This window comes from Peromyscus californicus, unplaced genomic scaffold (genome assembly GCF_007827085.1).
Source record: "Peromyscus californicus insignis strain IS unplaced genomic scaffold, ASM782708v3 Scaffold_9__1_contigs__length_137607984, whole genome shotgun sequence".
In the NCBI taxonomy this organism is placed as follows: domain Eukaryota; kingdom Metazoa; phylum Chordata; class Mammalia; order Rodentia; family Cricetidae; genus Peromyscus; species Peromyscus californicus.
This window is the reverse complement of record NW_026294617.1, coordinates 47,231,043-47,375,221: the sequence shown is the minus strand read 5'-3', so window position 1 is coordinate 47,375,221 and position 144,179 is coordinate 47,231,043. Positions and strand designations below refer to the sequence as shown.

The following is a 144,179-nucleotide window of genomic DNA, read 5'->3' as shown; positions in this document are numbered from 1 at the left end:
ATTGATGAGTTAAATTCAGTCCTAATAAGAAAACCGCCAGGTGGTGGCGCACACCTTTGATCCCAGCATTCGGGAGGCAGAGCCAGGCAGATCTCTGTGAGTTCGAGGCCAGCCTGGGCTACAGAGTAAGTTCCAGGAAAGGCGCAAAGCTACACAGAGAAACCCTGTCTCGAAAAAAAACAAAACAAAACAAAAAAAGAAAATCATTGGTTGCAAATATTTATAGAGAGTTTAATCATACAAGTTCCTAAGCTGTGGAGATGTGGGGAGCACTGCCTCTCAAGGGTGAGCAGGAAGCAGGAGAGGAAATACACAACCATATCATATCTGATAATCAAAAGAGCTATGGGGGAAAGACGGTTGACTAAAAAAAGCAGGCCTGAGTCGGGACTCTGGTGACTAGCTGATCAGTCAGCCTCACAGAGGATGTGGCAGGTTACGTCAGATATGGACTATGGCAAGCAACAGAAGTGAGAGCAAAGGCCATAATGCTACAGTGATCAAAGCCAGCTAAGGGACAGAGGAGTGGGGATCATGGCCAGCTAAGGGACAGAAGAGTGGGGATCATGGCCAGCTAAGGGACAGAGGAGCAGGGATCACAGTGAGCTAAGGGACAGAGGAGCAGGGATCACAGCTAGCTAAGGGACAGAGGAGCAGGGATCACAGTGAGCTAAGGGACAGAGGAGCAGGGATCACAGCTAGCTAAGGGACAGAGGAGCAGGGATCACAGCTAGCTAAGGGACAGAGGAGCAGGGATCACAGCTAGCTAAGGGACAGAAGAGCAGGGATCATGGCCAGCTAAGGGACAGAGGAGCGGGGATCATGGCCAGCTAAGGGGCAGAGGAGCGGGGATCACAGCTAGCTAAGGGACAGAGGAGCAGGGATCATGGCCAGCTAAGGGACAGAGGAGCGGGGCTGCAGTGGGAACCTTGTCAAACAAGGGAATTCTGGGGGTGATGAGACAGCTGTATTAGAAAGGTCATTGTACAGGAACTGTAGGCCACCAGGAGGAGTTGGGGTTTATTCTAGATTCTTCTGGGAAGCCACTGGACAGTGTGAGCAGGGAAACATCTACTGAGGACTATCCTGACTGCTGTGTGGCAAGCAGGTAGTGAGGGTAGGTAAGCAACATGGAGGCAGGGAGTCCAGGGAGGTGACTCTCAATGTTGTCCTAGTTGGAGATGATGGCATGGGGGACTAGGGGAGCAGGGGAGGAGGAAGTGAAATGTGATCAGATTCTAGATGTAAATGGGGAGGATCCTGGGGGACTTGCTGGATAGGGTAGAAACAGAGAGCGGGGAGAGGGAGAGGGAGAGGGAGAGATGAGAGAGTTCTTGAGGTTTTTTTTTTTTAATCTAAACAAAGGGGATAATGTTGCCCCTTACTGAGAGGATGGAGGACGAGGCTTTACAGGGCAAGACCAGAGTTACAATGCTAGGTCTTTAAGAAAACTTGGCAAGTGGAGAGAAGAGAAAGAGAAAGAGAAAAAAGCAAAAACAAACAAAACAAACACAACCATGAAAAATAAGAAGTATTTTTTTTCTAAATCAAGCCAGGTAGGAAATATACCTGCCTTTTATTAAACATTTGACAAGTAAAGCACACATACACATAACTCTTCATGAAAATGTTTACAGAAAGCTCAGAGAGGCTGTTGTACAGACAGAGATTCCGACGCACACTCTTTCTCCATGCCATTACAGCGCTGTGTTCTTCAAAAGAATTTCTTTATCTTCAGCTTTCCTCAGCAGGCAGAGGCGGTTACATGTTAAGGAATGATTGAACGACAGGCAAGGGAGACTGGGAGTGTGATGACGTCATACGTGCCGTCCCTAGACTGCTCCCTTTAGTGTCTTCATGTGAAAAGAAGTAAAACCTCCCATTTATGTGGCTCCCTTTCACGTTTTTGGGTTTTGGGTCTGTGTTGCTGGAAACCAAATAGAATTCTTTTTCTTTAAAAAGATGATTTTTAATTGGGGTGTGTGTGTGTGTGTGTGTGTGTGTGTGTGTGTGTGTGTGTGTGTGTTCCTTGAGTGTGGTGGTGCCCTTAGAGGCCAGAAGAGGGTGTTAGATTCTCAGGAGCTGAACTCACAGGTGGCTGTGAGCTGCCCAGTGTGGGTGCCAGGAACCCAGTTCAGGTCCTCTGGGAGAGGAGCATGCACTCTGAAGCACGGAGTCATCTCTTTAGCCTTGTTGTTTTGGGGACAGGATGTCATGTACCCCCAGGCGGGGCTGGAACTTCCTATGCTGCTGAAAATGACCGCAAACATTTGATTGTCTGCCTCCATCTACTTGGTGCTAGGACTGAAGGCACGCACCACTACACCAAATTTATACTGTTGGCTTGAGATCAAACGCAGGACTCGGTGCGTGTGGTAGACACTCTGCCAGCTGAGCGACCTCCCTAGCCCACCACATAGAATTCTTAACAAAATGGGAGACTTTCCAGTCATTAGTGTTGACAAACTTCTACCAGGCATCTGTGTACCAGGCACAGCATGGTGTGGGGTGGGGAAAAACAACAACAGAGACCTTAGAAGTCTAAACCTGCCGGGCGGTGGTGGCGCATGCCTTTAATCCCAGCACTCGGGAGGCAGAGGCAGGCGGATCTCTGTGAGTTCGAGGCCAGCCTGGGCTACCAAGTGAGTTCCAGGAAAGGTGCAAAGCTACACAGAGAAACCCTGTCTTGAAAAACAAAAAAAAAAAAAAAAACAAAAAAACAAAAAAAAAAAAAAGAAAGAAAGAAAGAAATCTAAACCTAAGGAAGCATGACAATAAAAGCAGACCAGGCTTGGAGACAGCTTGGGGGTTTAAGAGCATTGGTTCCTCTTCCAGAGGACCCAAGTCCAGTTCCCACACTCACATCAGGCAGTGCACAGGAGTTCGGGCTCTTTCTTCTGGTCTCCACAGAGACCTGCACTGGCATGTACATACCCATACCCATATGTGTGTGCTTAAAATTAAGATCTTTTCTTTTTCTAAAGAAAGGAAAAAAGGCATCAGACTATCAACGTGGTAAGGAAGTCATCAGCGCTATTGCCAAATAGGCCTGGCTTGCTCCCTCTGGGTGCCTGCTGCAGGAATCTGCTTCCCACCTCCTAGTGCTTAAATTAGGGCAGCAGAGCTGGCCCTGGCCAGTGAGCTGTGAATGGAAGGGGCGGGGGGGGGGACTTCTGATGCAGAACCCTTCATTGCCTGCTTAAGACTCCAGCACTTTCGGTTAAGTCACACTGACTAGTACTGTTTGTTGTAGTGGCCGCCACAGCTGAATGCCGGAGGCTAGAAACAAAATTCAGACAATCAGCTCACAAGGGACAGGCTGCAGGACCGTGAAAATAAAATTTCTGTGACAAGCGACCAAGAATCTAAATTTGTTCCTATTACATGACCTCACTTCTTCTGCCTCATGTGAAGAGTCAAGTAAAATAATGTTCCCAGTCACATCATGCTGTGAAATGACTTTAAAACAAAAACAAAAACAAACTGGGTCAATGCCCATGCGCTTATGTGGAGACCTTGCTCGAAGGTACTAGGAAGGGGGAAAAGAAACTGCAAAATGCAGACAGTAATGTTATGTGTGCTAACTTACACCTCCCATAAAAATAAACTATATATCTCTATAAATCTATGGACACTAAAGTCTAGTGTACATTTAAAAACATATACATGAAATTCATAAGGATATTTACCCTTGGGAGAGGTTTCTTTACAAGACTGTTTTTTTCCTTTGCTTTGTCTGTGTTTTGGGATTTTGTAACAACAACAACAAAAAAAGTTGGCGGAGGCAGAGATGGGCAGATCTCTGTGGGTTCGAAGTTAATGTGATCTGCATAGTGAGTTCTAGGATAGCCAGGGCTATTTAGAGAATCCTGTCTCAACATGATTCTATCTATTCTATCTATTCATGTCTCTACATGAGCCTCTGGGGGGCATTTCTTATCTAAACTACAAAGTGTGTGTACATATGTATTGCATGTCAGTCAGAAAAAGAGTTAGACCATTAACACCACCACCAACCTCTCTATGGCCCTTCATGCCAGCATCTCTCTGTTCTCTCAGTTGCCTCACAACTAACCTGAAGCCAGGGTTGATCATTCCCTCCTTGGGGTTGTAGCCTGCCCCCAACCTTGTTTTGTTTTGTCTTGTTTTTGAGACAGAATCTATTGCCTAGCTATGGCTGTCAAGAAATATACTATGTAACTCTAGCTGACTTCGAACTCACAGAGGTCCACCTGCCATTGCCTCCCAAATGCTGGAACTGAACATGCCCAGCTAGTTTTTCTACAGAAAACAAGTCCTTAAATAATATATTACTTCTCTTTATTGTTTTTTAATTTACATGAATATTATGCTAGTTAGTTTTCTCAGCTTCACACAAATTGGAGTCACCTGGGAAGAGGGAATTTCAGCTGAGGAATTACCTCTTTCATTGGCCTATGGGCATGTCTGTGGACTATTTTCGTAATGGCTAATTGATGTAAGAGGGCCCGGCACACTGTAGGTAGTTGGGCAGGTATTCCAAGGCTGTGTAAGAAAGGTAGGGGAGCAAGCAAGCCAGTAAGCAGTATCCCTCCATGGTCTCTGCTTCAGTTCCTGCCTCCGGGATCCTGCCTCGAACTCCTTCCCTGAATTCTCTTAATGATGGACTATGTAGTATAAGATGAAATAAACCCTTTCCTCCCCAACTTGCTTTTGGTCAATGTTTTACCACAGCAGCAGAAAAGCTAAGTAGGACAAATAAACACACCTGCAATCCCTCTTTTGAATCAAAGTTGCAACCCAGGTGTACCTGCAATCTGAGCCCTTGGGAGGCTGAGGTAAGAGTCCTGGAGACTTTAAGGCCAGCCTGGCTCCATAGCAACACCTTGTCTCAAAACAAAACGGGATTGTCCTTCTAGTAATCCCTAATACTGCACACGGACTTTGTTTCTTTACATTAGACTGTTACTTCAGTAAGTACTCATCATGTGAATGAATATTCAAGAACCTTTTCAGATTTTTTTCTATTATGAATAATGATGTTGTTAATACTCTTGTTTATATACCTTACTAAATTCTGTCAAGCTTCTCTGCTGTGTAAGCATACCCAAGAGTGTGTGCTGGGAGACAGGTTTAAGGTATTCAATTTTCTTTCTTTAAAGTTTGTTTATTATGTACAGTGTTCTCTCTGCATGTATGCCTGTATGACAGAAGAGGGCACCAGATCTCATTACAGATGGTTGTGAGCCACCATGTGGGTGCTGGGAATTGAACTCGGGACCTCTGGAAGAGCAAGCAGTGCTCTTAACCTCTGAGCCATCTTTCCTCCAGCCCTGTATTCAGTTTTCTTAGCTATGTGGTTATTGTTTGCTTGCTTGGTTTACTTTCTTTTCTTTTTTTTAAACATGAATCTTTATTGGCCACAGCTACTTGAGGGGGATGAAGCCGGAGGAGTGGGTGGTACCAATGCCAGGCTGACCGCGCTTCACCAGTTTGCAGGTGATGGAGAACTTGCCCAGGTAGTGGCCAATCATCTCTGGTTTGATCTCCACCTAGTTGAAGGTCTTGTCGTTGTTCATGCCCTCCATGCTGCCTACCATCTCCCCGTGCAGGATGATCATGTCCCTTAGGTGGGTCTTCACCACCTCGGGCTCCTCCATGGGTGGCGCCTCCTTCTTGGCCTTTTTCAGACACTTGAGTAGTGAGTGCTGCTTCCGCCGCAGTCCACGGTTCAGGCTTCGCCTCTGCTGTACATCAGCGGCTCCTAGGACATGTCCAGCAGTTGGTCCAGGTCCACCGCGGGGTAGGTGAACTTGCGGAAGGTCCACTTCTTCTTCTGCTCCACTTCAACCATCTTGGCGGTGGCTCGGAAAAGGATGCGCTTGATTTACTTTCAACTTGCAAAGTCCTTTTCTTTAGGTGTGTCTTGAGGTAACAGTGTAGAATCGGACCATTTCTTAAATGTACTTGGATAGTCTTTGGGTACATCTGGAGAAAATTTTGTTTTAACGTCAACTGTGATTTATGACATGTCTATCATTTTATATTTTTTGTTTGACTTCCTTACCTACTTACATTTTTTTCCCTAAGTATTACAGTTTTCTTCTTTTTCTTATTCCTTTTTAAAAAACTTCAGCTGGTTTGGAAATCGAATAATCTAATTCTAGTTTTTAAATATTTACTGTAGCTATTGGATGATGGTGGTGCACACCTTTAGTCTCAGAACTCTAGAGGCAGAGGTAGGTGGATCTTTGAGTTCGAGGCCAGCCTGGTCGACAGAGCAAGTCCCAGGACAGTCAGGGCTACACAGAGAAACCCTGTCTCAAAAAACTGGTTTGTTTCGTTTTATTTTGTTTTAACTGTAGTAGACAGAACTCCAAGTAGCCCTGAAATTATCTTCTGGGACGACAAGAAAGCTCAGTGGGTAAAGGTTCTTGCTGCCTTTAGCATGACCCCTGGGGATCTACACAGTTGAGGGAGAGAACGTACGTATTCCAGTACATTATCTCTGACCTCTCACATGCACGTCATGACCTCTCTGATATGCACACACACAATTTTTAATGTAATTATTTCCCCCTTTATTATAATTTTCTTCCTACCCCTCATGGGTGTGGATAGATAGGACAGTGAATGTGATAGATGCCATATTTGAGATTAAATTCTAAGAGAAGGGCGGGGTGGTTTTGAGCTAATCAAAAAGGAAATTCTCTGGATGGACCTGTTTTAATCAGGTGACTTCCACGAAGGACGAGGGCACCCTAGAGGATGGATTTTCCTGCTGGCCTGAGAAAAGGTAAGTTGTCTATGAAGAGGGGCAGCCTCGCCAGCCCCTTCAGCATGGGCTGAAGCCTCCTGCTTGGGACCACAAGAAACAATTCTGCCAATAACACAAATCAGAGAGAATCACACCAAAACACCAACTGCTGTCCTGAAGACTCTGGGCAGAGGATTCAGTTGAGCTCCTTGTGGACTTCCGGCCAATTCAGGGAAACTGAGGCACACAATGTTCTGCTATATTTGTTGCACCTTGCTTTGCAGCTGTAGTAGCCAGCAATCACCTTAGAAATTTCAGCATTTAATGTAGCACGAATCTCTAAAACGTCTTATTAATGAAAATAAACCTGGTGCCAGATATTGGGGTGAATGCTGGAAGATCAGAGAAGCAGAACAAGCCACAGCCACCTCACCTTGCCAATTCCTCAGCTGATCCTGTTTCCTCAGACTGGAAGCCTCTGAGTCCTCATCCAGAATCAATCTCAGCTGAACTGCTGCTCAAAAGCCTGAAAGCTTAACCAGCCAAATGCTTCTAGTTTCTGGTCTTCACGCCTTATATACCTTTCTGCTTTCTGCCATCACTCCCTGGGATTAAAGGCTCACTTTCTGGGATTAAAGGCATGAGTCACCATGCTTGGCTGTATCCTTGAACACACAGAGATCCAGAGGGATTTCTGCCTCTGGGATGCTAGGATTAAAGGTGTGTGCTACCACTGCCTATCCTCTATGTTTAATATTGTGGCTGTTCTGTTCTGTGACCCCAGATAAGTTTATTAGCGTGCACAATATTTCGGGGAACACAATACCACCACAATTTAATATCTTTAATGTTTGAAAATCATGATCTTCCCTTGTAGAAAATTTCAAAGATGCTAGGACAGGTTAGCATTTTACCAATGCCTTACTATCTAGTCATAGCTCGTTTGGTGTTTTAACCCATAAAACAAACATTACAGCCATGATTTTACTTAGTAAATTCACTAAGATTTAGCCACATTTACCATATTGCTTATCCCTCCTTTCTCTCTCTCTCTCTGTGTGTGTGTGGGTGTGTGTGTGTGTGTGTGTATGTGTGTGTGTCTGAGTTTTGGATATTTATCATTCTGGTTCCCACCATTTTGATTCTATTTATTTTTAATTTTATTCAATTTTTTTTAATTATTTTATGTGTATAGATGTCTTGCCTATAGGTATGCTGTGTACCACTTACATACCTGGTATCCAGAGAAGCCAGAGAGGGTGTCAGATCCCCTGGGACTGTAGTTGCAAAGAGTTGTGAGCCACCAGGTGAGTGCTAGGAATTGAACCCAGGTCCTCTGGAAGAGCAACAAGCTCTCTTCACTACTGAGCCGTCTCTCCACTCTATCTAAATATTTATTACCAGCATCACGTTCGTGTAAGATGGGTGTGGGTGCCTGTGCCACAGGGCACTGTGGGCTCACAGGATGACTTGTGGAGTTGGTTCCCTCCTGCTTCCTTCATGCGGGTCTGGGGATCAAATTCAGGTCATCCGGCTTGGGTGGCAAGCACTTTGCCTGCCGAGTCCTCCCGCTCACTCGGCTATCGTCTCATTTTTAATAATGGCATTAAGTGACTTGAACTAAGTTTCCTGAAAGTTGACTAATCGGCTCTCTGAACAGAAGCAAGCTGGCTCCCCAACACCGTTGCCCTGAGCCCCTAGGGGGCAGGACCACGGTGTCCATCTTCAGGCCCTGGCCAGGCGGAGACAGATGGCACTGGAGGGACCCCTAGACTCTCTGTTCCTGAACTCTTCTGGAATAGTTGCAGCAAAAACAGGGAACGGAACCCTAAGGCTGTCCCTCTTTGCTTTAGCTGTCAGCTTGGAAGAGAGAAAGGGAGGAGCCGAGGAGGGCGATGCTGTCGGACTCAGCCTATCTTCTCAGCTGAGGAAAGCGGCATGTTTTCCCTCTTCCGCGTGGTTCTTTCTCTTGTGCGGTGACCCCCTCGATTCCAGGCCTCGCAGGGCGGCTGTCTCCGCAGCTTGGCAGAACAAGCAACCAAGTCAACTCTTGCAAGTCTCAAAGTAGCTTTGTATAATTCCTGCAAAAATAATAGACCCGGAGATTAGGTTACTGAGGACCAAGAGCTAAAACTAGGGGCCAGCAAGATGGCTCAGGGGACAGAAGCACAGCCAAGCCTGACTGGGCTTTCTGAGTCTGGTCCCCAGAACCCATAAAGAGCTAGAAAGAGAAAACTGATGCTTATAAGTTTTCCTCTGATTTTCACACATGCTGTAGCACACGTACGCCAAACACACACACACACACACACACACACACACACACACACACACACACACACTGAATTTAATAAGATACATTTTAAACAGCAAAAATTAATGCCATAAACATCTTATTTCTGGAGAATATATGGATTTCCCTTCTGGTAACTGTCTACTGGGTTTGCCACAACAGAACACCACAGATTGGGTGGCATAAATGAGTTTTCTCATGCTCTGAAGACTGAGAGTCGAAGATCAAGGCATCTGCAGAGATGGTTTCTGGCGAGGTTTTGCTCCCTGGTGCGTCAAGGAGGGGCTGTGAACTGTGTGGGGCTGTGAACAACTGTGAGGGGCTGTGAACTGTGTGTGTGGGGCTGTGAACAACTGTGTGGGGCTGTGAACAACTGTGAGGGGCTGTGAACAACTGTGAGGGGCTGTGAACTGTGTGTGGGGGGCTGTGAACAACTGTGTGGGGCTGTGAACAACTGTGAGGGGCTGTGAACTGTGAGGGGCTGTGAACAACTGTGAGGGGCTGTGAACTGTGTGGGGCTGTGAACAACTGTGTGGGGCTGTGAACAACTGTGTGGGGCTGTGAACAACTGTGAGGGGCTGTGAACAACTGTGAGGGGCTGTGAACAACTGTGAGGGGCTGTGAACAACTGTGAGGGGCTGTGAACAACTGTGTGGGGCTGTGAACAACTGTGAGGGGCTGTGAACAACTGTGAGGGGCTGTGAACAACTGTGTGGGGCTGTGAACAACTGTGTGGGGCTGTGAACAACTGTGTGGGGCTGTGAACAACTGTGTGGGGCTGTGAACAACTGTGTGGGGCTGTGAACAACTGTGTGGGGCTGTGAACAACTGTGAGGGGCTGTGAACAACTGTGTGGGGCTGTGAACAACTGTGTGGGGCTGTGAACAACTGTGTGATGATTAATCTTGCTTGTCAGCCTGATGTGCTTTAGAATCACCATGGAAACGTACACCTCTGGGTGTTTCTATGGTGGATGTTTCCAGCCATGTTTAACTGAGGAGAGGGGGTCCACCATGAATCGGAGCAGCTCTATACTGGCCACAGTCTGAGTAAGAAGGAAAAGGGAGCGAGGCACTCAGATCTATGTACCTCTCTAAGCGCCTTGTTTCTCCTCTGCTGTTTCCGTCTTGACACACTAGACCTGTTCCTCTTTGAGCACTCTGCGAATGAGAAATGGTAGGGAGCCCATCCCATGCTGGGATTGAGTGTCCTAAAGTTAGAAACAGTCCACACAACAAAGACCAACTTCTGAGCTGCTTCGTGTGATGTGGTTCGTTCCTGCTCAAACACTCTTCCAAAACTCCTGGTTTTGTGGCTGGTTGCCTGCTTTCTGGCACAGACCTTGCTGTGACTTTTTTCTAAGCTGGCACTCCTGGGAAACAAAATTTAAACAGCCCCCCCCCCGTGTGTGTGTGTGTGTGTGTGTGTGTGTGTGTGTGTGTGTGTGTGTGTGTGTAAGCCTCTTTAAAGTGTGGGGCCAGGGACCTTGGTGTGCTCACTCTAGCCTAGGCATGGAGGCTTTCTGTCACCTGGACGTAAAGTTTCTCCCACTCAGGGACCCTCCTCTGGCCTGCCACTGAAGTAGCCTTGTTGTCCCTCACAGTATAACAGTGTCTTCAGTGTAACATGCTCACAGAGTATTGCAGACATCACCAGGGAACTTAACAACCCTAGTTACCATCACCACACCCACAGGCAAGGAGTCAGGGAAACTTCCAGGAAGGGTGTTTTGTTGTTGTTGTTGTTGTTGTTGTTGTTGTTTTTGTTGTTGTTGTTGTTGTTGTTCTTCTTCTTCTTCTTCTTCTTCTTCTTCTTCTTCTTCTTCTTCTTCTTCTTCTTCTTCTTCTTCTTCTTCTTCTTCTTCTTCTTCTTCTTCTTGTTTTTGGTGGTGTTGTTGAACCATGTGGCATTTTGGATTATTTTAGTTTCACTCTGTTGTTGTGACACAAACAGTCTGACCGAAGCAATACAGGGAAGAAAAGGATTTATTTGGCTTACACATCCATGTCATAGTCGATCACTGCGGTAAGCCAGGGTGGGAACCATGAAGGACCGCTGCTTCCTGGCTCCCTCTGGGGCTTGTTCTCTGGCTTATGCTTAGCTGGCTTTCTTATACATCCCAGAAGCCCCTGCCTAGGAACTAGTGCCTCCCACAGTGGACTGTGCCCTCCCACATCAATCATCAATCAAGACATTCTTCCACAATCATGGTCACACTTGTGAGCCTTGTACCTGAGGAGGACAGAAGAGGGTGTTGAAGCCTCTCAAACTAGAGTTACATATGGCTATGAGCTGCCATATGGCTTCTGGGAATTTAACCTGGGTCCTCTGGAAGAGCAGCCAGTACTCTAACCACTGAGTTATCTCCCCAGCCCCAGTGATTATATAATTTTATGTGCTGTTAATTTTCAACATTTTGAGGCTTTGATTTACTCTTTACTGTGTTTGTCTTACTTTGGAGATTCTCAGGACATTAATGATGACATCTCCGTAATGATAGCTTAGAAAAGAAAAGCTATTCCCAGGACAGTCACATGTTTGGGGAAAACAGTAGTCATATCAGCTAAAAACCTGGAGCTGAGTGTAATGGAATCCTGTGTGTTTCTGCCTGCTCTTAAGGACTTGATGGGATCCAAAGCAATGTTAAGATAAACAACATGAAATTATGAAATCTGCAGAAGTAGCCAAGTGAATAAAATTGTAAAATGTCCAACGGGTTGAAATAAGTAGTCACATAGACTAGGTAAGGCTGTATGCAAGGGAAACAGAGCTTAGCATGCTATTTCACTCTAGAGTACAGCAATAGATTTTCTCCTGAGTGCCAGCACATGGGCTCTGTGTATAGAAAACGCTCTGTCCTAAGAAATCCATTCAAAGATATTAATGGGAGGCAGCTTTTTATCACTCCATCTGCCTCAGATGTTGAACCTCATAACATTCTGGGACTTAGAACACATTCTATGAACTCTTGAGAAAATGCCCTTCCCAGACCTCTAAACTTAAAAATACCACAGTAACATTTTATGGGTGTGGACCTGATACACAGACATCAGGTGACTCATCATCACAAGAGTCAGAGTTTGGACTCAGCCCATTCTGGGTTCTCCAGTCCAGTGACTCCTTCCTGTGGACAGCCTCTGCCAAGAAATGAGTTCATCAGCAGTCCGAGGGCAGGAACATCGTTTTACTAATTTGCTTTTCTTTTCCCTTGCTTTTCTCTACAGAGACCGAGGTAGACCACACTCAGCCTATCAAACAGAAATGGTGTTTACATTTGTACAGGTTATACATGTGTATGCACACACATGTTCAATTTCTAAGCTGCTTAAATTTACTCCCACTTAATCTCCATTTCTCAAGAAGTTTCGCCTTCTTTTTAAAACAGTAATTTAGGGACCAGTGAGATGGTTGAGAGGCTCGGAACACATGATGCTAATAAGCCCAAGAAGTAGAGTTGGAACCCAAGGACCCATGTGGTTAAAGGAGAGAAGGGACTTCTGCAGGTTGTCCTCTGACCTCCACACACATGCACACATACTTGTGTGCACCCAAATGAATAAATAAATAAAAAGGCAATAAAAATGTTTAATTCATTTTTCATTGGTTTTCCAGCCCAGGCTGGCCTGGGACTTGCTGTAGAGCCTGGTCTGGCCTTGAGCTCACTCGGTCCTCTTGTTTCAGTTTCTCGTGGGCAGATTGTCAGATGTGAGTCACCACGCTTGCCTACCTGTGTGAGCATGAACACACAAGTGCAGGGTGCCAGCTCTCCCTGGAGCTAGAGTTACAGGTGACTGTGAACCACTTGACATGGGTGCTGAGAATCCAACTTGGGTTCTTGTAGTTGGTTGTATCTTTTTTACTCTTTGCTCTTTTAGGGGGCCTACCACCCAGCTCCCAAATAATCACACAGAGACTTATTCTTTCTTATGAATGCCTGGCCTTAGCCTGGCTTATTTCTAGCCAGCTTTTCTTATATTATCCCATCTACCTTTTATCTCTGGGTTTTTACTTTTCTCTATTTCTGTATATCTTCCCTTTCCTTCTTATTTCATGTCCGGCTGTGTGGCTGGGTAGCTGGCCACCAGCATTCTCCTCTCCATCTCCTTTTCTCGATCCCTAATCTTTCTTCCCAGATTTCTCCTTCTATTTATTCTCTCTGCCTGCCAGCCCCGCCTATCCTTTCTCCTGCCTCGCTATTGACGGTTAAGCTCTTTATTAGACCAATCAGGTGTTTTAGACAGGCAAAGTAGCACAGCTTCACAGAGTTAAATAAATGCAACATAAAAGAATGTAACACATCTTTGCATCATTAAACAACTATTCCACAGCGTAAATGAATGTAACACATCTTCAACTAATATTCCACAACAGGTTCTCTGCAAGAGCAGCACATACTCTTAATCCCTCCAGCCATAATAAAATACATTTTTAAAACTCCATCAGTTGTATTGACTCTCAACAGCAATCGCAGTAAACAAGAGGCTGATACAGGGGGACTGCTCTGAGTTCTAAGCCAGCCAGAGCTACATAGCAATGAATGAATAAACAAACAAACTTAAAAGACAGTTCAGAACACACCTGCCTCCGGGGAGGCTGCCATTCTTTGATGTACAAGATAAGTACCTGCCTCCTGAAGTTTCTAAATTACATGTCAGAGAAATTAATAAATGTCCCATCTGTGAAATTACCATAATCAAGATGTTTATTCAAATTTTACCTAATAAAACACGTTCATGCTTCTATGACTGGAGTTTGGCTTTTCTGATTATAAATGATTGTGGGGAACGGCATGGCACAGCTTCTTGAAGAGATCCTGCTAGTGTTTTGTTTCCTTCGCACCTATTCAAAATGCTTGTCAAATTACCATGTGACCTGGCAGAAAAATTCTAAATAAAGTTGGCATTTCATTTATATGATGCTGGAGAGTCTGTTTTTCAACACCAGATTCAGAGCATTAAGAAATCAAATGCGGAACTGTAAAGTCTTGTTTATTAGCCACATAGCAAAGATTTACTGCCTCCTCTTAGCTGCACAGTTATTCATCCAAACCAAAGGCAAATTTGGCTTAGTCGTCTGAAAGGTTAAAGGACAGAAGTTGCTTTTGCCAGGAGTGAACAGTAAAATAAATCAGAAAAATGCCGACCTGGCACCAGGAACCTGTGTTCAGGAGGGTCTGCCTTGGAGCCAGGCACAGAGCATCAGTTTATGGGGAGAGAAGCAACCGCTCTCCCATGATTCCTGCCTGGAGTCAAGTTCATTAAAAAGGTCAAGTGGAAGTGGGAGCCGGGCAGCCTGTTGAACGTGCAGTAACACTGTGTGTCTCATTTTAAAACCGTTCGATTTACTGTTAGTGCGATGTGATGTGTGTCTGTAAGTGTAGGTGTGCATAAGCCACGGTGCATGTGTGCAGGCTAGAGGACAACTTTCAGGAGTGGGTTCCAGCACTGGGGCCCAGGGACTCCAGTTCAGGCCGTCTATTCGGCTTGGTGGAAGTGCCTTTACTCTCTGGGCCACCTTACCCATGGCGCATCTCTTCCTTTACTTCTTAAAAGTATTTTATTTATTTTTATTTTATGTGTAGGGGCATTTTGCCCTCATGTATGTAGGCACACTGCATATACAATTGGTGCCCATGGAGACCAGAAGAAGAAGCCAGATCCCCTGGAACTGCAGTTACAGATGGTTGTCAGCCTCCATGTGAGTGCTGGGAACTGAACCTAGGTCCTCTGCAAGAGCAACAAGAGCTCCTAACTGCTGTATCGTCTCTCTAGCCCCAGCCCTACATATCTCATGGTTAAAGAAGTCGAGGGATGGGGGATAGTACAGAAGAGTTAAGGCAGCCTTCTGCCAATTAACTTAAGGGGAGATCCTTGAAAGGCAACTAGAAAATCAGATGAATCTATTCTGGGTAGCAAATTGGCAATCTAGATTATTCTTTAGGTATCCCGCCATTAGTTCACTTATAAAAAATATGGAATCAGTGCACTTGTTAAACATTATATCAACCATAGAGCAGAGTTTCCAGTCTAATAGCCCAAGATTGTTTCAAGTCTCCCTCAACTGTGTCTGCACAAAGTCACAGCAGCCCACTAAACTAACACATCTCCACCTCGTTCAGCTCCTCCGTAAATGCTGATCTCCCCATCTGCTAGCCATTAGAAGAAGTTGCTGGATAATAATGATGAAAGGCTTGTATAATCAGAAGCCTTAATGTACTTATTAGTTGTGGGATATTATTCAAAGAAAGAGAAACTATTTTGGGATCTGTTTTAGTTAGGGTTTCTATTGCTGTGAAGAGACGCCATGACCACAGCAACTCTTATAAGGAAAAGCATGTAACGGGGGGGGGGGGGGGGGGGGGGCTCATTTACAGTTCAGAGGTTCAGTCCATTAGCACCATAGTAGGGGCATGGCAGCATAAAGGCAAACATGGTGTTGAAGAAACAGGCAACAGGAAGTGGTCTGAGACACTGGGTGTGGCTTGAGCATATATGAGACTCAAAGCCCACCTCCACAGTAACACACTTCCTCCAACAAGGCCACAACTGCTCCACCAAAGCCATACCTCCCAATAGTGCCATTCCCTTTTGGGGGCCATATTCTTTCAAAGCACCACAGGGTTCATCTGAAGATGAGACTCAGAAGAAAGTTTCCATTCAATGGAACAGTGAAGCATTCAGAGAGGAAAGCCCTCTGCATGTCAGTCTAGACCAGTGTCTCAACCTTCCTGATGCTGCCACCCTTCAATACAGTTCCTGACGTTGTGGTAAGCACCGACCATAAAGTTATTTTTGTTGCTACTTTGTAACTGTGATTTTGCTACTGTTATGAATCATAATGTATATATCTAATACAGGACGAAAGGGGTCACAACCCACAGGTTGAAAACCACTGATCTACAAAGAACATGAGAAAGAGCAAAATAAATGGAAAGTAGTTATGCCCTAAATAATGATAATCTCTCCTTGTGCCGGTCACACTCATATATATTTTATTTGTTTTTTGTTTTTTTTCAAGACAGGGTTTCTCTGTGTAGCTTTGCGCCTTTCCTGGAACTCACTTTGTAGACCAGGCTGGCCTCGAACTCACAGAGATCCGCCTGGCTCTGCCTCCCGAGTGCTGGGACTAAAGGCGTGCGCCACCACCGCCTGGCCCCAGACATTTCTAATGAATGAATTTTTCTCAATATTTTTCTCCTTTTTCTTTCTTTTTTGGTATTATTTGACAAAATTAGATATTACTTTCTGTTTCATATCACGGTTTGAAATCACATTTAAATTTATGAGTGGAATCTAATGATTATGCTTTTGTACATACAAAGTGATTGCCTGAGATGCTCATGTTCCTGGAACACAACTGTGACCACTCACCTGTTGACTACATCAGCCTTTGTCCAAGGCAAAGCTTCACTGTTGCAATAGTGACCGTGTGGACTGTAAAACCTAGAATGCTGTTCATCGGGTTGCTCAGAGGAAAAGTTTGCCAACCCCTGACACAGCTTCTCCTGCCTGAAAGCAAGGCCACCTCAGCGAGGCGGTGGTGGTGCACACCTTTAGTCCCAGCCCTCAGGAGGGAGAGGCAGATAGATCTCTGTGAGTTCGAGGCCATCCTGGTCTACAGAGAGTTTCAGAACAGCCAGGGGTACACAGAGAAATGCTATCTTAAAAAACTAAAAAAAAAAAAAAAAGCAAGACCACCCCAACCCAAAGAATCTATCGTAGCTGCTGCTCTGTTCTGACTTCTCACAAACAGGAGACTTGGGCTCGAGATAAATTCATCTTTTCATTTCCCTTTCCTGAACCCTTTATTGAGGATGGAGCTGTCATATTGAAGATGGCAGTATCTATAAAAATTAGCCCTTTTGTAGAACTGATCTTTGCTTTATATGGGCAAGTTCATACACTTGAAACCTTGGTGCCTCTCGACCCTCTATCCACACCCTCGTACGCATATCCATCTGGTCACTGACTCCAATAATCTTCCTCCTGATGGCCAACGTTAATCCCCCTTCACTATCCACAGCATTCTACTTACATCCATTCTCTTCTCAGTGGACCTGGCCTGGCCTTCCTACCCCCTCTAAACCATTCACCATAGGCATGGCCTCCTCCAAGGAAACGTCATTCTTAACTAGGGTACATCTCTGCCCTCAGAACCAGCGCTTCTGGATCACTGAATAACAGCAGCACCATTTTCCTGCTCACTCAAACTAAAGCCATGGAATCCCCTTTTACCTTGCCATTTTTTTTTCTTCATATCACACACTCTATTGAATCAGCAAGCCCTGTCAGCTCCACTTACAGCAACTAAAAGAGGAGCCTGGTCCAGTGGTACATGCCTGTGATCTCAGCACTTACTCCTAAGTGCATGCGGGAGGGTCAAGTCTTCAAGGCTAGCCCTGTCTAAATAGGCAGTTCCAGGCGAGCCTGACCTACAGGAGATCCTGTCTGATGATGATGATGATGATGATGATGATGATGATGATGATGATGATAAGAGTAGAGTTAGAAAGTCCAGTCGTGGATGCTTACGTCCCCACTTCAAGTTAGGAAGCAATCGAAAACAACCCAAAAGATAAATGGAAATAAAACACTACCTTTACCAAATATTCCCTGAAAAATGGAGCTGGCATCCATACCTCATTCTTCTACCTGCGGGTAAGAAGGCAGCATATTAGTGAAGCCACAGCTGTTTCAGGCTTCCATTCAGACCCAGGCCACATGGGCCATGGTGGGGTGAGCATCCCTGTATAGGCAGATAGACAGAGAGCTGCTCCTTTGAGACTTCACAACACAGGAATAGGGCCAAACATGCATTCTCAGCATGCAGTGAGTGGGGTGGGTAGATGCGGATCGGGGAGCAGGAACAGCATGATGGCATTCCCCGGTACTGCCTGCTCTGTGTCAGACTGCCGCATGCTGAGAAAGGGAAAAGATGAGCAAAAAGGCCACCAGGTTCCCAGCAAGTCACAGGGAAGATCTGTCCTTCTGCCCCCTTTGAGGGACATGATTGAAAATCTCCTCAGACAATCCTAGTCCCGCCTTCAAACAGCTACACCCCCAAAGCCAGGCCTGGCTCTTCTGGGATCCTGCTGGCTGACATTTATTAGAGAGAAGACACTAAAATGGGTCAGAATAATACATAAATTCTTTGAAAACCTGTATGCCAAGCTGGAAATCCCCTCGCTGTTCTGTTTCCCTGCCCCACTGCGCACTCACATTGTCCAGTGTGGCTCATCAAACACTGGCACCGAGATGAAAATAACAACATAAAAATAGGCTAATCTTAAAAACGCCAGCAACATACAAAGTCCCAGATTTGAATATTAACTGCCTTCTTAAGTGGATTTTCCTGAGAGGAAATTAAAGTTAAAAATTAAATCTGCATGCAAATTAATCCAAACATTCTAGAGGTCAACAGAATCAAAGTCCAAAAATCTCACTCTCCTGTGCCTGGGACTTGAAAATTTAAAGAAACTGAAGTTGATCCAAACTTTAGCCTCAGGTCCTTGCCCTGCCTAGTCTCGGCTTCGAGGGTTGGGCTGTAGGTAGAGCTGGGCAGTACACAGCCTTTCTCATCCTCAGTGGCAGGACGGAAGTCTTGAAGGATTTTAGGGGATGAATGCTTCTTCACTCTTTCTTCTGTTTGTACTGTTCAGCACACTAAAGATTATCACAGCCTTGAGCCAAACCTACCACATCTAGAAAACAAACTAATATTATCTAAAGCAGAATGTTTTCAGCGCCCAGGATTTGTGTTGCCCAAGTCACTGGCAATAATTAAATGGGACTAGATGGGAGGAGGTCAGAGTCAGAGAAGAACTTGGAGTTAACCTCTCCGGGACGCCAGCCAGTCTGGGATAGTCTCCACAGTCCAGTCTCTGCTTTTACGATCTGAATCCCACGTCCTGACACGGTCTACGTCTGTTGGTGGGGATGGGGCTGAGATCTGTAAGTAGCCCTCTTTCTACGGTAATAGAATTGAAGTCAATGCCATCTCCTTGCAGAGTCAGAAGCTTGAACTGTCGGCAGCATAAACCACAAGGCTTTTGTTTGATTTCCCCTTGCTTTCTCTGTTTATCTCTAACTCTGATTCCCTTTATCCTTCCAGCACCCTGACGCAGAACTGGATTCAAGCCTCATCAATAACCCATGAGCAAACCTTTTCAGGAGCCTGAGCCAGAAAGGGTGCTTCTGTCAGCAGCCTTGGGGCAGGAGCCAGCCACCTGCAGCAGCCTGAACACTTCTGTTTAGAGAACTCTACTCAGGTGAAACCGTCATTCTTACGGCATTGGCAGTAACCCGTAATTCTTGGCATGGTGTCTATTCAAGCTTTTGACCAATGACTCAGCAAGATGTAACCCATTCCTGGACTGGAGGTTCCACTTGATGACACAAGATGTTTACTTGGGCATCGTGTTCCTTATTGTATGGTGACTTCTCTTAGATTGCTTTCATACCCATATGTATTTTAGGACACTTTTACAGCAGTAGGTTTCTACACAGCTTTTTAAAAGCCCTGCAGTATCAATTACCCCTCCCCACATCCCTCTTTACCCCACCTTCTCCCTCCCCATTTAACCCTCCTGGTCTAGTTCCCCTCCCCTCTCTAAAACACTGTATTTCCCCTCCCTTGGAAGAGCCCCCCCCCCCCCCCCCCCCCCCCCCCCCCCCCCCGCTGGCCTCTTAGCTAATATAACCTCTGTTGTTATTTGGATTGAAGTACACATAATCGAGGCTTAAAAACTAACACCCACGTATCAAAACAGAACACGCCATGTTTGTCTTTCTGGGTTTGGGTTGTTTCACTCCGGCTGATTGTTTCTAACGTCATCCATTTACCTGCAAATTTTGTAATTTCATTTTTCTTAACAGCCGAATAATATTCCATTGTGTAACTGTATGGAATTTTCATTATCCATTCATCAGGCGATAGACATTAAGGCTGGTACGTGCCTGGTTCTCAGGGAGGCTAGAAGAGAGCACGAGATCTCCTGGGACTGGAGTTACAGATGGTTGTGAGCTGCCCAGTGAGTGCTGGGAATTAAACCCAGGTCCTCTGCAAGAGCAGCCAGTGCTCTTGACTACTGAGACAGCTATCCAGCCCCTACTGTTGCCTTTTTTTGACAAATGAGATTGTACAGTGGTTCCAAAGGTTTCTTGGACGGGATTTCAATCTGATAAGGCAGAACCATGGCTCACAGGAGTTTCACAAGGGCTGAGACCTGTGACCTGTCCTTTACAGGAAATGGAGCTATTTGTGAAATTCCTTGAAAATGGCAAGTTTGCAGTTCAGGAAGGATAAAGGCATATAGCCCAGACCTTAAGCATAGTTCATTGATATTTTTACGTTCTTTAACAAAATTTTAGTACGTTTGTGTGTGTGTGTGTGTGTGTATACTAGTGCCGTGGAGGAAAGAGGAGACAGCTTGAAGCAGTTATTCCCTCTTCCACCCTGAGAGTCTCAGGGATCAAACCTTGGTTCAGAGAGCAGAGCCAGCAACTAGTTGACTGGAATTATCAGAGAGTCTGGAGGAGCCAGGAACATGGATAGAGAGAGCCGCACAGGAAGGAATAGGGAGGCTCTGGGAGTTTCACACTTTTTTGGTTTGGGACAAGTGGAGAGATACGTCTCTTGCTGGGTGTCCTCCGAAAAGGAAGGTCAGCTGGTTGCTTCTTGGCCTCTCTGATCTAGCAGGTTTTCACCCCACATCTGACTCCCAAGTCTTTGTTGGTAAACAGGATGATAGAGACTTAGTTTAAACTACAGATCACAGCCGTGGTCACAGAAAGTCAAGGCTCGAGTGGCCGGCAGGGCGCCAACTGCGGGATTGGGGGGAGGGGACAGGGGGGTGCTTATGGGCCCACAGACAGTAATTAAAGTATCAGCAGAGTCATGCGCAGCCACTAAACCGACAGAAACACATGCAAATACTCAGGTTGCTGCCCAGGCTTGGCAGCATGCAGCTTTACCTACTCAATCACTTTGTCAGTTTGTATTTTAACACCCCTCTGCTGGAACTCTGCTCCTTCCAGGGTTGAGGTTCCAGAATTTACCCCACTGTTGAGTGGTTCCGTTCCTTTTCTAACACATGCTGGGCTGGAGCTAAAGTCTCCCTTCCTTGATTTTCTCTATGCCTTCTGGTCCAGAGAATGTTTTTTACTACGGTATCTCTGTAGCTTTGATACAGTGGACCACCTTAAAGAGAAATATAAAATCAACAAAGTTTAGGGCTATTTGGTTTAAATAAACCTTTGGGTCTGGTACCCATGCTGGATAGACTCGCAGGAGAGATGTCGCATCAAACCAGTAGATGTGGCTGATTATTGTTCTGTCTCTTCTCCATTTAACTTGTCCTCTCTGCCATGCCTTAGTATATCAACTTAGTATATCAACTCCATAAATATCTGACATATTGGTTGAAGGCACAGGCAAAACTACATTGCTGGCTGCATCACCAGGTTCTGAATCTAACCCACTCAGTAGCTGTTGGAATGTTTTCCCTGTGTCTACCGGCTCTTTCCATCTTGAGTCTGTCCAGATTCTTTGTAAACACGTGGTAGAACTCTACCCATCATCAGAAGGTTGTTCAAGCCCTGGAACTGTGGCTTCTTCACCTGGGTCATTCACAGGAGCCTGTCATTTCCTGAATCAGGCGTCCTGCGGCCATGGACAGGTATTCCTGTCAGAGATCATAGCTGCTTTCTTTTGTTTTTTTTTTTTCTTAGTCTGGTTGATGCTTCTGAACCAATGATAGCTAAAACATCTTCAGCTTATCTAATCCTCCCTTTCCGAGCAAGCAGACCTGGATCCAGCTCCTCCTTCTGCATTTCTCTGTCCTCGCCTCTGAGAGCTCAGCTGACCTTCCTAGAGATCTGATCTCTCCACAGAGCACTCACGCCGCTTCCCTCCGGCTAACCGCCTTATCTTTTTGTATTTTGTTTTTCTTCTTATACTTCCTCTGTTCCTCTAGACAAACTGAAATACAACTTTCAAGTCAGCCCAGTTGATCTTGATTTCCTAAGAAAACCTCCTTGTTAGCCTCCTGGACGGGTCCCGAGCTGTTTGAGATGGCATGATAGGGCTGGTGGTGGGTCTACAGGCTGGACAGAGCTGCCTGGACAGAGCGAGGTCAGAATTTCCTTCTTAGGATCAAAATACTCTAAAGCACAGCAACAGCGTTCCGGAGCGGGCGTGACTCTGCTCACCTACAGTTGCCAAGGATAATCTAAACTCAACCTTTTCCTCCACAAGTCTCTGCTAGCTGTTGCTTGGATCACGGCAGTAGTTTCTAACTCGTCTCTTTGCCACCATACCTCACCCAACAGTGAATCTTCCACATATCTGCGAGTGATTTTTTTAAACAAATTTACATCATTTAGGTATGTTGCTTCACATCTGCCATCCCAGCACTCAGGGGGCCACTGCAGGAGGATGACAGTGGGGTGGCAGCATTTCCTGTCAGAAGTCAACCTGTTTTCCTTTGTTTGACAAGCCTGGGGAAGCCCAAACTACATCCTCTGTTTCAAAAAGGAAAACGTAACTTACAGAAGCTCAAAGGATACTATGAAGAAATTTAAAAAACAGCTCATACTACAAGAATTATTATTATTTTTTTAAGATAGGCATACTGGCACACGCCTTTAATCCCAGCACACTGGAAGCAGAGGCAAGAGGATTTTGAGGCCAGCCTGATCTACATAATGAGTTTAAGGATAACCAGAGCTACATAGCTAGACCCTGTTTTGAAAAAAAAAAAAGATTTTTTAAATGATACATCTGATAAGGATCAAGAACCTTAAATATATAAAGAACTTTTGTAACTCAACAGTAAAAGACAAAATTATTTTTTTCAAATTTTAAGTCAGGCAAGTGACTGCGGAAACTCTCTTCAGAAAAGATGTACAAATGGCCCGTGAGCATAGGAAATGATAGCATTGTTAGTCACCGGAGAAATGTGCGTGTTCTGTATGTGGCTGTGATAATCACCACGACCAAAAGCAACTTGGAGAATGGAAGAGTTTACTCAGCTTGCTGGTCACGGTCAATCATTGAGGGAAATCAAGGCAAGAACTAAAGATGGAACCTTAAGCAGAGACCATGGGGGACATTAATTATTGGTTTGTCTCCATCAGCTTGCTCAGCTACCTTTCTTACACATCCCAGGTCCAGCTGCCTAAGGATGACACTGCCCACAGTGGGCTGGACCCTCCCACATCAATCATTAATAAAGAAAATACCCCCACACATGCTCACAGGCCACTCTAATGGAAGCAATTCCTCAACTGAGATTTCTTCTTCCTAGGTGACTCCAGATTGAGTCAACTTGATACAAACTAACTTTGACAGTAAGCTAAAATGACAATGACATGCTTTTTCATAGCCATTGGAATGGCTACCAATCACAAAACCAGAAAATAATATGCCAGGGTGTTGGAATCTTCTTCCATTGTATCTGGGAATATAAAATGAAGCAGCCATTTTGGAAAAGAGACTGACAGTTGTTCAAAAAGTTAAACATAAAGATACCATATAACCTATTAATTACCCCTAGTTACATAGAGAAACAAAGATCCTATCAGAATGTTCATGCTTATATTCCCAATAGCCAAGGGGTGAAACAGTCAAAATGCTCGTAAGCTGATCAACGGAGAAATAAAATATAATACACACATACAATGGAATATTACCCTGCCCTAAAAAAGAACAAAGTACTACTACATGCTATGACACCGATGAGTCTTAAAAACACTATGCTCAGGGATATAGAGATGGCTCAGTGGTTAAGATCACTGGCTGCTCTTCCAAAGAAATCACATTTGATTCCAAGCAATAACATGGCCACTTACAACTGTCTGAAACTCCAGTTCTTGGGATCCAACACCCTGGGCATGCAAGTGGTGCACAGACATACATGCAGGAAACACTCATAAAAGAAAGCATTCTGCTTGGTGAAAGAGACTAGACTCAATAGGCTGTGCTGGTCAGCTTTGGTCAACTTGATATAAACCTATACACACCTGGGGAGAGGGAAACTCAGGTGAGGAGTTGCCTCCATCATATTGGACTGAGGGAATGTCTGTGGGGGTATTTTCCTGATTAATAACTGATGTGGGAGGGCACAGACCACTGGGCATGCCACTCCTGAGCAGGTGGTCCTGGGTTGTGTAAGAAAGCAGGCTGAAGAAGCCATGGAGGAGAAAACGGAAGCAGCATCCTCCACGGTCTCTACATCAGCTCCTGCCTCCGCTTCCCTTGATGATGGACTGTAGCCTGTACGCCAAGCAAACCTTTTCCTCCCCCAGGTTGGTTTTGCTCAGTGTTGATCACAATAACAGAGAAGCAAACTGGAACCGGTTCCGTGATTTCGTTTACCTGAACCACTCAGGACGCGCACATCCACACAGAGAGGCAGCAAACCAGTGGCTGCCGGAGCTGAAAGGCAGGAGGGTGGGGAGTAGGTGCAAACAGGGACGGGATTTCTCAGGGAAATGTCCTGGAATTTGTGGTTGTGACTGTACCCACGGTAAAATGCTAGAACAAGCCGGGCGGTGGTGGCGCACGCCTTTAATCCCAGCACTTGGGAGGCAGAGGCAGGCGGATCTCTGTGAGTTCGAGGCCAGCCTGGTCTACAGCGCGAGATCCAGGAAAGGCGCAAAGCTACACAGAGAAACCCTGTCTCGAAAAACAAAACAAAAACAAAAACAAAAAAATGCTAGAACAAAAATCCAACAAAAGAAAATCAAAAAAAAAAAACCTAACGAAGATGGTAGATTATGTTATGGGAATTGTATCTCCAATTTTAAAAAAAGCAGTAAGAGGGGGCTGGAAAGATGGCTGAGTGGTTAAGAGCACTACTGCTCTTAGAGAGGACTGAGGTTTGGTTTCCAGCCTCCGTGAGGCTGCTCACAGCTGTCTGTAAGTCCAGGTTCAGTGGCTCCTAGTCACTTCCCTCTTCTGACCTCTGTGGGCACGGCATCATGGGCTTTCACTTCCAACTCATGTCCACACTTCCTACTCCTCCTCCTGCCTGGAGCATGAGCTACTCTGGCTCCCTAGGGCTCCCTTCTTTCATATCATGGAGACCTCAGAGCACTGTCAACTTCTTTTGAAAGGTCCCACTAACTACTCCCACCACGGTCTCTCACAACACTCCGTGGTTCTTTCTGTGTAGTTATTATGGTTGATCTTGGTTGTCAGTTTGGTTGGATTGAAAGATGCCAGGGAGTTTAGTAAAGGGCACCCTGGGTGTGTGATAGACTGGGTGTCCAGAGGCAGTTGTCATGGGTACAGTAGCTGAGGGGAGGGAAGACTCAGCATCAGTGTGGGTGGCACCGTCCAGTAGGCTGAAGGCTGATGGACTGGAGGACGGCAGAAGCTAGATAGCATTTGCAAGCTGCGTTCTTCCTGGGGCATGGGTCTGCTGGTGCTCCTGTCACCCGTGGACAGACAAACGCTCTTCAGCCTTAACTCAGAACTGTGTCCTTGCTTTTTTCTGAAGCCTCCACCTTGTTGAGCTGAACAGCTTTGCAGCATGCAGACGGCCGCTGAGGGATCGTTTACCCTCTAATCACATAAGCCAATACAATAAACCTTGTGTAATTATAAGCATATTCTTTCTATTCATTCTGTTCCCCCAGGGAGCCCTAATTAATACAATAGCACTTATCAGTCTCTGAAATTGTATGTTTGCTTATTTGCTTTCTCATCTGGGAGCACATACAGAGGGCTGGGCCTCAGTCCGCCTTGCTCACTGCTATCATCCAAGCGCTTACATCATTGTTTGGCACTGAGCAGGTGATCAGAAGTGTTTTCAGTGAATGGAGAGGACGTGACTGGTGGATTTTGAGTGCTTTGGTATTGTGGTGGTATCTAAGACAAAATGGACGTGTTGGAGTCAAGACCCCCGGAAACCGCAGTCCCGGTCACGTTAGGCCACAGTGGGAGAGCGTGAGAAACACGAGGAAAGTTTCCTGCTGTCGTTTCCAAATTTCCCCCAAACTTGTAGAAACTGTTAAATCTGCCCAAAGTTTACAAAACCAGCTAGAGAAGGAGAGTGGGAAACATTTCATCTGGAAAGTTACCTAGATTTTTGGTAAATAACCCCTCACCCATGCTCATGTAAGCAATCCTAATTAACTCATTAGGAAACACATACTTGGAGCAAGCTTTTCTGTCATCCACCAGCTCACAGATAACAACACAGAAACTCATTATTAATTATGAGAGCTTGGCCTTAGCTTGTGCTTGTCTCAACGAGCTCTTATAACTTAAAATAATCCATTTATACTAATCTACAGTCTGCCATGTGGCTTTACCTCTCTTCCATCTTGTACCTCCTGTTCCCTCTCCCTATCTGGTTGGCAACTCTGCCTTTCTTCTTCCCAGAGTTCTCTCTCTGCCAGGAGGTCCCGCCTATACCTCCTGCCTAGCTATTGGCCGTTCAGCTTTTTATTACGCCACTCAGAGCAATGCACCTTCACACAGTGCACAAATATCCCACAACACACACACAGGCACACATACACAAGGTGGGGATAGAGAAAGAAAATCAGTGGCAGTGTAGGAGGACAAAAGAAGACAAATACAAAAATGTATTATACACGTGTCTGAAAAGATCAAAAATATTAAAAATAAATTAATCATCTAGATAAACAATGCAGTGTAATGCAAGAGTCTCTTTGTTCCCATGGGGAGAGTCAGGGTGTAGTTGCTTGATTCGTGGCACCAGGAAGAGATCAAAGAGAGGAGCCACGGCAGCACAATGGGTGTCCCTGTGACTGCTGCTCAGATCAGCCTCCGGGCTCAAGCTTTGCTCCTGGAGATGAGCAGTAATAAAGATCAGAGCACCCATAAACCACAGAGCACGAGCACATCTGCTTTGTGGCCAAGGAAGAGGGCAAGCAGAGAGACAAGGTAGGGTGAGCTAGCCTTTGAGAACTGAGTTAAGAAGCAACCATAAACACACCAGTGTGGGGAGAGGAGAGCATGTCAGGCTAGTGGGGACCACATGGTGACATGCCGGGGATCAGGAAAACATGCTCTGCAGCAGACTCCGATAGAAGGGTCTAACCTGGCCTCTGTATTTCTCCGGAGAAGACCGAGACACATGCTGAGAAACATGGGTTACATACAGTGAATGCAGAGGATAGTGTTACTATCTCCTTCTCCAGATGAGGAATGCATCCCGCTTGTAACTCTGAGACGATCTATGTATGAGTCACCTGTAGGATAAATTGAGTGGAAGCATCATTGAGAGAAAAGCCATCTGTCACTGTATGTTCTAGTGAGTTTGATCGGCAGGCAAAAGAGAAGGCCTGTGAACTAAGATGGGGGAACAAAACATAAAGCTAGTTTAGGTTTAGATGGTCCAGGAAGGAGAAGGTATTAAGGAAGGAGTGAAAAGGCATGGAGGGACGAGATTACGAGGTGGTACAAGGAAATTCACGGCGAGCTGGCGGCCAGTGAGTCAGCTCCATGAGTAAAGTCTGGTGACCCAAGTTCAAGCCCAGAGACCCGAATGGTGGAAGGGGGAACAGACTGCAGGTTGCTCGCTGACCTCCACATGGGCACCACAGGCCCCCAGCATCCCAAATAAAGTGTCAACACTCTAAAGACTAGTTGGGAAACTAATACTAGAGTTATTACTTCTTGCTTGTGGAGACAATGAAATGACTTTTGAAAGTTTAAGAAACACTGGAAACCATGTGGAAGTCCATGATCTGGGCTACCTCTGGCTGCTATGGGCAGGGAAGCTTTTTTTTTTTTTTTGCAGTGGTATCGATGATTACAGACTCCTAGTTGAGAATGGGAGACACTGAAGGCCTCTCTAACGATCACTCCCACACACACACTCCCAAAAAGGAAAGGAACAGTCCAGACACGAAGCCACTGAATAGAGTACTTAAAAATTGTGATAAAGGCCTCTCACCGACTGCAGCACTGGGCAGAGTGGCCCCTCCACCTCACCTGGGCAACACAGTAGAGCTGGCCCTGGTGGTGTAGGTGTGGACCAGCAGACCCAGGACATGAGAGCAGGAGACTCAGGCCCGCCCCTTGCTGCTCACTACATAGTGTGAGCTAGCCGGGGGCAGTGCTAGAGAGCTCACCCTGGTGTTGAGGGTGAGGGAGAGCTGGCGGGCTGACCAGCCCAGCAACCACCCAGAACCAGGACTATGAGTTGGCCCATCCCATTATCCACTCCATCTATGATCTGCTGGAGCCTGTGAAGGGGCTGGTCCTGCAGGTCCAAAGCTACACGATCTCTATGACACAGGACAACAGGATATCCAAGAGGAGCCCTAATGAGGGCTCAGTATTGATGATGTAGCAAAAACCAGAGACCTCAAACCAGACCAACGACTCATTGCAATGAACACTTGCAAGTAGTAATATATGGACTAAAGGACTATGTGACTCACTGTGTCACACTACAGCTTCCACAACAAGATTTTTCTTTCCGTTTTGAACATTAAACATGACAATAGATGGTAGTGCAAAAAAAAAAAAAAAAGATTCTTTCCTTTTTCTCTTTTCTTTTAAATTTTATCTTGTTTTATCCTGGGGCAGTGGGCATGAGGGTGCAAGGGTAGAGGGCAGATGGGAAGGGAGGGGGAGATGAGTGGATGAGTGGGGTCGAGATGCATGGTGTGAAATCCACAAAGAATCAATAAGAAGTTCAATTTGAAACAAAGAAAAACTTTTTAAAAATTGTGATAAAGATGCTGAAGTATAGCTCTTCACAGTTGATGGCTTCTGGTGGGACGTATGTGCGTGCACACACACACACACACACACACACACACACACACATACACACACACACACACACGACTCAGTTATCTTTAAGGAGCTGGCACTGGGAGTTTGCCCATGCTCCAATGAGTATATGGGCAACACAAATTGGACTTGGTGTATTTTATTTTTCATTTTAGGGGGAGGGTACAGGGGTGGGAGAGTGGACCTGGAGAGGAATGGGAATCAGGAGGTAGAGACAGACAGGTCTCTGTGAGTTCCAGGACAACCAGGGCTGCTACACAGAGAAACCGTGTCTTGAAACTGACCTGCCCCCCCACCACCACCACCCCAAAAATTAAAAAAAAAGAAAGAAAGAGAGCAGAATGCTATGGGGCCATACTTAGACAGACATGCTGAGGTAGTAACATCTAAGGGTGTCTTAGGATGTGAATTAGACACATTTCAGGCTGTGAAGGAGGAGCCCGGCGACAGATTGTCCAGTTTGAATTTCCAGAGGTGACTGCTAGGTGCCCTCCGGGGCGAAGCCGGCCTGTACACTCATCGGCTGACTCACCTGCCTGAAACAGATCTTCAGTCATTATAACGCCATCCACGCCCTCCCGTATCTTACTGAACTGTCTGTGTATTGGCGTCCTCCTCTTCTGACCTCTCTATCTGACCCTCCTCTCAGGCCTGCCTCTCCACTGGCCCACTTCTGGGCTTGGCCCATGCTGCTGCCCTGGTCTGATGCATAGAGTCCCTGTTGTCTGGCTAACCGAATACCACACTTCTGTCAAGGTCAAGCTCACATTTTAGTTCCACCATGAGCCTTTCCTGACTGCCTTTCTTTGAACTCCTAAAGTACAACTGCTCAATTATATTGCGCCATGCATTATTCACAATTGTTTTATATATATTTAATGTTGGGAAGGAAAACAAAGAGAAGGAAGAGATTAACCAAGAGAAAGGGGGCTGAAGAGGTGGCTCCGTGGGTAAGGGCCCTTGCTGCTTTTTCAGAGCACTAGTGTTTGATTCACCCATCATGGGTGGCTCACGACTCCCTGTACCTCTAGCTCCAGGGGACACAATGCTCTCTTCTGGCTTCTGTGAGCACCTGCACATACATATGCATACACACACACACACACACACACACACACACACACACACACACACGCACACTAAAGAATACATTTTTAATAGAGGGGATCCCCGCTGTAGCTTCTGCTTTTGGGGGGTGGGTATTGCTGGCTGTTCACTGGGGGAGTGAAGCAAAGTGGTCCAGAGAGACTCTGGTCCAGGAAGAGACACTGAACTGGTGGCAGTAAGCATCCTATTTCCATGTCACCTTGTGGTTTACCTTACGTGTCTGGTACCATGAGGAATAGGAGGAGCCCGTGGGTGCTCCACATAACAAAGCTTACAATGCATATTCTTGGGCCCCTCTCCTAACTTACTGAATCAGGACATCTACAGTGGGACTCATAAACCTATTTTAATAGCCTTCTAGGTAATTGAACCACATTGCAATATTTAAAACTTTTTAAATTATGTTTATTTAGTGGGGAGGGGGGCTGCACGTGTGCCACCGTGTGCAGAGGGAGGCCAAAGGACAACTTGCAGAAGTGAATTCTCTCCTTCCACCTTGTGGGTGCCAGGCATCAAACTCAGAGTCCTAGGCTGGGGTGGGCACCGTTATCCACCGAGCTCTCTGGCTAGCCCTTGGGTAACACTAAAGAAGCACTACTGGAGCATAGAAACCCTAAAGAACTCACTATGTGAAACTGTCTCTCACAACGTACATACTCCTTTCCCTTTGAAAGAGAAGGCACTAATTGTGACATCCTATTCCTTGTGGGGACACTCACTATAATGAACACTTCTTGCCCCCCGGGGGGGGGTGTCACTCTCACTAAAAGGCACTATTCTAGACAGAACAATGGGGAGCCTGCTGCCAGAGCCACCTGGTCTCCTCTGGCAATTAGCTGAAACTGTCAATGGGAGTGTGCTCAGCTTGGGATCATTGCAAAGAACAGCTCTGGATAGAGCGGGCCTTCAGCTTGGAGCTTTTACAAAAACAGCACCACACAATTGCCTCTTGAAATGGGCTGGATCACAGTTTTGTTGTTGTTGCTGTTTCTTTTTTTTTCCCCTTCCTCCTCTCCTCCCACTACCCCCCTACCCCGCACACACACTCACACACACATTCCCTCTTCCCCAGATCCATTCCTCCTCCTTTTCCTTCAGAAAATGGCAGGCCTCCCAGGGATATCAACCAAACATGGCATATCAAGTGTATATGGGCGGTGGTGGTGCACGCCTTTAATCCCAGCACTCGGGAGGCAGAGGCAGGCGGATCTCTGTGAGTTCGAGGCCAGCCTGGTCTATGGTTCGAGTTCCAGGAAAGACTCCAAAGCTACACAGAGAAACCCTGTCTCGAAAAACAAAAAATAAATTATAAATAAATAAATAAATAAATAAATAAATAAATAAATAAATAAATAAATAAAACTAGGCACATCCCTTCATATCAAGGCTGGATGAGGCAACCCAGTTGGAGGGAAAACAACCCAAAAGTAGGCAGAAGGGTCAGGGACAGCCCCTACTCCCACTCTTAGGAGTACCACAGGAACCCCAAGTTATATAACCATAACATTTATGCAGATGACACACATCGGTCCCATGCAGGCTCCCTGGTTGTCAGTTCAGTCTCTGTGAGCCCCTAAAGGCCCTCGTTGATTCTGTGGGTTGTTTTCTTGGGGTGTCTTGACCCCTCTGGCTCCTGCAATCCCTCCTCCCTCTCTTCTGTAGGATTCCCAGAGCCCTTCCTAATGTTTGGCTGTGGGTCTCTGCATCTGCTCCCATCAGTTGCCGGATGAAGCTTCTCTGATGACAATTAGGCTAGACATCAGTCTGGTTACATAAGATGTCCGGTTCACCACAGAAACAACTAACCTGGGCTCATAGGAGCTCACAGAGTCTGGACCAACAGCTAGGGAGCCTGCATGGGAACGACCTAGGCCCTCTACATATGTGTGACAGCTGTGCCCCTTGGTCTATTTGTGGGACTCCTAGCAGTGGGATCAGGGCCTGTCCCTAATGCCCATGGAGGTCAGAAGAAGGTATTAGATGCCCAGAACGAGAGTTAGAGGTGGTTGTGAGCCACCATGTGGGTGCTGGGTATCAAACCCAGGTCCTTTGTAAGAGCAGCAAGCACTGTTAACCTCCGAGCCCTTGCTGCAGCCCCTACTCGGGATATTTTCAGGTCTTTATGGGAGCTGTCACCATGACTTCAAGCACCTCTCTGGATGGACCCTTCCTCTCTGAACAGCTTTCCTTTCCATTGCATGAGAAAAATTTAAAACTTAAAAATCTTAAAAAAGAAAATGTGTTAGACATACACATGGAACTGTGCTCAGTCATGAAGGAGGAGGAGATTTGGGGCTGGCAAAATGGCTCGGTGGGCGAAGTCACTTTTCCCCCAGTCTGAGGGCCTGAGTTCTATCCCTGGGGCACACACGGTAGAAAGAGAAGTGACTCCAGCAAGTGTCTCTGACCTCCATTCACACACTCACATACACGTGCACACACGCGCACACACGTATGCACACGCTAAACAAGCTGCAAGGACAATTTCAATTAAAGATCATTCATTCACGTCTATGAATGTTTTGTCTGGCCGTGTGTCTGTGCACCACGTGAGTGCCTGCTGCCCGTGGAGGCCAGGAGCGGGGGCCGGGCTCCCTGGGACTGGAGTCACAGTCAGTTGTGGTGCAAGGGGTTGAACTGAGAACTAACTCTGAAACGAGTTCTCACGGGTACGAAAGTCGAGGAACGTGCAGCTTGCCTGTGGTTGTCATATGAACTCTCTGGTGCTCTGTTTTCTAGTTCTGGGGATTAAACTGGAATCATCCCCCCTGCTACCTTCTTTCTCTCTTTGAAGCCAAGGCAAGTTTTCAAATCGGATGAACAGAAAATTTTAATTGGTTCACTCCATTTTTGGATTTTTTAAAAAAATTTTTGTATACTGGGACTTAGAGTCATGGTATTTGCTTCCATGGCCTAAGACATTCCCTCCCAATTTGCAGAAAGTTGTTCATTTTTTAGGAGTCAAATAATGCAGTACTATGGAACGCTTCATTCCTAGGGCCACTGATCCTCAAAAGTTAGCTATCTAACCCCCGTATGTCCTGGAAATCTATTTGCTTAGGGTTACCTTACATTCAAATATTACTTTGAAAGTCCATATTAACTGGACACTTAATTATCAGGCTGAGTAGAGCACTGACGTCCTTACAGAATTCATTGAAAATTTTTCTCCTTATGCTTATTCATAAATTATATCAGGAGCATCTGTCCTTCACCATTTTACTTCTTTATCAAAGAAGACTAAGTTATTTCAGCTTTGTGACCCGTCACTTAGAGGTCATTGCAACAGTTGAGTGGTTTTTATACTTACAATAGTAAGTGAATAGGTTAACTCAGAATAACCCAAGTTAATAAATTTACAGTGTTGGGACTTGAGAGATGGCTGAGTGCTTAAGAATGCATACTTCTCTTGCAGAGGACCCGAGTTTGGTTCCTAACACCCATGTCAAGTGGCACACCCATGTCAAGTGGCTCACAACATGTAACTCCAGCTCCAGGGAGAGCCAACATCTCTGACCTCCTTCTACAAACGTGTGTGCATACCCCCACAAAGATACACACATAATTTAAAACTAATAAAAATGAATCTTAAATTTTTACAATGTTAAATTAGCACCTACCAGAATTTGAAATGCAGTAAGTCAATGCTTATCATAAATTACAAAGAGATACTCTACAGTTATCGGAAAAGGTGGCGAATTCAAGGCCAGCCTGGGATACAATAGTGAGACCCTACCTCAGAAAACAAAACAAAATACAGTCTGTGTCGAAAGGCTAAGGATGTGCCTCAGTGGGTAAGACTGCTTGCTGTACAAACGGGGAGCTGAGTTCAAATCCCAGAACCCAGGTTAAAAAAAAAAAACCTAGACATGGTGGAGTGTTTCCCTGTAACTCCAGAGGTTTAGGAGTGGAGACAGGGAGGTTGCTGGGGCTTGTTGGCCATCAAGCTATCTCCAGGGTCAGTGAGAGACACTGTCTCAAGATAGTATGACAGAGTGCCTGATCGATAAAGCAGATTAGCTGATCCTCGGCTGGCCTCTGCATGAATATACATCTGTGCTCATCACACTCTTGTGTCTCTGTCTGTCTCTGTATGCAATAAATTGCTTATTTTTCCATGTTATTTATTGTACATTTCCCTAAAATAAGAACCTTCTATGACGATGGTACTGAAATGCCGTAAAAGAGTAGAGAAGGCAGAGGTCAAAGTAGGAGGTGAGAAGAGACACTGGGATGAGACCACGATTGCCAGAGTGCAAGTTCACAGCCGCAGGGCAGGGACAGCGGGGGGGGGGGGGGGGGGGGGGGGGGGGGGGGGGGGGGGGGGGCCCAAGCTCACGGCCGCAGGGCAGGGACAGCGGGGGGGGGGGGGGGGCCCAAGCTCACGGCCGCAGGGCAGGGACAGCGGGGGGGGGGGGGGGGGGGGGGGCGGGGGGGGCCCAAGCTCACGGCCGCAGGGCAGGGACAGCAGGGGGGGGGGGGCGGGGGGGGGGGCCCAAGCTCATGGCCGCAGGGCAGGGAGTGGGGGGGGGGGGCAAACTCATGGCCGCAGGGCAGGGACAGCGGGTCCAGAGCCTGCAGGAAGTGGGGCAGACGGCTCTGCCTCCTTCCCTGGTGACTGCCACCTTCTTGACAGTCCGGTCCAGTTGGTATTGAGCTCAGGATTCCAGAAAGACACATTCTGATGTTTGAGGGAAGTCATGGAACTCTGAAAATGCAGTGTTGGCGTCCTCTCTCTACTGGAGGTTATCCAACTATCTAGATCACATCTGGCCATTGGGGAGTGGAGAGAAGCTAAGCTACTCGGGGCAAAATTTAGTTAAGAATCTATTTCCCCTTTCCTTCCAGAACTAAGGTGCTGTCTGATTTTCTCAAACGAAACATGTTTAGAAATATACACACAGCAAGGCCAGTTTCCCTTAGTGGATGGTGGAACCGATTCACGTTCAAAAACTACCTGGAAGAAATATTGTTCCTGTTGTTAGACTGATTTTTAATAATTCCTGCAGTTTAAGTGACCGCAAACAGTACTTGAGAGGCAAACATGAAATAAGAATTAGAAGCACAGCTTGCATGCCCTTCCATATTAAAAACTGGTAGTTATATAACGTTTAGTTGAGATGCACCCCCGGTTGGTCTTAAACTCTATAGAGAGCTGAAAATGAGCTTGAATTACGGATACTTCTGCCTCCACTTCCAGGGTGAGCCACCACACCGAGTTTTATGAGGTGCTGGGAATCGAACCTAGTACCTTGTACATGCAAGGCAAGCCCTTGACTGACCTACATTCTTAGCCCAGTATTTAACATTTTGAAAACCTTAGCTCCTTTTCTATTGTTATATTGATCCAGTGAAGCACACAATAGGTAATATCTCTTTTATAAATGAGAAGATGCTGGGTGGTGACGGCAGCGGCGGTGGCGGCGCACGCCTTTAATCCCAGCATTTGGGAGGCAGAGCCAGGCGGATCTCCGTGAGTTCGGGGCCAGCCTGGGCTACAGAGCGAGATCCAAGACAGGCATCAAAATTACACAGAGAAACTCTGTCTTGAAAAAAAAAAAGGGTTATAAATGAGAAGATACAAAGATCTGAGTAATTAAATTAATGGTCAAAGGGCATACAACTAGCTAAGCCAAGATGGTGTCAGTTCATGACTCTATCTATTGCCCCTCATTGTTTCCAAGCTGGCCATTGGGATTCTCAGCTTGCCTGGCACCCAGCATCGTTTTATAGGAACAATGCTCCAAGCTTTACTGGAGTGCAGGAAGGTTTCGAAACCTCAAGGGAGTGGGTTGTGCCTCACACAGGAGCAGGAAGTCTGCCCGTCTTCACCTATGTTGTGAAGCAGTGGGAACTGATGCTTTCTACAGACTCACAAACGCACTGGATCCCAGGGAAGGTAAAGGAAGTTTCCTCCATGACATTAGAACTATTTCAACAAAACGATATGATGTTTGAGATCCTGGCATTTGCTTTAAAAGAGTGGGTAGATATGCAGGAAAAGGTATAAATATACAAGGCATGGGAATGGATGTCCTCAGCACAAATATTGAGACTGAGTTACGAGCAGATGAGGCATTATTTAAGCTTGTCTGTATGTGTTTGCAGTTCGAAGACTAAAATGCCAATAAAGTAGCAAAACAAATGATAAAATAGGAGATGGTGAGATAAGTCAGTCGGTGATGGCATTTGCTATGTAGCCTGGCAACCAGAGTTTGATCCCTAGAACTTACGTCCCGGCTGAAGGAGAGAGCTGACTTCACCAAGCTGTACTCTGCACGTGCGTCACAGCGTGCGACTCCTGCCCTAATAACGAACTTAGAAAATAGAAATGAAGAAATAAATACTGTTAAAATCAAAGCCAGACTCGGAAGGAAAAGTAGGGTATGTCAAGTTTGAAGACTGAAACTGTGATCGTTTAGGGGCCTGCTAACTTATTTTAATTCATAGACCTTTCGATTGCCATTTGAACACAAATGGGAGTAATTTCTATCTAACAAAATGGTCTGTCAGCCTCGGGGGTGTGGAGGTGGTGTTCTGTAAAGCCATCCCGGACTCTGGGATAGGGGTCCTTGCTATCTTCACATGTAGTTGCCAAGGTCATTTGATACACCCCAAGCCTGGCCTGTAAGAAGAAGGGAGCGGCACAAGAACACATCTTGTGGAAGCACAGTCCAGAGGTGCCACAGTTCTGCTTCTGTGAAACAGAAAGCTCGGCAATGCAGCTGAGGCTGGCGGGTGCCGCGGTTTAGATCTGTGTCTGTCCACGGCTCACGTGGTTCACAGCGTGGCACTACTGGGAAGTCATAGAACTAGCAGAAATGAGATCATGGCGGAATGCACTCGAAGGGGATTCTGGGTCTCTCTCTTCCTTGTCCTGTGGTGTTGGGGATCAAATCCAAGGCATCTTTATACCCAACTTTCTCTTCTCTGTTTCTTGCATGCCATTAGGGGACTAGTCTTGCTCCATCACAAGCTTCAGCCCTGATGCTTTATCACAAACCCAGGGCCAAGTAATCACAATCAAACCCCCAAAACCACGAACCCAGACAAACCTTTTCTACATGGACTATCTCGGGCATTTCCTTCAGTAACAGAAAGTGAACACAGTAGGCATGGCCTTCTCATAGATGCAGTGAAAGTTTGATGATAAATTTTGATGAAAAACAACAATCATTTCTACTATGACTACCTAGGGTCCTCGGCTATTAACCTAGGCAGAGGTCAATTATCATGATGCTTCTGAGACTGAAACTTAATGTTCAGGGCCTCTCACTAGCGTAGGTCTCATAAGGCTCCACGAGGAGTCTGTATTCATTACCAATTTCTTGTTAAAATACGTTTATTATGATGTGAATGTGATATGCATGTGCCACAGCATGTGTGGGGAAGTCAGAGAAAACTTGGAGGACTCAGTTCTCTTCTTCCATAAGGGGGTTCTAGGGATTGAACTCAGGTGTCATTGACCTCTCTGAGAGAGAGAGACAGAGAGAGAGAGAGACTGAGAGAGAGAGAGAGAGAGAGAGAGAGAGGAGAGACAGAGAGAGACAAAGGAGAGACAGAGACAGAGAGAGACAGAGAGAGAGGAGTTGTTCTCACATATACCAGGTTGGTCTTGAACTTGCTAAATAGCCAAGGATGACCTTGAACTTCTGATCCTCCTATCTCCACCTCTCAAGTTCTGGATTATAGACATGTACCACCAGGCCCAGTGTATATGGCGATAGGGATCAGACCCAGGGCTCTGCGCATGTTCGGCAGGCACTTGGCCAACTACATCCGCAGGCCAGGAGCACCAATTTCTTCACAACAAGTTGCTCTAAACACAACAATTTAAAACAATAGGCTTATTTTTCTCATGCCATCTCTAAGAATTGGGGCTGGAGCAGCCTCCCTGAGTGGTCTGTACTGGGCTATCTCACGAGCTTACAAAGCTATCAGTCAGTGCTGAAGTTTTCGGAAGGCCTGACCAGGACCTTTTTTAAATGGCTCACGTGGCTAGGGGTATCATTTCTTTCTTCGTGCTTCTTTTGAGCACTCTTGTAACGTGGTAGCTGGGTTTCCCCAGAGTGAATGTCCTGAGAGAGAGAGAGGTGGGGTTAATGCTGTTTCTGTATCCTAGCCACGGAAGTGACTCACCGTCAGTTCTGCTGCATTCCATTGGTAAAATACAGCAGCGACTCAATGTGCAAGAGAGGAACTGTACAAGGTCGTGAATACCAAGAGCTGGAGACAATGGAGGAAATTCTTCCTAGTTGGAAGCTAGCTACCACTAGGCCTTAGTAACATGTTTGCATAGTTTATTTTTGTAATATTTAGAAAATTAAAGACATCTTTATGCTCTTTCCCCAAAATCATATTAGGTTTTAGTCCCATTAAATGTAAAATTTTTTCCTATGGGAACTTATCTGACACTCTGTAAATTATTTTAGAAGTTGGTAAAACTATTCCACAAACCAAAATGACAGTACTAAGTCCTGATAAAAATGAATCATTCTTCCCCTCTCTCCCTCTCTCTCTCTCCCTCTCTCCCTCTCTCTCTCTCCCTCTCTCCCTCTCTCTCTCTCCCTCTCTCCCTCTCTCCCTCTCTCCCTCTCTCCCTCTCTTCCTTTCTCCTCCAGGATCTCACTAATGTAAACTTGCCTGGGCTGGAACTCTCTATGTAGAGAAAGCTGGCCTTGAACTCATAGAGATCTACCTGCCTATGACTTCTGAGTGCTGGAATTAAAGGAGTGCACTACCACGATGGCTTCTAATCCAAATTTTTTTATCTTTCATAAAAATGCTTATTGGGCAGGCTGATCAGACCAAAGAGGAGTTATGTTTAACAATCTGAGCAGGTGCTTCCAGTTAGCTCAAGTCTATAAGTTAATTATATCTCTCTCTATGCCTCAAATCTCTCAATCATAAGATGAAGATAACAGCACACCCTTCATATGTTGCAATGACTGAATAAGATAAACTCTCAAAGTGCCTAGCATGTGTCTGGCAAGCAGCATATGCTCAATGAATGTCATTGGTTTTTATTATTATGTCTCTGAAAACTCACCAACCTCAGGAAGCCAATTTCAGATGCTTTTCAGAGTCTTGTGGCAATTTATAACTTCAGTGTTCATCTCAGATGATTGTGTACATTTGTATAAGTTGGTTGACAATGATATGAAGCAATATCAAAGATATGGAACAATTGGAACACATAAGCATTTACTGGTGGGAGTGTAATAGGTATAGTGATTCTGGTAAAATGTTTGTTAGAATATCCACATAAGATAACTGTATGCACATCCCACAGTACAGCAACTCTGCTCTTAGCTATAAACCCAACGACAATTATGCTAGTATCTACCAAGACACATATGCAAGAATATTCTTAATGCCTTCATTCATGTTAACCCAACATGAAGCAATCCAAATGCCCTCTGACATGATAAGCATGTTTGAAGAGGGATGAATATTGCAATAAAAAGAACCAATCTCATCAACACCATGTTGAGTAAAGGGATCTAAGAACAAAAATCAGATAGTTCAGAGAGAGAAAATATAAAGTTGAGTGGTATCTTAGGGTTATTATTGCTGTGATGAAACACCATGATCAAAAAGCAACTTGGGGAAGAAATGGTTTATTTCCCTCACAGTTCCATATCATGGTTCATCATCAAAAGCGGTGAGGGCAGGAATTCAAGCAGGGCAGTGTAAGGGGTACAGAGAGGGTCTTATGCTCACAGGCATGCACTAGGGGACCTGGAATACTAAGCACACAGGGTTGTTCCTTTAAGGGAAGGAATGTAAAACTTGTTTTCTGCCAGAAGGCTGGAGTGGACATGCTTTCTAGCCTGGTGACCTTTGTGCAATCTGTGTGTCTGAAGACTTTCTGGCGCCAGACCCCTCCCCCAGACCTTTCTCTCAGTCTACAGAACTTATTCTCATGAAAGGTGCTACATGTACTTTACAGAGTTTCCATGTAGTCACACTTAATCTGTATTTAGCTTACTTTGTTCCTCAAGGAGATATAGATACGCTTTGTGGTGCACATGGGATTGAGTTAATCTTCACAAGAATAGTTTTCTTGATTGCACAATACCAGATTGTGCTATTTAAATATGCCTAAAATAAACAACTCAGAGTCAGACTCCTGAAGTTTGAACCAACACTGGCCACTGAGTCATGTTGCGATGAACTATCTTCTTGCCTCCCATGACTTGTCTGGCCTGTGAAGATTGCAGAGACCCCCACAGGGCTGGAACCTGGAAGCAGGAGCTGATGTAGAGGCTATGGAGGATTGCTGCTTACTAGTTGGCTCCTCATGCTCAGCCTGCTTTCTTATAGAACCAAGGACCACGAGCCCAGGGGTGGTCCCCACCCACAATGGGCTGGACCCTCCCACATCAATCACTAACTAAGAAAATTCCCTACAGCCGGATCTTATAAAGACATTTTCTCAATTGAAGTTCCCTCTTTTCAGATGACTCTAGCTTGTGTCAAACTGACATAAAACTAGCCAACACAGGGGAGTAGGGAGGTGAGAAGGATCTAGAAGATGTTGGGGAGGGAGGAAACATGATCAGAATATACTTTATGGAAAAAAATAACAAAATAAAAGAATTGGAGATGAGAAAGGGAAAAAGTAGATAGTTCATAATTTCATTATGTAGACTTTGAAATTAGTCAAACAACAAAGGTTAAAATACTGATTTTCTTTTGGACAATTCTGACTGGAAGACTAACCAAGGGAGCCTTCTATGATACTGAAAACATTCTAACTATTGGTCTGAGTAGTGACTGCATCGGTGAATAATAGGATAATTAAAAATTAATCAAGCTTTCCATTTAAAATTTGGATATTTTATTGTAAGTTGTACTAATAAGACTCCCTTCCCTTTCTAAAGTTAGTGATGGAGAGCAGGGTATGGTGGCAGAGTCTTATAATCCCCATACTTGGAAAGGTGAGGCAGGAGGACAGTGAGTTGGCTAGAACAATACAAAACAAAACGGAAGTAATGACTGGGCTGTGGAGATGGCTTCATGGGTGAGGTGCTTGCTGTTTAAGCATGAGAACCCGAGTTTGGATTGACGTGGCAGCAGGTCTGTGATCCCAGGAGGAGATGGAGGATCCCAGGGGATCGCTAGCCAGCCAGTCTAGCCGATCAGTAAGCTCTAGGTTTCCATGAGAGACTGTGTGGAAACTAAGGGGGGAGTGTGATCAGTTGAGGAGAATACGTCCTCCACACGTGTGCACACACAAGGATCTGCACTTGCATGTAAACTTCCTTAGTTCCTTTTCCATTGCTGGGATAAAACACCCCCACCAAAAGCAACCCGGGGAAGAAAGGGTTCATTTCACCTCACAGGTCCTGGTCCATCAAAGGAAGTCAGGGCAGGAATTCAAGGCAGGAACCTGGAGGCGTGAGCAGGTACAGAGAGGCCAGGGGGATGCTTCTTTCTGGCTTGCTCCCTGTGACTTGCTCAGCCTGATTCTTTACAGCACACAGGACCACCAGCCCAGGAGCGGCACCATGTACAGTGATCCAGGCCCTCCCATAACCATCATCAAGCAAGAAAACGCGCCACAGGCTTGTCCACATACCACTCCAGTGGGGCGATTTCTCAACTGCGGTTCCCTCGTCAATGACTCTAGCTTGTGTCAGGTTGACATAAAACTACCCAGTAGATATAAACATGTGCTTGCGCACACAGAGGAAGTCATGGTATAAAGAAACCCAATGCAGAGAATATTGACACAGGGTGACAGAGAAAGAGGCTTGACAGTGATTGAGGGCTAGTCGAAAGCTTCATTTTTGCCAACCCTAAATCTTTACAGTTAGAGTTGCTAAGCAGTGATGGAGAAGAGCCGTGGATTTGCTCTTTGACCGCTGTGTTAGTTTCACCATTTCAGAACTAAGAACCAGTGTTCTGTGAGGTGAGAGGACTAACAAGGAGAAAGGGAAACACAGCTCTTGACTCAGAGCTGGGTCTGCTGGGGTATGACAGAAAGGAAACCAAAGGTAACAGCCGCAGACTTCTAGAAGGAACTTCTCTGCCCCCGGGGGGGATGAAGCCAGGAGCAAACCACTAGAGGCAGAAGCTGATGTCGGTGCTCCAGGAACTGAAGACAGCTGTGCATTCATCCTAGGTCCTGAGAGAAATTCAATGAGGCTGGGCAAACAAGTGGACTGGAGAGGCCCCAGGGAGCGTCACATGGATGCGAGAGGAACCCACTGAGGGGAGACCCTCCGAGCCCGGTGCAGGGCTTACCACGCCATTCACAGGCTGGAGAAAGGCATGACGCCACCTTTCTTAGATGTGTTCGTCTGCATTCAGTGTGAAGGGAGGATGGGAGGGAGGCAAGATGAAGGGAAGACAGACTGACTGGAGGGCTGTTGCCGCAAAGTAGGCTGTGGATGATGGTACTGAAGCTAAGGCCGCAGAGGTGAGAGGTGAGCAATGTTCAGAAGTGGCAGGACCGGTCGGTCGGTCGGCTCAGCAAAGGAAAGATGAACAACAGCTAGTGTTCAGCTCTGGCTTCAGCAACCCTGTGGACTGTGGTGCCACTCACCTGCACAGAGACTAGTGGAATAGTAGCTGGCCAATGAGAGGGGTTTGGAGGGGTAGGAAGAGGAAGGCAATGAGTTCCGTTTCATCCATGCCGTGTCTTGAGTGCCCAGAAGATGCTGAAGCAGAGATATTGGGTCTATAGCTGGTCCTTAGGAGAGGTGACTTGAAGAAACCAGTCTAGAAGTCAGTGCTGTGTAGAAATGAATTAAATGAATTAAAACCATAGGGACAGAACAACTAGAATTTCTCCCTTGAATAATGCCAAGTGGGAAGCAGATTGAGTTCAGAACACCAAGGGATCCTTTTCAGTAAAGGATCAACAGCAGAGAAAGAAGGGGGAGGGGGGTGCACAGAGAAAGAAGGAAGCCACAAGAATGTATACCTGGTGGGGCTGGAGGGATGGCTCAATGGTTAAGAACACTGACTGCTCTTCCAGAGGACCCAGGTTCAATTCCCAGCACCCACATAGCAGCTCACACCCGTCTGCAACTCCAGTTCCAGAGGACCCAACACCCATGGCAAAACACCAATGCACATAAAATAAAAATAAATTTTTTTTAAAAAAAATGTACACACAGAAGCTTAAAGAGCTTCCAGCTAGTATCAGGAAACAGGATCTAAAGCTGCCAGGAGGTCACATCTGGGAAGTCTTTATGACATCTGGGAAGTCTTTATCATCTTCACGAAAGTAGCAGATGTGGCATCCTGTGCACCACTACACCTTTACCCCAGCACTGCCAAGTCAGAGGCAAGCAGACTTTGTGAGTTCGAGGACAGCCTGCACTACATGGTAAGGTCCAGGCCAGTCAGGGAAACAGCGACACCCTGCCTTAAGTAAGGCTCTGGAGAGATGGCTCAGCGGGTAGGAAGGAGCTCTTGTGGCTCCTGCAGAGGATCCAGGTTTGGTTTCCAGCACCCAGATGATGGTTCACAACTGTCTGTAACTCTGTACCCTGGGGACCTGAAACCTTCTTTTGGCCTCTGTGGGCACCAAGCATGCACATGGTGCACATAAATACATGTAAGAAAATACTCATACACATATACTAAAATAAATAAATCTTTTTTAAAAAACCAAAATAACAAAAACCCAGCAGAGATGTATTCACCAAATTTCAGAGATTAAACTGGCTTGGATTAAAGGCCACATGTTTATATGTCTAATTCTCAACTATCCATCCCAGGCCTGTGCCTCAAAACTGTGCAGCCTAGTCCCCTTACTAATTGAAAAACAAATCAACTAATATCCTAGTTTCAGACAGCAGAGCACCCTCTCGCTTTAATCATAAAGGGGCTTCTTCCCGAGCATTGGCTAACTCACGGCATGGCTCTGAAGGTCGAAGGACGAGGCTTACCTTTCGTAGAGCCATTGACCACACAGCTCGGAGGAATGACCAACCACGCCATGGGACTTCTCTAGCAGATACGTCCCTGCTGCTGCCACCTCCCGCTGCTGGGTCCCCATGGGTCTGGGATCTGGTCAGCAGAACCTCTATGCCAGCTGCACAGAAAAGGGAGAAGCCTCTGCAATCGTGCCTCCCAGAAGAACCACATGGCTTCTGCACCATCCTCACCCCACCTGCTACTTCAGGGAGGGTTCCATCTGCATGGCAAGCAGCATGACCCCTAGCTACACTCCAAGGGAGTCTGGGAAATGTAGTTCTTTAGCTTCCCAGCTTTTAAAGCTCAGAAAGCCAAGCAAGCTACAGTGAGATTGGATATGCGTGAAGAGCCAATCACAATATTTGCCACTATCTCTTTTTCTTCCGGTTGGCCTTCTGTTGCTGCAGTAAAGGCCATAACTAAAAGCAGTTTGGGGAGGAAAGGGTTTCTTTTACCTCACAGGTTGCAGTCTAACATCTAGAGAAGTCAGAGCAGGAACTCAAGACAGGCATCTGGAGGCAGGAGCTGAAGGCCATGGACAAGTACGGCTTCCTGACTTGTTTCTTATGGCTTGTTCAGCCTGCTTCCTTATACAGTTCAAGACCAGTTGCCCAGGGGTGGCACCACCCACAGTGGGGTGGGTCCTCCCACATCAATCATTTAATCATGAAATTGACCTACAGAAGTACCTATGGGCTAAACTGTTGGAGGCATTTTCTCAAATGAAGTTCCTCTTCCCAGTCAACTCTGGCTTGTGTCAAGTTGACAAAAACAAAAAACAAAAAAAAAAAAACACCACTCAGTATACTTTTCTTACTAAGTATCTATTCACCCCTTTTCCATGCTAAAATTACAAACCACAAATTACAAGTATAGCAGCATGGTCCTGTCTCTTGTTAAGCAATTATTCCTGGGACATAAGAAACTCCATGCATCTACTCTCTGTGAGATACAGAAGCTCATCAAAAACTATCTTTGGGTAATGAATGTTTTTTCCTCATCTGTTACAACTAAGTATTGCTACCCTCAAATGTACAGACTAAATTATGAGGTTAGTCCCAAGTAAAAAGGGAAAAAAGAGAGAAAAAATAAAAAAAAAAAAAAACAAAGATGAAGTGCGGTCATGAGGACATGGCTGCCCTTCTAACTTCCTTCCTCCAGGACTTACGCAATGCTGCCCACACTCTCAGTCAGAGCTTAAGTGGTTGGCATCACTGACCTGATGAGATGACCTAGCCTTCCTTCCCAAGGAAGCCGAGTCTTTTATGACTTGACAAGTAGACCTCTGAGGTTTTGCCTGGTTACCCCCCTCCCAACCAGACTGGCCAAAGGTAAAGGATGCTCTAAGGCCCAAATGTTCTCTTGCCCCCTTCAATGTGTGACAGAAACTTATCTCCCCATTTAAAATTGGAAATGTGCACCTATGACACTGTACACAATCTATTTTAAAATTTGTTATTGTTTATTGTGCATGTATGAGGTGTGGGGTGCACATATGCCATGATTTTCATGTGGAGGTCAGAGGGCAACTTTCTGGAGTCAGTTCTCTCCTCTGACTTTTTTTTTTTTTGTTTTTCGAGACAGGTTTTCTCTGTGTAGCTTTGCGCCTGTCCTGGAACTCACTTGGTAGCCCAGGCTGGCCTCGAACTCACAGAGATCCGCCTGGCTCTGCCTCCCGAGTGCTGGGATTAAAGGCGTGCGCCACCACCGCCCGGCTCTCCTCTGACTTTTACATGGGTTCCAGGGATCATACTCAGGTCATCAGTCCTATGTGGCAGATACTTCATCTGCTGGGCCATTTTGCTGGCCCAACACATGTAATCTGTTTCTTCCCTTATTCATGAGGCACGAGAGATTCAAAAGGATCAGACCAGACCAGTTCAACAAGACTACTCTTGTATGTGCTGAAGGAACATTCCTCACTTTGGTAGAAAGATTGTTAGAACAAAAATTTTCAGACTTGCTGGGGCCACTGTGGTGGCACATACCTTTAATCTCAGGACGCAGAGATAGAGGCAGGCAGATCTCTATGAGTTTGAGGCCAAGCCTGGTCTATATAACAAGTTCCAGGCCAGCCAGGGCTATACAGTGATATTCTGTCTCAATAAACAGAAGCAAACACAAACAACAACAAGAAAACTTGCAGGGTAGGAAGCCAATTTTTTTTTAAGTGAATCATGAGGTTTACTGGTGAGTGTCATTCACAGTTCACGTGTATTGGTTCTGAACCCATGTATTGTGGTCATGGAAGGTGTACATTGGTTATGTTCGGACTGATAGTGTTACAACCTCACAAGCTGTAGTTTCCCAGGTGCTATGGTAACTGGGTGTCCCAAAGGACCTAAAAGTCCCCCGACTCCTGGGTGATTTCACAACAGTGTTACTTGAGTACTTCATTCATCAGTAATAAAGTCTCAGGTCAGAAGCACCGTTAAAAGGATAGCAGAGACCTAGGCATTTGGTAGGTCTATATATAGAGAGAAGTAAGAATTTGGAAAATAAACCTATCTATAGGAAACACATGCTATACAGTGAGGCAGATCGCTGCCATCACCTTAGAAATATATCTGTGCGATCCACCTACCACTGGATGGCTGTCTGATTTTGTAGGGCTGGTAGCTGGATCTGAGAGGTTTGAGTATTGGTCAATGCAACAAATATGTTACATATTTATGTCTTGATTAAGTTAGTGCCCGTGGGGTCAGACAAACTTGAACCTATGTGGAATCTACATCCCTGGCACCATGGAGATTTTCTTAATATAATTTTTGTTGTTATTGTTTTTTGAGACAGGGTCTCTCACTTTGTAGCCCTGGCTGTCCTAGAACTCTCTATATGGACCAGGCTGGTCTTGAACTCATGGGGGCAGGCAAGGGGAGGGGAGGGAGAAATCTACCTATCTCTGTTTCCCAAGTGCTAGGATTAAAATCACATACTACCACACCTGGCCTAGTATAAATAGCATGTATACATATGTATGCGCATGCATGTTATTGTGCATGCACACATGCTTGCATTTGTGCCATGGTGCACATAAGGCCAGAGGACAACTTCTGGGAATCAGTTCTTTCCTTCTATATTGTTAAGGTAGGTTCTTATAGCTAAACCAATGGCCTAGTGGGTAGGAGCACACACTGCTGTTACAGAGGACCTGGGTTTAGTTGCTGACATCCATGCTGGGTGGCTTACAGCTGCCTATAACTCCAGCTCTGGTGGAATCTAACACCTCTGACCTCCTTCACAGATACCTACACTCCTGTGCATATACCCACACACAGACACAGACACATACAATTACTTTTTTTTTTTTTTTTTTTTTTTTTTTTTGGTTTTTCGAGACAGGGTTTCTCTGTGTAGCTTTGCGCCTTTCCTGGAACTCACTTGGTAGTCCAGGCTGGCCTCGAACTCACAGAGATCCGCCTGGCTCTGCCTCCCGAGTGCTGGGATTAAAGGCGTGCGCCACCACCGCCCGGCTACAATTACTTTTTAAAAACCTTTTTCTAGCCGGGCGGTGGTGGCGCACGCCTTTAATCCCAGCACTCGGGAGGCAGAGCCAGGCGGATCTCTGTGAGTTCGAGGCCAGCCTGGTCTACAAAGCGAGTTCCAGGAAAGGCGCAAAACTACACAGAGAAACCCTGTCTCAAAAAACCAAAAAAAAAAAAAAAAAAAAACCTTTTTCTAAAGGCAGGCTCTTTCTTATTTCTACATCACAGTGTACTTCAGGGTAGCTGGCCCACGAGCTTCCTGGTAATTCCATCACAGAGACTTCTTACACAAATCTAATGAACAAAACTTTGATGTTTGGGGATGTCTGTTTGTCCATCTAATTGCTGAGAAACTCCTCTGCAGAAGTAGTTTGACAGGTAACCACACAGTACACAATTACTCACCTACTCTGGGCACAGTCTGAAGATGGCCCTCTTTCTACATCACATGTCCTTGACATAGTCTTTCAATCTTGTTCTTTCCATGCCCTGACTTAAGCCTGCCTGTGAGTCAAAGCAGACCCATACCTCAGGACCTGAGCTTAAAACCCTCGGGGGGAAAAATGCCCAGGCCTGGTCAAACACACAGCTGCAAACACAGCCCTGTGAGAGGTAGGGTGGAGATGAGGACGCTGTGGTCTGCCATTCGCCAGCCTACTCTCAGGTTCAGTAAGTGGCAAACCCCAGTGACCTTCCTTTAAATAAAAGAGTATGTGGTCCCCGCCTTATGGTATCACTGTCTAGCAGGACAATACTCAATAACACAGAGAGAAAAACTAACTATATGCAAACCATAGTGCACTGTGGGAATAAAACAAAGAAACAACTAACTGTGGTCACAGCAGGAAAAGTTCATTGGGGGAATACGAGCAGGAGTAGTAAGAAGAAGATGTCTAAGGCGAGTTCTGACGGGTGAAATTAGCATGTCAGAGAAGAAACAAGATGGAAGGCGCACTCAAGTTGAGGAAACATTGTGGGCAAAGGTGTGAGAACATGAACAGGCATGCGAAGCATCTCAGCCCTTTCAGATTGCCAAGAGAAGATATTCTAGAATAGAGTGGCTGTGAAAAACAGAAACTGGGAGCCAGGCATGGCTGCGCACATATTTAATCCCTCAGGAAGGATCAAGATCTTTAAGCATTTCAGGAGGCAAAAGTAGGTGGATCTCTGTGAGTTCCAGGACAGCCAGGGCTACATAGGAAGACTTTGCTCAAAAACAGAGAGAGAGATTTTTTACAGTTCTGGACACAGGCAAGCACAAGTCTAAGGCTCCAAGAAATTCAGGTTTTGGTAAGGGACTGTATTCTGGTTTAAAGATGGCAACTTTCGGTGTGCCCATACATCCTGTGTAACGGCCCTGGCTGTCCTGGAACTCCCTCTGCAGACCAGGCTGGCCTCGAACTCACAGAGATCCACCTGCCTCTGCCTCCCGAGAGCTGGGATTAAAGGCGTGTGCCACCACCGCTCAGCCAAATGTTCCATCTCTTAATATTCTCATCTACACAGTTAAGATGTCAACATATGATTTTGGGGGAGACTAAGAGTTCCACTACGGAAAGTGTGGAGACAGACATGCAGTCTGGTGAGGTAAGAATACAGTGAGGTGCACGCCTTTAATCCCAGCACTTGGGAGGCAGAAGCAGGTGGATCTCTGTGGATTTGAAGCCAGCTGGTCTACATAGTGAGTTCCAAGCCAGTCAGGGCTATGTAATGAGACCCTGTCTCAATAATAATAATAATAATAATAATAATAATAATAATACATGTGCATAAAAATGCTTAGTGGGAGAGCATGGCAAAAGGAATGGGCAGGTTCATACTGCCTTGAAGATCAGCCTGAGGCATGTACTGAATGTTTGTGAAAAAGAGATAAGGACTATTCACGTCTCAGGGACACGTCATGTTTTACACAGTGTAATGGTGTAAAGATCACAGACTTTGAGGTAAGCAGACCTAAATTTGGATCTTTTCTTGTACCCACTAGCAGAAACACTTTGGGCGTGCCACTCAACTTCTGTTTTATCCAAGTTCCTAAATTCAGACTAGACATGATCGATGGAATCACTCAGACTCACACGGTACTGCTAGCTAAATCACATGTGTTATTCTTACAGCAATGGACAGGGGAGACGGTCAAGATGAGAATACTGAAGAAATGGGCAAGTGGAGAGGCTGTGCTGGTGAGTCTTATGTCCACTTGACTCAAGCTAGAGTCTTCTGGGAAGAAGAAACGTCAATGGAGAAAATTGCCCCACAAGATTGGCTGGTGGGCAAGCCTGTGGTACATTTTCTTGATTGATGATTGATGTGGGTAGTGCTACCCTTGGGGTAGTGGTCCTGAAATAAGAACGCAGGATGAGGAGCCCTGACTTCCTTCAGCGATGATCTGTAATGTGGAGCTATACGCTGAAATAAACCCTTTCCTCTCCAAGTTGCTGTTGGTTATGATGTTTTGTTACAGCAATGGAAACCTAAGACAGAGGCTGATGTAACACTGGAATGAGAGATAAGGAGGACCCAAGTAAGTCATGACTGTGGCAACTGAACTGAATTGACAAACATCGGACTGCTATCTGGTGAGCAGAGAGGCAGCACTCAGAACGGTCCACGGTGCTAGCTGGGAGTTGTGGTCTACATGTGTTGTCCCTGCACTGTCTATAGGCCAGCTTGGTCTACACAGTGACTAAAGTCTAGGCTAGTCGGGGCTACATAGTGAGACTGTGTCAAAACACAAACAAACACATAAAAAAAACAACAAACAAAGCTTAAACCATGCTTGGTGGTGCTCAGCTGTAAGCCCAGCCGTTAGCAGTAGAGACAGGAAGCTCAGGAGTTCACGGTTGTCCTCAGCAACACAGTGAGTCCGGTGCCAACCTGAACTACACAAGGATCTGTCTCAAAAACCCAAAAACAAAACAAACGAAAAACCTAGGTAAATAACGCTGAGGTTGGCGGGGACGGGGGGAGTCTTATTCACAAGATAGAGATCAGAGAACAATTTAATTTGTATGACATATTTCCCATTGAATTGGTTTTTAAATTACAGGTATTCAAAACATACTTTAAACATACCAAAACAGACATGCACATGCTCACCACTAAAATGAGAATGTCAGTGGTGACATGGGTTTTTTTTTTTTTTTTTTTTTTTTATTTAAACTGTTTGGCCTAATGGCTCAGGCTTCTTGTTAACTGTTCTTATATCTTAAATTAACACATTTCTATAAATCTATATCTTGCCACATGGCTCATGTCTTACCAGCATCTTTACATGCCGCTTGTCATGGCAGTGGCTGGCAGTGTCTCTCTGACTCAGCCTTCCTGTTCCCAGAATTCTCTTCTCTCTTTTCCTGCCTATACTTCCTGCCTGGCTACTGGCCAATCAGCATTTTATTTATACAGAGCAATATCCACAGCACTTCCCCTTTTCTTTTTTTTTTCAAAAAGGAAGGTTTTAACTTTCACATAGTAAAATTACATATAAAAAAACAATTATCAAGTAAGAATTACAGTTACAATATTAAAGAAGATATCCTATCTATCCTATATTTGTGAGTCTAAGGTTTCATATCTAACTTATCTTTTATCATAACTAAGGAAAATTATAACTATCTCTAGTGTTTAACTACATCAAACACCTCAGAAGGATATGCTGAGAAACAGGAGAAGGATGCAAGCAACTTTCGGGAGTCTTGCAGGGTAGACAGAGATAGCTGGCAGCCTGGACAGTCATCCAAAGTAAAAAAAAAAAAAAAGAAATATAGATAATTAGTCTTCTATGATAGTCAAACTTGTAGCATGTTAGTTAAGTTTTCTAGGTATACATAGATATATTTCAGATAGACAGGTAATCTTCAAACACTTCAAAGACCTACAGAATATGGCATTTAAAATATTGTTAAAAATTTAGACTTTCTGGACAGTGTCTGCTCCTGGCAGCACTGATTTACTTCAGACAGGAGGATGGGCATCAGAGACACTCCATATGGAGTTTATCTTCACCTTGGCAAAAATAGCCATTTTGGCAAGAAACTGTTCTTGCCTGAACTGCTTGAAAAAAAATGTATCGACTGGACGTGCAGGACGTGCAGGACCTATAGGAAGGTGACCACTGAACTTTGCTTGGCAAAATGGTCCTTCATGTTCCTGCTTCGCAGACATTCCACAGGACACAGAGAGAAATGACTGAGAGACTCTAGCCCTGTGGGCTTGAAACAGATGCCCCAACTTTACAAGACATGGGTCTTTTACATCAAGAAGGAAGCGAGGCTGTGAGTCTGCACGAGCTCTGGGAGACACCAACGCCCTTGTGACTAAAGTCTCCATCTGAGGAAGTGGTTTAAGGGTCCCCAAGCCAAGGCCTTTCGTTTCCTTCAGAGAACTTGAAAACAGAATTTTCTGAAAGGAATAGTTTATTGAATTAGGGTAAGAATTTTCCACTTGGCTCATTAGACAATATTAATGAGCACCATTAAGAGAACATATCCAGAACAAGAGGAATTGTAGGGTGCTGTGATGAAACTCCCAGTAAGTGGAGCATAACATGGTGCTCCTCTGCTCAAGCAGAGTCAGGTGGGAGGGCCCAGTCTTGCAGCTCTCTCATGAGTGCCATCAAATGTGATATTGGTTGAGGAGTTCGTGTCTATGTGCACATGACCTGTGTGATCATTAGATGGGATTTCTCCAAAACATGACATAAACATAAATGAAAAAACTGACTCGCTCTCACTTATTTTGATACAAAGTTTCTCATTGAAAGGAAAACTCACCAATTTGGCTAGTGGGGTGTGTGTCCACTGACCTTACTAAATAGTACAGTCTGGCCTGAAATGTATAGCGATCCCGGCTCTGCCTCCTGAGTGCTGGGAGGCATGCACCATCATGCCTAAACTTTTTTTTAAAGATATATTTTAACTACGCCTAGTGGTACACACCTTTAGTCCCAGCACTCAAGAGACAGAGACAGGAGGATCTCTGTGAGTTCAAAGCCAGCCAGGTCTACATAGTGAGTTCCACCACAGCCAGGAGCACATAGAGGGACCCTGTCTCAAAATAATAATAATGATAATAATCATATATTTTAAAATTATGTGTAGGTGTGTGTTTTCATGTGGACATGGGCACACCTGTGCAGCTGCCCTGGCAGCCAGAGGTTGGGGACCTCCTGGAGCTGAAGTTACAGATGGTAGAGAGGTGGCTGGTGTAGATGCTGGCAACCACTACTACAACAAGCACAGTAGGCGCTCTCAACCACTGAGTCATCTCTCTAGCCCCTGGCTCCGTTTTCAGGCTGCAAAACCTGAGCTAGAGAGCAGAGAGATGGCACAGCATTTAAGAGCCTTGCTGCCTTTTTAGAGCCCCAGAGTTCAGTTCCCAGCACCCATGTCTGGCTTACAACCACTTGTAAAACCACCTCCACGGGATCCAACCCATGTCCTCTTCTGATGAGCGTGTGCATGCACTTGCACACACACACACACACACACACAATATATATATATTTTTTAAATAGGAAACTCAAGCTGTCTCCAGTATGTATGTAGATGATTGTATGCCTTCTTTTTTTTGTTTTGTTTTTGTTTTTTTTTTTTTTGGTTTTTCGAGACAGGGCTTCTCTGTGTAGCTTTGCGCCTTTCCTGGAACTCACTTGGTAGCCCAGGCTGGCCTCGAACTCACAGAGATCCACCTGGCTCTGCCTCCCGAGTGCTGGAATTAAAGGCGTGCGCCACCACCGCCCGGCTTGTATGCCTTCTTAAACATGCGCATACAACTGTCTGATTTTAGCTGACCAGCCACATATGGTTACCAAGCATGTGAAGCAAGGCTGGTCTAAGTTGAGGTGCACTGTATTAAAAGAGAGAGAGAGAGAGAGAGAGAGAGAGAGAGAGAGAGAGAGAGAGAGAGAGAGAGAGAGAGAGTGAGTGCCGGGTGGTGGTGGCGCACGCCTTTAATCCCAGCACTCAGGAGGCAGAGGCAGGCGGATCTCTGTGAGTTCGAGGCCAGCCTGGTCTATGGAGCGAGTTCCAGGACAGGCTCCAAAGCTACACAGAGAAACCCTGTCTCAACAAACCCAAAAGAAGGAAGAGGAGGAGGAGGAGGAGGAGGAGGAGGAGGAGGAGGAGGAGGAGGAGGAGGAGGAGAAAGAAGCACTCAGAAGGCAGGCAGCTTCTATGGCTGGTAGCCTCATTCAGCCATCTTTGGGATGACAGACTGTGACCCTCAGCTTCCCGCCACGTGATTCTCTCCACAGGGGAGTACAGCATAGCAGCTTGCTTCTTTAAACTAGCATATCTCATCAAGACAAATGTTCCGATCTTAGCTTACACAATCACATACGTGTAAACAAGAACTTCCCCTTTTCTGTACTGTAAACCATTGGCAGCAGGTTGCCTGTCCCCACACTCTCAGGCTGACGAAGACCAGGAGGTAAAGCTCATAGAGCTGTCCTGCACGGTAAGACACTAGTTTAGGATTCAAAGGTAAGGAAAGGGGGTCCCGTGGTGCCCAAACCCTTTGGATTAGGACCAGTTTCTTTGGTTTATTTCTTTTTGATGCAGGATTTTTTGTAGCTTCCTTGTGATCCTCCTGCCTCCACCTCCCCATGCTGGGATTGTAAGTCTGTACCATCGTGCCTAGCTCATAGTATAGCTAATTTAGTTAATATTTTTCAAGCAATCCAGAAAAGAGGTAAAAACAACAAAAATTTCCAGTTTTCCTTTTCTTTTCTTTTTAAGACAGAGTCGCTCTCTGTTCTGTTCCCTCTTCCCCCCACCATTTTTCTCTCTCTGCGCATGCTCCTTCCCCAGGCCTGGTTCTCTTGTTCCCCCCACCCCCACCCCTCTTCCTCCTAATAAAGCTCTGATACAGATTTAAAAAAAAAAAAAAAAAAGACAGAGTCTCACTATATGGCCTTGGCTGGCCTGGAAATACGTTGACCAAGCTGACCTCAGACTCACAGAGGTCAGTGTGCCTCTGCCTCCGCGGTATTGTGCTCAAAGCCAAGCCCCATTTTTTGCTTCTTCTTGTTGTTTTGGTTTGGTTTGGTTTTCCAAGTAGGGCTTTTCTGTTATCCCTGGCTGTCCTCTGTAGCATCTGAAGCATGGCTGGTCTCAGTTGAGGTGCACTGTATAAAAATAATAATAAAAAATAAAAATAAAAGCCTTTTATCTCAGCACTCCGAAGCCAGAGGCTCCATGAACTCCCTCTGTAGACCAGGCTGGCCTGCTTCTGCCTTCCCAGTTCTGGGAATAAAGGAATGATCCACCACCACCTGACTGGGAAGCCCGGTTCCTTCTGTTTTTATTTTTTGAGACAGGGTTTTACTGTGTAGCACTGGCTGTCCTGGAACTCACTCTGTAGACCAGGATAGCCTAAAACTCATAGAGATCCACCTGCCTCTGCCTCCCAAGTGCTGGCATTAAAGGCATGTGCCTCCACCGCCTGGCCTAGTCCAGTTTCTTAACAGAAATAATTATCCTTTTTTCTGAAGTATTTTATTTTCTTACGTGGGGGGCGGGGGACGGGGAATGTGTCCCTGTGTGTATACATATTACATGTATCGGGACATACATGTGTGTACCTATGTGTTTAGGCCTGAGGTTGATGCTGGGAGTCCTCTTTGATGGCCCTTATTCACTGGTTCAGGGTCTCTCCTCTGAACCCAGAGCTTGTTGGTATAGCTAATCTGGATAGCCCACTTGCTCCAGAGATCCTGTCACCACGTTCTGCCTTCTGCCCAGATCTGGAATTACAAGCAAGCTGCCACACCCACTCAGCATCTATGTTAGGTTCTAAGGAGCCACAATCTGATCCTCACTTTTGATGCTGGTGGGGCAAGCGCTTTAATCACAATGCCATCTCCCCTGCCCTAGAAATATGTTTCTATGTAGAGCAACATTAGCCAGTAGGAGGTTAGTGCTAGTACTGTGCATCACTGGCAATCGGTGTGTCCTACATCTAGGAACTAAGACACAGAAGTAAGAGCTGGACGTACGCAACAGTCTTGGCAGCATCACCTCCCTTCAGGGCTGTGAGGTCCTGCTATCCAGAGAGTTCACTGGCAGCACAGGAAAACATGCTTACTAGCCCCAGAACAAGAGAAGTGAGCACTTGGTTCCTTTCTCTCAGAGGGTCAAAGGATTTCCAGTGAAAGGCCAGAGAAAATAGACTCCGTTTTAAAAGAAAACAAAGGGCTGGAGAGATGGCTCGGCTGTTAGGAGCACCTGATACTCTTGCGGAGGACCAGAGCTTGATTCTCAGCACCCACCTTGGGCAGCTCACATCCTCTTGTAACTCCAGCTTCAGGGGATCCCATGCTCTGTTCTGACTTAAACTGACAAAAAATAAAATAAATCTCAAAGGGTCTGGAGAGATGGTTCAGCCACCAAGTCTGATGACCTGAGTTCAATCCTTAGGACCCATATTGTGGAAGACAAGAAAAGAGTCCAACAAGTTGTCTGACATTGACGTGTGTGCATGGCATGAGTGCACCAACCCATACACACACACACACACACACACACACACACACACACACACACTCACATTCACATACACACACACACACTCACACAGAAAAGTAAGACATTCTGTAATATACAGTACCAATGTGCAGAAAAGATCATTTGATACATTTGCTACAGGTTCTATATTAAGGATGATTTTCTTTTCTTTTACATATATATATGTATATATACACACACACACACACATATATATATGATATCCCATGATAAAGCCAAATTTAAACAATGTCTATCTACAAGCTCAGTCCTACAGCAAGTGCTAGAAGGAAAACAAGAGAGAGAAGGATATTAAATACTCAAAGAAAAATCCACCAAGATGCCATTTCAATTCTTTTTTTTTTAACTTGTCTTTATTTTATGTGCATTGGTGTTTTGTCTGAATGTATGTCTGTGTGAGGGTGTCAGATCTTGGAGTTACAGACAGTTGTGAGCTGACATGTGAGTGCTGGGAACTGAACCCAGGTCCTCTGGTAGAGCAGTCAGTGCTCTTAACCACTGAGCCATCACTCCAGCCTGACATTTCAATTCGTAACATCTATACTCCAAACACGAGAGCACCAGGTTTGTAAAAGAAGCACTACTGCAGCTTAAATCCCATAGTGACCCTCACACACTGACAGCAGGAGACTTCAACACCCAACTCTAACCAATGGACAGGTCATCCAGACAAAAATTAAACAGAGAAATCCTGGAGCTAACAGAATTTATAAACCAAATGGACCTAACCGATATTTACGAACATTTCACCCAAACACAAAGAGTACCTTCTTCTCTACACATCATGGAACCTTCTCCAAAACTGATGAGATTACTCAGATACAAAGCAAATCTCAACAGATATAAGATTGAAACAACTTCCCACATCCTATCAGACCACCACGGACTAAAGCTGGGTATTAACAACAACGGAAACAACAGAAAGCTTACAAACTCATGGAAACTGAACAACTTTCTGCTGAATGAAAAATGGGTCAGGACAGAAATGAAGAAAGAAATTAGAAACTTTCTAGAATTCAATGAAAATGAGCACACAGCATACCCAAACATGAGACACAATGAAAATGGTGCTAAGAGGAAAGTCCAGAGCACTGAGTGCCCACATAAAATAAATGGAGAAATCTCACACTAGCAACTCAACAGCACACCTGAGAGCTCTGGAACAACAACCAATAAAAGAAATCACACACAAGAGGAGTAGACAGCGAGAAATAACCCAACAGGGCTGAAATCAATAAAACAGAAACAAATAGAACAATACAAGAATTCATGAAACAAAGAATTGGTTCTTGCAGAAAATCAACAAGATAGACAAGCCCTTATCCAAACTAACCAAAAGACGGAGAGAGAATATCTAAATTAACAAAATCAGAAATGAAAATGGGGACATAACAATTAACATTGAGGAAATCCAGTGAATCATAAGGACATACTTCAAAAACCTATGCTCCACAAAATTGGAAAATCTAAAAGAAATGGATAATTTCCTTGATAGATACCACATACCAAAGTTAAATCAAGATCAGAAAAACAATATAAATAGACCCATAACCCTTAAGGAAATAGAAGCAGTCATTAAAAGTCTCCAAACCAAAAATAAACCCAGGCCAGATGGTTTTAGAGCAGAACTTTACCAGACGTTCAAAGAAGAACTAGTGACAATACTCCTTAAATTACTGCACAAAATAGAAACAAAAGGAACATTTCCCAATTCATTTTATGAGGCCACAGTTACCCTGATACCCAAACCACATAAAGACTCAATGAAGAGTTACAGACCAGTTTCCCCCTATGAACATAGATGCAAAACACTTGCAAACTGAATCCAAGAACACATCAAAAAGATCATCCACCACAACCAAGTAGACTTCGTCCCAGAGATACAGTAATGGTTCAATACATGAAAATCAGTAACATAATATAACATATAAAAAAACTGAAAGAAAAAGGCACATGATAATCTCATAGATACAGAAAAGGCCTTTGACAAAATCCAACACCCCTTTCATGATAAATGTCCTGGAGAGATTAGGGATAAAAGGGATATTTCTCAACATAATAAAGTCATAATAGCCTCAAATAGTACAAAATATCTTGGGCTAACTCTGACCAAGCAAGTGAAAGACTTGTATGATAAAAACTTCAGGTGTTTGAAGAAAGAAATTGAAGAAGATATCAATGGAAAGATCTCCCATGGTTATGAATTGATAGTATATATAGTATATATAATATAGTAAAAGTGGCCATCCTACCAAAAGTAATCTTCAGATTTGACACAGTCCTCATCAAAATCCCAACGTGATTGTTTACAGACATTAAAAGGACAATTCTCAACTTCATATGGAAAAACAAAAACCCAAGATAGCTAAAACAATCCTGAGCAATAAAAAAAAAAACTGCTTCCCAATTTCAAGTTGTACTACAGAGCTATAGTAATAAAAATCACATGGTATTGGCATAAAACCAGACACATTCATCAATGGAATTGAATTGAAGACCCAGACATAAATCCACATACACATAGACACCTGATTCTTGATAAAGAAGCCAGAAATAGACATTGGAAAAAACACAGCATTATCAACAAATGATGTTGGTCAAACTGATGTCTGCATGTAGAAGAATCCAAATACATCCATATTTATCACCCTGCACAAAATTCAACTCGAAATGGATCAAACACTCACACAACTCACTGAACATGGAGAAGTCCAGCTGGTGCTTACATGGAGTCTTCACCACTAAGTTCTAGTCTCTTTGGTGAGAGAAGTTACTCTGAAGGTTACCAAAAGAGAAAAGTGTTTAAACACCACCCCAGTCACAAAACTTTGACCTACAATCTGTCCTGCCTGCAAGAAAATATGCTCAGGTAATGGTGGCACAGAACTTGTGGGAGAAGCCAATCAATGTCTGATTTGAATTAAGGTCTGCTCCCACCAGATGGAACCTACACCCGATTCTGCTTAGGTGACCAAGAGCAAGAGACTAGATAACCCAGAGACCTAGGGTAAAACCAAACACTACTGGTCTAAAAAAAAAGTATCAATAAACTGATTCCTAATGATATTCTGCTATACTCCTAGATCAGTGCCTTAGCCAGTCATTGACAGGGAGGCTTCCTGCAGTAGCAGATGGGAACTGATGCAGAAAGTCACAGCCAGACAGTACCCACAGAGAGAGTCTAAGTGGGAGTTCTCCATCAAACCCCTCCCCTCAGAGCTCAGGGAATCCTGTGGGAAGAGGAGGCAGAAAGAGTGTAAGAGCCAGAGTGGGACATTAGGAGCCCAAGGCCCTCTAAATCAACTAAGCAGGGAGCAGATGAGCTCACAAGGCCTCCATGGGTCTGCACCAGGTCCTCTGCGAATACATTGTAACTTTTTGGTTAGCATTCTTAAGAGACTCCTGACAGTGAGAATGAGTGGGTCTCTGATTCCTGTGCCTGCTCTTGGGACTCTTCTCCTGCTGGGCTGCAGTGTCCAACTTCAATATGATCGTTTTTGCTCCATTTTATTCTATTTTATTTTGTCATGTTTGGTTGTTATCTCTTGGAAGCCTGTTCTTTTCTAATAAGGGACAGAAAGAGAGTGGATCCCAAGCAGAGGGGAGGTGGGGAGGAAGTAGAAGGAGTAGAGGGAGGGGGAAATTATAATCAGGATATATTGTATGAGAAAAGAGTCTATTTTCAATAAAAGGGGGAAAAGTTCTAAAATTTAAAAAATAATTTTGTGTGAAAAAAAAGAGCAGTTGAATCAATAGTGGTTCTAAAAATATGACGAGCGAATTCAGTACAGGTAAGTGTTGTGGTAAGTGAATTGGAAAGAAATATTCAGACCACACTAATGAAATATTGGATTCAACCCAACATAGTCTATAATATTAAAAAATTTTGCAGAAAATATCCTATGTTCTAAGATAGCAGCTTAATGTGGAAAACTATGTAGGGAAAATTTATTCACTGTGATTTTAAAAATATAGTGACCAGACTTCAGACAAGCAGCTATTGAACATGAAAAGGTAAGCAATTTCTCAAAAAAAAAAAATTGAAAGTAGTGAATTCAAAGATAAATATATTCAAATAGGTATTAAAATAGGTAACAGATTTATCTGGGAAAACATGTTTATTGTTGAAAAATCATATTGAAACAAAGACAAATATTTTAAACAATCATTTGAAGATTTATTTTCATTTTATGTTTATGTGCCCTTAGAGGCTAGCAAAAGGATATTAGATCCCCTGGAATTGGAGTTACAATGGTTCTCAGCCACGATGTGAGTGCTGAGGACTGAACCTGGGGTCCTCCCGAAAAGCAGCTGCTGCTTTTAACCACTGAGCCATCCTTAGTGTCCCCCGCCCCCGCAAAGAAAAATCATTTAATTTCTATGACACAGAGAAAAAAGAAATATCCCATAGCTGCCAGTGGAAATGAAAGAGTTTTGAATCTCTGAACAGGATTCCCTTATTGTTTCTACAGTTTCTTTATTTAATATGGTTAAATTGGAACCTGCAAGGTGCCTAGTCAAGCTCCCACAACGGGGGTGGGGGCACTAAATGTTATTGCAAAATCATTTCTAAACCTTGGGTCGTTTTCCCTTTATGTGTTAGCCACACCAATGATCACTCTGAGGAGATAAATGCCATGCGGCTCCTTGCAAAAGTGCCAAGACTTATGCCCAGCTTCTCTGGTCTAAGTCTTTTTTCATCCTACCTAGTCCAGTTGCCTACTAGCATGTTGAAAAATCTTGTTGGCTTGATCTTGTGGAGGTAACCACAGCGGCAGTGAGTTCAGGAGGGCAAGCCCACGTCATGTCCCAAAGATGGCATTTCACAATGCTCCTCCCCACCCTCCAGCCCTTACAGCTTTTGTTTTGTTTTGTTTAATATACACCCTTCTTCCAGAAGTTTCTCTCACCTTGGGGGAGGGGAGAGTTTGAGACAGAGTCAAACTCTGTAGCCCAGGCTGATCTTGAACTCAGAGCAAGCCTTCTGCCTCAGCCTCTCTAGCACTCAGGTTATAAACATGGGCCACCATGAAGAGGTTTGCTTTGCTATTTATTTATTTATTTATTTATTTATTTATTTATTTCCCTTGAGATGCTGGAAATATGGCTCGGTGGTGAAGACTACTTGCGGTTCTTCTAAAGGACCAACATTCAGTTCCCAGAAGCCACATGGTAGCTCACAACTGTCTATAACTCCATCTCCAACAGATCCTATGCCCTCTTCTGGCTTCCTCAGCACTAAGCACACATGTGATACACAGACATACGTGCAAGCAAATAACCAATACGCATACAATTTTAAAGACTAAAACTGAGTTTGATGAGTCATGTATGGTAGCACACACCTTTAATCCTAGCACTCAGGAGGCAGAAGCAGACAGAGCTCTGTGATTCGGAGGCCAGCCTGGTGTATATAGAGAATTCCAGGCCAGCCACAGCTACACAGTAAGACCCTGTCTCACACAAAAATAACAACCAAAAGGAAAGGAAAAGAAAGGAAAGGAGGGAGGGAAAAAGGAGACGAAAGGAAGGAGGAAGGCTGGGAGGAGGGGGGCAATTCACACTTGTTTATCATTCATCGCTCCTGAGCCATGGTTCTCCTCAGAAGGGAACCAGCATGTCTGGAAGTAGGTCTGGGAGGAGGGTTAGTTTGCACTGGGTAATCTGTTTTATTTTCTTTATATTGCTATAATTAACGAGGCAATTCCATGTAGTTTACCTAGTAATTAAAAGAGGTTTATTTCAGGGGCAACTTACAACCAATAAGGGGTCAATTACAGGATCAGCATAGTTCTCTGGGGAACTCTGACTTGGTCTGCAAACCCAGCCTCCAGGACCATGAGGAGCTGAGAGAGTGAACGTGTGCACATCTCATGTCTTCAGGGGTCTGTCTCCTCTTGGCCACACCCCAGGGGCAGGTCATAGGCAGGTGTGGCAGTTATTTGCTGCCACACTAGGGGCAATGTTTCAAGGTCAAAGCTGGAACAGCTACCCACTACGTCATTATGTCTTTGTTCCTATCACACATGTGTATGACCTTACAATCACCACAAACCACAAAAGTGACACCGAGACATCTACACAAAGACACAGAGCCACACCTCCAAAGCTGTTCTTCACTTGGACCCTCCCTACAGTCCCACAGAACATGCACATATTCTCACTTCAAAATTCTGTTATGTAAAAACAAAGCTGAGCATCTTTCTGCTCAACGGGAACAAGTTAATTCTGTGTGTTCCCAGCATCATGACACCAAAAATAAACCAAACTCCTCAAAATTCCTGTCTCTTTCTCATCAAAATGTTGATCTCACCCAGATGACTTTTTGTTAAGCGCACAAGAAGCAGGAAATAGAACAGGAGACAAAGTGAGGGCTGAAAGGAGTTTGGGTAAACTGTATCTTTTTTCTTAACTTCTGAGCTCCAATGAATACCATGAGCAATGCAAACGTACTGAAATGAAACAACAGAAAAATCTATGTAACTTAGGAAGGAATTAAGGCATATAGTAGAACAAAGTCAGGAAACAATGGACATGCACTCACTCACCTTAGATCCAGGACCCAAATTACCTGGAGACGAGACTTAGGTGAACTGATTATGCTGAGTCTCTATGACTCAGTTGCACTAGTAACCTAACCTATTAAAGAGTAGTGGGCAACGAACAGTAGGTCATTTTCTTCCTTCATGAGGTCTGTCGAAATAGGCCTTCAAACTCCACACCAGAAGTTGATCTGAAGTTCGGATCAGAACCTAAGACTTACAAAGTCATAGAAATGTGATTTATGTTTGTTTTCTGTCCTTCAGCTCCACATTGGTTCAAGGAAAAGAACTAAGCGATATAGAATCTTAAAAGAATTTACTGGGGCTGGAGAAATGGCTCTGTGGGTAAAGTGCTTTGCTGCACAAACACGAGGGCCTGAATTTGGATTGCCAGTGCCACGCACAAAGCCTGATGCCGAGGTATGTGCCTGTGATCCTGGCACCGAAAGGCAGAGGTAGGAGACCTGGCGGACAGGACTTGCTGGCCAGAGTCCGGCAACAGATGAGCTTTACGCAAACAAGAAACACTACTGTCTCAAAAATGAGGTGACCTGATGACAGAAAAGGCAAGATGTCGTTCTCTGGACTCCACACACACACATGTGCAGGTGCACATACACATAGACACATATACATGTAACAGACACCAGGTACATGTGTACCTGCACAGACAAACACACTTGCACACACAGGAACATGCACATGAGTGCACATACTCAGAGGGGAGAAAAAAAATAACTTTTAAGAAAATTAAAATAGGGCCACTGAGATGGCTCATTTATTAAAGGTACTCACTGTCAAGCATGACAACCAGTCTGATCCCTGATACTGGAGTAGTAGAAGCAGATAACTGACTCCTGCACATTGTCCTCTGACAGCCACCCCCCCCCCACACACACACACCATGGCATGTGCACATCCACACCACACATGTAAATGAATGTAATTTAAAAATAAAATTAAAATAACTTTTTGGCAAAGCCTTTTTTTAAGACTGTTAACTTTGGGGCTGGAGGGATGGCTCAGCAGTTAAAAGCTCTGACTGTTCTTCCAGAGGACCTGTATTCAATTCCCAGCACCCACATGGCAGCTCACAACTGTGTATAACTCCAGTTCCAGAGGTTCCAATATCCTCACACAGACATACATGCTAGCAAAACACCATAAAAAGAAATAAAAATTTTTTAAAAATCTGCTAACTAGCCGGGCGGTGGTGGCGCACGCCTTTAATCCCAGCACTTGGGAGGCAGAGCCAGGGGGATCTCTGTGAGTTCGAGGCCAGCCTGGTCTCCAAAGCGAGTTCCAGGAAAGGCGCAAAGCTACACAGAGAAACCCTGTCTCGAAAAACCAAAAAAAAAAAAAAAAAAAAAAAAAATCTGCTAACTTTAACTTTTTGTTAACTGTAGCTTTTTTTTGCTTCTGAACAATAAACAAAAAAATAGGGGTAGGAGCGTTATCTAGGGTGACCTATAACCTCTGTATATAGCTTAAACATCAATGTGGTTACCCTGAACAGTTTGTGGCCATGTGTTTCCACAAAGATGGATGGGCCTGACCTGTGTACAACAGTTTGGAAAGTCTATGGCAGGGCTGGGAATACACTTTATGTGTACCTGTCTAACTCTAGTGTACACACTCACACACAAGCACACATTCAGCATCTAGGGAATTATTTCAGATTTTATCCTCTCCCAGAAAGGGCAAAGCACCTTCCCTCCCTCCACCAGAGAGAGTCACTGTTAATGTCAACATTGTAAAAGGATTTGGTGAATACCTTGTTGCTGCAGAAAATTAGTTAAAGCTATGTTACATTCTTTTTTTTTTTTTTTTGGTTTTTCGAGACAAGGTTTCTCTGTGTAGCTTTGCGCCTTTCCTGGAACTCGCTTTGGAGACCAGGCTGGCCTCGAACTCACAGAGATCCTCCTGGCTCTGCCTCCCGAGTGCTGGGATTAAAGGCGTGCGCCACCACCGCCCGGCTATGTTACATTCTTTTATGCTGTGGAATATTTGTTTAATGATGCAAAGATGTGTTGTACTCTTTTATGTTGCATTTGTTTAACTCTATGAAGCTGTGCTACTTTGCCTGTCTAAAACACCAGATTGGTCTAATAAAGAGCTGAACAGCCAATAGCTAGGCAGGAGAGGGCTAGGCAGGAGTGGCAGGCAGAGAGAATAAATGGAGAATAAGAGAAGGAGGAGGAGCAAGAAAAGGAGGAGAGGATGCCAGGGGCCAGCTACCCAGCCATACAGCCAGACACAGAATAAGAAGGAAAGAAAAGATATACAGAAATAGAGAAAGGTAAAAGCCCAGAGACAAAAGGTAGATGGGATAATTTAAGAAAAGCTGACTAGCAACAAGCCAAGCTAAGGCCGGGTATTCATAAGTAAGAATAAGTCTTCATGTATTTATTTGGGAGCTGGTGGTGGGCCCCCTAAAAGAGCAAAGAGTTAAAAAACAACAAAACTACACCTTGTCATTAGTATAAACCACTTTATAGATGAGAAAACAGAGGCTGGAAGATTGAGCTGCCCAGTGTTCTGGTGAGGTAAGCAGTAGAGCTACAATTTCAACAGGTATGTCTCTTTTTAATCTCTTTTTCAAATTTTTTCCCGAATTACTACTAAGAGGCATTAGAGACTTGAAGGAGACTAGACAGGACAGTGAATGTCAGGCCTTGCTAAGAATAAAAGCAAACACATTAAAACGACTCTAACCAACATCCTTTGGTTGCGTTTATCAGAGTAAAGAGCTAAATTTTCTCAGCTTTCCAAAGGGGCCACATCAGAAAAAGGCCCTCATAATAAACATTTAGGCCAAATTGAAAACTTTAAGGAATTTTTAAACACACCACAGATAATGCCTAACCACGGTGAAGTGTTCTGAGAGGGAGCCCGGGTTAGAGGGCAAACCGGCTCAAGGGTACAGTTCTAAGAGCTTTAAGGGACTGGCGAAGTCAGCCTCATCCTCACTGATGGATACACACTAGAACATAGGAACCAGCTGGATAGATTTTCCTGAGCTTGATTTTCTTATTTTGTATTAGGAAAACAATAGTCACATTGAACAAGCCTTTAAGAATGACACACCTTGTAGAAGACTGTTTTAATTTTACATCCATTTCTCCTATTACAGTATTCTTTCCTTTTCTGGAAAAAAATCCTTTTTAGGTTTGTGTGCATGAGTGTTTTGCCTGCATGTGTGTATGTGCACCACTTGCTTGCCTAGTAACCACAGAGGCCTGAGGAGGGCATTGGTTCCCCTGGAGCTGGAGTTACAGATGCTTGTGGGCCACCAAATGGATGCTGGAAACTGAACCTGGGTCCTCTGGAAGATCAGCAAGTGCTCTTAACCACTAAGCCATCTCTCTTTCAGTATCAATTTCTTAGATATATTCCTCATACTCTCATAATGGTGAAGTTCTGATTATAGTAATGTATATGTGCCATTAGAAAAGACTGCTCCAATAAACTGTGGGTGAGTTTCCACACGAGCATAATGTCTCCATCGTATATTGTGACACTTGCTGCCACTTGTGAAATTCACTTTTATGGTTTTTGGCTTCTAAAAAATAATTAGCCCTCTTTTACAAAACTGTAGTTAATGTAGTAAGACACTGTAGTCTGGATTGAAAACACAGGACTTGAGATTTTGGCTTCATTCTCTACTGAAGCAATCACAACATTCTAAAATGGATGCTTTGCACTTAAAGTCAGTTTCACATATAAAATCACTCAACACTTATAGTTTTAAACCCATTCTCTCCCACCCTCTGTTAAATGCATTTTTTAAAGTCAAGAGATTCAAAGTCAGCCACAGTGGTGGACCCCTATAATCCCAGCACTCAGAAGGAAGGAGAGGTAGTGTGAACTTCAGGCCAGCTTGGGTATATAGCTAGACTGTTGTTGTTGTCTTAAAGAAAACTGTAGAGTGGCCAGTGAGATGGTTCTGTGGGTACCTTGCAAGTGTGTGGATCTGAGTTTGCTCCCAGGGGGTGGTTTATGGTTGACTTTAATGTCAACTTGCCACAAATTAGTAGCGCCTGAGTAGGGAGCCTTACCTGAAGAACTGTTCCGATTGCCTTGAGTGGTGTGGGAAGACCACCCTAACTGTGAGCATCTTCAGTAGCAGTTCAGATAAAAGGGGCAAGACAGAGCGGAGATTATCAACTCTTGTCTGTTTGGCTTTCTCTCTTGCTGCTGAGCTAACCTGCCCTCCTCCTCCTCCTCCTCCTCCTCCTCCTCCTCCTCCTCCTCCTCCTCCTCCTCCTCCTTCTCCTCCTGCTGCTGCTGCTGCTGCTGATGATGATGATGATGATGATGATTCCTTCGCTGGTATCAGAACCAGCGTTTCAAGCTTTCATTGTGGACTAGGGTCCAGTGGCTTCTGTGCAAGATTAGGACTGGTGAGGGACCCAGCCCCATGGACTGAGCAACTGTGGGTGTTGGGCCATGCCTCAGTGAGAGACAGCCATTGTGGGACTACTCAAACTGTTGAACCACTGAGCCTCCAGGACGAGTGAAGACTGGGTTCTCAGCCATTTCTCCTCGGTATAAGATCCCAACCTGGAGTAAGCAAAAGCGTGGGCACTTGGAAAATGCCCTGGGACTAAAGCACTCAGATACCAGCTGGCCTCCTTGGAAAGTCTGTTTCCTACCTGTTGGGACCTTGGACAGACTCTGCGATTCCTTTTCTTCCTTGGAAAGGGGAGAAGAGACTAGAACAGGACATGGGTTTTCATGAGAAGGGTTGAAAACACTGTCTAACACTATTTTTGAAAGATTAATAAGTATGACATCCATCTGCTCCTTAAAATTTTATTAACACACCTTGAAGCTGTGCAAGCCCAGGTCAGTTGAGTTTAATGCCTAGCTCGGGAGCCCATGCCTGTGCATTAGCAGTTAAAGCTTTCATTTACTCTATCAGCAACACTACACTGTTTGAAAGATCCAAGAGAAGAGGCAGTTGCTTAGTGTTACCCTTCTAAGTACACAGGCGCCATCATTTCCAGTGCTGAGGAGGAAGGGTATTTCTCCAAAGTTTTCACTTTCCTTTTCTAAGTGAGTCAGGGCTAACTTTATTTGCACATAATCAAATATAATCCAGCCATTAGGAAAGAGGAAAAACAACCTCTTTAGGAAGGCTCTGGAGAAGAAAGTCCAGGGCATTTACACACCGTTTTGGCTGGGCATTGTAATGCACACCTGTGCTCAAGAGGTAGAAGCAGAGGGATCGAGGCCAGTCTCAACTATATCATCACTTGGGTCCAGCCTGGGCTATGTGAGAGCCTGTCTAAATAAATAAATCAACAAAGGTGTTTCAGTTCTGCCCTGCCCCTTGGGAGGAGTCTCTTCGGATGCCATGCTATTGTGCTTCCATAAACCTCAGCTGTTAAAAAAATAAATGAAATAAGTAAATTGTGGGAGCCCACAGTGACTCCAGTTTGTGGCTTAATTCCATCTTGACTCAGGTCAGAGTTCTAGCTTGTCTTTGCTCCTTAAGGCTGGATAACAGGATGTATGACCAAAGGTGTGGTTGCCAGATGTCTTGAGAATCAAGGAGGTATTTATGCTTGTTTGTTCCTTAAACCATGGTGTCCTTGAGAGGGGAGGTCTTTTGCTCCCCTTGCTTTAGGTATAAAAAGGCTGTGAGAAATAAACCTGGGGCTGCTTCGGTATTGACTCAGAGTCTTACCAAAGCTATCCTATGTCTCTATCTTTTTCTTTTAGGTCTATATCTCTTTTTTTTCCTATCTATTATTTCTCAGTCCTCACTCCCTTATTCAGTACTGTTCAACAACAAAGATTTTTCATTTTTCAGAGCTTAATTTACTATTACAAATTTCTACTATATGTGGTTAAATGCCACTTCTCTAACCTGTTGGGTATTATTTTTTTCCTTTGAAAAAACTTTTGATTAATTTTAGACATGAAAATACAAAAATAAGCAACTCAAGCAAAAATTCAACCAAGCCAGAGTTGTGGACTGTCAGTTGCCAAAGTATCTTTTTACATCATTCTATGACTTATTTGAAAAAATATGAGGTAGTTTTTTTTGTTTTTCTTTTTGTTTTTTAACCTCTTTGGGGGCCTGCCACCTAGCTTCCAAATAAACACATGGAGACTTATTCTTACTTACAAATGCCTGGCCAGCCTTAGTTTGGCTTATTTCTAGCCAGTTTGTTTGTCTGTTTGTTTTTAAATTTAAATTATCCCGTCTAATGCATGGATCACCCTAGGAAGGGGAAATAGATCAGATCTCCTGGGTAAACTGGAGGGGGTGGGGAATGAGAACATGAGGGAACTGGATGGTCTGGTTGGGGGAGGGACAGAGAGGGAGAGCAATGAAAGAGAAAACTTGATAGAGGAGGCCATTATGGGGTTAGGGAGAAACCTGGTACCAGGGAAACTCCCAGGAATCCACAAGGATGACCCCAACTAAGACTCCTAGCAATAGTGGAGAGGGTGCCTGAACTGGCCTTCCCCTGTAATCAGATTAGTGACTACCCTAATTGTCATCATAGAGCCTTCATCCAGTGACTGATGGAAGCAGATGCAGAGATCCACAGGTAGGCACTGGGCTGAGCTCCTGGAGTACAGTCAAAGAGAGGGAGGAGGATTATATGAGTGGAGGTGGGGGGGGTGGTCAAGCTCATGATGGGGAAACCCACAGAGACAGCTGACCTGAGCTAGTGGGAGCTCAGGGACTCTGGACTGACAGCTGGGGAGCCTGCATGGGACCAAACTAGGCCCTCTGAATGTGGGTGATAGTTGTGTGGCTTGGTCAGTTTGTGGGGCCCCTGGTGCATGAACTGGCTTTTTGAAGCCCATTCCCTTTGGAGGGATATCATGCTCAATGCAGGGGAGAGGGGCTTGGTCTTGCCTCAACTTGATAAGCCAGACTTTGTTGACTCCCCATGGGATGGGAGGCCTTACCCTCTCTCTCTGAGGATTAGATGGGGGAGGAGGGAAGGGAGGGGGAACTGTGGTTGGTATGTAAAATGAAAAAAAAAAAAACTTTAAAAAAATCACAATAAAAAGATTAACCAAAAAAAAAAAAAAAAAAATCCCATCTACCTTTACCTCTGGGCTTTAACCTTTCTGTATTCTACGTCTTTCTTTCCTTCTTACTCCGTGGCTGGTTGGGTGGATGGCCCCTGGCATCCAGATTCCTCTCCTTGTCTCGCTCCTCGATCTTCTCATTCTTCTATTTATTCCCTCTGCCTGCCAGCCCCACCCAGCCCTCTCCTGTCTAGCTATTGGCCCTTCAGCTCTTTATTAGACCGATCAGGTGTTTTAGACAGGCAAAGTAACATAGCTTTACAGAGTTAAACAAATGCAACACATCTTTGCATCATTAAACAAATATTCCACAGCATAGACAAATGTAATACATCTTCAACTAATATTCCACAAGAGTATGACTCAAAAGGAGAGGGAAGGAGGAAACACCTACTACTAAAGCAAGTGGCCCTGGTTTGAACACTTGATCAGATTTTTTTTTCAATTTTGTTCAATGAACTGGAGAAAAATGATGACATTTAAATACTGTACATACAGAATAATTTGTGTCTTTTTTTTCTATGGTTATGAGTTGGAACATTTGCAGTAGATTACCCCTACAAGAGAGGTAGCTCAGTAAGGATGTGAACGATTTCTTCTCAGAGTTCAGAGCCGGTGAGGATGTGAAAGCTGACTAAGACGCCATGGTCTGGGGAACACTGGTGAGCAGTGCAAGGAACTCTCTGTACTGTTCTTTTACAGCTCGGAAAGTGTTGCAAAGTTAGAATTTAATGACTGGGTGTTAACAGCAGAAGAGGTCTGGCTTTGGTGCCACACTCCTAATCTTGCATTGGGAGTTGGAGGCAGGAAGATCCGGAGTTCAAGGTCATCCGCACTTGCATACTGAGATGAAGGCTCCCCGGTCTACATGAAATCATGTTTAAAAAAAAAAAAAAAGAACAAGCCAGTAGATTCCTATTTGGGAGTCACTGTCAACACTCACAGCACCCTTGAACGCAGACTATGGAAATTAAAAACATGTTGCATAAAAGACCATCTAAGGGGCTTAGCATAATGTTTCACATATTTGCCAGGAAGGACCCCAAAAATCTCTACCTAAAAGGTACTCACTACAATTAGCAGCAAGATGTTTAACTCAAGAGACTGCCATTTCAAGTTAGAAGAATCAGTGGTATCCTAGCAAGCTAAGACCATTAGAAAGAGGAGGCAGGCAAGATCCACAGAGTTGAAGTCCGAGTTATTTCGGCCAGTTAGCGTGCAGGGCAACACTCATGATTGTGCACAGCTGGTGGAACTGGAGTGGTCTAACCTAGTACAATCTTTCTGAAAGACAATCAGGTCATGTGTCTCACACTTTGAAACAGTCACATCCTTTGACTCAGCAATCGACTTCTAGAAATGTATCCTAGGGAGTTAGTGAGGCCAGTACAGAACAGGAACTAAAGCGTGCTTGCTTTGTTATCAAAGGCACATCAGTGGGAGACTGCTAGAGTGATTAAACAAATTACGGATATCCACATAACAGAGTGTTTTTTAGCCACTGCAAACTACAAAACCGGGAGAAATGTCACTAAATGTAAAGGCAGGTGGCAAAATGGTATACAATATGACCCTATTTGCATTTATAGTGCTTATTTACATTTAAAATAGAAACACTATATAGGCATTTTCTTTAAAAATTGAAGCAATGCATGAAAAAAAAAGTTGTAATAATCTCAAAAGATTATACAGTACACCATACCAGGCAGACAACATAATTTGCAAGAACCAGTACAAAATGAAAATGTGGAGCCCTTGTTCAAAAACTAAGAATTTCAAGATGGTGACAGAAGAGCATTTAACTAAGCATGGGGCCTTACTTACATAACTGTATCAGCCACATGCTCCTAAAGCCAAGCCAGAGAATGCACATAGATTCATGTTATACTATACTACAGATGACAGATAGCACACTATACAGCACCCAATAAGATGGACACTATACTAAGTGGTTGTATACAGGGTGGGGTCAGATATATATGTGGTCTCTTTCCAAGCCCTTCTGTTGTCGTTTTAGGGATTTCGACAAAGGCAATGTATTTTGTAATTTGGGAAATACAAAGTATATTCAAATTGTTCCTACAGAGAAGTATGAGGGGTGGTGAACAAGCCATCTGCCAGTGTACCCTTTGACCACCTCCTAAGAGTGCCCCCAAGGGAACTGCCAGGAATGAAGGAGTCAGAGATGGGTGGCTCTTCAAAGAGATTTCTGCTGGGTTTGGTATCTCAGCATTTCAGATGCTGAGACAGGAGGATGGTCATGAATCTGGGCTATAGTGAGTTCCAGGACAGCCTGTACCAGTGTGAGACTCTGTCTCAAAAATAGAACCAAATGAAACAAAACAATAAAAGGTCTGGATATCTGGGCCAGTTGACAGAGTGCTTATCTAGTATGTACAAAAGCCCTAGGCCCAATCTCCAGCACCACCGAGAACCCAACACGTTAGCACATTCTTATAACACCACAGAGGATTTCTACACTCAAAAGTAGCAAAGTGTAACTCCCACACCCTCCCATGAGTCTCACAATATAGCCTTGGTTGACCTGGGATTCACTATATAGAACTGGCTGGTCTTGAAATCACAGAGACCTGCCTGTATCTGCCTCCCAAGTGCTTCACTGAAGGTTGGATTAAAGGTACGCACCACTATTCCTGGCCACTATTCCTTTCAAAGAATTTCACATGTTAGTGACTATTGAGAGATACGAATACACGGTAAAATTTCCTTCTTTTCATGAAGAAGGCAGAAGTGTAAGAAAACAGCTGGACTTGGTGGCGTGTCTATAATCTCAGCAGTCAGGAAGCTGAACCAGGAGGGCTGCTGTTTCTAGGCCAGCCTGGGCTAAATAGCAAGACCCTGCTCAAAATCATAAGCAAACAAATAAACACAAAACAAGAATTTTCCTTTAGAAGTTAAACTGCTCTTACATGTCACATGGGTAGTGATATTTTCCCACTGCTTTAAATGGTTCTGATAGTCACAGATTTTGCCAAATATAGTATTGCCAGTCATTAGTTGATTTGGTGAGCAACCTCTTGCAGGACCCAACGAGTGTTAGAATAAACGTGTGGGTGAAAGGATAGAGTTTTCCAGCATTTAATAATGTGATAGAGTGAGAAAAAAAAACATCAAAAGATTTAACAAAAATTTTTCTGAAGTCTCTCATAGGTGATCTTCAGTGACCATGTTTGTCCAGCACATCAGGAGCTCCAGACCTCTGACTCTGGAAGCATCCGAAGAATCCATTGAAACTCCACTGGAGAAGGTCTCCAAGAGACTTCAGGGTTTTGTGGAACACGGTGACAAACTATAAATACAGTGCTGGTAAACCCTTTGAGGTGTGTATTCAAGACGAATTTATGTGCCTTGAGAGTGTTCAGTCTTGTGTTGTTTTCATTTTATTTGATAATTACATGTGCGTACAGAGTACCGTATTCACATGTAGTCTATGCTCAATCACAGGGACAAAACTAACACATGCCTTAAACTAATGTCTTACCTACATGGGATTATCCAAAGCAGCGGCCTGCAGCAGGACGCCAGTCTGTCTCTGCTGATGCTACCGAAACCACTCATCCTCGAGGATTTTTACCAGGCCGAGTGGCTGTTTTACTACTGTTCTCAGTTTCAAAACAGAATGTATAATCCAAGTGCAAGACATATCTGAAGATAGGGGCCTATCACACACACACACATACACACACACACACACACACACACACACACACACACACACACACACACGGGGTGGGGGAGCAGTGACAGAGAAGGACAGAGACAGAGACAGTTTTTGACAGAGACATCCACCCTTTTCATTTCCACAGATTCTCAACTGTTTTTTCCTTAAGAATTATAACAACATTATAATAACATTGATATTCAGTGTGCAGACCAGGCCAGCCTGAAACTCATAGAAATCCACCTGCTGTTGCCTCCCAAGGGCTGGGATTAAAGGCATGTACCACCATGTCTGACCATGACATTTTCTTTTAAATGATTATATCAAGCACACAAGTGTTTGACAAGCAGTGTGTGTGTGTGTGTGTGTGTGTGTGTGTGTGTGTGTGTGTGTGTGTGTGTGACTGTAGATGGAACTTAGGGCTTCATATATGCTGGGCAAGTACTTTCTACTGAGCTGTCTCGAGCCATTTCTTTGGTTTTTTTGTTTGTTTGTTTTGTTTTTTTATGTTTTTTTTTTGTTTTTGTTTTTCCGAGAAGGGGTCTCCAGCCATTTCTTATTTTGTTTTCCATTTTAAAACATGGTCCCCTAAGTCGCCCAGGATGGCCTTGAACTTCCCATCCTCTTGCCTCAGTGCTCCCAAGCACCTGCAACTGTAGATCTGTCACCTGACCTGGCAATAAGGGTCATTTTCTAACATAGCTCGTATCCTCTGCAGATTAAATGGGCTGTGACTAAGCTACTGTGAGGTTGAAGAACCTGGGTGAAGGGGGTGTTGATGTGAAAGCTCAAGGACCAATCAGGAGGACGAACTATCTAGATCCCAGTTCTGCCCTTCTTCTGGCCGTCATGAATATGACACGGTCTTACTGACCTCAACAGAGAGGGCATGTGGGGCGCAGCTCTGGGAATGGAGAGGCAGCAGAACAGAGGACTTGGTGGGGCGGGGGCGGGGGGGGGGGGATACGAATTACTCAATAAACTTTGTTATAAATTAAGTGTAAGAATGGGGAGACTGGGATAAAGAATCAAAGACATCTAATGTTTTCAGTTGAAGAAACAGTGTCACCTTTAGCAGAACTGTGGAGGATTATGTGCTAACAGTGCTTTGGGATTTTCCTTCATCGATTTGATCAAAAAGGAATCCCCCTGGACAGGGCAACTAAAAAGAGAGGTGCGTTCTGTCTTGTTTATTAGTGTGAGAGAGGTTATAAAAGGTAAGTCCAGGGCAGGAGACCCTGTTCCTGACTAAATCTCCAGGGCGGGCCCTGAGAACCAGACTAGAAGAAGGAAACCACGATGGCTGGCGAATGGGTTGGGGTTCAGGAGCAGAGGCGCAGGTCATGAAGACACAACCTCCTGACCTTTGGAATTGACTGGAGGACTGAGCAGGTCTGAGCCTTCAAAGAGGTATAAAGGCAGGAATAGCCACAGTGCATATGAAATGAACCAAGACCAAGAAGAGCAAACTGCACTTAAACCCATCCGTGGAGCCAATCCCCATGAAGAAGATACAAAGAACGCTGTTGGAAGAAACTCATGAGAAAAACTAGATGCAGAAAGGAATCCTGAAAAATACAACATAAATCTGTTCAGCAATACCAAACCAGTTTTTACTAACTTGGAGATTTCAGTCCTTGAAACACTAATTGTTTGGTTACATTTTTTAGTTAGACCTATGTAACCTTGGTGTGCATTATTTTACATGACCCATCACCGTGATGTGGTGCCCTTATTTTAATTTTTTCCTTACCTTAAGGGTGAAACAACCTTAAAACTGGCTGTCATGCCAGATCCAGTAGACTTCAAAGTCCTCCTGGGGATCTCGGACTTTCTAAAGCAACAAGGTCTGGGGAAGTGCCCACTAACGTGGCTTTATGCATCCCAGGTGATTTTGATGTCACTGAGGGTTGAGCAGCTCTGTCTCATACATTTCAGAGCTGGACTTGAGAGGTCCAGCTGAGGTCTGTGTGTGATGCCAGGGAAACAGAGTTCATTTACCAAGAGCCTGGTGTTAAGAGCTAGGTGGGCCCAGAATCAAACTAGCGCTCCAGCACCTGCTAGTTGTGTGAGGGCCCGAGCAGGTTACTGAACCACACTAAACCTTAGGCTTCTCATACAGGAAATGGAAATAATATCTCCCTTCAAAGTGCATTAGGAATACTGACCTTCGAGTCCTTCCCAGGGGGCTCTGGTGTCAGGATCAGTTCAAATGCCTGCTCTAACATTCACTGCGTGACTTAAATCAATTATTACACCTCTCTAAGGTTCAATTTTCTAATTTGTAAAGTGAACACAATTACTTCACGGGATCATCGTAGGAACTCAATGCATCTATACAGCTAGATGTGGTGACTCACTCCTACAATCTAAGCACTAGAGAGGTGGAGGCAGGAGGATTAGGAACTCAAGGCTACTCTTGGCTATCCAGAAAGTCAGAGCACAGCTTAATATAACTGGAGAGACCCTGCAACAGATGTTTACAAGGCTGCCTTGGCCAGGCATGGTGATACGGTTGCAATCCTAGCACCCAGGAGGATTGAAAGAGAAGGATTATGAATTATAGGCAAACCTTAGCTACACAGAAAGACCTTGTCTCAAAAAAAAAAGACTGTCACATAGTGTTGAATAAGTGCTATTTGTAAGAGTAAACATACAAATAACAATAATAAAATACCTCACATAAATAAAATACCCAGACCTAAATTGTAGCAGCTTAACATCTGGTAACATTATTATTGTGATTATAGAAATCTTAAATTGTTTATAATCTCTTGTCTTTTCTATATTCTAATTAGCCTCTGGATTTTATCAAAATTAACTATCTTTAAAGAAGAGATTTATTGTTATTGAATGTGTATGATTGTTTGCCTGTGTGTATGTATGTATGTGCACCACATGTATACAATGCCCTTGGAGGTCAGAGAGAGTGTTAGCTCTCCTGGAGTGGGAGTTACAGATAATAATGAGCCACCTAACCTGAGTGCTGGGATCCGAACTTGGGTCCTCTGCAAGAGCAGCAAGTATTCTTATCTGCTGAGCCTCTCTCCAGCCCCCAATGCCTTATTTTGATAGTATAGTTATATAAGGTATTACCATTAGAAGCAGTGGAATAAAGAGAAGCAAAATCACCTAATACCTTTCTGTTGTAATTCTTACAAATTTGTAATTACTTAAAAATTTTAAAATAGTTTTAAAAATTAAGGCAGAGAACTTGTCTGAAGTGGGAAGTATTAGGATGAAGGTTGAGCCTAAATTCAAAAGTCTTCTTTGATGAAATAGTCAAGACTAAGCTTGAGAAATAAGCTATCCTGGTTGGTGGCATATACCAGTAACACCAGCACTGGAGAGACAGGCAGGGGAATCAGGAGTTCAAGGCCAGTTTTGTCTCCATAAAAAGATTGACGTCAGTCAGGACCACATGCGATGCTAGGTCAACAAACAAACAAAAAAATTAATATCAATTTCGAAATAAGTGGTTATTTTCTTCAGACTCTCCAAGCCATAAGTCAGAATCTTCTGGGAATAAAAAGGCCTGTATCAAGGCCCCTGTGCCTGGTCAATTTTTTTCCCAGAGAAAATACAAGAATGCTACTATATTAGTCCATTTTCTGTTACTGTAACAAAATATTTTAGCCTGGCTACTTTCTGAAGAAAAGATGCTTCATAGTTTTGGAGTTGTTCAAATATCACAATACTGACTCTGGTGAGCTTCCTCCCCACTATGGCAGATGGCATCATGGAGGTATGAGAGGGAAATCTTATGGTTTTACAGGCAACTAAAGAAAATTGGCCAGCAAGGTGTGTCTTTTTTTTTTTTAAAAAATAACAACTCTATCTTGAGAAGTAATAAAGAATTCCACAAGAACTATCTTAATCCCTTCCTAGGAGAATTCCTCTGAAACTGGTAACCAAGCTTCAATACATGAACATTCAACAAACTATAGTGATTACCTATGATTCAGTATTTTTCTCTCCAGAAAGAACCAGCCCAACTGTAACAAACACAAATTATATTTCAGTAAGATCTAGCAATGTATAAAATTCCTTCTTTTCTTTACTCAATACTATGTACTTTGCTCAAGTAATCACATGAGCCTTTCTTATGATCAAATCCACAATGGGGCAACATTCATGAGCCATGTTCTCTTTCTCCATCTTTATACCAAAATTTTCTTGTCCTAAACCCACCCTTCCTTTCTTTCATATTTTTGACACAGGGTCTCACTCTATAGCCCAGTCTTGCCTAGAACTCAGACTCAGACTTCCAAGTCCTGAGATTACAGGCACGGTTTGCCACACTTTGATCTCATGGTTTTGCTTTGGGACACAGGATCTCTTGATATGCCCAGACTGGCTTCAGAATTCTAGAATTTACTGCCTGAGTCTCCTAAATCTTGGGATTAGAGCATATATCACCATACCTAGCTTAGTCATATTTTAAAATATGCTAGTGTTCCAGTATGCAAATACATTGTCACTTCAACTAAATTAATCTTTGGAGAATAAAAATAAAGAAGGTCTTTAAGTATAAGGACTTGAGTTTGATCCCCAGCAAGCCAGTCCAGGTGTGCATGCCTGTAATTCCAGCACTGGAAGGTAGAGGCAGGAGTATCCTGAGATGACAAGCCAGCATATCCCAGACCAAGGGCCTTCAGCATGCTTAGCCTCTGCCAAGGAGTATGTCTGTACTTTTTACCTTGAGATGCACGTGGGAACGGGAAAAGGGGGTGTCACTAAACTGCTCAGAGTGGCTCTGAATTCTCTAGTTCAAGCTGGCCTTGCACTTGGGATCCTCCTACTTGAGTTGCGCCCTTTACCCCCAATAGCTAAGATTACAAACTGTGTCACCAGCTGGGACCTCTTCTGAAAAGTCTGAGAGGCTTTTTTTTGTATCTTGTTTTACTTCCGCCTTTGGTTACAATGTTCCTGGTTAAGAAGTCTTTGGGATTAACTTCCTTTATCGACAGTCACAATGTTGAATTTGCTATGTCAAGGATCATAGTCCTAGTTCTCTATAAATTCTTTGTGACCAAGCAGTTTAACTTTCCAAGAAGAAATACCCCAAAAGAGGTATCATAGAAGTATCGAGTCTTCCCAAGTTTCTACCTGTTGCGGGAACTTGGTCAGAGACCCCTTTTCTTTTCCTCCTCTGTCCCTCTCGCTTTCAGAATGCGCGTCACCCCAGTCAGTCCTAGCCTCGACACCGGGGCCCTAGGACGACCCAGAAGAGGGCTAACCGTTCGGGACCCCGCGTGGAGCTTGGACACACCTCTTTGCCTTCCAAAGTGAATGAAGCGCTCTAGTAACACCGGAGGAGAAAAGAACCGAGTCGAGAATCCCAACATCCAAGACTACCCCGACAACCGTAAACGGGCGACTATCCCCTGCCCATCCCGCCCACTGCCGGGTCTGCCTCTCTCTGCCTTCCTCGGGTTTCTCCGTCCGCGCGAGGCTCCTCCCTTCCCCAGCCCCTCCGCCCGGGCCCTTTCCTGTCCCAGACTCTCCCTTCCCCTTTCCTTTTGCGCTTCCGCCCCCCAGCTCTCCATCGCCCCTTTTGATTGGCCAAGCGCGCCGGAGGCCGGCCGGCCAATCGGCGGGCCGGGCTGGCGGCGATGGGCGTGGCCGCAGAGCCGGGCCCTCAGATCGAGGCCGCCACCCCCTCTCAGCCGGCAGCACATTCCGCCGCCGTTGCCGCCGCCGGCCCCGCGGTTGTCTTCGCCCGAGCTGCTGTGGTGTCCGGGCTCGGGACAGGAGGGGGCGGCCGGGGAGCGGAGGCCGCGGAGGCCGGGCGAGAGGAAAGGAGCGGACGGGCGGGCGGCGCCGGCGGCGGCCGGCTTCCTGGGAGCGTCGGTGCGGCGCGGTGGTTGGGGCGGATCCCGCGGGGCCCGGGCGGGGGGGGGGAAGAGTCGCCGGCCCGGCCATGGCGGACAACGAGAAATTGGACAACCAACGGCTCAAGAATTTCAAGAACAAAGGCCGCGACTTAGAGGTACAGTGAGGTCCGCGGCCTCTGGCCCCGGCGGGATGCGGGGTGCGTGCGGAGTCGGGCGGGCGCGGCGGCCGGCATGGCGCTGGGCGGGCGGGCGTCCGTGACGCGGGCGCCGCGCCGGGAAGTTTGTGCCGGGCCTGCTCCGCCTCCGCCGGCGACAGCGCCCGGGCCCGCCGGGCGCGGCCTAGGCCTGCCCTGTCGAGCCGGCTAGACGCGGGTGCGGGCGGCCGGGAGATCGGCCGCGCGGAGGCTCTGCCGCGACGGAGGCTCGGACTCCGCTCCAGTCCCGCTCGAGCCCCAACGCCGGGCGTTGCGGGCAGCGACCTCGTAACTTCCCCGGGCCAGCGGCGCCTCCGCAAACGTTCGTTTCTGATCTCCCCTGCCGACTTCTGTTTTACCCCTACGTCCAAACTACAGGAGTCAACTTCTCTGTTGAAAAAGACACCCGCGCCGCGAGAGGCGGTCCTGGTGATGCTTAACAGTGCCTTCCAGCGGCCTGGCTTTCACTCTGGTCCTTAGCTGATTCAAGATGTGGCGCACGGTGTGCCTTTTTCCTGGAAAAGGATCCCCCTTATTTGAGCTTGTTCACAAATCTCTTTACACCTCTCCTGAGAAGAGACTGCCAGTGCATTCTTACATAGAAAGTCCAAAGGGTTATACAAAGCTGTCATCCTCTGGTGTACGGTAGCCTTTCCCTCCACCTCCTGGTGGTGGTGGTGGCAGTGAGGAATCGGGATCGGTGGTCTGTGGACTGACACCATCACCTATTATTTTAAAAGGGGGAAAAAAGGGTTCATTGTCTTAGACACAGCTGCTTCCAAGGTTCGATGTAGTAAACACACAGTGTGTGTGTGTGTGTGTGTGTGTGTGTGTGTGTGTGTGTGTGTGTGTGTGTGTGTGTGTGTTTCTTTGGGAAATTTTAAGTGCCTATGTATATTTTCTTTCACACAAACCACTCTGAGTCAAGAGTTTAACTTTTAAGAGAAAGTGGTAAAATGTCTTGTGCCCCTATATGTTCTTGTAACTGATCTTCATATTGCTGTAGTCTGTCCCTGAACTTGAGCATTTGCCTGATTGAGACAGCAACTTTTGTTTACTTTTTACTGTGCCGTTCAGTCTCTTAATGTAGTTTGTGCTGTTTCAGCTGATTGCAATAGTTAGAAGTGCTATATGTCTCAGGGTGTGTGTGACTGTTCAGAGATTGTTTGGAGGTTAATAAAGCTTGGTTTTGTTACAACTTTTTTTTATAGTGGAAGAAATTTAAAATCTTTTTAAGATTTATTTTATTTGTAGAGGTGTTTTGTCTGCATGTGTGTATGTGTACCATGTGTGTGCCTGGTGTCCAGGGAGGCCAGAGCAGCATGTCGGATTTCCTGGAGCTGGAGTTACAGACAGTTATGAACTGTCATGTGGGTGCTTGGAACTGAACCACCGAACCATCTCCTCAGTTCCCACATTTAACCATCTTCATTGGAGTAATTTACATGTCATAATAGTCAATTCAGTTTTTAAATGCACATTTCATAGTTGTCAAATTTTACACGTGGAACTGCCTTTTTTTTAACTAATACGAATATTTAGAATAGGAAAAAAATCACAAAATAGGAAACTATAAAACTGATAAATACCACAAAGTTTAGAAATTCAGCAGTGTCACATTACCAACCAATCTCTCTTTTTTTTTTTTTTTTTTTTGGTTTTTTTGGTTTTTTCAAGGCAAGGTTTCTCTGTGTGACAGCCGTGGCTGTCCTGGACCTCGATTTGTACACCAGGCTGGCCTCGAACTCACAGAGGTCCACCTGCCTCTGCCTCTAAGGTGTGTGCCACCATGCCCAACTTCTAATTACTTTCTTTTTTTTTTTTTTTTGGTTTTTCGAGACAGGGTTTCTCTGTGTAGCTTTGCGCCTTTCCTGGAACTCGCTTTGGAGACCAGGCTGGCCTCGAACTCACAGAGATCCGCCTGCCTCTGCCTCCCGAGTGCTGGGATTAAAGGCGTGCGCCACCACTGCCCGGCAGCTAATTACTTTCTTTTGCTACCTATTTTTAACAGTTTAGTTGAGATGTGGTTCACATAATATACAAATCACCCATAGAAAAAGGTCTTTTAATATGCTTACATAGTTGTGCCATCAGTACCAAAGTTAATCTTAGAATATTTACTACTCTTTAAAGAACCCCTGACATAAGTCATTAGCAGTAATTGTCTTTCTCAGCTACTCCAGCCCAAAACAATGTTTTGTTTGCCTATTCTGAATGGAGTGTACATTTTATGATATTTTGTGGCTACCTGCCTTGAAGGTTCATCCATGCTGTAACGAGGATTTACATCTAACTTTTTGTAGGGTTGCCAGACCCTCTTACCTCCCTCCTCTTATTCTTCTATTTTGGACAGGGTCTCACTTTGTAGCTGTAGCCCAGGATAGTCTTACACTCTGAATCCTCCTTCCTCATCCTCCTGAATGCTAAAATTACAGGTATGTGCCACCATGTCCAACCTGCCACACTGTTGTATTTTTTTAATTTTATGTGTGATCATCTCTGCTACCCTCCCAAGTGCTGGGATTACAGGCATGTGCTTCCCTGCCCTGTTTTAAAATTATTCTTTAAAAAAAAAAAAATGAACCTTACTATGAATTTGTTGCCACTGTAGTCTCTAACAGATTAAATATTGAATTACGTGGCTACTATGATAGGTAATTTAAAACTATATATCAATGCATATTAAATGTATTTGGGGGTCATAATATCTGTATCTACTCTTTGGTGACTGAATCCATGTACATGTATTAGAAATTAGAATATTTTCATTTTTCCATCTACAACTATGACATGACTTAAATCACATAAGTGGGTGGTAGTTCAGTGATGAATTATGGCATATATGAAACCTTGGGTTTGATCCTCAGTACACAAAAGAAAACAAAAAGCTTATAAAAATTGTGTGTACTTGTAATGAGACAAAAACATCTTTTATTCCTTTTAGATGGTCTGTTTGTTGTATTTGCTACTTACATGCCTGTATCTTTGAGAAACATGTATGTACATTTTCTCCCCTTCCAGACACAGTTACTGCATTGTGTTACATAGGTAATGTGTGTAGAATATAACAATACTAAGAAATTACCGCTTTTTGGTTTGGTCTTAAGATTTATATTTTGAGGGAGGCAGAGCTGTTGCTGTACAACTAGTGTTAGCCCAGTATATATTAAATGTCATTTTAACGTTTAATCTGTATTTAAAAAATCAAAATTTTCACATTCCTTTCCTACTAAATCTTCAAAATCCAGGTTCTATTTTACCATTACAGTATTTCTCTGTTTAGACCAGCTGTTTCTTAAGTGCTTAATAAGTGGCTGATAGCCATCTTATTAGACAGTGTATGTGTAAATACACAACAGCATATAGAGTGAGATAATTGTTACATTTGGGGGAGAGGTTGATTAGAAGTAATGAGTCCATAATCTGCCAGTTTTAATTGAATTATACCTGATCTCTGTGTGTGACCGTGGAAGAATCATTAAGTCTTAGGATTCTTTTCATCTACAAAACTGGCAGTGCAGGACAGTTGCTTCCTGAATGCTGTGGACATTAGTACATTAGTGTTGTGAGAAGCCTCACAACTCACTGAACAGTTTATATACTCTTTTGTTGGAGGAAGAGGGGAATCTAACAGGCTTCAATGTGGTTGATGAATCTCTTGCTTCCTTATTTGCAATTAGCTGTGTATGGTTTTTAGGGTTGTTTTTTTTCCCTGTGTGTATATATAACTTATGTTACTTTTCACTTTATATTACATTAAAGAGTCAATGGGGAATTGCTTATTGGAGGGCAATTTGGGCACAATGATGTGACCTTTCTGAAGTCATAATTTTATGATTCATAGATTTCTAATATTCATTAGTACCTTTCAGTATATCATTCTGACTCCTCCAAAAATACAGTCATGCTTTCTTGAAAGAGCAGAAGTCAAAGGAAGTGTCTATCTATTTGAAGTAATGTTTAAGGAGTTATCAGATGATGTTCATCAAAGCTTGACTTCTTCCTGTAGTGTGGTAGAGGATCATCCAGTGCCAGTTTGGGGGTTTTAACATAGAGAAGGCTACATATCTATGCAGTACAATATAGGAAATGGATAGTGACCAAACTGTCAGCGAGGTTTGTCAAGAACAAGCAAGTTAAACTCATCTACTTAAGTTTAGTAGCAGAGAGGGATTCTTTTGTAGCATTTCTAATAAACTTTCAAAGTTTCTATAAAAATTCTCAAAGTTTGCAGGTTCAAATAGACTGTAAATATAGTAGAAAAATAATTAGATCTTGTGAAAACAGATTATACTAATTATGAGTATTGAAATGCAACATAATTTTGAGTATAAAATATGAAGTCAGATTGAAAAAGTAACATTGATGGGCTGTTTTGTTTTTGGGAAGTAGCCTTGTTGACTCAAAGTGTACAGAGTGAAAAACATTGCTAAGCTATTAAGTCTTAGTAACTTTAGCGACTGACCTCTCTCATCACAAATCTTGGAACATATTTACTGTGCTTAAAATAACTACTGTCTGATTCTTCAAATAATAGTCCAAGCATGAAACAATATGAGATATCTGATAGGAATATCCCTAGGATCTAAATGATTGTTTTAGCTTTCCTATATCAGTTTTTCTGGTTTATAAAGCAACTGAGTTCAGAATGGCTTCATTGATTATTTTCTTAAAATATCAAGGGGCTGGAGAGATGGCTCAGTTGATCTGGGTTCAATTCCCAGCACCCGCATGGCCGCTCACAACTGTCTGTAATTCCAGTTCCAGGGGACCTGACACCCATGGCAGAACACCAATGCATATAAAATAAAAATAAATAAATTAATATATATCAAGATGTCCTTGTTTTTCATGGTTTAATGGTCAATTTACTGGTCAGTTACATGTTTCATGGTCAAATGAATATGTACTCTTGGGAAGAATGTATGTGTGCTTTTGAAAGAATGAAACAGTTTTAGGAAAATGCATAGGTAGTTGTTTGTTTTGGTTTAGTTTTTATATGTAATTGAGCCCAAGCTCTTGTGCTTTCCAATATAATCATTTCTTGGGAGGTGGGGGGGAGGGTAATTTTATTTTTGAGACAGGATCTCACTGTGTAACCCCTAGCTGACCTGGAATTTACTATGTAGAACAGATTGGCCTTGAACTCACAGAGATCTCCTTGCCTCTACCTCTGAAGTGCTGGGATGAAGGGTTTACACCATTACACCCTGCTTAATAATATTTGGGTTTTTAAATATTTTTATTTTATGTGTGTGGATGTTTTGCCTGTCTATGTACCACATGTGTGCCTGTTGTTTGCAGAGGCCACAAGAGAGTGTCAAATTCCCCTGGATCTGGATTTATAGGTGGTTGTGAGCCATCATGTGGATGCTAGGAATCAAACCTGGGTCTCTGGAAGAGCAGCTCATGCCTTAGTTGCTGAGCCATCTCTCCAGCTCCATAGGTAGTTGTAAAATATTGATCCTGACGTGGTTGTGGTTAGTTAAAACATTTTTATTGTTTTCTGGGGGAGTGGTCATTTACTCGAGGCCTGCACTAAATGAGAGTGCATAATCAGATTTTGACTTGCATTGCTGTTTTGGGAGCCTTCTGGTTTAGTTTTGTTTGGCACAGAGGCAGGAGCATAGTTGAAGGAGCTTTTGAGCACTTATTACTGGTATGTTTAACTCTTCATTATCTCAATCGTAGAAATTAAAAAGAAACTGCTTCTGACTTAACAGTCAAGGGAGTGATTTTATCTGAGGTATATCAAAGCCTTCTGTATTTTTTATACTCTACTATCTTAATTCTTCTTAGCCTCATACAGATCTCAATTTTGGTCAAAAGGTTTTGTTTAAAAGCATTACTAGCATTTTCTATAGGTTAGTCATTACTGTTCCCTTCTCCACAGGGATTTTTGGAATTTTGTATCACTTGGAACTTTTAACACCAAAAAACACACCCTGTTTCCATTTAGATTTGGTAAAGTCAGTGTTCAGTGAGACTCCTTTTGTCTGCTAGACACTACTGTGAGGATAGTTTTTTGAGTGGCACCTATAAAATGCAACAGAGCTGGGCTGTGGGGCACATACTTAGAATCCCATATAAAAAGTTTAACGTTTTCAGTAGTCAGGCTGCTCCTATTACCAGCAAGTGTCTACGACCTGAAAATCACTGTGGATGCTAACCAGTGTGGATTAGAAGTCTTTTCTGAGGCTACAGTGATGGCTCAGTAGTTAAGAGCACTGGCTAATCTTCTATCCCCTTCAGTTCCTGTCATCCACATGGCTCCTCACAGCCGTGTGTAACTCCAGTCCCAGGCAGTCTGACTCTCTTTTGCTAGGCCAAGGCAGGAGAATTACCATGAGTCAGCCTGGGCTACAGTGAGACAAGGAAGGAGGAAGAGAAAGAAAGAAAGAAAAAAACAATATATGGGGTTTTTTGGTTTAAGTTTTTTAAGATTTACTCATTTTTATTTTATTTGCATTGCTGTTTTGCCTGAATGTATGTCTGTGTGAGGGTACCAGATTCCCTGGAACTGGAGTTACAGACAGTGTGTGTGCCATGTGGGTACTGGGAATTGAACCCAGGTCCTCTGGAAGAACAGCTAGTACTCTTAACTGCTGAGCTATCTCTTCAGCCCATATAATATGTGTTTCAAAAGTCTATAGATGTTTGAGGTTTGAGACTCATTAAGGAGTCTTAGTTTTTATTTGTTTATCTCTTTCAATATTTTCTGTTTGGAAAATTAAATATATATTATATAATATATATTTGTTGTTTGGTTTTTTGAGACAGGGTTTTTTTTTTTTTTGTTTTGTTTTTGGTTTTTCGAGACAGGGTTTCTCTGTGTAGCTTTGTGCCTTTTCCTGGAACTCACTTGGTAGCCCAGGCTGGCCTCGAACTCACAGAGATCCGCCTGGCTCTGCCTCCTGAGTGCTGGGATTAAAGCCACCACCGCCCGGCCGAGACAGGGTTTCTTTATGTAGCCCTGGCTGTCCTGGACTCTGGTCTATTGTCCAGGCTGACCTTGAACTCATAGATCCACCTGCTTCTGCCTCCCTAGTGTTGGGATTAAAGACCATACCCAGCTAAAATCAGTACTTTTTAAATGTTGGGCTGGCAAGGTAACTGGGCAGACAAAAGTCTTTGCTACTGAGCCTCATGACCTGAGTTCAATCCCCAAGACCCACATGGTGGAAAAGAGAGAACCAACCCCTCAAAGCTGTTTTGTATGAATATAAAATTTTAATGGAAAATAACTTGCTTTCCCAAACAAAAATTATTTAATGAGAAGAATGTCCATATTTAACATTTTTTCAAATCTCTTTAATGTTTGGTTTAGGAGATTTCCGTATCAGTTTTTGAATTTAGCACATGGATAAGTGTTTGGGAAAAAAAGCATTTACCTTTTCAAGATACTTAATTGTAGATACTATAATATAGCCCCAGGAAAGTATTCCACTGACAAAACCAAACTAAAGTTATTCAGATCTTCCAAATGCTGACACAGTTTGTTATGCAATGAAAAGATTTCCTCCCAACCTAAAGAGATTTTTTAAAAAGAAAAATCACAATTGCTATTAGTACAATTCAGAAAAATCAGTGTTGGAAACATGTCAAGCTCATGGTGGTGGACACAGTTTTCTAAAACTAATTTTTACTTGAAAGCCCAAATTTTATCATTAGCAGTAAATACTGTAAATTGTTTTCCTTTAAGCTATAGGCTTACTTTGCTCGTTTTTTAAACATCTGCCAGACACTGAATCAAAATAACCATAATTTCTCTGTCATTCTGTCAAGTGAAAATGGTGTTTCTTGAAAAAAAAATGGTTAGTTCAATTCACAACTTAATTGTCCAAGTACTTTTTCTACATCTGATTATGGAAGTTGATATTGCTGCTGGAGTCATTTATGTATACTCTTGTTTTGTCACATAATTAGAAAGGAAAGGTCAGTGTTTAATTGATAAATGTTCTTCACGTGTGTGCTTGTTTATTTATTGAGGCAGGATCTCTCACTGTAGTCTTGGCTGGAGTGGTTTTTTCTGCACGTGTGTCTTGGCTGGAGGGGTTTTTTCTGCACATGTGTCTGTGCACTGTGCATGCCTGGTGCTGCTGAAGGCTGGAAGAGGGCGTTGGATCCTCTGGGACTGGAGTGGCAGATGGTTGCAAGCAGCTGTGTAGGTGCTAAGAATTGAACTCAATTCTTCAGGAAGTGCAGCCAGAGTTCTTAATTGCTGAGTCATCTCTCCAGCCCCAAGGACATTGTCCAGTAACTTGGCCTAACTGAAATACAATGACACTGTTACAGCTGGCTTATCTTAATTCCTGCTAGAGCACTAGCAGTTTAACCCCTTTGCATCACTGCAGTGTTAACATGTATATGTACACCCATCCACACACACACACACACACACACACACACACACACACATATTATTAATGTATGTTTTTTTATTTTCAGGAAGATAGTTTTGACCTTGAAAATCCTTTTAAAATATCTCAACAAGTGTGGTGGCACAGACCTTTTATCCCAGCACTCGGGCGGCAGAGGCAGGCAGATCTCTGTGAATTTGAAGTCTGATGATTCCTGGCTCTGCGAACCATTCTCTTATAATCATCATGTTTATAATTTATTAGCATTGCTTTTGTTGTAGATAACTATCACTTATAATTACTATAGACTCTTAAGAAAAACTATCTTTAACTTTATTTTGTGTGTGAGTACATGTATACATGGGTGCATATTTGCCACAACAGCCATGTAAGATCAGTGAGAGTTGATTCTGTCTACCATGTGGGTTTGAGGAATCAGACTTGGATCATCAGGCTTTTCTTTTTTTTTCTAGACAGAGTTTCTCTGTGTAGCCCTGGCTGTCCTGAAACTCTCTCTATAGACCAGACTGGCCTGGAACTCAGAAATCCGACTGCCTCTTCCTCCTGAGTGATGGGATTAAAGGCATGTACTACCACTACTAGGCTTAATGCTTTATGTAGATTTCGTTACTGCTTCCCCACCAGATTATAAATTTAACTGGAAAAACTTTTTGTTTGTTTTTTTAATTTTTTTTATATGTATAGGTGTTTTGCCTGTACATAGCCTATGTACCACATGTGTGCAGTGTCTATAGAGGCCAGAAAAGGCCATCAGATTGCTTGGCACTGGAGTTACACATGGCTATGAGTGGCCATGTGGGTGATGGGATTTGAACTGGGTAGAAAATCAGCCTATGCTCTTAACCACTGAGCCGTCTCTCCAGACTCAGAAAACACTTATAATTTACAGTTTTAGTATCCATAATGATTTTCAGGTCATAGACATTTGCTGGTAATGTAAGTAGCTTGACTGTTGAAATGTTCGACTTTTTATATTAATTAGTATCAGAACAACATTTGGTCACTTGCTACTATAAATTTAATTTACTTTAAACTTAACGTAAACTCTATGTGATATGCACACCTGTAATCTTAGCATTCAGGAGACCAGAGACAGGAGCATACTGAAGCCAATACGCAATAAGACCCTGGTTTTTTGTTGTTTTATTTTGTTTTTAAATTCTAAGATTAATGTAAATTACGTTTTACTTGAAACTTCATTGAATTTTTTTAACAAAGGCCAGAATCCTATGATAATACAGTGTTTACTAATTTGATTATGGACATACTTTCTAATACTAAAAAGCAAAATTTCTTGTTGCTACCTACTGGGTCTATTCTAGCCATCATGCTCTCTGTTATGGTGGACTGTATCTCTTGAACCTTGAACCAAAACAGATTCTTCATTCTGTAATAGTTCAGTAGCAGGAGGCGATCTTGGCGGGTGGGAACCAAGGGGCACCACAAAGTCACACCCTGCAACAGTGTTCATATGAGAGGTTTATTGGGGGAGGTGCAGAGGCGGCCTCTGAGCGAGAGCAGGAGAAAAGAGAGAAGGGCTTGCCTTTTATAAGGGGATATAGGGTATGACCATAGGGAGAGTGCTCTACTTAGTGGCTGCAGTAGCTACAGTGTCACATCTTGACTGCTGCTGCTGTGTCCTGCTAGGTCCCTGAGAGCAAGCCAGTGTAAATGTCTGAATGCTAACAGTCCTCCCTTTTGTTTAGTATAAAAAGGTGACGAAATTGGAGGGGGTAGCTGGTGAGGTGGGAATGGGGGGCATTGTGTTCTCTAGACTGCTTCCTGTTGTCTGGGGGCATTGGCATCTTTGGGGGACCTGAGAAAGCTGGGATGCTGGCCAAGTGCTGGGATAGCTGGCTGTTTCACTGCTGTCCAGGCTTTGTGGGACCGTCAGGTCCTAGGAAAGTACAGGTCTAGTCTGTGAGGTTGGACCACGTGGGGTTAGCCACTTTGAAGCTATCCCCGTAGTGCAGATTTTGAGAGGACCTGGCAGGATGCTGGCAGAGCAGAAGATAAAGTTAAGAAGTTGAGAGGGAAATTTTTCTTAGGTCCTGGTAATTGAGGGAGGGAAGTCCCAAGACCAGGGAAATGTAGGGGAGATCCCACCCTCAGGAACAGGCAGTAGGTCAGGAAACTTAGGATGTTGATTGACAGTACTTATCTGGAGTGCATCTGACCTGTTTGAGGTGGATCCAAGTCACTTCCTGGAGCTCACAAGAATTTTTTGAGTTTACAGAAAGATAAGTTTTAGACACATTAGCATTCCCACTTTTTGTAGTCTGTACTGAAATCCACATTGTAGGAAAGGCAATGTACTCACAACTTCGTGTCATAGGGGATCCAAAAAAATGATTCTGGTTCAAAGCATTAACACTCTTTTTTCTCTTCAGAGACTGGATGTATATAGATTAGACAGATGTTTTTTGCACAATGAGAAACACTTTTAAATCTATACTTAGAAAACAACCAAAGGGAATTTAAAATCTTGAGCTTGTGACTATAATAATAATAGTGGTACTCTGCCAGAGATAGATTAATAGCTTATTAGAATTCCATTGATTAATGTTAAGACTGTGAGCTTTTGGAGTCTTAATACAACAGTAGCATAGTGAGGTAAAGAAATCTGAAACATTTTTATTCTTTTAAATACCTCAAATCACTTTTTATCACTACTTAAGCTTTTTCATTCTCAGACCTTTATAACTTGCATTTACACACCTTAAAACACCTTCTTAGACCCTGAACGTTTTCTTAGATCCTCACAACTTAAGCTTTCATATCTTTACATAAACCTTTGCACCTTAAAACACCTTCTTCTATCTTAGTCACCAGGAGATACAAGTTGTTGATTCTGAGAGCAGTCATTTTAAAGGGTTCCTTTAAATAAAGGAATAGTGAAAAGTTACATTGAAATCTGTTCTGTGAGTTATCTCTTTTCTGAGTATGGTAACAAGGTAAATTGTGTCTAGACCTAGTAGTAGCTCTAGGAAAGTGAGGCCGGTGGTCTGAATTTTACACAGAGAACTGAGAAGGCAGCTGAAGCCTTGGCTGCTGCTGTTAAACTTACAAAACTACTTTTAGCCTAGTCGTCAAACACCATCAGAGTTCTGAGAAGGATAAATTTTACCTGAGTAAGCAGAAGTGCAGACCAAGTAGCTTCTGAATCTACTAAAATGACAGAGACTCACTGGCCACCTACACAGCTACCCCAGGGTCCTCCATGGTTGTTGGGGACAGAGGTCTAAGGGCAGCATCGGTCTTCAGCTGCCAGATCCAGAAGATCTGACAGACTTTCCTGTGGAGTAGGAACTGGTGGGGGACCAGCCTACCTGTCTTAGGCAAAGCGGGGCAATCAGTCCCCCAGTGTCCTGTTGTCCACAGTCTGGACAGAGTCTTGACAGCAGTTGAGGTAAAAGGCAGTTTGGTTTCTTGTTGTTGTTGTTTTATTTTGCCCAGTGGCTGGTGTTGCCCCATTTAAAGCAAGCTCCTGGTGGAAGTTCTTCTGTGCCCATCCATTTTCTTTGGAGTAGATAGGGGTGCTGCCTGGAGCTGGTATGTCTATCATGAAAAGCTTTTTTATTAAGCACTTTAAATGCCATATTCTGCAGATCTCTGAAGTATTTGAGGACTGTCTATTAGGTATATCTGAATAGACAAACTTTGCTTGTTTCTAGTTACTTATTTTGGACTTAACTTTGAAAACATATACAGGGGACTGAGTAAGCCTTATCCCTTTAATTATATTCATACTTAGCATGACTACAATTAAAGAATTTGATCATTTATAAGATGACTGACTATTAACTTGTATTCCTTAACAGTCTACAATACTTTAGCAGCTTTCGTAAGACTAAGACTTGTTCATTCCTGTTTAAGGTGACTGCCCATTAACTTGCATTTCTATCATCATACAAAGTCCATACCAATCCAAAATATTTGAGACCTGTTGCTTCCTTAGTCTGAAAGGCGATACAATGAACAGACATCTTATAAGAACTAAGAAGTGTCACATGATATGTATTTTTTAACCTTAGTAAAAGATGGTGGCTGTTTAAAACATGTTTTCCTAAATAATATTTACATGTACATACACACAGAGTTGAATCTAAGTTACATACACATACTCGCAGAGTTAAATCCAGCTTACATTCACACATATATAAAGTCAAATCCAAGACACATACATACGAGCGTGCGTGCGCGCCCACACACACACACACACAGAGAGAGAGAGAGAGAGAGAGAGAGAGAGAGAGAGAGAGAGAGAGAGAGATTAAACAAGTTAAATAAATAAAAGAAAGATGTCCTTGTGATACAGGACTGAGAAATGGGAGGTCCCTGAGGGGATAGTGGAAAGGAGTGTGTAAGGGTTAGGCACTAAGGGGTAGAGTAGGACCATTGCAGAATTGATGAGCCGGAGGGCTTGAACCAGGGGGTAGGTCCCATTTTGCTTTTTAACTGCAAGTATGGGGGTGTTAAAAGGGGAAGATGTGGGCCGAACTAGTTTTTTTCTTAGGAGGTCAGAGATGATAGGTTGAAGTCTCCTGAGAATCTGGAGTGAGAGTAGGTGCTTGCTGGGCTTGGGTGATGTACTGGGGAGGGTCCTGTAATTGGATGATGATAGGGGAATGCTGTTTAGCAATAGAAGGGTTTTGGGTATCCCAGACTTGGGAATCCGCCTGGGAAGCTGGCAAAGGAGATGACATGTTGGAACCAGTGGGTTGGGTGGCTAGGAGGAGGAGGAGGAGGAGGAGAGGGGTTGCTGTCGAGAGCAGAAGGAAAGAGCGAAGGGAGCAAGAAGGGCTTGCCTTTTATAAGGGGATATAGGGTATGACCATAGGGAGAGTGCTCTACTTAGTGGCTGTAGTAGCTACAGTGTCACATCTTGGCAGCTGCTGCTAGGTCCCTGGGAGCAGGCAGTGTCAATGCCTGAATGCTAACACCCCCTTTTACAGAAATGGAAGACGTTTTATACTGTCTTGGTGTTCCTCCACTATTGCTCTCCTAGATGAGCTGTGTCAGCCAGCACTGTTACTGCTCCTGATGCCCGCCTGCCTTTAATGGTATGTTTGTGTGTGGTTCCTCCAAGGAGCAGTTCTGTGAAAATCTGTTTACTTCCAGAGCTGCATAGTCATTGTAGATGGTCCTATTTTGTTACTATCTGTCCTGCCTCTAACCACTTTTTAGCTTTTGGTACTACAGAAAAAGAAGCAAAATGTTAATCTAAGATTTTTACATAGTTGTGTTCATACCATGTTATGGAAACCCAAGTGTTTTTTGGCTCTCTACTGGTTGAAAGTACTGTGGTCTTTTTGATGATGTTAAAATTGAAAGTTGCCTCATAACTTCAAATAGAAGGAGCTGATTTTAGATTATATAGTTTTAGGGAATTGACCCAGATCAAAATAGTTCACGCATAATGGGAAATTTTGTTCTTATAATCAGATAAATCCAAAGCAACAGCTGGCATTTTGATTAGAGTCATAGTCTAGGGATGACTGCTAATACAAGTAACAGTATAGATATAACCTTGAAAACATTATGCTTCCTGTAAGAAGTCAATAAAAAAAAATCACACATTCCCATTTACAAATAGAAAGATATATGACAAAACTACTCTACATGCAATACTGCTGACACCAGATTTGGGGGATTTTTTTTGGTGTTAATCTCTCAAGCAGTTTTTGGTAGCTATCAGCTAGATATCAGTTCCAGAAGCTGTCTAGGATTTAGTCCCACAAGATTTCTCGCCACTTTTCATATGCAGTTTGCAGGCACAGGTTGTGGCCTTCTGATTGATCAGCTAGCTGTGAATCCAGATTTCCATGACTACTCCCCTCTGGTTCAATAACTTTAATAGCTCACAGAGTTCAGGGAAACAATTGCAAATATTAAAAGGCTACAGTTGAACAGCCAAATAGAAAAGTTACATGGGAAGAGCCACAGAGCTTCCATGACATTCCCAGTGTGCTGCCCTGCAAGTACTGCTACACATTCAGCTCCTAAAATCTTCAAGATAGTTGTTGTTAGGGTAGGGATGTGTTATAGACATCATTTACATAGGCATGATTAGGTATTGGTGGTTGGTGATGGCCTCAGCATTCTCTCTTGCCCAAGGCTAGGAGGTAAAGATGAAAAGGCTCTGCCCTGTGCCTGGGACAAAGCTTGTATATAAGGCTCTGGGTTTGATTAACAAACAGTTCTGCAAATAATAGTAATGATAAAGGTAAGCTCAGATCTCTGATTATACTCACCATAAGGCTCCCCAGCCACTGTCATCTTATAATCATCCTAATGGCATTTTTTTTTTTGTTTGTACGTTTGTTTTTTGTAGTTGTTTTGAGACAGGGTCTCTCTGTGTAGCTCCTGCTGTCCTGGAACTGCTATGTAGACCAGACTGGCCTTGACCTCACAAAGATCTTCCTACTGGGCTTAGTGACCTGTGCCACCATGCCTAGCAGACATTCTTTTTGAGCACAGTCTCCCTTTGTAGCCTAGACTGGCTTTCAGTTTATAAACTTAATGCTCCTACCTGATTGCTGGGTTATAGGTATGATAAATGTCACTAAAGACACTAATTATCCAGAAATTCCAAAGAATTTTGGAAGATGTACTGGGGAGGAGGGATACACAGATACTTGATAATATCATAGTGTTAAACATTTGGAATAAGTAACTCAATAGAGACGAAGTAATTACTGGTTGCTAAGAGTTAGGATAGAGGAAATGGGGGGGAAATGCTTTAGGTATAGGACTGTTGTTTGTGGTGATGAAAGTCACCTGAAGTTAGAGGGTAGCAGTCATTATAAAAACTTACTTCGTTGTCTTTAGGTGAGAAAATTGTATGGTATGTGAGTTATATTTCAGTGATGGTATTATGGTGATAACAAAGAAAGGTTAATTCAAAGAATTCTTTGAGGCCATGACCAGTTTCCACTACCCAGTAGTCAGAGTTGAACTTGTGCAAGCAGCTCTTTGTCACTGACGTTTACTTCTACTCTCCCCTTTGTTTCATGCATTTGTTCTGCAGGTATTTATTCAGCATCTGTGGCTGAGATCCTGTTAAAAGCCCAAAGCAATGAGCAACAGGCTGAGTTCCTATTTTGCCAGGTCAGGAATCTCTCAGAGCCCTGGCCTGAGGCTGACCATGTGAGCAGATGTAACTGTTAGGAGCTAGAGTTGGAGTGAACTGCTTTATTTCTTTAACACACCTTTAGTTTGAAGGAAAAGGCAATCCTAAGTGAATAGAAAAGCTTGATCTCTAGAGTTAGAAGATTTAGGATTACATCTCATGAGCCACACACCATTAGGAAAGTTTAATGTTTTCAGCCTTAACTTCTGCATCTAAAAATTAAAATCCTACCTTTGTGAGTACTTGTTGTGAATTAAGCTTTTAGTAATAACAGGGAGCCCTCCTGTATTTAGATTAGAGTCAAGTAGGGTAGGCTATTAGGAAAGTTACCAGAAAATGCCAGTTCTCACATTATCTATGATACTAAAGGTAAGATTGTCTTTGTGAGAATTGATGGATTTTTACCATACTGCTTGCCAGTTCCAAGTGAGCTACTCATTTTTTTCCCTAGCTACTATCTTAGTCTTAGTATTAAGTTAATATGTGTTAAGTTACTGAAGATATTTAACTCAGCTCATGAACAGCCCAAGCTAAAGCAGATCAACCTAGATTGGCTTTTTTGGGCCCTCAGGTTCCTTTCTACTAATTCCCTGCCTGTCTATTCTACAGGGAGAAAACACAGGGAGAGCAGTCTATGTCTCGCATAAGGAACCTTCAGGAAGCATCGCTAGAAAGCAGTTTCTTTCAGAAAAGGTTGCTACTATAGTGGTGTTTCATTCTTTCCTGTTTATTTGCTACAACTGTTAGAATGTTGCTTATCTTTGTTAGCTTTACGAAGGGGTTGTTTGTTTTGAGATACTACTCTCCAATTAAGAAAATGGCCAGGCTGGAGAGATGGCTCAGCAGTTAAGAGCACTGGCTGCTTGCTCTTCCAGGGCTAGGGGTTTCAATTCCCAGCACCCACATGGCTGCCGCTCACAATTGTTTGTTACTCAAGTTCCAGTGGATCCAACACCTTCATATAGACATACATGAAGGCAAAACACCAAGGCACATAAATAAAAATTTTTTTTTTAAAAAAAGTAAATCCAGGCTGAGGAGTACTCAGTGGTGCTTGCCTACATGTTTAGGTGTTAAGCTTCAAACCCAGGAGGAATGGCTGAGGTGTCTACTTAACATATCAAAGCAGGCCTGGCTGCCTGGTCTCCCTGTATCCCTCAGTCCCTACCTATTACAGGGTATGGCTGTCATACCTCTACCCTGAACTCTCTAACCCCAAGGACTGGTCTACTCTTCCCACAAAGGCTCTTCCCTGTACAGTCCAGACATTTTAGTTACTTGCCCCCTTTTGGACATTTGCCCTCTTGGCTGCTGCACCTGGTTCCCCTCTCTACCCTCTCCCTCCCCCTATTTCCTACATGGCCCAGCTCAGTCTGGTCATGTCCACTAGGGACTCTCACAGATGTCCCTGCCTCTGACTATGATCTCTCACATATCTATAATAAACTTTGTCCTCCACCATACCTAGGAGCAGTCATATCCTTTCCTCTGTCTGTCTATCTATCTATCTATCTATCTATCTATCTATCTATCTATCTATCTATCTATCTTCATTCATCTTCTGCTGAAACCTGGGCAAGCAAGAAGTGACAGGGCAAAGATTTCAGGGTTAAGTGGGAACTGGAGAAAAGGGACTAGTTAGCTGAAGGGGGGCTTGTGAGCAGGCACAGAGGGAGCCTAGAGGCTAGCATTGACCTTGACAAGTTAATAGGCACCACAGTCATGTTAGTGGAAGGGCCACAAGTCCCTCTTGCCAGAGATAAGAATGACTCCCTTTTTAGCAAGCAGAAACTTTCTTCAAGCCCCTGTGGGAATGAGGGCTTTTGTCTAAATGACTGACTTTGGGGAAAGGACTTTCTTGGGGGACCAGGCACACCATTACAGAACATTGCAGGGGTTTTTGTGTGGCTTCGTTTATCATAGTCACAAACTCAAGATTTTAAATTTCCTTTGGTTGTCTTCTAAGTATAAACTTAAAAGTGCTTCTCATTATGCTGAAAATGTCTGTCTAATCTATATGCATCCAGTCTTCAGGATAGAGGGAAAAAGCCCTTCTTCCACAGTCTATTCATACTGAAAATCAAGATCAAGTGAACTTTTGCCCTTCTGCTCCACAGAAGGTTTCTGTCCTCTCTAAGCTCGACTTGAAGGGTGTTTGTGCTTTTAGCTCAAAATCATTTCCCAGGCTTCTACTATGACACAAAGGTGTGAGTCCACTGCCTTTCCTTCTATGTGGATTTCAGTACAGATTACAAACAGGGAATGATAACATGTCTAAATTTTCTAGCAGCTTGGTGTTAAACATTTAGCAAAGATGTAAGTAGTTAGACATGCACCTTAAATCAGCTTTTGTTAATCTGAATAGACCTTTATAACCTTAAAAGTTTATCATCATATACAGTATATTCTAAACTAGAGTTGAATCACATATATAGTATGTTGTAGCAAATATTAGGGTCCTAGGTTTCATACCCAGCAGTACAAAACAAACAAACCATGCTCCCCTGCTTTAGTAGCTTCCAGTGTGCCACATTTAGTTTCTGACTGCCCAATTGAGACCTTCAGGTCCTTCAGATTTGTCCTTATCTACTTTTCCTACCTGTATCTTCTATTTTCTTCTAGCTCTTAGACATCTGTAGTTCTCTGCTTTGGGTGTTTCACACAGGCTACTCTAACTGTCAGAATGCTGTTCTAGTCTCCCAAAACTCCTACACTTAAAGTTACAGGAATTTGCATACTTAGTGTCAGTGTCTCCCAAAATGCTGTGAAGCTTCTGAATAATGTAGAGTTCACTGTTCTGCCCATACACCATCCTTGAACTTTCAAGTTCAAGTGATCCTCCTCCTTCCTCAGCCTCTTGAGTAGCCAGGACTTTAGGCATGTATTATTGAAACTGTCATATAATTGACACTAAAGGAAATATTTTAGGTAGGGAATGTATTCATTCATTTTTTAGATAGGGTTTCATTAAGTTACCCAGGGTAGCTTTGAATCTGAAATCATCTTGCCTTAACCTCCTAAATACCTGGATTAGAGTTGTATGCCACCATGCTTGAATGAAATTTTTTTTTTTTTTTTTTTTTTTTTTTTTTTTTTTTGGTCTTTCGAGACAGGGTTTCTCTGTGTAGCTTTGCGCCTTTCCTGGAACTCGCTTGGTAGTCCAGGCTGGCCTCGAACTCACAGAGATCCGCCTGGCTCTGCCTCCCGAGTGCTGGGATTAAAGTCGTGCGCCACCACCGCCCGGCATGAAATATTTTTAAAAGAGAAAAAGAAAATATGAGTGTGAAAGGTAGTACATAGCAATTTTATTTTTTTCTGAAGTAGTGTTTCACTACATAGCTTAGGATGGCATTGAGGAGCTATCCTCCTGCTTCAGTATCCCAAGAGCTTGGATTTAGCTGTGTGCTATTATACCTGGCTTGCTCGTTCACCTCTCCCTCCCTCTTCCCCTCTCTCTTTTCTTAACCCTCCCTCCCTTCCTGTCCGTGGGTGGGAGACGGACACACACACACACACACACACACACACACACACACACACACGACTTTTCAAGGATCAAAGGAGACACTGAAGAAGACTATGGGGTGGCTCAGTAGGCAAAGGCACTTAACATACAACCTGACAACCTCAGTCAGTTTGGGGTTCCAAACTCCGTAATGCTGTCCTTCCATATGCATGGATGTGTGTGGGCACAGTGTGTATGCACACACCTCACACAAATAATAATGCTTTAAAAATAAAAAAGATGAAGACTGAAAACTATTCATTACTAAATACACATTAAAAGTAACAAAATAGTTAATAATGATCATAAGAATAAAAATCCCAAGCCCTTCATCTGCTATGAGATATGGCCTATTTCTGTTATCATTTATTCCCACCAGTAGACAGACATTCAGTTCACTTAAAATACTGCTCAGTACTTAAGAGGTGCTAACTCACATTTCATTTGCTATGCTATAGTATTATAATGGAGTAAAGGAGAGAACCAAACACACCCTTTTCACTTACTAGCCCTCCTTTGCTTTCTTGGAGGCAGACTGCAAGCAGAGTCTCATTTTTGACAAAGTCTCAGGATTTTAAGGGTTCCCCCTCTACCAATGCAGCCAATGGGGTAGCTACCATACTTAGTCTAATTTTTATTTAGCCATTCATCCATCAAAGGACATTTTCACTATTCACTATGAATAGAACTACTGTGGATATGGGTACACAGAATTCTTGCTTTCAGTTTATCTCAGTATATATACCGAGAAGCAGGATTGATATCATATGATAATTCTGCTTTAATTTAAATAAAAAGTTGAGGAACACCACTTTTCCAAAGCTCCTGCACAATTTTCATTCTCATCAGTAGTGCACACAGACTCCAAATTCTCCATAACTTTACCAACACAATTTTCTTTTTTTGTTCCTTTTAAAAATGTATCCAAGTTTATCTATTTACTTGTTCGTATTTTTTACATTACACTTTATTTGCACATGCATGTGCCCATGACATGAATATGTAGTAGCCTATGTGTGGATGTCAGAGCACAACTCATGGGCACTGGTTGTCTCCTCTACCACATAGGAACTCATGGTCTTTAGGCTTGCTGCTGAACCATGCCACAGGACCCCAAGTTTGCCTTTTTACAGCAGCAATCCCAGCTTGTTCAAGTTCCTCTCCCTACAGATGTCCATCTGTAAATTCTGTACCTCACTACTGTTTGAAGTAATAAAGATCCCTTCCAACTTTGGTAAAGAGATAGATGTGCAGAGATGGACTTGAGGTCATCGGGTTCTTCAATTACACTGGCTCCTTGCAGCAGGGGAACTGAACCAGGATGGAGAGCCTTTACTAAGGGTCACTGCTGTGTGTGTGTGTGTGTGTGTGTGTGTGTGTGTGTGTGTGTGTGTGTGTGTCCGTCCGTCCGTCTCCCACCCACCCCACCCCACCCCACCCCATCCCATGCTAAGTGGCTCCAGATTTCTGTGTTCTGTCTCACTGACTGTTCCTTCTTTGGTCTTCTGCCTCTTAGGGGTTCCTAGCACTGTATTTTACCATAGGTGATTTCCTCAGGTCATCTGACCTTGTGTTTTTATACTGACAGCTTTCTAAATGGATATCTTCCCTTCCTCCCTTTCTTTTTTTTAATTTTTTTGTTTGTTTGTTTTTCGAGACAGGGTTTCTCTGTGTAGCTTTGCGCCTCTCTGGAACTCACTTGGTAGTCCAGGCTGGCCTCGAACTCACAGAGATCCGCCTGGCTCTGCCTCCCGAGTGCTGGGATTAAAGGCATGTGCCACCACCGCCCGGCTTTTTTTCTTTTTTACTTTCAAATTTTAAGACATGGTCTCACTATAGTGGCCTAGGCCGGCTTGGAATTTGCAGTCCTCCTACCTCTCAGCCTTCTGAGTTCTGGGCATGCAAGCAGGCACTGTTATGCCTGGCTAGTCCCAACTTGATTGAAGTCCAGACTCATTTGACTATTTTGACATGTTGTTTTTATACATTTTAAGCATTTTAACCTTAATAACAAGTTCAGAAGTGAGTGACATAACCCATCCAGCTCCCTGGACCTACCTGGGAATCATTCAGTCTGCTCTATATCAGTAAATGACATTTCTGTCCTTCAGTTGCTTGAGCCAAAACCTTAGTGTCATCATCTCATTGCATTCATGTCCTGTTCAGTATAGTAAATTTTGTAGGTTTAACTCATACACATACACGCGCGCACGTGCACACACACAGAGTTTAGATCTTTAATCCCACTCAGATCTCTTCCCTAAAATACTGAAGCTATGGTTTATTGTTAACACAGAAGCTAGGGAGATTTTTTTTCTTTTGTTTTGTTTTCAAGACAGGGCTTCTCTGTATAATCACAAACTCACAGAGATCTGCCTCCACTTCCTCCCAAGTGCTGGGATTATAGGTGTGTACCACCACGCCCTGCAGAGATTTGATATTCTTTTTTATTTTTAAGATTTATTTCTTTATTATGTACACAGTGTTCTGTCTACATGTGTCCCTGCAGGCCAGAAGAGGGCACCAGATCACGTTACAGATGGTTGTGAGCCACCATGTGGTTGCTGGGAAACTGAACTCAGGACCTCTGGAAGAGCAGCCAGGGCTCTCTCCAGCCCCGATATTCTTAATAAAGTCACTTGGTCTCCGTTTCTGTCTCTAAAATGAAGTTATTTAAAGTAAATGATTTTTATTCTTTTCACTTACAAAATCCTTTAATGTGATTTGTTTAAATTTTTCAATAAGAGGAGCTGGAGAGATGGGTCAGTGGTTAAGAGCACTGGCTGCTCTTCCAGAGGACCCAGGTTCAATTCCCAGCACCTATATGGTGGCTCACAACCATCCATAACCCCAGTTCCAAGGGGTAGGACCCCCTCTTCTCATCAAGCACACCAGATGTGAAAGTGATGTGCAGACAAACATATAGACAAAACATTCATACACATAATACATTTTTTAAATTAGAAATATTTTTCATGAAAAAAAAATGAATAGAAGCAATTAGAAAGAAAAAAATCACTCTGATGAGGTCCTTATCCTCCTAGGACATATAACAGCCCCTTCTGAGCAACTTCAAAGGGCTATCCAAGGAGACAACCAACTTTGCCCAGGAACTCCAATAAACCCTACTTGCAGGGATAGAATGCAGGTTTGAGGGACTGAGTGCAATAGCCAGAAGCCCAAGGGGGAGGCAGCAGAGATCTGTGGTTGGCAGTTTGTTAGTTCCCTCCATCTAGAGAAACTAGGGTTGAAATGGCCCCTCAGGATGAGAGCAACTACCACGAACAGCTTGTAAAATACTCCCTCATTCAGTGTGGCTTTTAACAGCCGCATACATGGGTCTCCCCGCCTCGGGCCCACAGGCTGCTAATGGCATGGTTTTTGTTTTTGCTTCATTACATGCCTTTGTTGACTTTTATTATATATATTGATTCACTTAAAGGCAGGACCTAGAGAAGACACTTTGCTGTTTCTTGGCTCTGAATGTGTTAAATAAAGCAATAGACAATAAAAAAAAATTTTCTCATAAGAAAATCATGAATTTAAGTTTATTTTGTTCTTATAACATAGAAAGAAAACATTCCCTAATGCTAATCATAATGCTTTTGATTTTCATATTTTTACCTTTATTTAATTTTTCTTGGTGGGAGACTCTTTTGTGTTGGGGTCTTGTGTAATCCTTTTATCCTGAAGCTCTATGTAGACCAGACAGGCAGTGACCTTGCAGTGACCCTCTTGCCTCCTCTACCTTCTGAGAGCTGGAATTATGCCATCATACCTGACTTTCGGACTTTGTTTGTATAAGTGGATGGTTATTTTTGGGTTTTTGTTTTAGATTTATTTATTGTATATTTGTATGTACCATCTATGTACCTAGAGCCTGTAAGTCAGGAGATGGCATTGTATCTCTGGAAACTGCAGTTAGGAATGGATGTGAGTGCTGGGAATCAATCCTGAATTCTCTGCCAATGCTCTAAATAGATGAGTCATCTCTCCATTCCCAGAGTTTCTGTTTTTTGTTATTTTGAGGCAGTCTCGATATATTGTCCAGGCTAGCCTTAAACTCAAGGGCAACCTTTCAATCTCGTTTTTGCTAGTACTGAAATTATAGGCATGAGCTGCCATGCCCAGTTTAACATTGTTTCTTTTTAAAAAAAAATTGTTTTTCTCATCTAAAAATGTACCAGATCAGCAGAGAAATCAGATTCTTCTGCAGTCTTGTAAAAGCTTGGTTCTGCTGACTTCCTTAATTTGATTAAATCTGCTTTCCTTTCTTAATTTTTCCCACTGTCATTTCCCATGTGTTTTCTTCAACCGGTCATTCATAACAGTTCCTCAACTTTTGTTTCTCCTGTTACAAGCATGAAAAGGTTGAAGGAAAATGAACATTCTTACAAGCAGTAACTGGTCGCTTGAATCTATTTATCCTACTTTGTTTAGCTAATACATGTCTTTGTTGTCCTCAGTCTCTGCCATTGCTTTCATGTCCACTGTCCAGTTTGTCCAACACCAGCCAGCCTAGTGTTAAAGTTCCAAATGTGTTAAATGCCTGCTCTGGTCGGTAAGTGATGTCTACTCTGGGAAAACTCCACTGTAACCCTTCACTAAGAAAATTCAATGAGGAGAAAAGATTTGGTTTTTATTTTTAAGCCATAGTTTAATTTCTCAAAGATAGTGTTTATTGGTAGAGATAATAAAGTTCTAATTAGTACATACTACGAGTGATGAGCATCAGATTGGAGTTTCTTCTCTCAGTGTAAGTGAAAAGATACATGGAACTTGAGTAAGTAATGACCTTATTCAGTACAGGAGCAAGTTATTAAACCAGTAAGGGAACTAGTTCTACATACCATCCTTTGAAATAATCCATATATAATTATAGGCATCAGAATCTTAGTCTGCCACTGCTACATCCTCCGCTCTTGATTTACCAGACTAATTGGGCTAAATAGCTTGCACCTACCAGGTATTCTAGGTTGTGGTACTTACTTGGGCTAAAATCTGCAATTAAAACAAAGTATACTTTTTATAAAATTGATGGGACTCTTGGCTTACCCGTCCATTCTTTACTTCTGACCTTCTTTCACAGATCCTGCAAATAACACCTTTTAAAAACTAGTGTATATATATTAATTGTAAGAGCAATAGACTTCATTCATTTCCATAATGTATACACATACTTTGATTGGATTTGCTGTTATCCTTTCTTGTCTTTCTTCTCCCTCCCTTTGCTCTTCCACACCCCCTCATGGTATACCATTTTGAATTTCATGTCCCTTTCTCTCTGTCCTAAATTCCACAGATGAAAAATAAACATGTAATGGTTGTCATTGTGAGATTGGCTTATTTCATGTAATATAATCTCTAGTTCCACTCATTTTCCTGCAGACAATATGATTTCATTCTTCTTTGGCTGAATCAAACTCTGTTGACTATGTATATACCATATTGACTTTCTACAACATTCATCTGTTGACGATACTGAAGCTGATTCTGTGACTTGGCATTGGTAAAAGTGCAGCAGTAAACATAGGTATGCAGGTATTCATAGTAAGCTGACTTCGATTCTTGTGGGTATATACCTACAAACAGTATAGCTTGAGTATATAACAAATGTGTTCATTTTTTTTTAAAACCTCCATACTGATTTACATAGTGACAGTTTTGTTTTTTTAATGTTTTCTCTTTTAAAATTTTATTTTTATTTGCATTAGCATTTTGCCTGCATGTATGTGTGTGTGAGGGTGCCAGATATCCTGGAACTGGAGTCACAGACATTTGTGAACTGCCGTGTGGGTGCTGGGAATTGAACCTGGGTCCTCTGGAGGAGCAGCCAGTGCTCTTAACCACTGAACCATCTCTCCAGTCTCCTCCATAGTGACAGCTAATTAACATTCTCACCAACAACGTATTAAGTGTTCTATTTGCCATGTATCCTAATCAACATTTGTTGTTTTGGTTTTCTTGCTGATAGCCATTGTGTCTAGAATGAGATGGAATTCCAATGTAACTTTAATTTCTATAACTTTGCATTTCCCTGGTAGTTAAGGATGTTGAAGTTATTTATTATCTATGTGTATTTGAGACAGGGTCTCTTTGTGTGACCCACATAGTCTTGAATTGAACTGGAAATTGTGCTGGGAATTGAACCTTAGTCCTCTGCAAGAGCAGCCAGTGCTCTTAGCCACTGAGCCATTTCTCCAGCCCCCAGATCAATTTCCTACGAGTTTGAAGCCAGCCTGGTTCCAACATAACGAGCCAAGATTACACAGTGAGAGACTGTCTCAACATTATTTCTGTCATAAGAGTACAACCTTCTTTTTCAAAACTTTTATTCCATCGTGTGTGTGCACATATACACCCGTACATACATACATAACACTTCACTTGTGTTAGAGGACAGCTTGTAGGAGTTGATCTTCCTTTCCATGATGTGGGTCTCAGGAGTCAAACTCAAGCCTTTAGGCTTTATGGTAAATGATTTTATCCACTGAGCCATCTCTCTCTTCTTGAGGGTGTGAATATACTGTGCATCTGGTCCATCTTTGTATATAGCATATGTACTTAGCATATAGGTGGTTAATAAGATTTTCATAGATCCCAATCTGTGTTGTTGGGCATTGTCTTGTTTTTAAGATTAGAGTCTTTTTTGTAGCCTATGCTGGCCTCAACGCACAGGCCTTCCTGTCTTGATTCTAGACTACTGGTGTTACAGCTGTGTGCCACCAGGCTTTACATTTTTTAAATGCTTTTTCTCTAATGAGATAATTTTTAATTAATCTAAGTCTTGATTTTGTCCAAGAAAATTTTAAATACCAAAATTCTTAAAATATGTTATACCATGAATTAATTTTAGAGTTTCAGAGATTTCTTTTTGCTTTAATTTTAAGATTTTGGAACTGTATGACAAATTTGAAAATTACGGGTTTTAAAATTCTGTGCTAAAGGCCGGGTGGTGGTGGCGCATGCCTTTAATCCCAGCACTCGGGAGGCAGAGGCTGGTGGATCTTTGTGAGTTCGAGGCCAGCCTGGTCTACAGAGTGAGATCCAGGAAAGGTGCAAAGCTTTATCTGCAACCTCCTCACTTTATATTCCTCTCCCCTCCCCCATTTATACCCTTTATCCTTTGCGTATCTGTGGCTTATAAATAAACTTTTGGCCAGTTTGGCAACTTTTGGGAATTCTAATTGACAGTACTGTTTAGTGCAGTGTGAATTTTGTGAATTCACAACCATTGAATCTACATGTAATATGCAAAGCCTGATTTCTAAGATGGGGGAGACTGAGATCTAAGAAGCCTTATGTGCACCTTTCATAGGACCTCAAGAATAAAAGTCCTTGATCTGAGATGGCTCTACTTTGGAAAGAGAAGTTTAAAAACTCTTACCCTATAGTAAAGTCTCTGTCAAATCTCTTCCTTTGCAAATAATTTCTACAGGTAACAATAGCTCCAGTCGTATGTTGTTGTTGCCTTGTTAAATTGGGTCAATAGGAGACAGAGCCCGCCAGCACCCGATTGGACCAAGAGAGCCTTTGTCCAGTGACTGATGGAGGCAGATGCTGAGATCCACTGCCAGGCGCCAGGCTGAGCTCCGGGAATCCAATCTATGAGAGAGAGGAGGGATTCTGCAGGCGGGGGACGTCGCGATCATGATGGGAAGACGCTCAGAGATGACCGGCCACACTAGTGGAAGCCCATGAACTGTAGACTAGTGACGGTGGAGCCCCCATGGGACTGGACTAGGCCATCTGGATATGGAAGACGGTTGTTTGGCTTGAACTGTTTGGGGGGCACCCAGGCAGGGGGATCGGGATCCGTCCCTGATGCATGGGCAGGCTTTTGGGAGCCCTGTGCCTGTGGTGTGACGCCTTGCGCAGCCTTGGTGCAGTGGGGAGGGGCTTGGACCTGCCTAGGCTCAGTGTGCTGGACTCTGCTGACTCCCCATGGGAGACCTTGATTTGGGGGATGTGGGATGGCTTGGGAGGGAGGGGTGAAAGGAGGGAAGAGGTGGGATCTGTGGGTGGTATGTAGAGTGAGTAGAAAATTTCTTAATAAAGAAAAATGAAAAAAAAATGGGTCAGTAAGTTCTTTATTAGTGGTTTTTGAGACAGGGTTTTGTTATATAGCCCAGGCCAGTCTTGAGTTTGAGATCTTCCTGGGTTTTTTTCTTTTTTAATTCTAAATTATTGAAACCTCCAACTTTAATAAATAGCATATATTACAGTGGAGGAAGGACTTGTATAATAGTTTGCACTAATGTGAAGAAGGTAAAGTTCAGTACACTCCTGTCTTCTTTAAGGGGCGGTGCTTACTAATGACACTTTCCCAGGGATTTAATCCCTCTGCCCCTCAGAAGTCTGTCTTAGTTACCTTAGTTGAACTTGTCTTTTAGATAACACACCTTAGAGGCACAATAGTCTGGATGGGGCATAGAGCATAGGTGTTTGTTTTGTGTTACAATAAGCACAGCTTATTGGTCAAGTTAAGTATCTCTCACCCAAAATGCATGGGCCAGAATAGCTTTACATTTTCAAAATTGAGCATATATTTAAAATAAGACCGAAGCCCAAACATGAAATTCATTTATATTTTATGTTATATATATGGTAAATGATAGTTATATAATATATCAAATAATTTTGAGCATGAAATAATTTGTGGTGTATAGTTTATCACTTGAGATATGTCAACATTCCAAATTTGGATTTTTAGAGAATTTTGGATCTCAGATTTTCATATTACTGAATATTAGCCTATAACACTTTTACTTTAATATGAGCCTTAGACTCTCAGATTGGCTTGAATTCTACTTGCAGATGTTTGGAAAATGATGTGGCTTACTGGATTCTAATCCTCTGTTTGGGGGCCTAGTTTAATATAAGCTTCAGTTTTCATATTTACGTGAATATGTAAGAACAAAAATTTCTTCAGGTTGTAATGTTTAAATGAGATACTGGATCTTAAAACTCTTAGTTCATAGTTGATTATTCATTTTGCAATATTTATTTTGTTAGCATTTTAAATTTTGTATTATTAAAGTCCTTATCTGTTCCAAAAATCAAAAGACCACAGACTAAAGTAATGTGATCAAAAATTGGGGCAAAGTTTTCTACACATATAAAATTAAGATAGCACATATAAAATTAAGATAGTTAAGAAATAGTGCTTATCCTTGTTATCTCATAGAGAGAGGATTTATATTGTAGTGGGGGGGTTACCAATAAACAAATAAAATTATATAGTAATTTAGGATGTAATACATGTTATGATGAGGAAAGGTTAGGCATGATAAAGGATAGTATATAGATAGAAATTTGGTGAATGCCTTGATAAGGAAGACTGAACACAGTAGATCGTAGGGGAAGAACATTCCCACCTGAGGACATAGCAGCAATGATAAGACTAACACAGGAAGTGTCTAAGAACTTGGATGTATTTACTTATTTAAGCTTTACTGTAAATGTTAGAAGTAGGCTGAGTAGGGGTCTGGTTGCACAGCTCTATAAATCCTAACCTCTAAGACTAAGGCAAGAAGACAACAATTTCAGAGCCTGCCCGAGGGAGTTCAAGGCCAGCCTGGCAAGAGTGTAAGACCCTGTCTTAAAATAAAAAGTAAAAAGAGGACTGGAGAGAGAACTCAGTGGTAGAGTGCTTACCTCACTATTTGAATGTAGTGTCACATGCTTTTAATACTAGCCCTCAAGCACTGGCAAGCAGGTCTTTGTGAGTTCTAGGCCAGCCTGGTCAACATAGTAAGTTCCAGGTTAGCCAAGACTATATAATGAGATCCTGTTGCAAAAATCCACCTACCAAAAAATGAGCGGGGGAACAAGGGGGAGTATAGTACCCTATCCTATTTTGTAGATGAGGAAGTTGAAGTACAGAGAGATACTAAGTCTAAAAACTGAACCCTGATCCATCTTGGGAGATACTACATACCATACATACCAGTTGTGTGTGTGTGTGTGTGTGTGTGTGTGTGTGTGTGTGTGTGTGTTTAAAAATAGTATGTCAGAAGATAACAATTTGATTTTTACCAAGTTGCCAAAGGAGTCCATACATAGTATACAAAAATTAAAGCTATGTAGATTATTGGGGTTGCTCTGATAAGAGCAGACTAGAGAGAAAAGAAGTTAGAAGAGCAAGAGAGCGAGCCAGAAGAGATGGCCCAGTGACTGAGAGCATGTGCTTACTCTTACAAAGGATTTGGCAGCTTACAACTGCCTTTAACTCAAATTCTAAGGGATCTGATGCCGTCTTCCTACCTCCTTGGGCTCCTACACACACGGTACATATATGCATTTGGGTGCTCATGCACACATGCACATAAATTAAAATATTTTTTAAAAGAAGAGCAAGAGAGATAACATATTAGGTGTTTGCATTGGTCTCAGAGAGAGAATGACAAATTGGATTGAAAGAGTTACAGAGAAGATAAGAAAAGGCAGTAAGAGTTTGAATAAGTGAATGTATGATATATGAAAACATGGCTCCAGGTTTTGTGTCTATGCAACTGGAAGGATGGATGAACCATTTATTAAGATGGAGTTGGGTGTTTGTGAAAGATCATAAAATGCAGTTTTGAGAGAAAGTTGAATGTATAGGCAGGTGGAAACTAGAAAAAGTTTTTCTTATTTTTTGTAGACTATGAGAAGACAACGAAATGAAGTTGTAGTTGAACTAAGAAAGGTAAGTATGGTTTACTATTGGTATTCTGAGAAATAATTCTAATAACAGCATAGACAAAATATTAAGAATTGTATCTTATAAAATATACAACCTGTTGTGTAATGAAATTGTATTTGTTGAATATAGTTAAGCTTTTTCAGTCTCAAGTGCTCAACATTTTTTTTTTCAAACAAATTTTTGTTTTTGTTTTTAGAAAACCATTGAAATTGGCAAGATAGGGCTGGAGAGATGGCTCAGTGGTTAAGATCACTAACTGCTCTTCCAGAGGTCCTGAGTTCAATTCCCAGCACCCACATGGTGGCTCACAACCACCTGTAATGAGATCTGGTGCCCTCTTCTGGCCTGTAAGGACACATGCAGACAGAATACTGTGTACATAATTAATAAATAAAATCTTAAAAAAAAAAAAAGAAATTGGCAAGATACAACTTGTCCACTTTCCACTAATAGATGTGAACAAGTTTAGTTTTTATAACTTTTAATGATTTATGGAAATTCTAAATCAGAGATACTGTTAAACTAAATAGTTCTGCTATTAATATAGTAGTTCTACCTTGCTAATTTGATACATACTAGTTTTGTCTTTTCAAATATTAAAGTAGACTAGAGTTGAGAATATAATTTTTGATTTGCCCCAAACATTTCAAGTAAAATTTAAAATGATCCTTGACTTTTGTTAATTTTTGCCCAATTTTGAACTGCCCAGCTTTTGCTTTGACTCTGCTTTTAGGTAATAAAGAGTCACTTTCCAGATGATCTATAAAATGGTTTAGTACTTTCGAATATGTATGTATGTATGTATGTATGTATGTATATGTATATGTATATGTATATGTATATGTATATATGTATATATATGATTCTGGCTTAAACTGTACATTAGCCATTTTAGTAAAACTATTTTGTTTTTACAGTTAGTTCACAGTTCATTAGAAATGAATAGTGTTTGTGATTTTGGACTCAAATTAGTGTTAAGTCGGTGCTTATTTCATAGTTTGATTTAATTTTTTTGCATTTGTTTTTACATTTAAAAGGCATGTCATTATTTCAGTTTGTAGACACAGGATTGCTTAACTTCTGTATGAAAATAGTTAACTGTTTTGCTTATCTGAAATTGTTTGATTTTTTTTTCTTAAAGAATAAAAGAGATGAACATCTCTTAAAGAGAAGGAATGTACCACATGAAGATATCTGTGAAGACTCTGATATAGATGGTGATTATAGAGTGGTAAGTTATGTTATTCTGGTAATCTAAAACTTCCAGTAGATTTTTTTTTTTTTAATAAACACGACATTTAAAGATGACTTTTTAACTTTGTTTTCTCTTTAACTTCTTGCCAGCAAAATACCTCTCTAGAAGCTATTGTTCAAGTAAGTTGAGTTTTATTCACCTCTCTTTGTGCTTTCTGGACTAAACTAATTACTGTGTATCCATGTAATAAATTGTTTTATTTTTTTTATAGAATGCTTCAAGTGATAACCAAGGAATTCAATTAAGTGCAGTTCAAGCTGCTAGGTGAGTTAAAAGATCAAAATTCAAGTTCTTCAGACCCCTGTTTTAGATCGCTAAGTCTTCCAGCAGTGCTTGTATTAGTTAAAACAGTGACTTGAGTTATAAGCATAATGTATCATGTATAACAAGTATACATTAAGTGTATATTGCTGCATTTACACTAGTGTTTTTCTAAGCCAGAAATGCCAAGTCATTTTCTACATTTCAGTTGTGAAACCTGTGTTGTCGTATTTTTAGGAAAAAGCCAGAAAAACTTAGTGAGGCGCTGAGGAGATAGCTCAACCTGGAGAGTGCTTGCTGTGCAAGCTCGAGGACCCAAGTTAAGTCCCCAGAACCCATGTAAAAAGCTGAACATGCAATGCTGGCCTGTACCCTAGCACTGGGAGTGGAGACTAGACCCATCCTTGGGGCTCCCCTGGCCAGGCAGCATAGCTGACTTGGTGAGGCCGGGCCAGTGAGAAACCCTGTCTCACAAAACAAGGTGGGTAGCTCCTGAAGAGCAGCTTCTGAGGTTGACCTCTGGCTTTCACTATATGTACATGCACACATACATGAACACACACATACACACATATACCCAATTTATTTTTGAGAAAGATCTTTGAATTAACTAGTATATTGAGTAAGACATGGTTGTATTATAACATAATGGTTGCTTTGTATATTTATAAATATAGAAGGATTGTTCATACAAAAATATTTAAATAAGATACTGGTCATAGTTGATAAGATTTGAAAGTGTAAAATATTTTCACAGATGTGTGCAATATCTTATCAAATGTGTGAATCTTTTATATTTTATTATATGTGCTTATGTGTATTTGCCTTAACTAAGACAAATAGGGAAAATGTAGTGCTACATTATTTTATACCATAGGCTAAAGAACTACTTAGAGTTTGCTATAAGAGAGATCACGTTTTAAAACAGTAAATTCATGTTTATAAGAAAGATGGCTAAGATGCAAATTATGGTCAAAGTATGAACTGTGGATTTCAGGGAAATCCTGAGACAATCTCAAGGCTATGTAAGAACAAACTGATTTCAAGATAATTCTAGGACTTATTATTTTCCTTTTTTTTTCACTGTGTTAACGATGTTACTGCAAAAGGAACTAGATGTAAAACTGCTGGAGCCTTGACACAAAGACAGACCTGGCACCAGGTGATTCGTACTGTTTGTAGATATTGCACTCTGTTATCAAATGAGAAAGGCGGGGTCTGGAGAGATGACTCTGTGCTGAAGAGCATTTGCTGTTCTTGCAGAAGACTTGGGTTCAATTCCCAGCTACCACAGTTCACATGCCAGCTCACAACTGTCCAGAACTCCAGTTGTAGAGAACCTGACACCTTTTGACCTCCTTGGGTACAAGGCACACATGTGACGCACAGACACACATGCAAGCATAACACTCATACATAAAATAAAATGAGTCTTTAAAAAATTCAAATAAGATAAAAGCCCTGACTTTATTTACACTTGTGCTAAGCACTGTGCTATGAATTATGGACAGTACTGTGAAAATACTATGCAGTATTCTTTTCTTGATTTTAATGGAATATTTTTATTCTTTATAGGAAAATTTCTTACATGCACACAATGTATTTTGACCATATCTACCTCTAACTTCCCTGACTTTCCTCGCAACAGATCCCCTTTCTAACTTCATATCCTCCCTTTTTAAAAAAGTTACTTTAACCTACTGAATCCAGTTAGTGCTTCCCATCCACTGGGGCTTGCTCAGCCTACCAGTTGTCACACCTCTAAAGAGAAATGACTGTCTCTCAGTAGCCATCAACTGCCAACAGCTCCTTAGCTAGAGTAAGGCCTTGTGAACTCCTCTCTGATCCATGCTAGAAAGTTTGGTCTTGTGAAGGTAACCATACCTGTTGTGAGTTCATGAGTGCTGTGGCCATGTTATGTCCCGAGGGCAGTATTTCACAGCACTGTCCTCCAGCTCTTACATATTTTCTTTACCTGCTTCCATAGTGTGCACTGATCCTGGAAGGGAGAGCGTGTTGATAGAGATGTCCCATTTGGGGCTGAACACTCTACAGTCACTTATTCTCAGTACTTTGACCAGTTAGAGGTCTCTGTATTAACCATTACAGAGATACTTTTGACCAAGTACAAATCTATGGGTGTAAACGTCAATATTTAGAAGGCAGTTTGGCAACATGATGATTAGCCAAACTACAATTGTAGGTTTACCCCTAGGACTATCACCTCCCTAACCATCGGTTTTTGACCAGGTTGACAGCGCCTGGTATGAATTCCCTTCTGTGGAACAAGACTCAGATCCAATGAGAAAGCAATTGGTTACCCTTGTTGACAGTCAGGCTACCCATCAGTATGTGCTTCTTTCCTGATGTGTCAGTCTTGTCCCATGCTGGATCCAGCACTGATTACAACCATTAATGTCTGTCCTCCCCACCCCACCCCCAATCCCCAGTGGCCTAGATTGTCCTTCCCACACTATGAAAACTAGCTAATACAGAGGAAGTTTGTGGATCAGTTCCAGATTGAACTTTTTTATGTTCTGCTAGCAAAATATAGTTTAGATTCTGGCCTGAGGGTATGTAGCTCAGTTCTCAGTAGAATGCTTCTTGCCTAGTATGTACAGATGTGATACCAAGCTCTGTGTAAAACTGGTGTATTTTCACACACCTGTAATCACAGTTCTTAGGAGGTAGAAGCAGGAAGATCAGAAATATATGATCATCCTTAGCCACATAGGAAGTTTGAATAGCCTTGGATATATGAGAACCTGTCTTTTTAAAAAATAAATAAATAAATAAAAAAGAAAGAAAAAGCAGCAGCAGCAGCAGCAGCAGCAGCAGTAGTAGTAGTAGTAAGTAGTAGTAGTAGTAGTAGTAGTAGTAGCAGCAGTAGCAGCAGTAGTAGCAGCAGCAGCAGCAGCAGCAGCAGCAGCAGCAGCAGCAGCAGCAGCAGCAGTAGTAGTAGTAGTAGTAGTAGTAGTAGTAGCAGCAGCAGCAGCAGCAATTGTTTAGAATTTATAGGGACTGCAGAGCTATTTAAAAGTAGTGGCACCCAGCAGCAAGTGTGGGACTATGCTGTACACATACTCTTAGAATTGAGAGGTGGTACAGAACCTGAAATAAATAGATGGCTAGGCATTCCTAGTGAGGAGAGGAGGAAACAAAGTGCTCAGAGATGAGATCACATTGGTCCCAGGCTGAGTCAGTTAGGTAAGGTGTGTAGCCCCACCTTATGGAGCAGGTGAAAAGTAAGACAAGGAGTTTTCTATTCATAAGGTAGTAGATGGATAACTGTCCCTTCCAGAGAGTGATGCTCTGACTAGACTTTATTTAACCTTGTCTTTATATAGTTGTACAGCAGAGTCCAGTAAGGAGAAGATTTATGTTATTAGTGGTGTTGGGCTTTCGTGATATTTAATATGTATAGAGTGGGATGAATTGAACACTGTGGTCACTTTAAACATGCCACCCTTTGGACTCTTATTCTTTGTATGGCCTGGGATACATAATTTTGGATATTTTAAAAACCTATTAATTCCTTTCTTAGTGAAGTAAATGATATGTTGTAGTTTGTCTGCCTTTTTCTCTGAGCTTAAAATTGACTCTGAACATAGCACATATAAAAACCTCTAGTTGTGCACACCTTTAATCTCAGCACTCAGGAGGCAGAAGCCAGGACTACATAGTAAGAACCTGTCAGTTTTTTGTTTGTTTGTTTTTCAAAGAAATTTAGTTACCTTTTTAGTTGCCATATTCAGAACTGTGGTGAGGGAATAGTATTATATTAATAAAAATGGCAAAATATCTATCATATTTTTCTAATTATTGGCCCTACTTATAAATTTAACTTATTAACAGTCTTTTCATGATTAGAGAAAATATTGCATTATATGAAGTATAAGAAGTTACTTTCGCCGGGCGGTGGTGGCGCACGCCTTTAATCCCAGCACTCGGGAGGCAGAGCCAGGCGGATCTCTGTGAGTTCGAGGCCAGCCTGGTCTCCATAAGCGAGTACCAGGAAAGGCGCAAAGCTACACAGAGAAACCCTGTCTCGAAAAACCAAAAAAAAAAAAAAAAAAAAAAAAGAAGTTACTTTCAAAGTGTATAATTATGCCATCTCTTCAGATTTACAACAATAACTATATCCAATGTAAATTTGAATTTAATTGTAATAATATATGACATTAAGTTTTACAAGAGGTGTCTATCTTGCAGGAAGCTTTTGTCCAGTGATCGAAATCCACCAATTGATGACTTAATAAAATCTGGAATATTGCCTATTTTAGTTCATTGTCTTGAAAGAGATGACAAGTAAGTATATAAATATTATCTTAAATTAGAATATGTTCTTTGGAAAGGGTAGATTTGCTAGTTTAATCTTTAAAGGAAAATGACCCAAGAGGTAGAGGCAGGAAGGTCAGAAGTTCAAAGTCATGCTTGGCTATACATAATGAGTTCAGGGACTATCTGGACTAGAGACCCTGTCTCAGAAACAAAAACCAAGCATGAGGATACATGCTTGTAATCTGAGAACTCTGGAAGTTGCATTTCAAGGCCAGCCTGCGCTTTGTAGAGAGAGCTTTTCTTTTTAAAAAGAAAGAAGCCGGGCGGTGGTGGCGCACGCCTTAGGCAGAGCCAGGCGGATCTCTGTGAGTTCGAGGCCAGCCTGGACTACCAAGTGAGTTGCAGGAAAGGCGCAAAGCTACACAGCGAAACCCTGCCTCGAAAAAACCAAAAAAAAAAAAAAAAAAAGTAAAAAAGAAAGAAAGGTTATGGGATAGAATTGAAATTTAAAATCAAGGTAAGAACCAAAAACAAATTTGAGAATGATTTTTAATTTGTGAACTTTGAAAATTGGCAAAATGAGTACTTGAAAACTGAGGAATAATGTGAAAGTAAGTGTCTATTTTAATAAAGATATAACTAAAAATACTAAGAAGGGCATTTGGGGGACATGTATGAACTTCATAATGAAATGATTGGGTTGTTATGTTTTTAAGGATAGATGGATAAATAAACTTTTGAACAACATTTTAAATAGTAGAGGGAGTAAATGGTTGGCAGACATTTAGGTGAAGTGAAATGTATGGTTCAAATCTCTTGTTCTTTGGTAGTCCTTCTTTACAGTTTGAAGCTGCATGGGCTTTGACAAACATTGCATCTGGAACGTCTGAACAGACGCAAGCAGTGGTTCAGTCCAGTAAGTTGTTAATTAACAAAATTGTAACCCCCCCCCCCCCATTGGTAAAAAATAAACTGTAATGGCCAGGCATAGTGGCACATGCTTTTATTTTTTTTTTTAATTTTTTTTTTATTTATTTTTTTTTTTTTTTTGGTTTTTCAAGACAGGGTTTCTCTGTGTAGCTTTGCGCCTTTCCTGGAACTCACTTGGTAGTCCAGGCTGGCCTCGAACTCACAGAGATCCGCCTGGCTCTGCCTCCCGAGTGCTGGGATTAAAGGCGTGCGCCACCACCGCCCTGTGGCACATGCTTTTAATCCCAAGGCTTGAGAGGCTGATGTAGAAGGATCATGAGTTTGAGGCCTCATCTTATAAATAAATAAATCTATAGATCCTCCTAAAAGATATAACTATATTATAGAATAGTATCTACCCATAAGACATTTTGCTTGCAGGTATGCCTCTGTGAGGGCATTGGATCCTCTGGAGCAGGAATTAGACAGTTGTGAGCTGCCATGTGGGTGCTGGGAATTGAACCTGGGTCCTCTGGAATAGCAGCCAGTATGATCTTAACCACTGAGCCATCTCTCCCGCCCCTCTTTCACTCTTTTACTTCTTTTATATAGTTCTTAATGACTAGGAAGAGACTGAGTTGTTTTTTATTTTGTTTTGTTTTGTTAAAACAGGGTCTCATGTAGCCCAGGCTGGGCTCAAACTCATTATGCAGGTAGGCTAGCCTTGAACTGCTAATCTTCCTGCTTCCATGTAAGTGCTAGGATTACAGGTGTTTTCTACGATTCCCAGTAAGAAAAAGACTTTGGATTTGTTTACCATTGATATCTTGTATAGTATCTAAAAAAATAGGTAAATGAGCTATTTTTTATTATGAGCATGATTGATCTACACACATACATAAATTATGTAGTGTTCTTCAGAGTTCTGTGTAAAGGCAAGAAGAGTCAGTGCATGTTAGTCTGCTCAGGTATGTGGAGAGCTGTTTCTGTGTTTGCTCTCCACTTAGCAACAGAATTACCCTCTGATTGAGAAGGTGCTCTGAGAATCACTGGCCTAATGACTCCGATAGTCTTCATTTCAATGTCCCTATCCAAAGGTGATTTAAGCAAGGCAGGAGAGATGGTTCAGCAGGGAAAGCCCTTGCTGCCAAGCCTTATGACCTGAGCTTACTCCTGGACGAAGATGGTAGATAGTGTTGGTAGTTTGTATTATGTTGTATTGTTGGGGGTCTCAGTCAAAAAACAATTGAAGGGGCTTGTATTATCTTCCTCTTTAATCGTTACATATTTTCTTCTTTCAGATGCTGTGCCACTATTCCTGAGGCTTCTGCATTCACCGCATCAGAATGTCTGTGAGCAAGCAGTGTGGGCATTGGGAAATATCATAGGTTTGTATAGAAGTTAGAGTGCTAATCCAATAAGTGGATAAACCACATACTAGCCAATCGAAATGACTGCTAGTGGTTGAAAATAACAATAAACAATAAACAGGAGCAGCATGTTTGTTGCTTAAGTTACCATGATATCTTTTTGTTGGTAGTCAACTCTTACTTAAGGAATTAACAGAGGGTATTGTTGAACATTCTAAGTTCAACAATTCACTACCTTTGCACTTATAAAAATAGCTGTAGGGAGAATAATTGACACAAACTCAGTGTTTCAAGCATTTGTTTTTAGTTAGAGGCTTTGGGAGCGGTTGAGATGGGCTTTCTTTTTATAGCCCTGGCTGTCCTGGAACTCACTCTGTAGACCAGCTGACCTCGAACTCACAGAGATGCACCTGCTTCTGCCTCCTGAGTGCTGGGATTAAAGGCATTTAATACCACAGCCCAGCAGTAGAGGCATTTTTCCATTTGTTAATGGTAATCTAGCTGACCTGGAACTCTTGATCCTCCTACCTCAGCTGGAGCACATACACACATCCCCAAGTGCTGGGATTGCAGCCCTATACCACCATGTCTGTTTACTGGAGAATATAGTAACACAGACTTTGAAATTCAAAGAACTCAGGAAGTTGAGGCAGGAGAATTGCTGAGAGTTCAAGGCTAGCCTATACTACATAGCAAGACCCTGTCTGAAAAAAATCAGAGACCCAATAATAGGAAAATTCTGAGATCTGAGTTACAGTCTGTTCTGCTGTAACTCAAGAGACCTCAGCTATGGAGGATGGGGCTAGAAAATCCCTTTTTAGTGCTCTCATTACTTGGATAAAGGGAGATTCTGGAGATTGTTTTAAATGATGACATTTCACTTATTCTGTGTGTATGCATGCTTGTATGTGTAGTGCAGCGTATATTTTCCAGGCTGACCTTGAACTCATCATATAGCCCTGATTGCATTGAACTCAGAGCAGTTTTCCTGCTTAGCCTCTTGAATTCTAAGGTTCTGGGTATGTGCCACCACAGTTGGTTGCATTAAGTCTTTAGTATATGTCCCTTCTAGGTCTGACGTGAGATGTTATGATTGGGAGTTTTGTGGGCAGCTTGCTCTGTAAACTTACTAGTTCAGAGTACACTACCTTTAAAAAGGATGGTGCACATCCAGGTGCCTCCCCCATTTGCTCTCCATTTTCCTGATGTTGTGACCTTTAATACAGTTGTTCCTCATGTTGTGATGACACTCACCATAAAATTACTCCGTTGCTACTTCACAACTGTGATTTTGCTACTGTTATGAATTGTAATGTAAAGACCTGATATGCAGGATAGCTGACAGCGACCCCCAAAGGGTTGAGACCCACAGGTTGAGAACTGCTGTATTAAAGGAACATCATAATATTTGGGGTTTTGTTTTTAATTCTAGTTACATTTTAGAATTAATTCAAATACATCACCAGATATTATATGCAAGCAAGCTTTTACTTGTGGATTGTTTAGTTTTGCTTTAATATTAGGTCTCCACTTTGAACTCCTTACATTGCTAAAGCTAGCCTTGACTCCATTCTTCTGATTTCACCTCCAAAATACTGGAATTACAGACTTGTGCCTCCACACTAGACTTTAATATTGGATCATAACTATGAATTCTGCAACATTTTCTCAATAGTTATTTTGACATATCTTATGTTAATTTGAAAGTTTGTTAAACTGAGTCGTTGAGGTAAGGGTAACAAATGTCTGCTTTAGGTATATAAAAGAGTTCCTGGGCCGCCACACTTGAGGGCATAAATGCATCCTGTGAGCGAGCAGCTTATAAAGGCACAGATTCAAGTAATATGAGCTTGTATCTTACATTGTTTCTCTTGGCTCAAAGACCTAGAGTACCTATTTGTTAAATTCCTAAAACTTTATATAAAACTAAAGAGATCTTATTAAAATATTAGAAGCCGTAATTTGTACCCAATGCTTTATGTTTTCTGAAAAGGCTTACTGTTGATTGATCTTATTAAATTAATCCTTCTACAGGTGATGGGCCTCAGTGTAGAGATTATGTGATAAGTCTTGGAGTTGTAAAACCTCTGCTTTCATTCATAAGTCCGTCTATTCCTATAACATTCTTAAGAAATGTTACCTGGGTTATGGTCAATTTATGTCGCCACAAAGATCCACCACCACCAATGGAAACGATTCAGGAGGTAAACAAAAGAAAAATACTTAGATACCATTATATGTATTTTTTAATCTGTGTATGTTTTGAAGTGTTCATATTTCTCTTCTCAGATTCTTCCAGCTCTTTGTGTATTAATTCATCACACAGACGTAAATGTGAGTACATTCTTTGTGTATTTATATATGTATGTGTGTATACATATGTATTGGATTCCCTCTGTGATACAGGAGAAAATGAAAGCAATGTGTACTTGTATTCTCATAATTTACCATTTCAAGAATTGAGATAGTTATGTTATATTGACATTTGCTCTGGTTCCTCTATCACAAACTGTAGCTTCAGTGAAGAATCAAGCCTGTCATAAAGATGCACTTAGTCACCTCCCCTCACTATCATGATTGATTAGTAATGACCTTTATGGTTACCATATCTGGCAGCCTGGCTTTTGAGAGTATATACACATGGTGGTGTTTTTGTATTTTGAAGCATAAATTAATATTTAGCTTAAAGATAATAATTCGTATTTATGTACATACACCAAACTATGAAAACTTGTTGCTGTTCAGTTCCATTTTTCAGTCTTATCTCTCCAGTTACATCAGAGTCCTTTGATTAAATTTAAATTTCAGTGTTCTGCTTTTCAAAGATTTGCAGTAACATTTGTAATTATTAGAATATAAATAACTTGTTTTTCTTTCCACTTGTTTACCACCTCTGGATGAGATTGTACCTGTTTTTTACTTTTAGTGGGTCTTGAATATTCATTTCTCATTTGAATTATTATTTTTAGGTCTATCTTTCACAAATACTTTATCATTTACTAAATAATATTTACTATATATATAACCTTCTTAAGTTAGAACTAGTCATTCTTAAGTCAGAACAAAGAAATAAGAGAAACTTATCTTACAATATAAAGTTTGTCAGATACAAATATGTATTCTAGTTTGATTTGAAGTAGAATTTGGATCTAGGTACATCAATGATTTGTTTAACATTGGGCCTACAAACAATGTATACAGTCTTTATAGATTCTCGTCAAGACCGAATAACTTACATTTGTTTTGCCTTTGTCAACAAATTTTAGCCTATGATGAAAACTCCAGAGGATCCTGATATATTTGCAGATTGTGATGTAATTGTTGTACATGTGTTGATACCACTTTATGTAAATTCTTTCATTTTGTGTTGTGTTTTGTTTTACTTATTGGGACAGGGTCTCACTATATGGCCCAGGCTGGCCTCTCTCAAAATCCTTTTATCTTAAGCTCCCATGTGCAACACCATCTCTTGCTGTTTGGAAAAAAACAAAAAAAGTGTGTGTGTGTGTGTGTGTGTGTGTGTGTGTGTGTGTGTGTGTGTGTGTTTAGAACTTTCTTGAATGCACTCCTCCTTCCCCCTTGCTCATTGTGAAACTGAGGGTGTTCTTGCACTCCTCTTCTTCCTTCTTTATTTCCTCAGAGCTTGGTTGTAGGCATGCACTACCATACCCATCGTCATTAGTAGAAGTTAATCACAAAGCCCCTCCCATAGTTATAGCTACATGAAATATGTATTTCTAAGGCATTAGCTTTTTTACATATTTATTGCCTTGATCTTAATCTGTGGGGAACCTTCTATATAAGATATTGCCTGTAGTGTTTTTGTTGGTGGTGGTGTTTGTTTGCTTTGTAGCATTGAGGGTTGAACCTGGGACCTTACAATTACTAGACAAATACTTAACCACTATGCTATATTTATCCCTAGCCCTCTTTTTACTTTTTATTTTGAGACCCGATCTCCTGTGGTGTCTTAGGTTGGCTTTGAACTCAAGTGTGTAGCCCAGGCCAGCCTTGAACTTGTGATCTTCATGTCTCAGCCTCTGAAATAGATGAGATTACAAGCTTGTGGCCCAGCTTACCCTCATTGTTTGTTTTGTTACTAGCATTTATCAGTTATATATATATTAATGGATTTATTGTGCCATGTTTATACTTGTACATATTGTATTTTGATATTCATATTCTCTGTGTCTTTCTTACACACACACACACACACACACACACACACACACACACACACACACACACACACACACACACACCCTCTTTTGTCCTGGTCATACCCTTCCTGTTTAGAATTTGATGCCCTTCAACCTTCGTGTCTTTAGTGTGTATGTGTGTGACCCAGTGAACTTCACTAGGGTTGCTAACTGGAGGAGCATGCATGAGGGAGTGTTTACAGGAGTTGAAACGTCTTTCTAGTGTACCACTGAAGAAAATGTCTCTCCTTCTCCCCATTAACCCTTAACTGCTCAAGGGGGATTTATGTGTCCCATGAGTCCCTCTCCCTTCCATAACAGGGTATTGGCAGGCCCAATATTATGCAGATGATCTTGACATGTCATGCCAAGAAATTAGAGTTATAAACCTTCCCTTCCGCTTCTTCAGTAATGTTTCCTGACCTATGAAGAAGGTAATATAGATGCCCATTAATAGCTGAACATTTATTCTCAGGATTTTAACCAGTTCTGAATCTATGCAGTCATTACTAATCAATGCAAAAAGGTACTTCTTTGGCCAAAGCTGATAGTAGCACTGTTACTTACTATGGATATAAACAGTTATTTAGCAAGCAGTTTGACAGGCATATCACACCCATTTAGCAAAGCAACAGCAATAAATTTCCTACCCCAGGACCTGTAATATCCTCAACCACAGGCATATTACCAGATTTATAGTGCCAGATATTAATTCCCTCCTGTGAAGCAGATATCAAATCCAATCAGAAAGCAGTTTGTTGTACCCATAACAGACCCTGCCACTATTGTACCAGTGGGCTCCTCTGTCTTGACTGGTCAGTGTTGATGCTAACAGAATTCAAAGCTGAGTAAAACTGTTGATAACAGTTCTCCCACAGCAGCCTGTGTAGACCTGGTGTTACTCTGTTGAGAGAGGAGAAAGCTTGCATCCCAATTCCTTCTCTGTTTTTTACAACCAAGGCATGTGGTCTCTTCAGTAATAGGGTCTTACTATCTAATTCTTGTGGACAAACCACAGCAGTAAAACTGCCTGAGTTGTTTTGTGAGGAGATAAAATTATTAGAATACTAGTACCCAGGCAGTAATAGTAGTATGCATACCTGCATGGAACTAACATTATTAGAGAATTTCTTAAATATATTTGACCTGTCCTAAGTATTATAAACCACTGTGCATGTTGGATGGGTGTGTGTGTATATTTGTTTCTAACTATATATATTACCTACAATGTCCTTGGACCTATCATATTGCATTGTGAACATCTGACAAAAAATGTTGAGTGTTTCATATTTGTTGTTGTTGTTGGTTGGTTTGTTGATTTTCTATTTAATGTGTTATGTAGTTTGCATGTGTATTTTGCTGAAATAAGATTAGATACTGATCTGAGATTAGAACCATAATTAATTTATACATCCAAAATATAGTGAAAGATACAGAATAGAGATTGATGTTCTAGTGAGTTGAAGCAAGATGAGAAAGATTTCAGATTGATTGTATGGTTAAGAATTATTAAAATGGCCAAATGGTGACACATACCTTTAATCCCAGCACTTGGGAGACAGCGGCAGGTAGGTCTCTTAAGTTTGAGGCCAGCCTGGTCTACAGAGCAAGTTCCAGGACAGTTAGAGCTATATAGAGAAACCCTGTCTTGAAACCCTACCCCCAAAAGAAAAGAATTATTGAGAAAATATTTGAAGATTTGAACTTTTATTTTACTTATTAGATATTGGTAGATACTGTCTGGGCCCTCTCCTACCTTACGGATGCTGGCAATGAACAGATACAGATGGTAATAGACTCCGGAATAGTTCCTCATTTGGTTCCTCTACTCAGCCACCAGGAGGTTAAAGTTCAAGTAAGTTCATTTTGATTAAGAGGGGTTTTCTCACCACTAATTGATTTAAGCATGACATCCAAAGATTAACAATTTCAAAATGTAAGGCATATTTTTCACCCAACAATGTAATGTATCTTTGATGTGGAAAGGTGAGTTATTTTACCCTAATTTTAAAGTAGAAAAAATGAGATAACAACACTCCAGTTCATTAAGAACCTTCCTTACCCTGCCAAACAGGAAGACTCTATTGTGAAGAGCTGTTTTCTAATATAGTGAAGCATGTTTTAGTGTAGCGCCTTGGGTGGCATCTGAAACCATTCTTGTTTGCTTTTTCCACCCTTCTCTGTCCCCTGCTTTTTATACACACACACACACACACACACACACACACACACACACACACTCTGAAAGCATCCATTTTTACTCATCTGACAAGTTTGGTTAACACTGATGTACTGATTCTGAGATAAAGGATTTGAACTGCAATGTGTGGTTTAAGGACTTCCTGGTTATCTCTGTTTTCTTGTTTTGTTATTTTGAAGTTCTTTCACATACTCTTTATCTCAGGGAGCCTCCATCTATGACAAGCGGGGAAAATTAGAGCTAGAGCTGAAGCTATAGCTCAGATGTCCAGCGCTTGCTCACTTGTGCCGAGTCCAGCCTCTGTATCCCCCCACACACACGCACAGAGTGACGTCCCATTGCAGTTCAGCCTCTGTACCACACACACACACACACACACACACACACACACACACACACACACACACACACACACACACGCACACACGCACACAGTGATGTCCCATTGCAGTCCAGCCTCTGTACCACACACACACACACACACACACACACACACACAGAGTGACGTCCCATTGCAGTGGTCAAGGAGGTAAAGCAAGCCCCCACCACCTTTCTAAGGTAAATAGTGAGTTTTAATCCTATAATGGCCTAGAATCTACAGTGCAATTAGATAAGGAAAGCTGTTCGACTAAGTTCCTTTTTCTTGCCCTTAGCTGGACATTGGAATCAACCATGAGGCTTAAAGAAAAAATTTTTTTTCTTTTTGAAAATTTCCCTTCCTTAGCGCCTAGAAATTGAGTAAAACCATTCTATTTCCTACAAACTTAAGCTGGCTCTTGAAGTGGTACTGGTATGTATTAACAATGGAGATCCACTGACTTAAAATCAAAAAGTGCTTGAAAGATGGCTCACTGGGTAAGGTGCAGGCATGAGGACCTGAGTTCAGATCCTCAGCACTCAGAGGAATGCTGATGGGGCCGTTTGTCCTGTAATCCCAGCACTGGAGAGGTGGGGGAAGATCTTGTAGCCAGGGAGCTCCAGGTTCAGTGAGAGACTTTGGCTAAAAAGGGGGTGGGGGGGAGTGGCAAGCAGTAGAGGAAAACACCTAACATTGATCTCTCAAGCTTGTGGACATGCATCCACAAACTAAATAAAAATAAGAAGGGTTTCTTTTTCAAATTGAAACACTGTTTTAAAAAAAGATTTGTCCAACAGTAATTTTTTTTAAAGAAATGTGTGTTTATTATAAATATCTTTTGGGTGTGTGTGTGTTTAGAGACAGGGTTTCTCTGTGTAGCTTTTGGAGCCTATCCTGGACCTATCTGTAGACAGGGTTGGCCTTGAACTCACAGAGAGATCCGCCTGCCTCTGCCTCCCAGGTGCTGGGATTAAAGGCGTGCGCCACCGCCTGGCACATGTATTATTATTAAATTTGCATCTGTGTGTGTGTTTTGTACACGTGTGTGTGTGTGCAGCAAGTCTGCACCCAGAAGCCAGAGGGACATTGGGTGTCCTGTCTCCATCCCCACTGTACTAGGGTTACAGGTGAACACATGAACTCAACTGGCTTTTTAACAAGGTTTCTGGGGATTTGATTTAGCAAGAGTTCTCACCTACTGAGCCATCACCCAACCCCAAATTTACATTAGGTAATTTTGTTGGTTTTTTATTTTTACTTCACACTCGGCACAGTCCTGTGATTCCCAGCACTTTCAAGGAGGAGGTAGTAGGAAGACCACACAGCTAGCCTTGGCTACATGAAACCCTGCACTTACGTATACACACACACACACACACACACACACACACACACACACACACACACACACACACACCCAAAAAAAAAAATCAAGCAGAGTACTTCTTTAGTTTTAATACTGGCTTTAGAATTGTGGCTTGAGAGTAGAGGGCTTGGAGTTTTCTTTTAGTAAGTCCTTAGAGAAAGTTAATGTCTTATACTTTATCAGATAACTAACAGATATTTTTTTAAGCTTTTCAACTTTCATGTCATAATTCTTTTTCTTTCTTTCTTTCTTTTTTGGTTTTTCGAGACAGGGTTTCTCTGTGTAGGTTTGTGCCTTTCCTGGAATTCACTCTGTAGCCCAGGCTGGCCTTGAACTCACAGAGATCCGCCTCCAGAGAGCTGGGATTAAAGGCGTGCGCCACTACTGCCTGGCTCTCATGTCATAATTCTTGAAAACAAGATAGTGTGGCCAGTTCCCATGTGGACTTCATCTATATCCCTACTCCCCCTAAAATTTCGACATAATCTCATGTAGCATATTGTTTTGTCTATCTTATAACATCTTCAAAAATTAAGACATTTTAAAAACAGGGCTGGGGAGACAGCTCAGCAGCTGAGAGCACTAGCTGCTCTTCCAGAGGACCCAGGTTTAGTTCTGAGCACTTGTGTGGCAGCTCACAATCATTTGTAGCTCCAGTTCCAGAGGATCCTACACCTTCTTCTGACCTCCTCAGATACCCGGCATATGTATGGTACACAGACCTACATGCAAGCAAAACACCACACCCATTATAAAAACAAATGAACAAAAAATGAATAAGAGATTTGCAGTTTTCCAAGGAAGACATACAAATGGTCGGTGAGCGCCTAAAAAAAAAATGTTCAAAAACATTAGTCATTAAAGAAATGGGAGTTGAATTGGAAAGTCATTCACATTCAGAAGCAACAGTGCCGAAAAGGGGGTTACACGCTGATGACAGCACTGGAGTGGGGTGTCCTTAAAAGTGAGTGCGGAGTGCATTGTGACCTAACGTTTCTACTGTCCTGGGTGTCCGTCCACAGAACCTTGAATACAGTGTGTTAGAGCATTATTCATGATAACCCCAAAATGGAAGTCATCTGTTGCTAACCACATAGCAGATTATTATTTGGCCACAAAAAGGAATAAGTATCACTGGGTGCCATGACATGAACTTGTTTCTGTTTATATGAAATGTGCAGAATAAACAGATTAGTAGACACAGGGATGGTGGTGGCCAGGGACTGGGGATTGAAGACAATGTTAATGACAGTTAATAGATGCATGTGTTATATAAAAATGTTTGTAATTTAGCCGGGCGGTGGTGGCGCACGCCTTTAATCCCAGCACTCGGGAGGCAGAGGCAGGCGGATCTCTGTGAGTTCGAGGCCAGCCTGGTCTACAGCGCGAGATCCAGGAAAGGCGCAAAGCTACACAGAGAAACCCTGTCTCGAAAAACCAAAAAAAAAAAAAAAATGTTTGTAATTTGATGTTAATATTGGTTGTGCACCTTGGAACACTCTAGTAAGTACTAAATTGCCTGTTCTTGAAAGAATAAGTTTGTATGTTTAAACAGATCAATCATTTATCTTATAGGGAGAAAAATTAACAGAAAATGAAAATTACTTATTTTCTTTATAGTAGTTATTACTATCTAAAATTGCCCTTTTATTGATATCAATTCTCTTGAAACAACTTAAGCTACAAAAGGCCTGGGATTTATATATTTCATATTTCCACTGTTGTTCCTAGATCATTACTTGACATAGAATAAGTGTTCAAAAGGGATAGGTTAGTTGCAGTAAAAGATTTGCATGAGGAACGAATCTGTCTCAAGTTGCTTGCCACTGGTTGATAAGAGTACTTAACATTGAACATCTCCTTGAATCTTCCGTTTCAGACTGCTGCACTTCGAGCTGTGGGCAACATTGTCACTGGAACTGATGAGCAAACACAAGTAGTTTTAAACTGTGATGCTCTTTCACACTTCCCAGCACTCCTCACTCATCCCAAAGAGAAAATCAATAAAGTGAGTCTTTCAAAAAATTTGAATAAAATGGTAGTTGTTGTTTGTGGGATTAGGTCTAAGGAATGTCTTTATAAGTTGACTTTTAGTATATGCTGTTAAAGGCTTCAAGAGAAAATATCTCACTCTTTATAAGATGCTCTTGGGGTTCTGGATTCAAACCCAGAGCCTTTGACATGCATGCTCTATCACTGTGTTATACCATCACCAACAAACTACATTTTGACTCTCTTGGAAATGATGAAATAGAGATACTTGGGTGTTGAATGTTGCCATGAATGGAAATTTTTAATGTATATACTAGTTCTCTTAGTTTAATGTTTCATTTATACTTAATGGTATGAGTGTGTGCATGCATGTGTGCGTGTGTGTGGTGGCTATGAAAGGGGGCACTGAATGGTGATGCTGATATTGGAGTGCATCTGAGGCTGTTGTAGAAATAACTTGGGTTGTTGATTACAATATTGCCGATGATTATAACCCCAAAACAGCTCACCTAAGTAGCCCAGCACCCTAAAATCTCTAACAGGCTCCTTAAATGTCCTGTGATCTGATCCAAAAGAGTCTAATTATGCTGATGTTTGCAATACTAATTAGTAAATTGGTGAATTTAAGTTTGGTAAATTCTAATAATATCCTCCATGGGATGTTAAATATTTTGTTGTTGTTTATTGCTAACTCTGATTTTAGTAATGCATTTATGATCTTTGAAACTTGTGAAATACTGTGATCGCTATCATCCTAGTAATAGTATAGCATCTTTGTGGTGTTGAGGGCAGCATTCAGAGGTCATTAAAATAGACCAGTCAAGCAAACCAACAACTGGTTCTACATTTTGCTCTTGAGAGAACTGGGACAGTGAATGACTGTTATAAATAAGGACACTAAAAGAACTCACTTGCATTTTTGATGGTCTTCATTGTCATGCCTAATTGAGATTTATTTACTGGGATAGGATTGTTAAGGTAGACTAGAGAGAGTAGAATAAAGCACATTTTTTGAGAAAAGGGTGTTGAGTCTCATTTGCAATAGTTTTAGGATTTTTAGTTTATGACATCTTCCTTGGTATTTGTCAGCCAACCTTCTTTTGAGTCATACCGTTCCCAAACAGCATTGCCTGTAAAAAAAAACTTACAAGACTTAGCTCATTGTGACTTGAATTAGAAGCCAATAATGATTTATCCAAAGAAAATGTAGAAAAGTATTATTTAATGAGTATATATTGTTATACAGAAAATTAAGTGTGTAGGGCTAGGCATGGCAGCACACACCTTTAATTACAGCACTTGGGAACAGAGGCAGGTGGCAGGTAGATCTCTAGGAGTTCCAGGTCAGCCAGGGCTACACAATGAGACCTTTTCTTAAAAAAAAAAAAAAAAAAAAAAAAAGATAACGGCTTTTAATCAAATAAAGATTTTTTTTTTCCCTTAACCAGAAAAGGGGTAGTAGAATTGAAATCTCTAAGATTTTTGTTATAGAACTCATTTGGTAATAAAATAATTGGGACACTAGCCAGTGAATACTTTTTCATAGTTCAGACACAGTTTTCATTTTTTAGTGAGAAATATTGAAAGCATCTTGTTCCACAGGAAGCAGTGTGGTTCCTCTCCAACATTACCGCAGGAAATCAGCAGCAGGTTCAGGCAGTAATTGATGCCAATCTTGTACCAATGATAATACACCTTTTGGATAAGGTAAGAAAATCATATGTACCTGAGTAAGGCAGTATCATGTGATAAATACTTTTCTGTTTAACAAGACATTATACAGTGGTGTGAATGAATACTGCTATAAAATATGACTGATACTAAAACTTTTGAACCCAATAATATTATACAGAACAAGTGTTTCTTTTTGAAAACCCCTGGCCCTTCTTTGTCATTACTTGCCTACGATAGCCATTGCTTTGGAATTAACTTTTAAAAAGTGGTATTATTACCAATAATCAATGCTGTCATATTGTCTTAAGCATTTTGTAACTATTGCTCTTTTAACATGACAAGCTGAACTAGCAAGGTAGCTCAATAGGTAAAGGTAACTGCCAGTGAGCCTGGAGTCCTGAGTTCTGTCCCTGGGACACAGACAGAGGAAGGAAAGAAAGCCTCCTCCCCATAGATTGTCCAACACAAAGGTCATCTCCACTTGAGAGATGAAACTATTGCATGAGCAAATCACTTGCCCAAAATCCAGTGGCCAGAGTATACTATTGTGTACCATGTCATTCCTTACACTCACTAAGATTTGGAGAGAAGACTCTTTTGTTTTCAGATAGTCATTGATTATTGCTTAGATTCCTTATTTAATTAAAGAGTGACAAAATGGTGGCTTTCTAATTTTCCCATTCTTTGTGTCTTGCCCACAGTTTTTCAGCTTTTCTTTTTTTTAAATTAAAATATTATATCATTTTCCCACTTTCCTCCCTCCAGCCTTCTGTGTCCTCTCCAATTCCTCCTGTGCCCCCTATGCTATCACAAATTGATAGCCTCTTTATTATTGTTGCATGTATAAATACATAAATAAATACAGAATGCTGAATCCATTTTGGTTGCTTGTGTATATATAATTTCATAGCTGACCATTTTGTATTGGCTAACTCTCAGCAGTCATTAGTTGCCTGTAATTCTTTGTCTGGGGGCAGGACCCCATGAGATGTCAACCTTTGGCATTAATATAACTTGATACAGGTATTATTTAGGTTGTATTCAGGCTACCATAGTATTCAGGTTTCATGGTTATAGCTTCCCTGTCATATCTAAGAGACATAATCTCACAGCAGACTTTCTGGTTGTCCAGTTCTTATAGTCTTTCTAACCCTAACTTCCATAATGTTCCTTGAACCATAGGGCAGGGGTTGTGTTATAGATGTATCTGTTGGAGCTAAGCACCTCATGATCTATTGATCTCTGAGTTATGACTAGTTGTGATTTTCTGGGATGCGCTCCATTTGCTGTGAAGAGAGGCTTCTTTGATGAGGGGTGAGAAGAATAGGTTTGAGAATGTAATTAGGATTGTACTGGTCTAGTAAAGTGGTAATAATAAGTTCTCTTCTAAGATCCATGACCTCACTAGTCCTGGATAGTTGGCTAGGTTTCTAGTACCAAGCATGATTTCCTTCCGTTAGCAAGTCTTAGGTCTAGTTAGATAGCTGCTGGTTACTGCCAACATATAAGTACCATTTTTGCACATTTAGGGGTCTCTTACCATGCTGGTTATTATGGTTCATACGTATCATGTGGCTGGATAGGACTGTTGATAGCTTCCCTCTCTTGGAAGCTTTCCAAAGTACTGTGGAAGCTAAACCATAGGAAAGGAGGCGTTCAGGTTAGATCCAGCTTGAAACTTCCTAGTCTTGTGTCCTAAGTGTAAGGTGTCATCAAAAATAGTGAGTTGCCATCACTATTTGAAGCATTGAGAAGCAACCAAGGGTAACATCAATAGCCTATATCATTTAGGCATCTCTTGAACCCCACTGACCAACAACTCAGACAAGTTTCTCATGCCAGGTACTGGGGTTTTGCTAGATAGTCTGTGGATCTTTCTGTGAGCATTGTTGGCCCAAGAGCTATAACTTCAGTTAAGCTATATATGTATGTGTATATTTAGATAAGTCTGGATGGATGGATGGATGGATGGATGGATGGATGGATGGATGGATGGATGGATGGATGTGTCAAATATAATTTTAAATAAATCTAAAATAATGTGATTCCTTGAGCCTTTATTAAACTACTGTGGTGTTATTTGTCCTTACTCCATCACTCCTTCTCCTTCTGTATTGAAGTCCTTCCTCCCCATTTTTCCCATTTCCCCTTTCATATCACCTGCAGCCTGTTATTCTCTTCTCATCCCTTTATAATTCCTGGTTACTCCATGTTGTGTACTCACATCTGAGGATTTTGAGGTAGGAACTGCAGATGAAAGAGAACATACAGCTTTTGTCTTTCTGGGTCTAGGTTACCTCACTCAATATCATATTTTCTAGTTTGATCCATTTACCTGCTAAGTTCATGATTTCATTTTTCTTTACAGTTGAATAGAATTCAGTAGTGTATATGTACCACATTTCATTATCCATTCATCTGTTGAAGTATAGTTAGGTTGTTTCCATTGATACTGTGAATAGGGCATCAGTGAACATTGTGGAGCAAGTATCTGTGGAGTAGGATGTCAAGTCCTTTGGGCATATGGTGACAAGTGTTAATAGCTGGGTGACATGGTGGATTTATCTTTAGCTTTTTGAGGGTTATCTGTACCAGTCATTTCCAGAGTGGCTGCACTAGATTGCATTTCTATCAATGAATGAGGATTCCGTTTTCCCAAATTCTCACAAGCATTTGTTGTCAATTGTTTTGTTGTTCTTAACCATTCTGACTGGGGTGAGATGAAATCTTAAAGTTATTTTAACTTGCATTTCCCTAATTGCTAAAGATAATGAATATATTTTGAGATATTTCGTGGCCGCTTTCATTTCTTCTATTAGGAACTCTGTTCAGATCCCTACCTGTTTGTAATTAGGACATTTGTTTTCTAGACTTAGTTGTTTGTTTGTTTGCTGGGTTTTTGTTTGTTTGGAGTGTTTTGTTTTAGTTCTTTGCTTATTCTGAATGTTAATACTCAGATGTATTGCTGGCAAAAGTGGGCTTGTTTGTTTCCTTTGCTGTACAGAAGCTTTGTAGTTTTATGAGGTCCCACTTGTCAATTGTTGACATGAATTCCTGAGCAAAAGGAATCCTATTCAGAAGTTCCTTTTCTACACCTATATTTTGTAGGATAACTGCATATATTTTCTTCTAGCAGTTCTAGCATTTCAGGTTGCAAATTGAAGTCTTTGATCTACTTGGAATTAATTTTTGTGCAGGGTGATAGCTATGGGTCTAATTACATTCTGCAGCATGTAGACACCTAGTTTTCCCAGCACCATTTGTTGAAGATACTATCTTTTCTTCAGTGTATGTTTTTAGCATCTTTGTCAAATATCAAATGCCTATAATTATGTGTGCTCATAAGGTGAGTCTTCTCTTTGATTCCATTGGTTCACATGTCTGTTTTGTGCTGGTTCCGTGTTGTTTTTATTCCTATAGATCTATAATATATCTTGGAGTCTGGAATAGCAAGCCATCAAATATTGTTCCTTTTGCTCTGTTTTGCTTTGGCTGTCTGGGATCTATTATGATTCCATAGATTTTAGGATTTTCTTTCCTAATTGTGAAGAATATTCTAAGTATTTTTATTGGATTGTATTGATCCTGTAAATTGCTTTTGGTGGGATGGTTATTTTCACAATATTCTACCAGTCTATGAATGTGGAATGTCTTTCCATTTTCTAGTGTCTTTCTCAAATTTTTTTTTGTAGAGGTCTTTCACCTCTTTGGGTTAGTTTTGGGTTTATTTGTTGTTTGTTGTTTTTGTTTTGTTTTTTTGAAACAGGGTTTCTTGGTTAGATTTTTTTCACAACATTTTATTGTCTTTGAGGCTATTATAAATGGGATTGTGTCCATGAGCTTTACTTAGCCTGATTGTTGGTGGGGTATAGAAAGGCTGCTTTCCTAAGTTGGTTTTGTATTCTGCCACTTTGCTGAAATTGTTCATTGTTTCTAGAAATTTCCTGGTAGAATTTTGAGAATCTCATGTATAATTTCAACTTTTCTGCAAATACAGAAATTTGACTTCTTTTCTTCTTTTTATATCTTTAATTTCCTTCTCTTGCTTTATTGGTCCAGCTAGGACTTCAAGTGCTGTATTGAAAAGCAGAGAGAGGCTGAGGGGAGGATAATGGACAGACCTGTCCCATTCCTTGTCTTAATGCGATTGCTTCAAGATTTTCTCCATTTAGGGTAATGTTGGCTATGGCTTTGTCCTGTATAGTCTTTGTTAGATTCAAGTCTGTTCCCTCCAGTCTGCTCCCTTTGTGACTTTTATCATCAAAGCATGTTGGGTATTGTCAAAGGTTTTTTTCTCCATATAGTAAGATGATCATGTGATTTTGTCTTTATTTATATGATTTATTATATTTATTAACTCATCCTGCATTTATTTCCAGAATAAAGCAGATTTGATTGTGGTGGATGATCTTGATATTTGCCTGTATTTGGTTTGCTAGTATTTTAGTGGGAATTTTTGAGTCTGTATTCATCAGGAAATTGGTCTGTAATGTTTCGTTGTTGTTATGGCTTTACCTGGGTTTGGTATTAGAGTAATTCTGGCTTCATAAAATGAGCTTGAGACTGCTCCTTCTGTTTCTTTTCCTTTTTTTTAAATAATTTAAGGAATATTGGTTGTCAATCATCTTTTGAAACTCTGGTATATATCTCTGGATCCATTTGGGCTCAGGGGTTTTTTTTGAGACAGAGTTTCTCTGTGGAATAGGCCTGCCTGTCCTGGAACTCACTTTGTAGACCAGGCTGGCTTCGAACTCACAGAGATCTACCTGCCTCTGCATCAAGGTATGTACCACCACTGCCCGGCCAATTCTGGTCATCTCTTAGTTGGTTGGACTAAGGGTCTGTCGATCTTGTTTGTCTTCTCAGAGAACCAGTTCTTGCTTGTTGATTCCTTGCATTGTTTTTTGTTTGTTTGTTTGTTTCTGTTTCATTAAATCTCACTTTGATTTTTTTTACAAATTATTTCTTGTTACCTATTAGATTGTGGTTTGTTCTTGTTTTTCCAAATATTTGAGTTGTACCATTAAGCCATTTATTTATGCTCTTTCTGATTTTTCAGTGTAGAAACTTAGGGCTTTAGATTTCTCTCTTAGAGCTGCTTTTAATGTGTTGCAGAAGTTTTGTTGTGTTTTCATTTAGTTCAGGATTTTTTTATTTATTTCTTCTTTAACCCATTCAGTGATGAATTGTTTAGTCTCTATGCGTTTATGCATTTACTAGAGATTTGTTTGCTGTAGAATTTATTTTATTACATAATGCTCAGATATGATAATGTGGAATTTATTTCAATTTTTCTGAATTGATTTACATTTGTTTTGTGTCTATGGGTATGGTCTGTTTTAGAGAAGCTTCTGTGGGCTGCTGAGTAGAATGTATCCATTGGTGTTTGAGTGGAATATTCTGTAGATATGTTAGGTCCATTTGATGTACAGTGACATTTAATTCTAAAGTTCTTCTTGTTCATTTTTTATTCACATGTCATATCTAGTAGAGAAAGTGGGAGGAAATCTATAATACTAGAAAATACTTACTAGTATTATTAGGTTAGTGTTAATCTGTTTCTTTAATTCCAATAGTGTGCTTTCTGTGATACGTATATGTTTAGGACAGTAATGTCATGTTGGTTGTTGTTCCATTGATTACAATGAAAGTACCCTCTTTGTCTCTTCTGATTAGTTTTAGTCTTAAATCTATTTTGTCAGATATTAGGATGGCGACACCTACTTGTTTCCTAACACCATTTGCTTGAAATACTTTTTTCCATCCTCTCATTTTAGGGTAGTATCTATCTTTAGAGCTAAGTTTTGTATAGACAACAGAATGAGAGATTTTGTTTTCTTATTCCATTCACCTAACCTGTTGATTGGGCATTTAATCAATCTATTATTGATGACATTTAAGTTGTTTCTGAGTTTCACTGTTAAAATTAGTTGGTATTTTAAAAAATAGTTTGTGAGTCATGGTGGCATCATCCCGGTACTCTAAATGCAGACACAGTACAATATACAGTTTAAGGCTGGCCTGGGCTAGCTGTGGAGACCCTGTTTTTCCCAGGTTATATTTAGCATAACTGGGTAAATAAGAAAATGTTGCTGCATAATTCCCTTTCTCCTCTGCAAGATTGTACCCATTTGCACCATTATCTTTCTCTTATTTGTGAATATTTTTTTCTTAACATTCTTTCCAGGCTTCTAGTCTTGATTTTTAATAACAGATTATTATTTCATTTTGAAAATTTACTGTATTAATTATATACCTGCTGAAAATGTTAACTGAGTCTACTAAAAAGTAGCTCAGCTACTATGCTATAGCCATATGTAGGAAGATGTACATTATTAAACTATTTTTCTGGTAAAAATCTCAAAGATGAGATTACTGAATTCTACATGTGCCTTTTTAAATGTTTTCAGTGTGTATTTTTTTTAATGAAATTGCATTTGACTTTCATTTACTCTGCTTTTTGAACAGTAATATTGTCATCCCCCTACCCAGAAAGTAATTTTTATTTCTTCAGAATAGATTGGTTATGGTTCAAGTAATTACTTTTTTATCAGTAAATAAAAATTACACGTGTATAAACATACCTCCAGAGAAACTTGAAAATAAACAACTGGAAATCATTTTAGAAAATATCTTTTCAAATTTACACTGTATTCTATTTTTACTTTGTTTTGTTTTTAAGGGAGATTTTGGCACACAGAAAGAAGCTGCTTGGGCCATAAGTAACTTAACAATTAGTGGGAGGAAAGACCAAGTAAGTTGAACTTTTAATTATTTCTCAAAACCAGTAAAAATAACAGTATCGGTAATTATATCTTTATATTTAAGTGAATCACTATTAGAAATAATAGAATACTATATTTTTGGATTGGTTTTGGTTTTAGTTTATGTATGAGCTCTGTATTATGTGTCACACATGCCCAAGATTGAGTCCATATGCTAAGCCTGTATCCTACAACTGGGATACACCTCCAAACTCTGTTCTGTGATTTTTTTTTTTAAATATATACGTAAGAGTATCTCCTTAACTTCCTGTACTCATATTTCTTAGGAAAGACGTGTTTTCTAGTGGCTCCAGTGCTGAGCGCAGAACCTAGAGCTTTATGAATGTCAAAGTGTTACCCACTAAATCAAATTCCTAGACTCAACACAAGAATTTTTTAGTCTAGAGTAAGATCAAGATACCTACAGTGAGGGTTCTAAAAAAAAGTAGTATTGAGAAATAACAGACTTAAAATTAATATGGCAGAAAGAAATCACATTAGAGATTCTCCTTAAAAAATGAGTAACTGCAAACTAATTCACTAGCAGAAAAACAAAGGAGAAATTAAACTCAGTCACCGTAGCTGGGACTAGGTAGGAAGTCTTTCCTGTTTTCACTTTAGTCATCCCTTCCCAGTAAATTTTAGAAAAATATACTTGCTGCATTAAAAAGAAATTATTTGATTAATATAATCTAACTAACATGGGAGAGATGAGTTTAGGTTTTCATACTCAGAGTTTGGAAGTAAACATTATTTTAGTTAAAAAAAAACAGTTGGCCTTTATTTTATCATTTCATAGTATCCTTATTTTTCAGGTGGCCTACCTTATTCAACAAAACGTTATTCCACCTTTTTGCAATTTGCTGACTGTAAAAGATGCACAAGTTGTGCAAGTAGTACTTGATGGACTAAGTAATATATTAAAAATGGCTGAAGATGAAGCGGAAACCATAGCCAATCTCATAGAAGAATGTGGTGGTGAGTTTACTCTGAAGTGTTACATACATTTAATACTCCTTTTTGTAACTACCTTGATTTTCTGAGTAATATAGCACTTCTGTATTTTTCTGTCATATATAATCAAGTAACAATAAAGTATGCTATCTTCTATATGTACAGCCCTGTTTAACCTTCTGTATATTCTTAGGTAACTGAATTATTGCCCTATAGTGAAGGCACCCTGCTAAGGTAGTAGGAAGACAGTGATAAACAAAACAGCCCCTCAAGGCATGTAGTTTAGACTTAAAAAGAAATACGAACTGATTTAATGTGCTAATTACCCTAATAGAAATGTACAACAAAATGGGATACCTAATCCATCCTGGAAGAAGCAGGAAATGACACCTGAGCTGGATTGTGAGAGATGAATAAGGATTAATAAAGTAAAAAGGGATGAAAGGTGTTCCAGGCAGAGATACAACATGAGCAAAGTCTGAGGTGAGAAATAGCATTCAGCAAATTATAGATAATTCAGTATTGCTGAATCACAGAGTATGAGATGGCAACTGGCCTGAGTTGAAGCTCGAGAAACAGCCAGTGACCAGACCCCAGGAAGTCAAGAGCTTTGTCCAAAAGCAAATACTTTATTCTGCAGGGCAATAATCACCAAATCTGGCTTTGGACCAGAGCCGCCTAGGATGTGAACAACACAATACTTTCTATTCTTAAAGTTAACATCTAGGCAAAAAACTGAGTGCCAGCTGTGGCTGTGGAACAAAATGTGAATATCAACCTGAATAAGTGTGAGATTGGACTCAAGTTGGAACGTGAATGAAAGCGTAGCAGAACCTATAAAAGTTCATGGGAAGCCTTGAGACTAGAAAACTAATGCAGTAAGAAGTGGACATTAGCTGGCATATAGCTCTGTAAGCGCTTACTAATACACTTGAAGCACTGTGCTCAGTCCTCAGTGTGTTGTCTCCCCACCCGGAAAACACAATGAAGAAGGAGTCAAAACAGATACTGAGTTCACACTGTTTTACTAATGCAATACGATGAAAATTATTAACATGACAGATAGAACAGAAAATGGTGTAGTAGCCGTCAGAGGGGGAGAGCACATAGGGGATAATGCGGTTAGAAAAGTAGTTAGGAAAACTGATAGGGAAATTATTTTATCACTCGATTTTTCTTTAACCATAGAAACATTTTAATGAGCAAAATTATTTATTTATTTTTGTTTTGTTTTGTTTCAAGACAGGGTTTCTCTGTGTTGTTTTGGTGCCTGTCCTGGATCTCGCTCTGTAGACCAGGCTGGCCTCAAACTCTCAGAGATCCGCCTGGCTCTGCCTTCCCAAGTGCTGGGATTAAAGGCGTGCGCCACCACTGCCCGGCGAGTAAAACAATTTTATATAAAAGACCTTTGAGCATTACATGCCTTACTGGTGGTGGTAAGGAGTCAGTGTTTAATAAATTTCAGTGGGTTCTTCCATAAAGAATGACAGGCCCTTGGTACATTTTATCCAAGTGGGTATGTTCAGATGGATGTCTGGCACATGGGGCCTTTGGAGACAGGAGGCAGAGAAACCAGTTAGCAAAGTACATAGTGGACAGGCTACAGGAAGTGAAGGCAGTAATAAGTAGACAAAGGGAAGGACGACAGGACGCCACAGTGATTGTGTGAGGTGTTCGAGATTAGATCTAGGGGAAGGGACGCAAGTGTTCAGATCCCGAGATATTGTTGATTATTGAGGAAGAATTGCAGATGAAAAGTTGAAATGAGGGAGGCAAGTAGTGATTGTTTCATATAGTTTGAGAAGTTTTTAAGGAAAAACACAAAGCGGAGAGTGAGTTGTGACAAGCTCTCAAGATAACTTCGTCTATCCAAGGAATGAGTAGAGGAGTACTTGATGAAGAGAAGTAACTTCTTTTCAGCTGTCTGTAGAGCATAGCAGTAAGTTTAGTGGATGTGCACTTTTTAGTGTCCTGCCTGTGATTTAATAAGCACACTAAAGTTTGGTTCTCCTTCCCCCACATACTGTGCTTGACTGTTGTTTGAGTGAGTATCACGGAATCATCATACTTATTGCCGAGATCTTCTGTTTCCTTTTCATACATATTGACTCAAAAAACGCTGGGCAGATGCTGGAAAGGGGAAGATGTGCTTGTATATGTTTAATAATCAAAAATAATTTTATACTATTGTTGTGATAATTGATCTATAGTTTACTTAATAGATGTCACAGTATTAATTTACACATTTGCATGCTGTTGTTCAGATTGTTAGTCTTTTTAAGGTAAATATATTCTGTCTTTGTATATGAAATCTCAGTTAGGACTCACCAGTGCAGTAGACCCCAAAGATAACCCAGCAGTTTTACAGTCTGAAGACTGCATTATGTGTTTCAAAGTTATTGTAACTTCTAGCACATTAATTAGCATTGTTCATGTCATAAAATTTCTTGCAGGACTGGAGAAAATTGAACAACTTCAGAATCATGAAAATGAAGACATCTACAAATTGGCCTATGAGATCATTGACCAGTTCTTCTCTTCAGATGATGTACTTACACTTAAAATGTTTATAGTTTTCTTAGTTTTATATGCTAAGCAAGTCTGGATGAAAGAGTATATTAAACTAATATATATACATATGTATAATTTTTTGCAATAGAATTAACATAGATATGACAGTAATGTCACTTTCTTTGAAAACAAATTTTAGTGTTTTTAAATCCCTTTAAGACATTAATTCAGTAACAAAAAGATAAGAAATTTTGTCACGCTGGATAAGCTGATTTCTTTCTAGTTCTCATATTTTTTTTTGTTATGGTTGTTTGTTTTCTCTTTTTTTTTTTTTTTTTTTTGAGTCAGACTTTCTCCATAGCTCTGGCTATCCTAGAACTTGCTCTGTAGACCGGGATGGCCTCGAATTCACAGAGATCCTCCTGCCTCTGCCTCCCAAGTGCTGGGATTAAAGGCGTGCGCCACCACCGCCCGGCTACAGTTCTCATACTTCGAAGTTGGTAATAGCATGTCTGTAAACAAAACAAAAAGCAGTGGCACTCCGCTATCGTCCACTGCTGGAGGCTAACGCAGAAGAGAGCCCAGGAGGTCGGAGGCTGTCTGTGGCCTCACAGTGGATTCGAGGCCATCCTGGGCTACGGGAGACCTGTCTCAAAAAATAAAAAAAAAAAGCAAACAAACCAACCCAGTAATACTAGTATAACCTGCAATAAACCCTTTATGACTTAGTTAGTTAGTCCATATTTTCAAATGTCATTTTTTTTTTTTTTTGGTTTTTGAGACAGGGTTTCTCTGTAGTTTTGCGCCTTTCCTGGAACTCACTTTGTAGACCAGGCTGGCCTCGAACTCACAGAGATCCGCCTGGCTCTGCCTCCCGAGTGCTGGGATTAAAGGCGTGCGCCACCACCGCCCGGCTCAAATGTCATTTTTTATTGGTGGTTAAAAACAAATGAGATAAAGAGACAAGATGAGCATAGTAAATCATCAAAATATAAGGTATTATGCAATATATGGAGTAGTACACAAATATATTTAGTCAGAGAGCCACTAAATAATAGTTGAAATTAAAGGGTTGTTTATTTGTTTGGGGTTTGTTAGAAAATGTTTTGCTGTTTATGCCTGGCTGTCTTTGAACTTCATGCAGTCTTCCTACTTAGCCTTCCAAGTGCTCAGATTCTAAGGCATGTACCACTACACCCTATACGAATTATTTTCCCAATTTCTCAAGAAATAAGTTCCAGGGCTGGAGAGATGGCTCAGGGGCTTAATGAGTACTGGCTCCTCTTCCAGAGAACTCAGGTTCAATTCCCAGCTTCCACTTAGTGGCTCACAACCATCTGTAACTCTAGTTCCAGGGAATCTGACACCCACTTCTGGCCTCCATGCCAAGCACACGTGTGGTTCACAGACATACAGTCAGGCAAAATACCCATACACTTAACATAAGGTGTTTGTTGTTTTTGGGGGGGAGTTGTTTGTTTGTTTAACAAAAACTAAGTTTTCATACCACATTTCCAAAAAGAGTAAAGTATTAGAAAAAGAAAAGCATAGGCCACACTGACTCTCACAGCTGTCCTCTGACCTCCATACTCTCTGGAAATGCCCCCACCACACACACAACAGACAAATAAGTAAATACATAAATACAAGTACGGAAAAATAGGCTGGAGGGTTCACTCAGCAGTTACGAGCGCTTGTTCCTCTTATAGCAGACCCGGGTTTGATTCCTAATACTCATGTGATAATCTAAACAAATAGAAAAATAGAAAAAAATGTCCACACTAGATCCTGTTTAAACATGCAGTTAAATACATCAGAAATAAAATTGAGACAAAGCACACCTTTAACTCTCCCAGCACTCGAGAGGCAGAGGCAGGTGGCTCTCTGTGAGTTGGAGGCCAGCCGGATCTACAGAGCACGTTCCAGTATAGTTTCTAAAGCTACATAGAGAAACTTTGTCTCGAAAAAACAAAAAACCAACCAAACAAAAAAAATCCAGGCAAAGCATACTCCTTAAGGAGTATAGGAATATATCCTTAAGGATAGATAGCTTTAATTGTGTCTTTTTTTTTTTTTTTTCCCTAAGTAGGGTCTCTTAGTGTAGACCAGGCTGGACTTAGACTCTCAGAGATCCACCTACCTCTGCCTTCTGAGTGCTGGGATTAAGGGCATGCATCACCACCTCCAGCTAATTGTGTCTTAAAATTGAAAGTTTGGGGGCTGGGGAGATGGCTCAGAGGTTAAGAGCACTGACTGCTCTTCCAGAGGTCCTGAGTTCAATTCCCAGCAACCACATGGTGGCTCACAACCATCTGTAACGAGATCTGGTGCCCTCTTCTGGCCTGCAGGCACACATGCTGTATACATAATAAATAAATCTTTAAAAAAAAAAAAATTGAAAGTTTGGAAGTCCCAATTTGCAATTAGGAATAGCACAGCTTATAGATTCCAAAAGTGTAATTAGAACATTTACTTTCTGGTGATATGTGTTTATTTGTTTGAGGTTCTTGGTTCTGGTTTTTGAGACACAAGGTCTTTCTTACTGTGTGGCACTGGCTGGCCCAGAACTTGCTTTGTAGATGAAGCAAAAAGTGGATAGATAGACAGTAGTCCTTCTGCCTTCCTTCCTTCCCAAGTGCTAAGGTCACAGACCGCGCCACCGTGCCTGAAACCTTTTCTTTTCTTTTTTAACTTAATGCCAGTGCCTTTGCTTTCCTAAGTATGAGAGAAATTACAGTACTTACAGCCACTGTTTGCCCTCTCAGTTTGCAATCTGAGACCATTTCCAGGTTACTGGTCCATAAGGTTTCTCTCGTGACTATCCTTGTTTCTTCTTATCCCTTAAGGAAAAGTCCCTACAAAATGTTTCAGCTTTCTAAAGGATGGTAGTACATTGCTGGCAGGCACTCATCACTTAGATAATATGGTCTACGTTTTTAGAGGGTAATAGGAGTATTACTGTAATTCAGTTTTTGTATACCTTAAAGCTATTCATCACATTGTTTTTTCCTCTTCTCCTTCAGATTGATGAAGATCCTAGCCTTGTTCCAGAGGCAGTTCAAGGAGGAACATTTGGTTTCAATTCATCTGCCAATGTACCAACAGAGGGGTTCCAGTTTTAGAGAGATATTGTGGAAGTTAGGTACAATGCAGCACTGAGACATATATATATATACACATATATATAAAAAGGTTTGATCCATCAAGCTTGGCTCATGGGATCTGCTGCTGCATTAAATCGGGAGAGAAAATGTGAAGATTTCATTTGGAATCACAGAAAATGCCCAAATGAGGTCAAGGTGGCGAGTGGGTGCGAGTGAGAATGAGTGGCGGTGTAAGGAAAGCTTGACATGAATGCTTACTTAGGTTGAGAGTCCAAGGGCTACAGGTCACAGGTCTTCGGCGCCTGAGAAGGAGCATTGACTTGCTCCATCTATTGAGGGAAGGGAAGTACTATCATCATCAAGCCTTGTAAGCATGAAAGTGATGCCATATAAGTCAAGGAAAGTGAGCCCAGGCCTTGCTGTGAAGCAGTGTGAATGGACAGTGATGAATGAATGTCTGGCTCCATGGTAGAGAGCCAGGTTCATCTTTCAAATCTAGGGCTCTTCACACATGAAGCAGACTCCTAGTCCTGGAGTGACTGTGTACGAGAGTGTGGTTGTGGTGCTGTATGTGGACGCATGCAAGCTTGATTCGCCTTCAGGGGGCTGATAACAAACCTAGTAGATCATCAAAGTGAGATCACAAGTGTTAATGTACACTGGACATGAAAACCAAGACCGGTTTAGCAGCAGACATTGGTTTACTCTGCAGCCTGTGTTTTCTATTCTCCCTCTACCTTCCCCCTGCCCCCCTTTTTTTAATTTAGTTTTTATTTACTTTACCTAGTATGGCTTTTTTAGTTGCTTCTCAAGTCAGAAAACTTCAGGAAGGTTTCCCTGTGCATTTGCACCAGATGAGTGTTTGATGCTATGAAAAGCTTTCCATATCATCAAAACTAATTTGTGTAGATTTTTGCATGAAAAAAAATCATAAATTTCCCTCACAATAGACTGTGTTGCAGTACACAAGTTGCCATAATAGTATAAAATGTGCTTTAAAAGCCATTCTTTTCATTTTCAGAGATAACATAAAGATTTTTGCATGAGGTAAATCTACAGCATAGTTCATTTTTAGATTTCGTTGAGTCCTGTAAAGAAGAAAAGTTTCAGTTGTGATAGAATACCGTGCTGTGTTTAAATGTTAACTTGTTTTCAAACTTTGTTTTCTATGAAAATGATATGGAAACTTCTACAATGGAATTTGGTGCATATGTACTGCTGAATAAAGACCGATGAAGAGGTTTGAGTAGATGTACAAATCAAGTAATGGTTTGAACACCTTTAATAATATGCCTAATCTGTTTAATTGTTTTAGAATCTTTTTATCTTAGATGTAGGCAGCCATGAACAATCTATTTTGAGCCACTTTAGGGAGAAAACTTTGTATTTTAAAACTTGCATAAAAGTTATGCAAGTGGTTTTTATAAATTGGAATAATACCTCAGTTTTGAGGTTATGCACACTAAATTAAATATGTCATAAATGAATTTGTACAAAAAGAACTCTTTATAAGGTGGCTCATTGTAGGAAATCCTGTGCCTTCCCCTTTGAGCACAAGTGTTGCATGAACAACAGTTTGCTATAAGAGACATACCAGGTTAGCCACCATTAGCATCTATATCTACTTTGTGTTTAAAAATCAACTGGTAATTCTGAAACACTGTAGAATGGATAAAAATTATTTTGTGATCATAACTCTTTGTTGAACTAGAGTATTTTTGCAGCATTCCTTGTCATCAAAAACATGGTTAAAGTTTAAAACTAGAAGCAGCAGAAAACTAGCTTGTAAAATTTATCCAAGTAGAGTACAGGCTAGGCTGTCTTGGGGAAATAAACATTAAAACTTAAAGCAATGTTTTACATGGGGTGTGTGTGTGGTGTGTGGATTTCTTTTTCTATTTAATATTAAGTTAGAGTATACCTCAGTGGCTTCTGTTAGCTTCTTGTCTCTCTTAATCCTTTTTCCTAGAACCAGCATAGGACATGTCATAAAGCTGTAATTTCATTCTGGGCATATTAGTATTTCATTCCACAGAATTTGTTCAGTTGACACCATTTACACTTGGACTTTCTCCCTGTTGACACTAAGGTTTTGACCTTCCTTT

At 42.1% G+C, this 144,179-nt stretch overlaps 1 protein-coding gene, 1 non-coding gene and 1 pseudogene across 2 annotated transcripts; 2 read left to right on the top strand and 1 right to left on the bottom strand.

Annotated features, from left to right (window-relative positions):
• Window positions 1-5,360: 5,360 nt before the first annotated feature.
• On the bottom strand, window positions 5,361-44,062 carry LOC128106427 (40S ribosomal protein S15-like; annotated as a pseudogene).
• A 34,962-nt stretch (window positions 44,063-79,024) lies between these two features.
• Window positions 79,025-143,934, top strand: Kpna4 (karyopherin subunit alpha 4). Its single transcript, XM_052730630.1, has 17 exons — window positions 79,025-79,132; window positions 108,835-108,879; window positions 110,018-110,107; window positions 110,221-110,250; window positions 110,343-110,395; window positions 114,605-114,700; window positions 115,504-115,589; window positions 116,884-116,970; window positions 118,987-119,156; window positions 119,242-119,286; window positions 122,875-123,006; window positions 126,955-127,083; window positions 128,670-128,774; window positions 135,424-135,495; window positions 136,321-136,483; window positions 138,913-139,007; window positions 141,994-143,934. The coding sequence occupies exons 1-17, from the start codon at window positions 79,064-79,066 to the stop codon at window positions 142,090-142,092; spliced, it is 1,566 nt and encodes a 521-aa protein (XP_052586590.1). The 5' UTR covers window positions 79,025-79,063; the 3' UTR covers window positions 142,093-143,934.
• On the top strand, window positions 127,313-127,639 carry LOC128106830 (small Cajal body-specific RNA 7). Its single transcript, XR_008216875.1, has one exon. It is a non-coding gene; the product is annotated as a small Cajal body-specific RNA 7 (non-coding RNA).
• Window positions 143,935-144,179: the final 245 nt, after the last annotated feature.

Coding starts and splice junctions, on each gene's coding strand:
- Kpna4 (XM_052730630.1), top strand. CDS start 79,064: ATGGCGGACAACGAGAAATTGGACAACCAACGGCTCAAGAATTTCAAG. Junction 119,157..119,241: donor CAATGGAAACGATTCAGGAG/GTAAACAAAAGA, acceptor TTCTCTTCTCAG/ATTCTTCCAGCTCTTTGTGT. Junction 127,084..128,669: donor CCAAAGAGAAAATCAATAAA/GTGAGTCTTTCA, acceptor CTTGTTCCACAG/GAAGCAGTGTGGTTCCTCTC.